At 40.2% G+C, this 144,179-nt stretch overlaps 2 protein-coding genes and 2 pseudogenes across 2 annotated transcripts; 3 read left to right on the top strand and 1 right to left on the bottom strand.

Annotated features, from left to right (window-relative positions):
* Positions 1-19,004: 19,004 nt before the first annotated feature.
* Positions 19,005-25,049, top strand: LOC140711886 (cytochrome c oxidase assembly protein COX16 homolog, mitochondrial pseudogene; annotated as a pseudogene).
* Positions 25,050-33,795: 8,746 nt separating this feature from the next.
* Positions 33,796-136,180, top strand: LOC103234279 (uncharacterized). The gene is given in 9 exon segments (XM_037992347.2): positions 33,796-33,981; positions 35,354-35,446; positions 46,460-46,586; positions 47,094-47,189; positions 71,381-72,731; positions 72,733-72,770; positions 72,773-72,877; positions 93,253-93,271; positions 135,195-136,180. Coding segments are annotated over 9 exon segments (2,598 nt in total). The 5' UTR covers positions 33,796-33,978; the 3' UTR covers positions 135,961-136,180.
* On the bottom strand, positions 62,393-62,964 carry LOC103234277 (large ribosomal subunit protein uL24-like; annotated as a pseudogene).
* LOC103234275 (zinc finger protein 431-like) lies at positions 98,827-124,475 on the top strand. Its single transcript, XM_073016756.1, has 4 exons — positions 98,827-99,009; positions 109,770-109,896; positions 110,724-110,822; positions 112,258-124,475. Exons 1-4 carry the CDS (start codon positions 98,980-98,982, stop codon positions 112,380-112,382), a joined length of 381 nt encoding a protein of 126 aa, XP_072872857.1. The 5' UTR covers positions 98,827-98,979; the 3' UTR covers positions 112,383-124,475.
* Positions 136,181-144,179: the final 7,999 nt, after the last annotated feature.

Raw genomic sequence — 144,179 nt, 5'->3', positions numbered from 1 at the left:
GTTTTTTGTAATTTTCAGTAGAGATGGGGTTTCACCGTGTTAGCCAGGATGGTCTCGATCTCCTGACCTCGTGATCCACCCGTCTCAGCCTCCCAAAGTGCTGGGATTACAGGCTTGAGCCACCGCGCCCGACCTACATTCTTATTAGTTGTTTTTGTGGGAGGAGGGATTCCAACCCCACAGCTATTTGATCTCTAGCTTTGAATTTATCTGCTATACCTTGTGGAATGCCAGTTGCATCTAAATAAACATGGGGTCAAAGGACCCAAGAGGGGCTTCTCTTGTTTTACGATGTCGTGGGGTTTTTTGTTTTGTTTTTTGTTTGTTTGTTTGTTTTGGTTGATGAAATGCCAGGGTAAAAGGGATAGCCATTTGAACTAGAGCACAAGTACCGCTCCAAGTATTTGGCAGAGTGTCAAGTAAAGGTCCTCCACAATACCAGCATACATCAGATTGGGGATGAACAAGGGCTGACTGACGGGTCAGCGCTTGGAAGTGCCTGACCTCACTGCATCCTGTTAAGTTTCCAAGAAACACCAAATTTTCCCCTTGTCTTGAGAGACATGAAGCAAAACGGATATCAGAAGATGGAGGCTGGATGGCCCTCAGGGGCTGACCCGCAGGGTGCTGGACTTTGGGAAATAGTAGTAAGAGAGTTTGGCATAACTCACTATTTCAGACTGTAGGACTTTGAAAAAGAGCAACCATGCAGTCTGGATCTTGTTGATTAGAAGACAATTTCAGTGGAAAGGGGAGAATCTGAGCCTTTGGCCTACCGTGCGCACAAGAGTAACAATTGCTTTTATTTAGAGTGCGAATGGAATATTTAATCCGTTCTAACCAGGCATTATACCCTAATATCCTATTTGAAATGCTTTGGTTTGCCTTAGGTCTTTTACTTCTACTACAGAGACTTTGGTTTTGTCATTGTGTCTAGGAGGAGGGATTGATAAAGAGGTGGAAGGAGTAATAAAGAGTATTTCAAACATTTCTTTAGGATCTCTTCCTGAAGCATGGGCTCCTATACCATAAATATGACCTAATGAAGGAGAAGAGTCTTTAGAAGTTTCAGTAGTAAGAGTAAGCTGTATAGGATTACATTGGTTATGTTGACAATTAGAAAGAGCAACTCCTTTGGTGAAATGATTATATAGCTCTAACGACTGGCAAAGACTTGTAGAAGAAGTTTAACTCCACTGTGGACATTTTGTGTTCTGTTAAATATTAAACCAAGTATAACATAAAGATTCAGTTTGGAAAGGGCAAGAATCCTATTCCCACCAAGTAATACAAGTACTATTTTCAGGGTTTTTGTCTGTACAGGAAGACATTACATCTTTGCAGTCTAAGGAGGTCCAAGAAGGACAGAGATACTTGTCTAAAGTAGCAAGCTGTTTTTGACTTTGTAAATTCCCATCAGACAGAATTGAACAAACATCAAATGTAACAACTTGAGGTTAGATCAAGTTACACTGATAATAAGATAAGGAATGGTTAGAGGGTAGAAAAGAAAAAGAACGAATAGAAGATTAAACTTTTCTTAGCTTTAACTTGCTAGGGTTTGACAGAATAACAGTCCATGATTCCGAAGGTGATGATGCTTTTTTTTGACTCGGGTATGATGTGTCCATCCTTTTTTTGCTGTATGAACGGCAGTCTCGGTGGTTAGAAGTACAAGGTAAGGTCCTTCCCAGGCTGGCTCCAGTTTTCCTTCTTTCCATCCTTTGATAAGGACATGGTCTCCAGGCTGGTGTTGATGTACTGGAAATTCCAAGGGTAGTGTTTGTGCTAGGAGCCCTTTCATTTTAAGAGAAGAGAGAGTAAAGGAGAGACCAAGTATATAATTTCGGAGAAACTGATCTTTTGTTTTAAACGTAGGGACATCAATAAAAGAATGTAAATACGGTAATCCATACAACATTTTATAAGGGAACAACCCAACATTTTTCCTAGGGGCAGTTCTAATTCTTAATCAAGCAATAGGAAGTCATTTAGTTCATGGCAACCGAGTCTCTAGGACGAATTTAATTAAATGATTTTAAAAGTTTGATTCATTCTTTCTACTCTTCCTGAAGAGGATGGATGCCAAGGAATGTGATATTCCTACTTTATGTCTAGTACTTGGGCCAGCTTTTTAATAACATGGGCAGTAAAATGGATTCCATTGTCTGAATCAATATTTTTTATTAGTCCAAATCTAGGCACAATATGTTCAATTAAGGCTTTGACTATATTACTGGCAGTTGCACTTGAAAAATAAATGGCTTCTACCCAATGGGAAAAATGATCTCCTATTACTAGCAAATATTTTAGGCGACCAATTGGGGGCATTTCAGTATAGTCAATTCGAACACTTTGAAATGGCCTTAGTCCTGAATTTCTTCCTTCAAGGGGTAATTTTCTTAAGGCTTGTTTATTTGTTTTTCTTGCAAAATAAACAACTGTCTGTAATTTTTTGGCTAAAGTATAACTTCCAATACATCTATAAACTTTAAGACCTGCATCACACATAGCTTGGGAACCCCACTGAGTTCCCTGATGTAGTTGGGACAAAATTTCTCTCGTAAGAGGCTTAGGTAAAATTTCCCCTTAATTTGAAGTATCCATCTCCCTTCTGAATTCTTTTGAGCTTTAATTTTTGCCAACTTTTCTTTTTGTCTTGAGAGAAAATAGGAACATAGTAGGAGAAGGGAGACAAGGGGTTAAACGAAAAATGTGTGTCTCAGAAACAGCAGCCTGCTTTACTATTTGATCTGCAAGATTATTTCCTCGACTTTCAAAAGAAAAATCAAGTTGGTGTCCTGGAACATGAACAATGACTATTTCTTCAGGTAACTGAAGATTATTAAGAACATGAACAATTAGTGTTTTATGAGCAAGTTCTTTACCTTTACTGTTAATTAGTCCTTACTCAGCCCCAATTTTTCCAAATGTAGAGATACCCCGAAGGCATAGTTAGAGTCAGTATAAATGGTTCCTACCTGGTTCTGTAAATATTTTAGGGCCTGACTAAGAGCAAATAACTCGCAAACTTTTTTTTTTTTTTTTTTGAAGACGGAGTCTCTCTCTGTCGCCCAGGCTGGAGTGCAGTGGCCGGATCTCAGCTCACTGCAAGCTCCACCTCCCGGGTTTACGCCATTCTCCTGCCTCAGCCTCCCGAGTAGCTGGGATAACAGGGGCCCGCCACCTCGCCCGGCTAGTTTTTTGTATTTTTTAGTAGAGATGGGATTTCACCATGTTAGCCAGGATGGTCTCGATCTCCTGACCTCATGATCCTCCCGTCTCGGCCTCCCAAAGTGCTGAGATTACAGGCTTGAGACACCGCGCCCGGCCTAACTCGCAAACTTGAGTACACCAACTGTTTGGTAATCTTCCTGATTCTAATTCTTTTAAGGTCTCTCCATTAATTATAGCATATTCATTATGTCGTGTCCCTTCAATTACCCAGGAAGAGCCATTTATAAATAGATGTCACCCTGTTTTAAAAAGAGTCTTTACTAAATCTGGCCTAACTTTTGAATGATAGTCAATTAAATCTAAACATAAATGTTCTTTTTTGGGCAGTGGGTTCCCTGTTAAGAAACATGCTGGATTTAGGGAATTATTTCTGGTTAAAGTTAAATTATCTCTTTTTAATAGAATAGCCTCATATTTAAACATTTTAGAATCAGTAAGCCATCTCCTGGCTTTTTTATTTAGGATTGCTCTAACTTGGTGAGGGGTGCTCACTGTTAGATACCCTTCAAAAGTTAATTTCCTAGTTTCTTCAGCTAGTATTGCTGTGGCTGCTACAGACCGAATATACTGAGGCCATTCACTGGCAACCAAATTTAATACTTCTGATAGAAAGGCTACTGGTTGTCGACTGCCTCCCTGTTCTTGAGTGAGCACCCCCAAGGCTACTCCATTGTCTACATTAGTAGAAAGATGAAATGGCTTCTTTAAAGAGGTCAGGCTAGGAAGGGAGCAGTGATGAGTCTTTCTTTTAATTCCCCACTTGATTAACTTCTTTAGAAGTCCATATAAGGGGATCAGGTTCTATTTTAGTTAACTTTTCATGTAAGAGTTTACTTTTTAATGCATATGAGGCAATCCATAAATGACAGTACCTAACTAATCCTAGGAATTTTCTAAGTTCTTGTTTGGTTTGGGGCAAGACACAATTCCCTCAATTCTTTCTGGTCTTATTCTTCTTTTACCTGCACTTATTAAATGGCCTCGATACTTAACTTCAGGTTCTACATATTGAGGCTTTTCTGTTGAAACCCGTAACCCTTCATCTTGTAGGTGGTTAAGAACTTATGTGGAAAATCCAGCTACCTTTTCTACATCTTCCCCAGATATAAGAATATCATCTACATATTGAAGCAAGCTTAACTGTTTGGGGACAATAATCTTCTTTAATACTTGACTAAAAAGATTGGGAGAATCTGTAAATCCTTGGGGTAAAACTGTCCACCTCTGTTGTTGCTTCTGCCCTGAATAAGGGTCCTCCCACTCAAAGGCAAATATATTTCAGCAGTCTTTAGCCAAAGATGCCCAAAATGCATCTTTTAAGTTTATTACTGTGAACCACTGATGACTATATGGAATTTTATGAAGAATAGAGTAGGGGTTAGGCACAATAGGTTTGAACTATTTGATTGATAGCTCTAAGATCTTGCACTAATCAATATGATCCATTTGATTTCTTGACCAGTAAAATTGCAGTATTGTATAGAGACATACAAGGTTCAAGCAGCCCATCTTTAATAAGTCCTTTAATAACAGGTTTTAACCCTATTCTTATTTTTAAAATAATAGGGCATTGCTTTCTCCTTACTACTTCCCCTGGAGTCTTTAACCGAACACATATTGAAGGAATCTGTAACTTTCCCCGATGATCTTCCCTTGAGCAGACATCTGGATGAATGTATTTTTCATCTGCTGTAGTTAACAAATTTAAAGAGATTACAAAACAGTTTGGACTGACTTGTAAACCTATACTTAACTTTAACATTAAATCCCTTCCTAACAAATTGGTTCCTGCTTCAGGAATTAATAAAAATTGTATATAAGTTGATCAATCTAGATACTTCACTTCTGTATTTTTTTTTTTTTCTTAAGATGCAGTCTCACTCTGTTGCCCAGGCTGGAGTGCAATGGCACGATCTCAGCTCACTGCAACCTCCACCTCCTGGGTTCAAGCAATTCTCTGCCTCAGCCTCCTGAGTAGCTGGGATTACAGGCACTCACCACCATGCCCAGCTGATTTTTGTATTTTTAGTAGAGATGGGGTTTCACCATCTTGGCCAGGCTGGTCTTGAACTCCGGTCTTGAACTCCTGACCTCGTGATCCACCCACCTTGGCCTCGCAAAGTGCTGGGATTACAGGTGTCAGCCACCATGCCTGGCCTAACTTCTGTTATTTTCTAAAACTTTTGCCTTGAATCCTTCCCCTTTAACTCCAGAAAATGTTAATTATTCTGGGGAACAAACTAAACGAGCTGGAGGAAAACAGATGAATGGGATGTTCCTGAGTCGATCTGAAAGGTGATTAATTCATGTCTGGGTCCCACCTCTAAATTCATCAAGGGCTCTTAGTGGGACTTGAAATAGAAAATACAGAGCACCAGACACCCCTACTGTTCTTCAAAAATGGTTACAAGTGGGAGAGCTTTTCTCTGCCTTTTCTAACTCAGGACATTCCCTTTTAAAATGACTTGGTCTCCCGCATCTATAACATTTGTTTTGTCCTCCCTCCCTACCAAGCCCAAGGTTCCTTTGCTTCTCCTTTTTATTTCCACATCCACAGCTCCCATGACACTTAACTCTGACTTTCTTCTCTAAACTACTGACCTTGCCTTCTTTCTTTTTACATTCCTGAATTTCCAAATTTTCTCCTTTCACCTCCCCCAGAAAATCTTATAGACGCAGGTCTAGATCTAGTCCCTAGTATATCTGCCGTGGTGAATTTTGCCAAAAGATTTTTGCTTTTTGCCTTTGTCTTTCCTCATTCCTTTTTACATATACTTTCTGAGCTTCTCCTAATAACTCTTCTATTGACCTATTCTTCCAATTTTCTAATTTTTGTAAGTTCTTAGCAATGTCTGTCCAACCGTTAGTAACAAAGTGCAGTTTTAACATTCCTTGCCCAAGGGGGCTCTCTGGGTCTAAGTTAGCATATTTTCTCATTTGTTCTTTTAATCTATCTAAGAACCTCATACATCCTTCATCTTTCTCTTGTTGGACATCAAATGCTTTGGAAAGGTTTTGGGGTCAGGGTGCTGACTTTCGAATCCCCCTGATTATCATTTCTCTTAAATCCCTCATATTATCTTAGTGGGCAGCATTATTGTTATCCCACTGAGGGTCCTGAGTGGGGAATTTATGATCTTCCGCTGGAATATTCTGACCTGGAGGATGTTTGCATTCAGTGGCTCTGTGGATCATATTTCTTTCTTCCCTTGAAAAAAAGACACCTACGTTGGACATTAATTCGGCCCAAATATATAACTGAGGGCCTAAAAACTGATCAATTTTATCTGCCTCCCCATCAGGATCATCTAATAGTGGCTTTAGTTAGTTCCCTTTGTAAACTCCTAACTTTAGACCCAGTAAGGGGAGCATCCACAAAACCAATAGCTCCTCCTCCTTGAGGAACGTTCCTTAAAGGAAAGAATGTTGAAGTTAACTCTTCATGGGTTGGGGCAGGGAGCAAAAGGGAAATTCTGAACATCCTTCTTACATTGTTCTAATTCTTGCTGGAGTCCTTTCTTTAAAGAAGGAATATTTAGAATTTTCAGGCTCCTGGGATTCACAAGAATCTGGGTTATATGGGGGAGGAATAACATGGGTAGGAGGGCCTGGAGTGGCAGCCAGGTCTGGGATCGGTCCGGGAGGAGATGCTGCCTGGGGAGGTGGCGCAGGGTTATTAAGAAATGGGGGAAGGTGGTCTAGAGGGTCCCATCTCTTATCAGATGAGGCAATTTCTGACTCTTTCTTATTTTCTAGACCCCTTCAGTCATTTTTAATGGATAAAGAATAAAAGGTCCTTGCTGCCAGCATAAAGCATAATCTTCTTCTTGTGACACAGGACCCTTGCTATTAACATACATTATTAAAAGTTGACAGACCTAATCTTCATCTGACCCAAATTTTGGCCAAAACACTGCTGGCTTGAGAATTGTTTTTTTAGTCCAAATGAAGCAACAATACTTAATTATTTGCTGCTTCTTTTTAAATTTAGTTTTTTTTGTTATCTTTCCAATACTTTAACATAAGCCCTAAAGGACTATGGGGAGGGATTTGATCACTTGCATCTTTCTTCACCCTGGATTTACTAGTAACATTTTCCGTATTGAATATCGGGTAGACTTAACCTCTTCATCCTGGAGACTTCTTGTCTATCCTGTTTTCTCTGGGTTGCTTAAATTCTTAACCTCAAGTGCTTGAGGTTTTGTTTTCCCTGAGGAAGATTTAACTCCTCTTTTTCCCCCTGGAGGTTTCTTACACTCTCCACTCATTTCGCCCTACCTGGCCACTTCCCGTGAGGGAATTTAGGCCCCTCTTAGTACTGGCTTGCCAGTATAAACACTACAGCAGGATCCACCCTAAACCGTATGAGGTAGCTACTGGACCACAGGCAAGACCCACTCACTCTGTCCAGCATTAGGACTTATTACCATTCACACAAGCAACACCACGTGCAGTGAGGCTTGCGACCATTCACACACGCTTTTAACCTCCAGAATATCCCGATCACCAACGAAGTTCTTTGTCAGCCCCTTGCGATGTTTCTTTACTTTGGTCTGTGCACAGAGTTTTATCTGGTGGCTGCGGCAGCGCGATGCAAGCCTAACCGCCCTTTCGCTTGTTGCTGAGGGTCCGGGGTTTATTTGTCACAATGGGTGAGTCCCGATCCCCAGCCTCTGAGGCCACCGCAAGAGGCGGCCGGGCACCTCCCCTTGTGGGGGGATCAGAGATCCTGTCCCGAAGGAGAATGGGTGATCCTGGGCAAGCCGCCAAGCTGTTAGAAATAAATGCTTCTTCCTCTGATGTCGCAGAGAAGAATCAGCAATTACACAGTTTCCTGAGCAAGGCGATTTTTACTGTCTGCAGAAAGGGTGTTGCCCATCAGCAATCCTGCCACGAACACACACAAAGTAAAAAAGACACTAGAATATTTACTCCTTATGCATGATGTCCTTATTGCTGTGTCCTGGCTCCATTGGCTGGAGCCAAACCTCACAATCTCAACTAAAACCTGATTGGCTAACAGTTAAAAACTTTTCTATATAGGTAAAGGCAGTGAGGAACAAAGGAAAAAAAGAAGTTGCTTACGAAAGGACTTTAGAAAAGTAATAATATTCCCAAATAAGGGAGGAGTGTAGGCTGCAAGCTGCGACCTGCCTGGGCAAGTCCAGCACCAATATTTTGACTAAAGTACAAGGACATAGAATATACTACGTGCCTGTGAGCACGTTTATCGTAGATACTGAAGTCAGAGTATGCTTATTTTGTTATATTTGCTGCATAAGGCTTAACAGAGAGTTATTGCTATAAAATAAACTTGAAGAAAATTCTGAGAAAATATATCAATAAAAGGGAAGCTTTGAAGAGGAACGTTTGCTTTTTACATTCATTGATTAAACAACTGCTCATCGGGCACCTGCCCTGAGCCAAGCACTATGCCCAGCACTGGGAACGTAGTGGTGAACTAGACAGAGTGTTGCAGAATTTCTACTCCTTAATTCTGCTAAACCTGGGTTCTTGTGTCACGACCAGGAAAAGTTAGGCATGCAGACACATTGAAGGGTGAGGGGAATACAATTTATGGGGCAAGAAAAAAACTCTCGGCAAAGCAAGAGCGGTTCCACCACTGGGTTCCCATCTCACAGATGAAATTCCAGGCCACCACACAGGAACTGAAGAGTCCAGGCTCCTCCCAATTGCACACAGCATCAACTTACTGTGGCTCCACCCCTTCTCCCGATGAGCAGGCAGGTCAGAGATTGTCGGGGGCCCCTCCCCCTTATCTGTCTCTTGCATCTAGCAGCAGCTCCCAAGAGCAAATGCATAAAGAAATAGGAGCAGTGGCTCATACCTGTAATCCCAGCACTTTGGGAGGCCGAGGCGGGCGGATCATGCCGTCAGGAGATTGAGACCATCTTGGCAAACATGGTGAAACCCCATCTATACTAAAAATACAAAAACTAAATACAAATACTAAAAAATACAAACACCAGCGCCTGTTGTCCCAGCTACTAGGGAGGCTGAGACAGGAGAATCGCTTCAACCCGGGAGGCGAAGGTAGCAGTGAGCCAAGATCTCCCCATTGCACTCCAACCTGGTGACAGAGTGATACTGTCTCAAAAAAAAAAAAAACAAAAACCAAAAAGCACCAAGACCATTTCAGAGAATGCCCAGTGCCAGGACATGCTGCTGCTATAAAGGATGTGTATGCATACAGCTATGGGGGTGGATTCTACATGAAAGGAAAAGGGTAGAGCAACCCTCCCCAGGGAGAGCCAGAGCAGAGCCAGGCCCGGAGGTTCCTGTCAGTGTAAGGATGTGGTTAGAGTCTGTTTCAGTGTCTTTGTATGCAGCCCCTGAAATCTTTGAAATGTCTGATATAAGGTGTCTTTTGTATGCTAATGAGATGACTGCGGGGGGTGGGGGGTAGGGGCTGGCTTCTCAACAGCTTCAGGATGGAGGTTGGTTGCCAGGGAAACCAACCCTATGATAGAGGATTAAAACTTCCAGCTTAACTCCTAATCTCCTGGGATGGTAGAGGAGTCATCTTGGCTTCATAAAAGTAAAAATAGTACCTTGTTAAATTCAAATAAATAAATTGTAAAAAGGGCCCTAAAAATGAAAAACTTTTTTACCCCAGCCTCACTATTTTAATTACCGATTAGGGACAAATTTTTATGTATCCTTCTGAAATTGCTTCCTGCCTTGCCATACATACCATCCTTAAGAAAGCGTCCGCCGGGCGCAGTGGCTCACGCCTGTAATCCCAGCACTTTGGGAGGCCGAGGCAGGCGGATCACAAGGTCAGGAGATCGAGACCATCCTGGCTAACATGGTGAAACCCCGTCTCTACTAAAAATACAAAAAATTAGCCGGGCGTGGTGGCGGGCGCCTGTAGTCCCAGCTACGGGAGGCTGAGGCAGGAGAATGGCGTGAACCCCAGAGGCGGAGCTTGCAGTGAGCCGAGATCACGCCACATCACTCCAGCCTGGGCGACAGAGCGAGACTCCGCCTCAAAGAGAAAAAAAAAAAAAAAAAGCGTACACACCAAAACGAATCTATAATCTGTGTTCTTGAGGTTTTAGTAACCTGATGTTCCTCTCCTGTTGGAGATAACCTTGAAGATGAGTTTTTATCCCAGAGAACAGACAATAAGAGGTCAAGGTGTGCTTGAAAACATTGCTGGGGGGAGTTGGCTCAGGAAAAGACAGGCTGTCCAAGCATTCAGGGACACCTGTGCAACTGTTTTTTGCAATTAGGAGCCAGGCCCCAGAGATGTCTATTCATCTCCTCTGCTGAGCAGGTGGTTCATGGTTGGGCTATTTATACCCAGAAGGGTTCCAGGCCAGATCCCCATCAACCTAAAGTAATAAAAAGGTCAGAATCTAATTTGAAAATAATTTATTCAAGGTCAGATATTGAGGATGGCCACCAGAAGGATAGAGTTAAGTTGTCCTGAATATATATTCAAATTACCAGCCATTACAAGTGGGTCTTTTCTAAAAAATGAGGAGGCGATTCCTAAATTGTTTACCAAGACTGCATTAAAATAATAAGCTATTGATTGGCTATATACATTTTTCTTTGTTTTATAAATTTTGGAAAAAAAGAAATAATGGGCAAGACAGTTAGTGAAGAACAAAATGTCTTCAAACAATTGCCCCTGGGCACAGGTGTGAGGTGAGACTTAAGTCCCATCCTCTCATTTCTCTGGACTTGATAAATTGTGCAGACCTCACAGAGCTCAGACTGCTTTGAGTTATTTTCTTTTCTCACCCCCCTTGCTCAGGACACATGAACCATTAACAAGAAACAAATTAATTCAAATTAGAAACTTGCCAAACCTCAAGAAGAATGCCTGGAGATGACCTCCAGGAACCTGGCTCTCACCTCCTTTTCCACCCTGCCCTCATTTCCTCTTACACACACACACACGCACACCCTGGATCACAAGACCGACAAAACCACTCCACCAGCCAGTGAGAGAGGAGCCACAGAAGGACCCAGAACCTCCGAATGGCTACCTTGGAACAGCCTAGAATATACTAACAGCCATTGTTAGCATTCAGGAGCTGTTTATTTCCATCTTCATTCTACATTAAATAGTTTTTATTAAACAGTCACAGGATAGACTGGCTGGAGGCTGCTGCTTGGAATATTCCACATCTCCCAGGAGCTCAGTGCTGCAGTCTCAGGTACACACCTGCCCATCTGCCACCCAAATGAAACAGTTGTTATCAAGACACTAGAGTCACTGCAATAATGGTACATCAGTCTGGGGTGCAGTAGTGACCAGCTAGCAGGGCCTTGGTTGTGTAACCCAAAAGTTACCTGAGATTAATCAATTTAGAAAGTTTATTTTCCCAAGGTTAAGGACATGCTTGTAACATAGCCTCAGGAGATCCTGATGACATGTCCTGGTGGTCAGGTGTTAGAAACAAAATGCTTGTTCCTCAGTGCTGCAAGGAACAATCAGCATTCAGACAAAAGGTTTTCTGAGCAAGGCAATTTTACTCTCTGCAGAAAGGGTGCTGCTCATCAGCAATCTTGCCACGACAGCACAATGAACAAAGAAATGCAGGAATATTTATCCTTTATGCATTGGATCCTTACTGCTGTGTCGTATCTCCATTGGTTGGAGCTAGATCTCACAGTCTAAGCTACACCTGATTAGCTAACAACTTAAAACTTTCCTAAATAGGTAAAAGCAACGGAGAACAAAAGGAAAAGAGGAAGTTGCTTGTGAAAGGACGTAGAGAAGTAATAACATTTCCAAGTAAGTAAAGGGCATAGGCTGTGAGCTGGGACATGCCTGAGCATGTCCAGAGCAAACATCTTGGTTAAAAGTACAAGGACATAGAATGTATTTATTCCCTTATATCTAACAGCTACATAGGATAGGGCTTAACAAAGAGTTATTAGCAAAAAGCAGAAGGCTTTGAAGGAAGTTAGTCTTTAAAAGAAACTATTATTTCTAACGTTTACAATTTATTCTTTAACAAGAAAGAAAACTTTGAAGAGGAACTTTTTACTTTCCACATCAAGGTTGCAGCCTGCTTTTATATATTTTAGGAAGACATGACACATCAGTAAATATGGGTAAGATGTACATTATATGGTTCAGTAAGGTGGAACAACTTGAAGTGTGTGTTTCCAGGTCATAAGTAGATAAGAGACAAAAGGTTGCATTATTTTGAGTACTTGATCGGCCTTCCACTGAATACACAATTTAGTCTGGCCCAGTGAATCTGCATTTTTACATGAAGAATAGGTCGTGTTGATGTAAAGAGTAAAACTCTGTAAAACATTTTAAGAGATTTATTCTTAGCCAAATATGAGTGACCATGGCCCATGACACAGTCCTCAGGAGGTTCTGTGAACCTGTGCCCAAGATGGTTGGGGTACAGCTTGGTTTTATATATTTTAAGAGGGCATGAGACATCAAATACATTTAAAAAATACATTGGTTTGGGCCGGACGTGGTGGCTCATGCCTGTAATCCCAGTGCTTTGGATGCCAGGCTGGGCAGATCACGAGGTCAGGTGTTTGAGACCAGCTTGACCAACATGGTGAAACCCCATCTCTACTAAAAATAAAAAAATTAGCTGGGCACAGTGGTGTGTGCCTGTAATCCCAGCACTTAAGAGGCTGAGGCAAAAAAAAAAAAAAAAAAAAAAAAAAGAGGCTGAGGCAGGAGAATCACTTGAACCCGGGAAGTGGAGGTTGTGGTGAGCCGAGATTGTGCCATTGCACTCCAGCATGGGCGACAGAATGAGACTCTGTCTCAAAAAAAAAAAAAACAAAAAACATTGGTTTGCTTTAGAAAGGTAGGACAACTCAAAGTGGGGCCTTCCAGGGTATAGGTATATTTATACATTTTCTAGTTGACAGTTGTTGAGTTTATCTAAAAACCTGGGGTCAACAGAAAAAAATGTTCAGGTTACATATTAAGGATTGTGGGCGAGGCATGGTGGCTCACGCCTGTAATCCCAGCACTTTGGGAAGACGAGGTGGGTGGATTACCTGAGGTCAGGAGTTCAAGGCCAGCCTGACCAACATGGAGAAACCCCGTCTCTACTAAAAATACAAAATTAGCCAGGCACAGTGGCGCATGCCTGTAATCCCAGCCACTCGGGAGACTGAGGCAGGAGAATTACTTGAACCTGGAAGGCAGAGGTTGTGGTGAGCTGGGATTGTGCCATTGCACTCCAGCCTGGACAACAAGAGTGAAACTCTGCCTCAAAAAAAAAAAAAATTTATATATATATAGAGAGAGACAGAGAGAGAGAGAGAGATAAAGGACTGTGAAGACCAAGTTTTATTGTGTAGAGGAAGCTCTTAGATAGCAGACTTTAGAGAGAGCAGGTTGTAAATAGTTTTTTTGTCAGACTTAAAAGGGTTCCTGGCTCTTAGTTGATTATCTCCTGGATCTGGGAAGGAAGGGAGAAAAACAAGGGAAAAGGGATTCTCTATAGGATGTGGATTTCTCCCACAAGAGACTTTGCAGGGCAATTTCAAGGTATGGTAAAGAAATATATTTTAGGGTAAAATATTTTGATTTTCTTTCTTGTTATGCCCGAGTCACACTGGAAAGTAAGTCATGATATACACAGTCAAATAAAACCCATCTGATGAGAATTTATGGTTTGTAGGGCATGACTCCCCAGACACCTTAGATAAGAATTTGGGCAAGATAAAAACTCAAGAGTTGGCCGGGCGTGGTGGCTCACGCCTGTAACTCCAGCACTTTGGGAGGCCGAGACGGGCAGATCACCTGAGGTCAGGAGTTTGAGACCAGCTGACCAACATGGAGAAACCCCGTCTCTATTAAAAATACAAAATTAGCTGGGCATGGTGGCACATGCCTGTAATCCCAGCTACTTCGGAGGCTGAGGCAGGAGAATTGCTTGAACCTGGGAGGCAGAGGTTGCAGTGAGCCGAGATTGTGCCATTGCACTCCAACCTGGGCAAAAGAGTGAAACTCCATCTCAAAAACAAACAAACAAACAGAAAACAAGATTACAGTTGGAAGAAAGTGATTGTTGGGACATGGATGAGGCTAGTTATATTTTGTTTTTATTTTGTTTTTGAGTCAGGGTCTTGCTCTGGTAAGCCAGGCTAGAGTGCAGGAGTTTGATCTTGGCTCACTACAACCTCCAACTTCCCCCTGCACCGCCAAGCTCAAGTGATCCTCCCATACCAGCCTCACAAGTAGCTGGGACAACAAGCACGCACCACCACATCTGGCTATTTTTGTGTGTGTGTGTGTGTGTGTGTGTATAGTATTTTTTATTTAGTAGAGACAGGGTCTTGCCATGTTGCCATGGCTGGTCTCCTGAGCTCAAGTGATCTGACCACCTTGGACTCCAAAATGCTGGGATTACAGGCATGAACCACTGTGCCCAGTTTAATTTTCTGATTACGCAAGTGCGTTTCATTGTGTAATTCATTGTACTTACAATGAACAATTCATTGAGCTTTACATGAATGAGTTCTTTGTGCATGTATTTCTGAATGCATGTTATATATCAATAGAAAATTAAATAGTGTGGCCGGGCACGGTGGCTCACACCTGTAATTTCCAGCAGTTTGGGAGGCCGAGGCAGACAGATCATCTGAGGTTGTGAGTTGGAGACCAACCTGGACAACATGGTGAAACCCTCTCTACTGAAAATACAGAAATTAGTGGGGCATAAGGGCTCACACCCATAATCTCAGTCACTTGGGAGGCTAAGGCATGAGAATTGCTTGAACCTGGGAAGCGGAGGTTGCAGTGAGCTAAGATCAAGCCATTGCACTCCAGCCTGGGTGACAGAGCGAGACTGTCTCAAAAAAAATAAAAATAGAAATAAAATAAATAGTACATATTTGCACAAAAATGCTAACTCAGTATTTCAGAATAATGGCATCATTTTGGTTTTTGTTTTATGGTGGAAAACTCTCTCAAGATATGATCATACAGATTTTAATATTCCAAAAAAGGAATTAAAGCCCTAATCCTTGGGTGGGATTGATGAGACCATAGGTCTTTTTATTTTTGCCTCAATTTGATACATGGCATGTTTTTTATTTTAGGGAAATGCAACATTTTTTCCCAGAAAATTTTTTCCTCACAGTAATGATAACCAATGACTTGAATGAATGGACTTAGCAAATATTTACAGAACATTCTACCCAACAACTGCAGAATATACATTCTATACATCAGCACATGGAACATTCTCCAAGATAGACATATGATAGGCCACAGAACAAGTCTCAATAAATTTTTAAAAATTGAAATTATATCAACTACTCTTTCAGATCACAATGGAATAAAATTAGAAATCAATTCCAAAAAAATCCTAAAAACTATACAAATGCATGGAAATTAAATAACCTGCTCACGAAGGGTTTTTGTTTTGTTTTGTTTTGTTTTGTTTTTTTGAGACAGTCTCTCTCTGGTGCCCAAGCTGGAGTGCATTTATGCAATCTCGGCTTACTACAACCTCCACCTCCCGGGTTCAAGTGATTCTCCTGCCTCAGCCTCCCGAGTAGCTGGGACTACAGGTGCAAGCCACCGTGCCCTACTAAGTTGTGTATTCTTAGTAGAGACACGGTTTCACCATGTTGTCCAGGATGGAAGTGATCTACCCACCTTGGCCTCCCATAGTGCTAGGGTTAGTTACAGGCATGAGTCACTGCACCTGGCCCTGAATAATCTTTAAATAAACAATGAAATCAAGAAGGAAATTAAAAATCTCTTTGAACTGAATGACAATAGTGACACAACTTATCACAACCTCTGGGATACAGCAAAAGTGGTACTAAGAGAAAAGTTTATAGCAGTAAAGGCCTACAGGAAAAAGTCTAAAATAGCACAAATAGACTATGTAAGGTCACACCTCAAGGAACTAGAGAAGCAGAAACAAACTAAACCCAAACTCAGCAGAACAGAAGAAATAAAGATCAGAGAAGACCTAACTGAGCTGGGAGCGGTGGCTCACACCTGTAATCCTATCACTTTGGGAGGCTGAGGTGGGTGGATCACTTGAGGTCAGGAGTTCGAAACCAGCCTGACCAACAACCCGTCTCTACTAAAAATAAAAAAAAAAAAACCCAACAGGGCTTGGTGGCGGAAGCCTGTAATCCCAGCTACTCCGGAGGCTGAGGCAAGAGAACCGCTTGAAGTTGGGAGGCGGAGGTTGGAGGTTGCAGCGAGCTGAGAGTGTACCACTGCACACTCCAGCCTGGGCAACAAGAGAAAAGCATCATTTAAAAAAAAAAACAAAAAAACAACTGAAATTGAAACCAAAAATTCCACAAGGAGATAAATGAAACAAAAAGCTGGTTGTTTGCAAAGATAAACAAAATTGATAGACCATTAGCAAGATTAACCAAGAAAAACAGAGAGAAGATCTGAATAAGCTCAATTAGAAAAAAAATAGAAGATATTACAGGCAATACCACAGAAATACAAAAGATTATTGAATTGCTACCATAAATATATCTGTGCACAAACTGGAAAACCTAGAGGAGATGCATAAATTCCTGGAAATATGCAATCCTCCTAGATTAAATCAGGAAGAAATAGAAACTCTGAACAGACTGAAAAAAGGTAGCCATATTGAAACAGTAATAAAAATTGCCAACAAAATAACTCTAGGAGCACATGGATTCACAGATATATTTTATCGTCAGACATTCAAAGAAGAATTGATACCAGTCTTACTGAAACTATTCCAAAAGATAAAGAGGAAATCTCTAAATCATTCCATCAAGCCAGTATCACCCTAATAACAAAACCAGGAAAAGACATGACAAAAAAAAAAAAACAACAACAACTATACATCAGTATTTCTGATGAACACAGATGATGAAAAATTCTCAGCAAAATACTAGCTAACCAAATACAACAGCATATCAAAAAGATAATACACCATGATCAAGTGCATTTTATACCAAGGATGCAGGAATGGTTTAACATATGCAAGTCAATAAATGTGATATGCCACATAAACAGAATTATTTTAAAAATCACATGATTATCTCAATAGATGCAGAAAAAGCATCTGACAAAATTCTGCATTGCTTTAGGATTAAAACTCTCGGCAAAATTGGCATGGAGGGGACATACCTTAAGGTAATAAAAGCCATCTGTGACAAACCCACAGCCTACATTATACTGAATGGGAAAAGGTTGGAAGCACTACCCCTGACAACTAGAACAAGACAAGGATGCCCACTTTCAACCACTTCTATTCGACATAGTACTGGAAGTCTTAGCCAGAGCATTCAGACAAGAGAAAGAAATAAAGGGCATCCAAATTGGTAAACAGGAAGTCAAACTGTGACTGTTCAGTGATTGTATTGTGTCATCTGATGATATATTATACCTAGAAAACACTGAAGACTCATCTAAAAAGCTCCTAGATCTGAAAAATGAATTCAGTAAAGTTTCAGGATACAAAATCACTGTATATAACTCAGTAGCACTGTTATACACAAACAGCAACCAAACTGAGAATCAAGTCAAGAATTCAAGCCCTGGGCCGGGCGTGGTGGCTCAAGCCTGTAATCCCAGCACTTTGGGAGGCCGAGACGGGCGGATCACGAGGTCAGGAGATCGAGACCATCCTGGCTAACACGGTGAAACCCCGTCTCTACTAAAAAATACAAAAAACTAGCCGGGCGAGGTGGCGGGCGCCTGTAGTCCCAGCTACTCGGGAGGCTGAGGCAGGAGAATGGCGTGAACCCAGGAGGCGGAGCTTGCAGTGAGCCGAGATAGTGCCACTGCACTCCAGCCTGGGCGACAGAGCAAGACTCCGCCTCAAAAAAAAAAAAAAAAAAAAAAAAAAGAATTCAAGCCCTGTTACAACAGCTGCAAAAATAATAATAATAATTAGGAATATACTTAACCAAGGACATGAAAGATCTCTACAAGGTAAACACAAAACAGGTTTAAAATAAATTACAGATGGCACTAACAAATGTAAACACATTTTATGCTCATGGATAGGTAGAGTGAATATTGTGAACATGACCATAATGCCAAAAACAATCTACAAATTCCATGTAATCTCCATCAAAATAACATAATCATTCTCCACAGAACTAAAAGAAAAAGAAAAAGAAAAAAAAAGACAATTATAAAATTCATATGGAAGGCCAGGCTCAGTGGCTCGTGCCTGTAATCCTGGCACTTTGGGATGCTGAGGCAGGTGGATCACCTAAGGTTGGGAGTTTGAGACCAGTCTGACCAACATGGAGAAACCCCATCTCTACTAAAAATACAAAATTAACTGGGCGTAGTGGCACGTGCCTGTAATCCCAGCTACTCAGGAGGCTGAGGCAGGAGAATCACTTGAACCTGGGAAGCGGAGGTTGCAGTGAGCTAAGATCGCGCCATTGCACACCAGCCTGAGCAACAAGAGCAAAACTTCGGCTCACGCCTGTAATCCCAGCACTTTGGGAGGCCGAGATGGGCGGATCACGAGGTCAGGAGATCGAGACCATCCTGACTAACACGGTGAAACCCCGTCTCTACTAAAAATACAAAAATTAGCCGGGCGCGGTGGCGGGCGTCTGTAGTCCCAGCCACACGGGAGGCTGAGGCAGGAGAATGGCGTGAACCCGGGAGGCGGAGCTTGCAGTGAGTGGAGATTGCGCCACCGCACTCCAGCCTGGGCGACAGAGCGAGACTCCGTATTTTAAAAAAAAAAAATAAATAAATAAATAAATAAATAAATAAATAAATAAAATTAATATAAAACCAAAAGAGAGCCTGCATAGCCAAAGCAAGACTAAGTCAGAAGAACAAATCTGGAGGCACAGCATTACCCAATTCAAACTATACCACAAAGCAATATTTACCAAGACGGCATAGTATTAGGATAAAAATAGCATGTAGACCAATGAAACAAAATAGCAAACCCAGAAATAAAGCCAAATACTTACAGCCAACTAATCTTTCACAATGTCCACAAAAACATAGTGTGAAAAGGACACCCGATTCAACAAATGGTGCTGAGATAATTGACAAGCCACACGTAGAATAAGGAAATTGGATCTTCATCTCTCACCTTATACAAAAGTCAACTCAACATGGGACAAAGACTTAAATCTAAGACCTGAAGCTATAAAAATTCTAGAAGATAACAGCAGAAAAACCGTTTTTGGACCCTGGCTTAATAATCAAGAACCTAAAAGCAAATGCAAAAAAAAAAAAAAAAAAAAAAATTCCATAAATGAGACTTAATTAAACTAAAAACTTCTGCACAACAAAAGAAAAAATCAGCAAAGAGAGATAACTCACAGAATAGGAGAAAATCTTCACACACAAAGCATCCAACAAAATAACTAACATCCAGAATCTACAAGAAACTTGAACAAATTAGCAAGAAAAAAAATAATCCCCTGAAAATGTGGGTGAAGGACATGAATAGACAATTCTCAAAAGAAGATATACAAATGACCAACAAACGTATAAAAAATAAATAAATAAAAATGCTTGGAAACCTATCAGTAAGGACCAAACGCCAAATAACCAAGGAAAGTAGGTGAGTCAAGGATGTGCTCCTCTGGAGAGCTTGGGTTGCTGAGATTTGGGAGTCAGCACTGGGCCTGCTTGGAGTTCTAAGCAAATGGAAGAGTTCAATCATGTTTGCACCCGTGGTAATGTGTGCTTTGTGTAGGAACAAGACTCTGCTACAGAGTCCCCATGTTGTTGCTGATTGTTGGAGGTTCCTTTGGTCTTTGTGAGTTTTCACAAATCTGATATGATGCTGTGAAGATTAAAACTGATCCCGAGTTGGAAAAAAAACTTAAAGCGAATACAGTATCTTTAGAGTTAGAATATGAGAAAATAAAGGACTCCATTTTTGATGGCTTGAAGAATATTCAAGGACCCAGGTCTTGGAAAGATCCTGATCTCTTCCAAAAAGGAAATCCAGAAATTCTTAAGACTAAGACTTGAGGCCGGGCACGGTGGCTCACGCCTGTAATCTCAGCACTTTGGGAAGCCGAGGTGGGTGGATCACGAGGTCAGGAGATCAAGAACATTCTGGATAACGCGGTGAAGTCCCGTCTCTACTAAAAAATACAAAATATTAGCCGGGCGTGGTGGCGGGTGCCTGTAGCCCCAGCTGCTCCGGAGGCTGAGGTAGGAGAATGGCGTGAACCCGGGAGGCGGAGCTTGCCGTGAGCCGAGATGGAGCCACTGCACTCCAGCCTGGGCTACAGAGCCAGACTCCCTCTCAAAAAAAAAAAAAAAAAAAAAAAGACTAAGACAACTTGACTATGCTGATTGTTTTTATTTTTGTTCTTGTTTTAAATAAAAATGTTATAAACTGGACTTTCTAATACATACCCCTATCAAGTGGAAAGAAAATTCCAGGCTCATGGAAACCTGGATATGGGTAATTTGATGGCAGATAATCTTGATAAAAGGTCAAGTACAGGTTTTTTTATACATCCCAATTCTTTTATCTGCTGATGAAAGTAACGGTGTTGGCCACATATATTTTACACCTCAAAATAAAAAATGTGAATACTGAAGAAAAAAAAAAAGAAAAGAAAAAATGGTCAACATCACTAATTATCAGGAAAATTCAAATCAAAACCAGAACGTCTCAACATCACTAATTATCAGGAAAATTCAAATCAAAACCAGAACATTTACACTGTTGGTGGTAACGTAAACTAATACAATCACTATGGAAAACAGCCAAGGTTTTTTTTTGGTTTTGTTTTTTGTTTTTTAAACAGAGTCTCACTCCCTCACCCAGGCTGGAGTGCAGTGGCACGATCTCAGCTCACTGCAACCTCCGCCTCCCAAGTTCAAGCAATTCTTCTGTCTCAGTCTCCCAAATAGCTGAAATTACAGACACACGCCACCACGCCCAGCTAATTTTTGTATTTTTATTAGAGACGGGGTTTCACTTTGTTGGTGAGGCTGCTCTCGAACTCATGACCTCAGGTGATCCACCCGTCTTGACTTCCCAAAGTGCTGGGATTACAGGCGTAAATCACCATGCCCATCCCATCAGGGGATTTTTTAAAGAACTAAAAGTAGAATTACCATTTGATTCAGCAATCCTACTACTATTTACATGCAGACAAAAGTCATTATGTAAAAAGACACTTGCACACACATGTTTATAGCAGCACAATTTGCAATTGTAAAAATATGGAACCAGCCTAAATGCCCATCAGCTATCAAGTAGATAAAGAAAATGTGATATATATGTATATATCATGAAATACTCAGCCATAAAACAAAAAAATGAACAATGATATTCACAGCAACTTGGATAAAGTTGAAAATCACTATTATTATTATTATTTTTTGAGATGGAGTCTCATCCTGTCACCCTAACTGGAGTGCAGTGGCATGATCTCGGCTCACTGCAACCTCCACCTCCCAGGTTCAAGCAATTCTCCTGCCTCAGCCTCCCGAGTAACTGGGACTACAGGTGTGTGCCACCACACCTGGCTAATTTTTTTTATTTTTAATAGAGACTGGGTTTCACCATGTTGGCCAGGCTGGTCTTGAACTGCTGACCTCAAGTAATCTGCCCACCTCAGCCTCCCAAAGTGCTGGGATTACAGGTGTGAGCCACCGTGCCTGGCCTGAAGACCATTACTCTAAGTGAAGTAACTCAGGAATATAAAACCAAACATCATATGTTCTCACTTACAAGTCGGAGACAAGCTATGGGGATTCAAAAGTATAAGAATTATATAATGGACTCCAGGGACTCAAGGGGATGAGTGCGAGAGGAGTGAGGGTTAAAAGACTACACATTGGGTACAGTGTACACTGCTTAGTTGCTGGGTGCTACAAAACCTCAGAAATCACCACTAAAGAAGCTATGTAATTAAATACCACCTGTACCCCAAAAACTATTAGAATAATAATAGTAACAGAAATTTCCAAAAATACCCACGTAAGTTTATGTTTATATGCTTTGGCATTTTTTGGTGTTTTTTTTTTTTTTTTTTTGAGATGGAGTTTCGCTCTTGTTGCCCAGGCTGGATTGCAATGGCGCGATCTCAGCTCACCGCAACCTTAGCCCCCTGGATTTAAGCAATTCTCCTGCCTCAGACTCCTGAGTAGCTCAGATTACAGGCATGCACCACTATGCCCAGCTAATTTTGTATTTTTAGTATTTTCTCCATGTTGGTCAGGGTGGTCTTGATCTCCCGACCTCAAGTGATCTGCCCGCCTCGGCCTCCCAAAGTGCTGGGATTACAAGCATGAGCCACTGCGCCCAGCCTGGCATTTTTTTTAGAAACGATCTCACTCTGTCACCCAGGATCATGGCTCACTGCAGCCTCGAGCTCCTGGGCTCAGGCAATCCTCCTGCCTAAGCCTCCTGAATAGCAGGTAATACAGGTGCAGGCCACCACACCCAGCTAATTTTTGTATATTTTGTAGACATGGGCTTTTGCCATATTGGTATCAAATTTCTGAGTTTAAACAGACTTTGTGTCTTGTCCTCCCAAAGTGCTGGGACTACAACTATGAGCCACCATGCCTGACTGGAATCTTCTTTTTATATGATATAGAAAAGCTAAATATATTTAGATCTGTTAGTTAACAGAAAATTTGAAAAAAAATCTTTTATTAAAAATATAGGCCAGGCGTGGTGGCTCATCACGAGGTCAGGAGATTGAGACCATCCTGGCTAACACAGTGAAAACCCATCTCTACTAAAAATACAAAAAAATTAGCTGGGCGTGGTGGCAGACACCTGTAGTCCCAGCTACTTGGGAGGCTGAGGCAGGAGAATGGCGTGAACCCAGAAGGCGGCAGAGCTTACAGTGAGTGGAGACTGCGCCACTGAGCTCCAGCCTTGGCGACAGAGTGAGATTCCATCTCAAAAAAATAAATAAATAAAATATAAAATTTTATATATGTATATATATATTTTTTCCTCCAGCTGAACTTTGTAACAATTCCAACTGAACATGAAGTTTCCTAGCCAGAACTCAGAGGAGGGAATGAATCCGGTGTGCAGACTTGACAGATGCAGAGGCACGGAAGTCCTGCTTGCTCTCTCAGCAGGGAGGCTTGTAGCCTGTGGCAAGTTCCCACTGCCTGGAAACAAACTCGGTGCTGTTGGCGGGTGCATGGTGGAAGCTAGACTGGCCTTTTGGGTTATATGGGAGCTGAGTGAGGCCTGTTACTGCCTGCTTTTCCCTACTTTCCTGACAACCTGCATCACACAGCAGAGGCAATCATAGTCCTCCTGGGAACATAACTTCATTGACCTAGGAACCTCACCCACTTCCCCTACAGCAGCCGCAGCAAGCCCCACCCAAAGGGAGTCTGAGCTTAGACTTGCCTAGTTCTGCACCCACCTGATGGGCCTTCCCTCTGTACCTTAGTAGCTGAAGACTAAGGGCATATACTCTTGGGAATTCTAGGGCCTCACCCACCACCTATTTCTCCTCATACTACCACAGCTGATGCTCTCTGGAAAGTGCCACCTCCCAGCAGAAGGCCAACTAGCACAAACATAGAGCATTAAACCACCGAAGCTGAGAACCCTCACAGAGTCCATTTCACCCCTCTGCTACCTGCCCCAGAACAGGTGCTGGTATTCACGGCTGAGAGACTCGTATACAGTTCACATCACAGGACTCTGAAGACAACCACAAGTACGAGCGTAGATCTGGGTAGACTTGCTGGGTGGCTAGATCCAGAAGAGAGACAACAATTAGTGCAGCTAGGCTCACAGGAAGCCATATACATGGAAAAAGGGGAAAGTACTACATTAAGGGAACACCCCATGGGACAAAAGAATCTGAATAGCAGCCTTCAGCCCTAGACCTTTCCTCTGACAGAGGCTACCCAGATGAGAAGAAACCAGAAAATCAATTCTGGCAATATGTCAAAACAAAGCTCTTTATCAACCCCAAGCAATCACACTAGCTCTCTAGCAATCCATCCAAACAAAAAATAAATCCCTGATTTACCTGAAAAAGAATTCAGAAGGGCCGGGCACCGTGGCTCACTCCTGTAATCCCAGCACTTTGGGAGGCCGAGATGGGCAGATCACGAGGTCAGGAGTTCAAGACCAACCTGACCAACATGGTGAAACCCCATCTCTACTAAAAGTACAAAAATTAGCTGGGCATGGTGGCGCATGCCTGTAATCCCAGCTACTCAGAGGGCTGAGGCAGGAGAATCACTTGAACCCGGGAGGCGGAGGTTGAAGTGAGCTGAGATTGTGCCATTGCACTCAAGCCTGGGTGACAGAGTGACACTCTGTCTCAAAAAAAAAAAAAAAAAAAAAAAAAATAGGCCAGGCATGGTGGCTCACGCCTGTAATCCCAGCACTCTGGGTGGCCAAAGTGGGTGGATCACCTGAGGTTGGGAGTTTGAGACCAGCCTGACCAACATGGAGAAGCCCCATCTCTACTAAAAATACAAAATTAGCCAGACGTGGTGGAACATGCCTGTAATCCCAGCTACTCGGGAAGCTGAGGCAGGAGAATCGCTTGAACCTGGGAGGCGGAGGTTGCAGTGAGCCAAGCCTGAGCCATTGCACTCCAGCCTGGGAAAGAAAAGTGAACTCCATCTCAAAAATAATAATAATAATAATAAATGAATTAAAAAAATAAGTGAAGGGAGAAATATGCAAGGAAATAACATAAAGAAAAAACAATCAGAACTTCAGGAAACATTGGATAGACTTATAAAAATGCAAAATGCTCTGGAAACTCTCAGCAATATAATTGAACAAGTAGAAGAAAGAAATTCAGAGCTCAAAGACAAGATCTTCGAATTAACACAATCCAGCAAAGACAGAAAAAAAAAAAAAAGAAAATACGAACAAAACCTTCAAGAAGTCTGGGATTATGTTAAACAACCAAACCTAAGAATAACTGGTGTTTCTGAGAAAGAAGAAAAATATAAAAGTTTGGAAAACATAATTGGACAAATAATTGAGGAAAACTTCTCTGGTTTTGCCAGAGACCTAGACACTCAAATACAAAAAGCACAAATAATACCTGGGAAAATCATCGCTGAAAGATCATCACCTAATCACATTGTCATCAGGTTATCTAACTTTAAGATGAGGGACAGAATCATATCATATATACATACACACACACACACACACACACATACACACATACACACAATGGAATACTACTCAGCCATAAAAAGGAATGAATTAACAACATTTGCAGTGACCTGGATAAGATTGGAGACTATTATTCTAAGTGAAGTAACTCAGGAATGGAAAACCAAACATCAAATGTTCTCACTGACATGTGAGAGCTAAGCTATGAGTATGCAAAGGCATAAGAATGATGCAATGGACTTTGGGGATGTTGGGGAAAGAGTGGGAGGGGGACGAGGGACAGAAGACTACAAATATGGTGCAGTGTATACTGCTTAGTTGATGGGTGTGCCAAAATCTCACTAATTACCACTAAATAACATAATACCACCTGTACCCCAGTAACTTATGGGAAAAAAGAGACTTGAAAAAAAATACAAAAATTAGCCAGGCATAGTGGTGCATGCCTGTAATCCCAGCTACTTGGGAGGCTGAGGGGAGAATCACTTAAACCTGGGAGGTGGAGGTTGCAGTGAGCCAAAATTGTGCCATTGCACTCCAGCCTGAGCCATAGAGTGAGACTCTGTCTCAAAAAATATATATATAAAATAAAACTAATAATCCAGGCAAAACAAAAATTAATCGTACATTATGAAAATACTCTGCCACATTTTTATACTAAATGAGCCAGTACTGAAATTTTTTAGATATGCCATTTGAATAAACTGTGTGTTCCAAGTCAGATTATCTAAGATAACTTCACAGTTATCAGTGCTATGTACCTAAATTGAAGAAACAAACATGATATTTAAGAGGACATAGTAAGTGTGAACTCATGGAGAACCTAGACAGCAGTGACTTGTTCATTCCTGAGTTCTTAAAGCTTCCTTTATCAAAAGCACTGCATTTTATTACTCGCCACAGAAGAGATAAAAAATAGTCTAAGTTGGCGGGGCACGGTGGCTCACGCCTGTAATCCCAGCACTTTGGGAGGCCGAGGCCGGCAGATCACCTGAGGTTGGGAGTTCGAGACTAGCCTGACCAACATGGAGAAACCCCGACTCTACTAAAAATACAAAATTACCTGGGCATGGTGGCGCATGCCTGTAATCCCAGCTACTTCGGAGGCTGAGGCAGGAGAATCACTTGAACCAGACAGGCGGAGGTTGCAGTGAGCTGAGATCACGCCACTGCCCAGTCTGGGCAACAAGAGTAAAACTCTGTCTCAAAAAAATATATAATAATAACAATAATCTAAGTTAAATATAAATTAAATATATGTGTGTGTGTGTGTGTGGTGACTATCCTAATTACTAAAATAGGTTAGGACCATTTTTTTTCCTCTCAAACATATAATCTGAGAAGACAATCAAAACTTCATGTACCTTTCTGCTACCTGAGGAACTATTTAAGCATTTATACAAAAATTTTATTGAATTGTCATGTTTAATACATATTTTCTTGTAGAATGAAAGCTTTCTCATGGGAAAAGTCTGATATTATAACAGTAGCTTACAGGATATTAAAAAATATGTTTTGCTCATGGGACGCTTCTGAAAAAGTCTCCAATAATAAACATACTTACTTCAGCCGGGAGCCACGGTGGCTCACACCTGTAATCCCAGCACTTTGGGAGACCGAGAAGGGTATATTACGAGGTCAGGAGTTCAAGACCAACCTGGCCAAGATGGTGAAACCCTGTCTCTACTAAAAATACACAAATTAGCCAGGCGTGGTGGCGGGTGCCTGTAATCCCAGCTACTCAGGAGGCTGAGGCAGAGAATCGCTTGAACCCAGGAAGCAAGGGCTGCAGTGAGCTTAAGGGAGGAGACCACTCCTCAAATTGTCTTATGCCCAATTTCTGCCTCCAAAGAAAGAAGAAATAAAAACTAAAAGGCAGAAACGAAATCCACAGGCAGACAGCCCAGCGCCACACCCTGGGCCTGGTAGTTAAAGATCGACCCCTGATCTAATCGGTTCTATTATCTATAGATTACAGACATTGTATAGAAATGCAGTGTGAAAATCCCTGTCCTGTTTTGTTCAGATCTAATTACTGGTGCATGCAGCCCCCAGTCACGTACCCTCTGCTTGCTCAGTCGATCATGACCCTCTCACACAGACCCCCTTAGAGTTGTGAGCCCTTCAAAGGGACAGGAATTGCTTTCGGGGAGCTCGGTTGTTGGAGACGTGAGTCTTGCCGAAGCTCCTGGCCGAATAAAGCCCTTCCTTCTTTAACTTGGTGTCTGAGGGGTTTTGTCTGAGGCTTGTCCTACTACAAGCTGAGATCACGCCACTGCACTCCAGCCTGGGCAACAGAGTGAGACTCTGTCTCAGAAAAGAAAACAACAACAACAAAAAAAACTATTTCACTGGAGAAGTTATAAAACTGTTAAATAAGGTATTACAGATACAATAGTATTGAGAAAATCGAACTAAATTGACAGGATTGCTTTTGTAATTGCAGATTGATGACAGTCAGATTCACTGAGAGTGAAAAACTGTGCTGGCTATTATAAAATTGTCATTGGATGGCTTATGTACCAGATAATGGAACCTCATGTGTGTTCTGTTACTGAAGTTTATATGACTAAATGCAGCAAGGCTTTAATGCATTATGGCGAAGCATATTTTCACCAGGTAAACAATGCTTTTATGGTCTACTTACTGAGGACAGAAAAACCCTTTGTAATTTTATTGAGTCTGCTTGCCATCTATACTGCAAGACTTCAGGACCCCGAACCTTGTGTTGATAACCTCACAACTGAGAAGAGGCCCTCCGAACTCTTGCAATTGTATGCCCATTGGAGATTTTTTTTTTTTTTTTTGAGATGGAGTCTAGCTGTGTTGGCCAGGCTGGAGTGCAGTGACTCGATCTCGGCTCACTGCAAACTCCGCCTCCTGGGTTCTGCAAGCACCACCTGCTGGATTCATGCCATTCTCCTGCCTCAGCCTCACTAGTAGCTGGGGCTACAGGCACCCACCACGATGCCCGGCTAATTGTTTTGTATTTTTAGTATAGACGGTGTTTCACCGTGTTAGCCAGGATGGTCTCGATCTTCTGACCTCATGATCCAGCCACTCGGTCTCCCAAAGTGCTGGGATTACAAGCGTGAGCCACCACGCCCGACCAGAGATCTTAAGGTTAAGTTAAACAGGGGGAAGTTTCTCTTGAAAAGCAGATGGCAGCATTGATGTAGATCGCTTTCTTCACAAGATGAAAAATCAAGACATCTCTGCTATCATGACACTCTTAGATTACTGTTTTTTTCTTATGGGTCTGCAAACAAAGGAAATAAAAAGGGGCCTCTTGTGTGCACTCATAGGGTACAATTTTTATATGTAGATTTTGCAGCCTACATTATATATGAACCAACTTATGCCTTCATAAGTAAAAGATGAAGGGCCAATGAGGGTGAGAAATTTTAATGGGACATATGTTGCCTCATAATATCAGAAACAGAATATTGTTTCATTGCTGTTAGCCTAATTCATAAGTTAAAGAGAACTTATTCAGAATAGATTATAGAGCATTGCCAGGAGACCATTACTCTTCTGAATGACTATCATTTGTTAGGTCTTTTTGTTCCCCATGGTTTAGAGTAAATGAGGCAGTGGTTAGAAATTTATTCCCCATAATAGGGCTTTATAGCATATTCTATTGTAAAGGCCACGGTTACAAAATAGACTTTAATTTTTCTTACTAAAGTTGTGCGAAATAATAGAATTTCTCTAGATTAGTTACTGGATGAACAGAGAAGTATCTGTGCAGTTGCTAAAACTTGTAGTTGCACATGGAAAAATACATCGGGTATTACAGAGATTCAGTTGTAGAAGATTAATAAATAGGCTGCTTGGTTGAAATGAGGAGACCATTAATTTAGCTAATTATTTGATCTATTTAATGTTAGATGGTAGAGTTCATAAGACCCTGGCTAAAAAGCATACTTGAGGCCAGGCATGGTGGCTCACGCCTGTAATCCTAGCACTTTGGGAAGCCGAGGTGGGCAGATCACGAGGTCAAGAGTTCAAGACCATCCTGGCCAACATGGTGAAACCCCCTCTCTCCTGAAAATACAAAAATTAGCTGGGCATGGTGGTTCTCGCGCCTGTAGTACCAGCTACTCGGGAGGCCAAGGCAGGAGAATCGCTTGAACCAGGAGGCGGAGGTGGAGGTTGCAGTGAGCCGAGCTCGTGCCACTGCATTCCAGCTCTGCAAAAGAGCGAGATTCCGTCTCTAAAAAAAAAAAAAAACAGCATACTTGAAACTCTTGTTATCATCCTTCTTATAGTCAAAATAGTAGTCTCCCTACTGCAGTGTATTCTCTCAAAAGTTATAAATGTTTGCATGCAGTTATCTCTAGAATGTCAAATGGTCTCTCTTTAACTGCAATCACAAAAACTCAAATGCATATGTGACCATGAGGACACCATAACCTGAATGACCTGATAGGGACAAAAACTAAAAATAATGGAAACTGAGAGTGGCATTAAGACACTGAGTTTTGGTCATACTCTTACCTATGTGAGAACTTAACCAAAAGGGGGGCATTTTATAAACAAAATTATTGAAGGCCATCATTCTGGACTGAGCTTGTGCGTTAGGCCCAAAGAGACTAAACCAAACCAAATGGAGTCACTCGTGTTAATGTGACATAATCAAGCTGAAAATGTAAGGAAATAGGTAGATCCTAAAACAGGCCAGGTTTGGTTGTTCTTTTGAAAACAGCAGATTTCAACACAAGGAGGTCACCTCTACTGTAACCCTTAAAAAAATAATAATAACCTGAAGTCCTTGTTACCACTTTACAAAAGCTACAGTTCGGCTATTTCACAGTGGGATTTGAGAATAAAGAAGTACATTTTTGATGGTGACAGAATAATATCCATGTCTAAAGTTCTGGTCTATCTCTCAAAATTGAGAAGATGATCAAAAGGGAGAGACTGTTAAATTAATTATCCTTAAAGCTGTTCCCTTTTCTGTTTAACTTTGGTCACTAGGTTTTTTTAAACATAGTAAACTGAAACCTAACTGGATATATACATAGACTGTATTCCATTATTGTACCAAAAATTGTGTTTTTGCCAATAAAAGGACAACAAGTGTTCAAATTATGTTTAAGGCAAATCCCAACCTGTAATCAATCTGGCTGTTTCTGTACCTCACTTCCATTTTCTGTATGTCACTTTGCTTTTTCCGTCTACAAATCTGTTCTCATCATGTGGCTTTGGTAGTCTCTCTGAGCCTACTCTGGATCTACCGGCTGCCCGATTTGCAAATCATTCTATGCTCTATTAATAAACTCTGTTAAATTTAATTTATGTAAAGTTTTAAAGTTTTTCTCTTTTAAAAGTTTTCAAATGTTTTCTTTTCTCTCTCTCTCTTTTTTTTTTTTTTCTTGAGACGGAGTTTCGCTCTTGTTGCCCAGGCTGGTGTGCAGTGGCACGATCTCGGCTCACTGCAACCTCAGCCTCCCAGGTTCAAGCGATTCTCCTGCCTCAGCCTCCCAGGTAGCTGGGATTACAGATATGTACCATCATGCCTGGCTAATTTTGTATTTTTAGTAGAGACAGGGTTTCCCCATGTTGGTCAGGCTGATCTCGAACTCCTTACCTCAGGTGATCCACCCACCTCAGCCTCCCAAAGTGCTGGGATTACAGGTGTGAGGCACCGCACAGCCTAGTTTTCAAATATTTTCTTTTTTCTTTTTTTTTTTTTTTGAGATGGAGTCTCACTCTGTTACCCAGGCTGGAGTGCAGGGTGTGATCTCGGCTCACTGCAAGCTGCGCCTCCCGAGTTCATGCCATTCTCCTGCCTCAGCCTCCCAAGTAGCTGGGACTACAGGCACCTGCCACCATGCCCGGCTAATTTTTTGTATTTTTAGTAGAGACAGTTTTTCACCATGTTAGCCAGGATAGTCTCGATCTCCTGATCTCGTGATCTGCCCGTCTCGGCCTCCCAAAGTGCTGGGATTACAGGTGTGAGCCACAGCGCCCGGCTCAAATATTTTCTATGATAAAAATAAATAATGTGCTGTTGGACTTTGATTTTCTAAACTCATCCCTCAGCTTTTTCCTCAAATTATTCTGTCTTCCAAATGCTTATCCAATTTTTATTTTATTTATTTATTTATTTTTTTGAGACAGAGTCTCATTTTACCACCCAGTGTGGATAGCAGTGGTGCAGCCAATCACGGCTTACTGCAGCCTTGACCTTCCAGGCTCAAGCAGTCCTCCTGCCTCTGCCACCTAAGTATTGGGACTACAGGCATGCACCACCATGGCTGGCTAATTTTTTTCATTTTTTTTTTTCATGGAAACAAAATCTTATTATGTTGCCCAGGCTGCACTGGAACTCCCGAGTTCAAATTCTCCCATCTCAGCCACCCAAAGTGCTAGGAATACAGGTCTGAGCCACCGTGTTTGCAAAATGGTAGCAATTTTTCATCCCTCCTCTATCCATGCCCAATGCCAGATGCTTTTACAGTTGTTTCCATCAAGATTCAGAATCTGTTTTCCAAACCCCAGATCAGCCTGGCCTTATTTGCTCAGGGCAGTAGAAACCTGTGAACATGGCAATGGGCTAGTTTGGGGCCTAGGCTCAAATAGTCTTGAATGTTTCTGTTTTTCTTTTAGAATGTTGACATCGCCTTGGAAAAAATCCCATGTTGGCCAGCTGGAAAATAAGATATCATGGGGAGGAGAAGCAAGGTGTCCCTGTTGACAACCCCACAAGCAGAACATCACTCCCAGAAGCACAGCTGCCTAGTCAACAAGCAGCTGATGACACATATCTGAAGGAGCTCAGCTGAAATCAGAAGAATGGCCCCACTGAGCCCAGCCTAAATGGCTGACCATCTCAATTATGAACTAATAAGTTTTGGATGATTTGTTATGCTGCAATAGCTAACTAATACATGTACTCACTGTAGATAGGATGCCAGGATTCAATGACAGGTTGATTACTAGTTACCTTCTAACAGTGGGTACCCTATAGGTACTGATTTTTTCCCCTGATTTAAAGTTGGGTGACTTGTAAGAGAACGTTGAGTAATGCAGAAATACAGGTAGACATGTATGCATGTGACTGGTGCTTATACCCACACACCCTCCACACCACAGGGAAAAACAGATAACCATAGTGTGACAATTAGGGCCAAGGCCAAATAGCAAAATAAGCTTGCTTTTAATCTATCTTCTCCATATCTAAGCATTGGAGGTCAAGAGTGTGGACAGAATTGAAGACACAGAGTTTTTTTATCCTGTGACCCCAACATCCTTTGTTCACTGTCTGATCTCTGGAAGAAAAGTGGACAACAGGTGGCCAGCAGTGGTCTACGTGCAGTTATTTTATTCCTGCTGCCACCTGCTCTTTTGATGGCCACTATCTGTTCCACCCTTAGAACTGAAGAAAGATGTTGGTAGGGAAGGCTAATTTTCTGCCTTCACTTCTGGCAGAAAAGGAATGTTCCATTCATTCACCCCCCTGACATCAGAGCTGCACTTCAATGTGGCAGCTATTGGCCATGTGTGCCTCCTGAGTGACTGGAATGTGGCTGGTCTGAACTGTGATGTGCTAGAAAGGTAATATACAGAGTTAGTTTCAAATGTTTACATACATTATTAATAATTACACATTCCTCACACATTACAATGATAATATTATGGACATATTGGGTTAATTAAATTGTTACAATCGATTCAACCTGTTCCTTGTTTCTTTTTCAAGTTTGTCTTCTAGAAAATTTAAGATTCACATGTGGCCCACATTTTATTTCAGAAGATTACCTCCTTTTTAAAATCTCAGGCTGCCTGTTCCAAGGACCAGAGCCAGGAGGGTCATAAAATCTGAAATTTTAAAATAATTATTGTTACATTCTTTTCATTTTTGAATAGCCACTATCCATATGTGTGTGTATATACGTGTGTGTGTGTGTGTGTGTATGTATATATATATATATATATTTTTTTTTTTTTTTTACACAGAGCTTTGCTCTTGTTGCCCAGGCTGGAGTGCAATGGCACAATCTCGGCTCACCGCAACCTCCGCCTCCCAGGTTCCAGCGGTTCTCCTGCCTCAGCCTCCCGAGTACCTGGAATAATAGGCATGGGCCACCGCGCCCGGCTAATTTTGTATTTTTTGTAAGGACTGGGTTTCTCCATGTTGGTCAGGCTGGTCTCCAACTCCCGACCTCAGGTGATCTGCCCCCCTCGGCCTTCCAAAGTGTTGGGATTACCGGCGTGAGCCACCGCGCCCAGCCCCATATATTATTTATAAGTGCATATGACCTTATACACAAGGTTAAATGCAAATAATCTCTGCGGTGGGCCTGGCTCAGCTCGGCGAGGAAGCCCTGTCAGAGAAGGATGCAGCCTAGGCTGTCACTCTTCATTCAGCCCCGCATCTCATCACATCTTCCGTCAATCAGGACCTGAGGGGGCGGGGATTTAAATATTATCCAATCAGAGGCGCCAGGCTGGGAACCGTCCAATCAGGCACGCAAGTGAAACCGACAGGGCGGCTTCCGGGTTTGGCGGGGCCTTTGTCTCTTGCTGTGGCCTGAGCTCCAGGTCTCGCCTTCACTGATCTGTGTCCTCTCCTCCTAGAGGTCCAGGCTCTGTGGCCCTGTGACCTGCAGGTATTGGGAGAGCTACAACTAAGACGCCAGGAACACCTGGAAGCCTAGAAATGGTGAGAGTGCCGGGTCCGACATTCCGAGAGGGGAGGGGCTGGTTGGAACCGATGGAACGTGGCTGTGGCGGGACTCAGGCCTCTCCGCAGTCAGCTCCACAATCTGCGCCCCGAGTTCTCTTGTCCAGCTCGGCGTCAGTACCCATCAGCCATAAGATGGCGGCTGCGCTGACAGCCGGGCCCCGGCACGTCCTGTCTTCCTTGCGCAGTGACTGTGCCCTGGCCCGGAGCCCTCTCTGGGCAGCTCTGCTTCCGCAGCGCAGCGTCTTTCCCAGACTGTGCAGGGAGGGAGGAGCCTCACTGGAGAATCCTGACTTGGGGTGCGAGTTCATGAATGGAAAGAACTTTGGTCCTGGGTTCCTAGTTCCTCTTTTCTCCTATTAAAAATGTACAGGCCGGGCGGGGTGGCTCACGCCTGTAATCCCAGCACTTTGGGAGGCCCAGGCGGTCGCATCACGCAGTCAGGAGTTCAAGACCAGCCTGGCCAGCATAGTGAAACCCCGTCTTTGCTAAAAATACAAAAATTTGCCGGGCATGGTGGCACACGACTGTAGTCCCAGCTGCTTGGGAGGCTGAGGCAGGAGAATCACTTGAACCTGGGAGGTGGAAGTTGCAGTGAGCCGAGATCGCGCCACTGCACTCCAGCCTGTATAATGCAGCCTGTGTAACACGGAGCAAGACTCCGTGTCGGGGGGGGAGAAATTGCGCAGAAGTCACCGCAAGAATATTTAAGAAATTAATCAAAGAGTGATGCAAACACTGTATAGCACCCAGCTATGGTTTGTAATTTGTTTTTCATGGTGGGGCTTGAAGGAAAGACTTTTATAAGGTGCGTGAAGAAAGCCAAATTCAGTAATTGGTTAGGTACAGTTGTGTAGTTTCTCAGTTTGTACAATAAAGGTGAAAATTTTCTGGTTATGTAATCGGAGCTTAATTGGCAGTAGATAGTTGGTTAAGCCTGATTTTTTATGTCTTTCAATGTAGTAATTTTCAAAACGATGCTCTTGAGTTAGATTTTTTTTTTTTTTTTTTTTTTTTTTTTTTTTTTTGAGATGGAGTCTCGCTCTAGTCGCCCAGGCTGGAGGAGTGTACTGGCACAATCTCGGCTCACTACAACTTCTGCCGCTGCCCGTGTTCAAGCTTCTCCTGCCTCAGTCTCTTGAGTAGCTAGGATTACAAGATTGTCTCAGGATGTTTTGGGGTCAAGGTTTTCCTTTGGAAACTTTATGGGGTTATGTGTCCTCAGCCACCCTTCAGTTTTTTCCTGGTCCTGAGTTTTAGTACTGTCTGGAGATAAACCAAGATATCTGCTGTGGTTATGTCAGCTAGAGTGTCTAGTGGATATCAGCTTCTGGGTTATTTTCTCCCATAGGAGAACCTGAAGTCTGGAGTGTATCCTCTCAAGGAAGCAAATGGATGCCCTGGGGCTGAGAGGAATCTTCTGGTGTACTCTTTTTATGAAAAGGTAACCCCTTGAGATGTTAAAATTGTCTTTACCCAACCCAGCTTTCATCTCTTGGAGACACATTGCTGGTCAACCAATCAGATTCTGGTATTGAGGGGAAAACAAATAATCTTTGCCCCTGGATTCTCTAAGGGGGCAGAAAAATAGTGAAATAAATATAGTGAAAGTGAAATAGTGGAAAAAAGTGGAACATTTGTGACAGAAAAAAATAGTATCCCAAAAGACAAAAGGAAAAAGAAAAACACTGACCCCAGTGAGATGGTGTAAGAACTTGCAAACCTTTTTTTTTTTTTTTTTTTTTTTTTGAGACCGAGTCTTCCTCTGTCGCCCAGGCTGGAGTGCAGTGGCCGGATCTCAGCTCACTGCAAGCTCCGCCTCCCGGGTTTACGCCATTCTCCTGCCTCAGCCTCCCGAGTAGCTGGGACTACAGGCGCCCGCCACCTCGCCCGGCTAGTTTTTTGTATTTTTTATTAGAGACACAGTTTCACCGGGTTAGCTAGGATGGTCTTGATCTCCTGACCTCGTGATCCGCCCTCTCGGCCTCCCAAAGTGCTGGGATTACAGGCTTGAGCCAGCGTGCCCGGCAAGAACTTGCAAACTTAAATGCCCATGGGACAGTCATTGGGGCATAGTGTGGTGTCTCCTGAATGGGTGGTTCTTGAACACATAAGTGAGCAGGGGTGGGTGGAAGACTCTCAAGTGATTGAATGGCCTGACTTGAAACATGAGTCACACACATCTGTTTTTAATCAGCACTGCCACTCCCTGGGTTTGTCACCTTGAAAAGAGTTGTTCGATTATTTTAACCTCAGTTTTTTAGCTGTAAATTGTATTATATTAGTAGGGCTTGAAAGGTAGGAAAATATTTACCAAAGGCATAAAAGTGGTGGGTTTAAGAAAAAAATTGGTATCTAATAATATATTTCATTCATTAAAAATTCTCTATTCCCTTTTTTTTTTTCTCCCCAGGTGAGTTTAGAAATTTTCTCAGGTGTGTTTTTTTATGGCTGGGTGATTTCAAACAGAATTCTAAGGCTCAGCTTTTAGAATGCTACCAAGGAAATGAGTGGGGAAAATCTCTATTCCATTTTTTTTTTGTAGAAAATAAATACATTTCTATAAGAAAATGTGGTAGATAATTGGTGAGTTACATAGATGCATGAAAATATCATTTCCTCTTTTTGCAGGGTAAATTTGTGACAGTGAATATCTCTGTTCAAACCCCTTTATCTTGATTTCTGAGTTTCATGCTAAATTTTATGAGATGAAACTTGGTACCACCTAGAAGTTTTCCCATATGACTAATTGTTTACTAAATGATTCTTAATGGAATTAATAAAATAATGCATATATGAAAGAAATAGATACTTTTGCTTTTTTTATTGAGGTATAAATTGCAGACACTTTAAAATTTCCTTCCCTTATATGAACACTGTGTTTGAGTAATTTTGCTAGATTTTTCAAACACATAGTTTCAAAAACCAAGTGAATAAGTCTAACATAGAAATTAAAGCTTGAGCCCAGTGACTCAGAGCTAAGGCTAGTGTTGAGCCTGCAAAAGGAGTTTATTACAGGCTCAGTTAGTTTTTTTCTGGGGAGCCTCCCCTGCAGATGTCCCGCCTGCTCACTCTACCTGAGGAAGAAGCTTTTCTGCTGAGAGAGGCTACAGAGTCCTGGAAAGGTGGGGACCCACAGGCAGATACAGTTAAGGTTAAGATGGTAGGGGATTGGGAGGGTCTTACTGATGATAAAGTTGTTATTGTTTGAAGGCAGTTTCTAGACTTTGTAATATATAACAAAGTTAGTTTTATGTTAAAAATTTGAATTCCAAAAGACTATTGCAACAGGAAGAAATACCAACCGTAAGAACTTTAAGGATTGCAAAGTTTAGGCAGACAAGGGCTTTCTTTCATGGGGAGGAGCAAACAAAATTAGAAAGAAGTTGGAGGGGACTGGCAAATGAAGGGTGAAATAATCAGATTTTAGATCAGAGAATGTTTTACCCTGAAGTCAGCATGTTCTTGGGAGGGACATAAAATGGAGTTGTATATTGGCTCAGACTGACAGTAGCTCCAAATTCAGGAGCCTGTGAAAAATTTTATTTAGACCAATGAAGACAAATTCAGCTGATTTTTTTTTTTTTTTAATGAGAAAAAGAAAATGTGCAGAGTTCTTATCAGAAAGGGGTCACAATCCAAACCCCAAGAGAGGGTTCTTGGATTTTGCTCAAGAAAGAATTCAGAGTGAGTCTATAAAGTAAAAGCAAGTTTATTAGGAAACAGACGGAATAAAAGAATGGCTTACTCCATAGGCAGAGCAGCCCTGAGGGCTGTTGGTTGCCCATTTTTGTGTTTATTTCTTGATTCTATGCTAAACAAGGGGTGGATTATTTTTGCCTTCCCAATTAGACAATGTAAAGTAATTTCCTGATGTTTCCATGATGTCTCCGTGGCATTTGTAAACTGTCATGGCATTGGTGGGAGTGTAGCAGTGAGGACGACCAGAGGTCACTCTCATCCCATCTTGGTTCTGGTGGGTTTTATCCACCTTCTTTACTGCAACCTATTTTATCACCCAGGTCTTTATAACCTGTATCTTGTGCTGAACTCTTCTCTTATCCTGTGACTTCGAATGCCTCACCATCTGGGAGTACAGCCCCATAGGTCTCAGCCTCATTTTACCCAGCCCCTGTTCAAAATGGATTTGCCCTGATTCATTTGAAATGATATGTCTCTGACATTTCTCCCCTTTTTTTTTTTTTTTTAAAATCTGAGATGGAGTCTCACTCTGTTGCCCAGGCTGGAGTGCAATGGCATCGTCTCGGCTCACTGCAACCTCCACCTACCGGGTTCAAGTATTTCTCCTGCCTCAGCCTCCCCAGTAGCTGGGATTACAGGCGCCTGCCACCATGCCCTGCTAATTTTTGTACTTTTTTTTTTTTTTTAGTCCAATCAGTTTACTCTGCTTTCTCCATCTCCTCCTCCCATTAGTCAGCCATTGGAACTGGGAAACCTCCTACTTTCCCCCTCTTTGCATTCTTTCCACAATTCATCTTGTCTTTCCGCAACCATATCTCCTTAACAGACTGAAGATTCTGTCATTGAGAATAGAGTGATCCATAAACCTGGTCATCGCACTTTTTATGACACAGTGATGTGGGCCTCAGATCCTTGGCATGGTTTTCTCTGGATGCACTCCTGGATCTAATTTTTGTATTTTTAGTAGAGACAGAGTTTTGCCATGTTGACCAGGATGGTCTCCATCTCTTGACCCCGTGATCCACCTGCCTCAGCCTCCCAAAGTGCTGGGATTACAGGCATGAGCCACCACACCTGGCCGTAATCTCTGACTTCTTTTTTTTTTTTTTTCCTTGGGATGGAGTCTCACTCTGTTGCCCCAGCTGGAGTTCAATGGCTTGATCTCAGTTCACTGCAACCTCTGCTTCCCAGGTTCAAGTGATTCTCCTGCCTCAGCCTTCTGAGTAGCTGGGATTATAGGCACACACCCCTGCGCCTGGCCAATTTTTGTATTTTTAGTAGAGATGGAGTTTTACCATGTTGGTCAGGCTGGTCTCAAACTCCTGACCTCGTGATCTGCCTGCCCCCGCCTCCCAAAGTGCTGGGGTTACAGGCGTGAGCCACCGTCCCTGGTCAATCTCTGAGTTCTCTTTTTTTTTTTTTTTGAGACGGAGTCTTGCTCTGTCGCCCAGGCTGGAGTGCAGTGGCGGGATCTCAGCTCACTGCAAGCTCCGCCTCCCGGGTTTACGCCATTCTCCTGCCTCAGCCTCCCGAGTAGCTGGGACTACAGGTGCCCGCCATCTCGCCCGGCTAGTTTTTTTTTTTTGTATTTTTTAGTAGAGACGGGGTTTCACCGTGTTAGCCAGGATGGTCTCGATCTCCTGACCTCGTGATCCGCCCGTCTCGGCCTCCCAAAGTGCTGGGATTACAGGCGTGAGCCACCGCGCCCGGCCAATCTCTGACTTCTTTAAGCAATGTTTTGTGATTCTTGTCATAGGGATCTTTCACCATTCTGATTAGCTATATTCATAGATATTCTGTTCTTTTTGTGGCAGTTGCGAATGGGATAATGTTTTTGATTTGGCTTTTGGCTTGGATGTTTTGATGTACAGAGATTCTGCTGATTTTTATACACATATTTAGTATCCTGAAATTTTGCTAAAGTTGTTTATCAGTTTAAAGAGCTTTCCTGCTGAGACTATAGGGTTTTGAAGATATAGAATCATGTCATCTGCCCACAGGGATAGTTAGACTTCCTTTCTTCCTGTTTGGATGCCTTTTCTTTTCTATTTTTTTTTTTTTTTTTGAGACAGAGTCCTGCTCTCACCAGCCTGGAGTGCAGTGGCATGATCTCGGCTCACTGCAACCTCCGCCTCCCTCCTGGGTTCAAGCGATTCTCCTGCCTCAACCTCCCGAGTATCTGGGACTACAAGCGCACGCCACCATGCCTAGCTAATTTTTGTATTTTTAGTAGGGATGAGATTTCACCATGTTGGCCAGGATGGTCTCAATCTCTTGACCTTGTGATCCGCCCACCTCGGCCTCCCAAAGTGCTGAGATTACAGGTGTGAGCCACCATGCCCGGCGAATGCCTTTTATTTTCATCTCTTCTCTGATGACTCTGGCCAGGATTCCCAATTTTATGTTGAATAGGAGTTTTGAGAGAAGGCATCCTTATCTTGTGCCAGTTTTCAAGGAGGAATGCTTCCAGCTTGTGTCCATTCAGTATGTTGGCTGTAAGTTTGTCATAGATATCTCATTATTTTGAAGTATGTACCTTCAATATCTGGTTTGTTGAGGGTTTTAAACATGAAAAATGTTAAATTATATTGAAAGTGTTTTTAGCATCTATTGAGATCATCTTTTGGTATTTGTTATTAGTTCTCTTTATGTGATGAATAACATTTATTGATTGTATGTTGAACCAACTTGCATCCCAGAGATGCAGCCTACTTGATTATAGTGGATTAGCTTTTTGATGTTCTTCCGAATTCAGTTTGCCAGTATTTTATTGAGGATATTTTCATCAATGTTCATCAAGGATATTGGCGTGAAGTTTTCTATCTTTTGTTTGGTCTCTGCCAGGTTTTGATACCAGAATGATGTTATTCTTACATATAATGAGTTGAAAAGGTGTCCTTTCTTTTCAGTATTTTGAAATATTTTTAGTAGAAGTGGTACTAGTTCTTTTTTATACAACTGGTAGACTTCAGCTAGGAATTTGGTTCTTGGTTTTTTTTTTTTGTTTTTTTTTGTTTTTTTTTTGTTTTTTTTTTAGTAGGCTATTTATTACTAATTCAATTTTGGAGCTTGTTGGTCTATTCAGGGATTCAGTTTCTTATTTGTTCAGTCTTTGGAAAATGTGTCTTTGCTCCCAGGTTACTATTCTCAAGCTTGGCCCAAATAAACTCTCTTATATTCATGTTGCCTCCGCTTTTTCCTTTTAGGTAGTCATATTACGTAGAATGAGCTAGAGCAGCCTCTATGAGGGGATCTCTCCTTTGATTGTACTCCACGTGCTGTAACACCCAAGAATGCAGAGTGTGGTTGATCCTACCTAGAATCTGCACATAAGGTCTGGCATCTTCCTGGGATTTACAGGACAGGGTCAGACTTTAGATTGAGAATGTACAGAAAACCAACAGGAGGCATTTTCTCCATTGTGAGTTGTCAACATAGACATCTTAAAGCCCCCTTTGAGAGTGTGGTTCTTAAAACTTTTCAGATCTTGTTCAGTGATTTACCACAGTCATGCGAGAGGCTCCAGATGTAAATAGAATCTGATGACAGAATCAGCATTTTAAGAGTGAGATATCGAAGTCATAATGTATCCATAGCCATGACCACAACTATACCTACCTATAAAATGTGATACTGGAGTAGAGTATTCTTGTCCTTCTCCTTACCCAAAAGCTACCAAATTGGGACAAGTGATTAGGTTCTGGAACTCCACCAGGCCATTTTCTATTTAGAATCAGCCTGAATCTCTCCAGCCTGGATTATCACTGGGCCATCAGCCAGGGTCACTAAGAACCCTCTCACAATCACCTAGGCGTCTTTGAGACATTTGAGGATGTCTAGGGCAGAATTGTGTCAGGCTGACAAGAGTGGTTAATTCTGCTTCTGGCTTAGCGTAAGAGAAATGGGTCATTCTGTGTGTGTGTGTGTGTGTGTGTGTGTGTGTGTGTGTGTGTGTGTGTTTGTTTTTTGTTTTTTTCTTTTTTTTAGACGGAGTATTGCTCTGTTGCCTAGGCTGGAGTGCAGTGGTGCGATCTCGGCTTACTGCAGCCTCTGCCTCCCGGGTTCAAGTGACTCTTCTGCCTCAGCCCCCCAAATAGCTGGGAATACAGGCACTTGCCACCACACATGGCTAATTTTTGCATTTTTAGTAGAGATGGGGTTTCATCATATTGCACAGGCTGGTCTTGAACTCCTGACCTTGTGATCTCCCTACCTCAGCCTCACAAAGTGCTGGGATCACAGGGATAAGCCACCACACCCGGCAATTCTATGTTTTTTTCTCCCCTCATACAAGAGATAACTTTGGTTGGTCCCCAGATGAGAGTTTCTCAAGTTTCCGGGTACTTGGATGAAAGCAATAGGTCTGGTGACTCAAACAGATAAAGCAATTGTTTTCATTTTATATGGCCATTCAAAAAAACAGATGAAGCAGTCATGGTCCCTACTATCCAGGAACATTTTGTCTAGACTAACAACTGGATACATGTGTGAATTAAGCATTGTATGGTTGATACAATGAATAGATGTGTCCAAAAGAAATTTGGGCCACTCTTTTATATTGTTACTTCTGATATCTTCACCTGAAGGGATATTTATGGAGTGAAAGATTTGTTATTATTTGTTTTCTTTTACTTTGCTAAGAATATGTATTTATCTTCTAATATAATTATTCTAAAGAACTTTAAGACATTTGTTTAAATTGCTTATTAGTATATGTTATAAAATTGACAGGGCAGTGGCAAAAATAGATTAAAGTTACATAAGCTCTGGGATTTAAGATTTTCTTAGGTAAGCTTAGGAAAAACAGAACTGGAAATACCTTGGTGGCAGAGAGAACAGAATTCTACATAGGGTCCTTTCCCTGCCCAAATTCTGTTCAGATTCATCCTTTTTGGAGGCCTTATTTATGTCTGGCCCCACTCCAGAGCCTTGCCTCACAAAACTGATTTATAAAAATCAGAGTTTTGGCCGGGTGTGGTGGCTCACACCTGTAATCCCAGCACTTTGGGAGGCCGAGGCAGGCAGATCATGAGGTCAGGTGTTCGAGACCAGCTTGACTAACATGGTGAAACCTCGTCTCTACTAAAAATACAAAACTTAGCTGGGTGTGGTGGCACATGCCTGTAATACCCGCTGCTCAGGAGGCTGAGGCAGGAGAATCACTTGAACCTGGGAGGCGGAGGTTGCAGTGAGCCAAGATTGTGCCACTGTACTCCAGCCTGGCGACAGAGCGAGACTCTGTTAAAAAAAAAAAAAAAAAGGTTGGAGTTTTGTCTGGTGAATCTTGCTGCCTTTCTAGAGCTGGTGCTCACAATTTTCTGAAACCCAAAAACAGATAAATAAGAGAAATAAACTATTTATTTTAGGCTCTTATTTTTTAAATTTTATATTGAAACTAGTGCTTACAGAAGCATTCCATTTAGTGACTTGTTTTCTATTTCTGCCAATGTAGCAGTTGCTCCACAAGCCACAAACAAGAAAATATATACACAATAAAAATTTATTTAAACTACATTAAACTTTTTCTATGTTCTTCTCATTTGCCTATATTTAGCTTTTATTCTATACATTTAAAACAAAATCCATGACAGAGAAACAGAGGAAGAAATAAAAATGCTGAACCCTTTATCTAAATCCTGGGAATTATTGAACACTTAGTGTCAACTTTCAGGGTGTTATTAGGATTAAATCACATAATGTGTTATGCCCAGTATAATGTAATATACTCTAAAGCCCGTAGTACCTGCTTAATAAACATTGCATTAGTATGTGTGTACATGTTATTTTCCAAAGGCAGATTTATTCAGACATTGCTGCCTTCTGTTTGTTCTGTAAACTTTAAACAGCCAGCAAAGAATATAAAACTTTAAGATGGAGATTGGTTTTATTTGTACCAGAAGTATTTGTGTTGTGACAAGAGTGCTGAGTGTAAGGGACTCTGTGCTATGTCTGCTTCTCTCACTAGTGCTAATAATGAGCCCGGCGGGAACAACATCAGCATTGACAGGGAACTCGTTTGAAACACCCATTCATGGACCCTTTTCAGACTTGCATATTCACATTACATAGAGTGGGGCCAAAATTACCAAGCGAGTTTTAAGCTCTTTAAAGTTTGAGAGGCAATGCTTAGCTAAGTGGTTATCAGCCTCGTCTTTTTGTTTGTTTGTTTTGTTTTGTTTTTGTTTTTGAGACAGGCTCTCACTCGTCACCCAGTCTGGAGTGCAATGGCATAATCTCGGCTCACTGCAACCTCTGCCTCCCGGGTTCAAGCCATTCTCATGCCTCAGCCTCCTGAGTAGCTGGGATTACAGGCACTCGCCATCATTCCTGGCTAATTTTTTGTTTTTAGTAGAGATAAGGTTACATCATGTGGGCCAGGCTGATCTTGAACTCCTGACCTCAGGTGATCCATGTGCCTCGGCCTCCCAGAGTGCCAGGATTACTGGTGTGAGTCAGTGCACCTGGCCTCTGCCCAGTCTTCTAATTAGGATTACATGGCAGAAATCTCTGTACTTATGCCCTTTCCACGGATTTTGTTTATTGTTGTGGGTGGAAGCATCCATGTTGTTTTAATGAAGTGCCTCATGTGACTCTAAGGTGAGGTCAGAATCAAGTATGAGGACTTCAATATACATTCATGAGAGCTAAGTGCCACCTTTGTACTAAAGAGTGGTCACAGAGCTTGTTCTGTTTGGGTTTGGTAGGAACGGGAGTGTGGCTCATATTTCCATTACTGTAGCAGAAATTGCTGGTGTCTGTGGCAGGGGAGGGCACCGGAGGACAGGAAAAGAGAAACATACTTTTATATTCATAGAGCACCTCATTGTTCCTGAATCTCTTCTATTATAAAGGACAGAGAAATGGGTGGACTTTTTCTGCAGGATTTTCCTTCTATTTGTGCGCATGATGGCAGCAGACAAAAAGGTGGTGCTGGCATTTTTAAATGAATATTCTCAAGATGCAGGTGTAACTTGTCCAGAGAATGTTATCTTAAAAGGATTTTCAGAGAAGGAGAGAAAAAAATGGCCTTTTTTCAGCTAAACATGTCTCAGATGAAGAGCTGTGTGCACTCTGCTTCATGGAATGCCATGCGTTTAGTACTTGCAAACCTTTACTTCCCTACTTGTGTTTTTCCTCCCTAAGGAGTTTGTTTTAACTACATTTTAAAATTCTTATAATATTCAAGGCTTTCTGCAGAACAGTTCCCTTCTATATACCAGAGCTTTCTCTGCATTCTCTACATCATGGCTTCTTATATGCCATGCAGAATTCCTACCATGAATTTATAATCGGCACTATTAAAAATGTTCCCTTTGTGGCTGTTAAAATGGGGAGATGTAAATACTCAAGATTCCTATTGGGGGAAAGCTGGGGTCCCTAGTAAAGATGGAGAACATGTAATGTTGAGGTTTCATCTGTTTTCTCTATTAACTCTATGCAGAACAGGATTAAGAAAATCCTTATTTAAACAGAATGCCATTTATTACCCAGAAAGTTCTGAAAAAAATTATTAGGAGATATCTGCTCTCTATGGTGCTAAACAAAGACTACTTAAAATCACTATTAAAAATAACAGAACATGGGAGATATCTGTATCTTGAACTTTGTATAAAACTATGTATCGTTATAGTTACATTCAGACTATAATTTACTGTTTGAGGGGCAATATCTTAGCAGTGATGCCATGTTCTTCTATGTGCATCAGCACATCATAAAAATTTGTTGGCTGGATGTGGTGGCTCACACTTGTAATCCCAGCACTTTGGGAGGCCGAGGTGGGTGGATCACCAGAGGTCGGGAGTTTGAGACCAGCCTGACCAACATGGAGAAACCCCGTCTCTACTAAAAATACAAAATTAGCTGGGCATGGTGGTGCATGCCTGTAATCCCAGCCACTTGGGAGGCTGAGGCAGCAGAATCACTTGAATCCAGGAGGTGGAGGTTGCAGTGAGCTAAGATGGTGTCATTGCACTCTAGTCTGGGCAACAAGAGCAAAACTCCATCTCAAAGAAAAAAAAAAGAAGAAAGAAATTTAGAAATTCAGACTTTACTCCAGAGCTTCTGAAGAAAAAAAATCTGCACAACAGGATCTCCAGTTTATTGTTCACCTTTAAAGTTGACAGGTACCTTCTAACTCAACATGTCTTTTTTGTTTGAAAAATAAACACAACTCAAATTTTATGATGTAAATATAGCAGTCAAAGTGTACAAATTTTTGTTTATGCCCTTAATTTTATACTTCTCATCCACAGAAGTATCTCACATACACCAGTGTTATGGATCTTATGCCATTATCTTCTCTCAGAGTTCGAGAAAACATTAGATAATATTTATGTGTTAAAAATGATTGGGGCCAGGCATGGTGGCTCACGCCTGTAATCCCAGCATTTTGGGAGGCCAGGGTGGGTGGATCACCTGAGGTTGGGAGTTAGAGACCAGCCTGACCAACATGGAGAAACCCTGTCTTTACTAAAAATACAAAATTAGCCAGATGTGGTGGTGCATGCCTGTAATCCCAGCTATTCAGCAGGCTGAGGCAGGAGAATCGCTTGAAGCCAGCATGCGGAGGTTGCCTCTGTCTCAAAAAAAAAAAAAAAAAAAAAAAAAAAAAAAAAAATTATTAGATGATTTCAGCTATTCCTGTAAGTGAGAAGCAATTCTCTTTATTCTCTCATTTCACTTTAATTCAAATAATAAATTCTGCCCATGGCCACTTGGTAAATATATGTGTGTCTTGTGTGCTTGTGTTTTTCAGGGGCCATTGACATTTAGGGATGTGGCCATAGAATTCTCTCTGGAGGAGTGGCAGTGCCTGGACACTGCTCAGCAGGATTTGTATAGGAAAGTGATGTTAGAGAACTACAGAAACCTGGTCTTCTTGGGTGAGAATAACTTTAGTACACAATTACTAATATACCCTAAAAGTTTCATTTCTCTTTTCTTCATAGAATAATTTTTGGTAATTTATGCTTTGCATAAATGAGTTTCTGATACTTGTTCTTAAGAAAATCTTGAGGATTTATCCATGTAGAAAAGAATTTTTTCAGGATGTTTTATCTTGACTTAAACTTTCCACATTCCTGGGCTGATCTGTATCCTTCACTTTAGATTAGTGGCAATTCCAGAAATTTAGTGGCATAAAATATTGTTGCCCATATCTTAAAATCTATTTGCCACCACCAATTTTTGATTAATGAATACCAGGTAGTGAAATTAAGAACCTACAAATGTAAAATGTTTTCTAAATACTTAGAAATTTCTGTTATAAATTAGTATTTTAGGATTAATTTTCTAGAATATTCTAATACATCCTCTTTACTAAGCACGGTACTAGGTTGGTAACTGAAGAATATGAGAAAGATTCATGTTATTTATTTTTAATAAAGCAGGTATTGCTGTTTCTAACCCAGACCTGATCACCTGTCTAGAGCAAGGAAAAGAGCCCTGGAACATGAAGAGACATGTGATGGCAGATGAACCCCCAGGTAGGTGAGAGTGACACAACAGATGACATGAATGAGAGGTCCAAAAAAAAAAAAAAGAAAGCCAATGCTTAAAATGTTATTTGAGAAGCTGTGTTCCAAAGCAAATATTTTCTGGGAAGCCTGAGGGTTTTTTTTTTTTTTTTTAAATTTTTCTCTGGCATAGGGGCATCTTCTGTCTTATGCTTTTAAATTCTTTAAGGATTCTTTCCCTTTGGTGATCTCCCTTCAAGTCTGCCGTCAGAACCAAAGTCCTCTTCATGGCATACGAGATTCACAATCTGACTGCTTTTCCATTGTTTTTGGGGACACACAAATATCTACATGATTTTGAGAAACTCTATGTTAAACTATTTTCTTTTCTTTTCTTTTTTTCTTTTTTTTTTGACGCTGAGTTTCACGCTTGTTGCCCAGGCTGACGTGCAATGGTGCAATCTAGGCTCACTGCAACCTCCGCCTCCTGGGTTCAAGCAATTCTCCTGCCTCAGCCTCCCGAGTAGGTGGAATTACAGGCACCCGCCGCCATGCCCAGCTAATTTTTTTGTATTTTTACTAGACACAGGGTTTCACCATGTTGGGCAGGCTGGTCTCGAACTCGTGACCTCAAGCAATCTGCCCGCCTTGGCCTCCCAAAGTACTAGGTTTACAGGTGTGAGCCACTGCACCTGGCCAAACTATTTTCTTAGTTCTCTTTTTGTATCATGTTTGAAATGTGTAAGAGGTAGTGGTTTCTTTTCCATTGTTTGTTGTTGTTGTTAACTTTTCTGCACATTCTATTCTGTTCTTATTACTATATTCTTGATATATAGTTTGAAATTATAAAGTGTGATGTCTTTCTACTTTGTTCTTTTTCCTCACGATTGCTTTGGCTATTTGAAGTTTATTGTAGTTTCTTAGAAATTTTAGAATTGTATTTTCCATCACTGCGAAGAAAAATGCCACTGAAATTTTGATAGGGAATTTATTGAATCTATAGATTACTTAGATAATAGGACACTTTAGGCCGGGCACGGTGGCTCAAGCCTGTAATCCCAGCACTTTGGGAGGCCGAAACGGGTGGATCACGAGGTCAGGAGATCGAGACCATCCTGGCTAACACGGTGAGACCCCATCTCTACTAAAAAAATACAAAAACTAGCCGGGCGAAGTGGCAGGCGCCTGTAGTCCCAGCTACTTGGGAGGCTGAGACAGGAGAATGGCGTGAACCTGGGAGGCGGAGCTTGCAGTGAGCTGAGATCCGGCCACTGCACTCCAGCCTGGCCGACAGAGTGAGACTCCGTCTCAAAAAAAAAAAAAAAAGATAATAGGACACTTTAACAATATTTATTTTTTCAATCTGTAGACATGCAATATTTTTAAATTTGTGTCTTCTCTAATTTCTTGTATTAATAACATATCTTTCCTTGTAAAGATTTTTTACTTCCTTGGTTAAATTTGTTCTCAGAAATTTATTATCTTAATGCTATTTTAAATTGTTTTCTTTCTCTGTTAGATAGTTTGTTTTAAGTGTATGGAACAATAACTTAATACTTGTATGTTAATTTTATGTTTTGCTAATTTACTGAGTGTATTTATTAATTCAGACAAATTTCAATGTAGTGTTCATGGTTTTTTTATATATAAAATCATATGATCCACAAACAGCAACTTTTTACTTACTTGTCTTCAATTTCAATGACTTTTTAAAAATGTTTTTGACTCATTATTCTGCCAAATACTTCCAGTGCTACGTTAAAATAGAAGCATTGACAATGGGCACAATATTGTTTTGCATTAGTGTCTGTGAATTTGAAGGAGCAAACAACTCCTCAAGCTTCTGTAAACTGGTTTCAGTAGGTAAAGATCTTTTTCTGTTATGTCTCCAGGGTCATAGAATGCTGTCCGGGTTTGTAGTAGAGAGGGGGTGTAGCTTGGTCACAAGGCTGCTGGGACTGCACTAGGGTCTACCTTTAGTTGGCTTGTTACAGGGGCTTGGGTAGCTGTAATCCCCATTTTATTTTTGGACAGACTGAATATTCTTCAGGGCTTTCATCTGTAGAGCAGACAGTAGGGCAGGTTTCTGCAGTCAGGCTCATATATAATGGCCCTTATATCGGGATGTGAATGAGTATGGCTTTTATTGAGTACCAGAGAGGATTACTGTAGTTATGCAGACAAATTCTTTTGTAATGGTATATCAGTGTTGCACAGCAGATTCTATGAGTAAATATGTCACTTATTATTGTGCAGTTTCAGTGTTTTGTTAATGTAGGTTTCTTAACATCGAGTTATTGTGTTTTTTTTGTTTCACTTTTGTATTATAATTTTGGACAGCTTGCAATTCGGTTTATCTCTTGTAATTAAGAGATAAATCAGCCATATGTCTGCCACAATTAGATATATATGTGTGTCTGTTTATCTATAAATATGACCCCAATATTGGTTATGGCTTATCTTGTATTTGTTCTTTCTTAACTAATTTTCAGTGGTTTTATCTCATCTAAGTGAGTAGTCATGGAAATATTTTCGCCATCTCTTATTTTCACCATGTGTTTAATGATGGTGTTTCTCTCACCTTTGTGTACTTTTATAATTTGAAGGTAATTTTTGAAAAGATTTATAAAACTATTTTTTTCAGTTTTTCCTTTAGAAAAATTAATTGTTGTAAAAACACATAATATTTACCATCTTAAATCTATTTAAGTGTACATTTTAGGGCCAGACATGGTGGTGGCTCACATCTGTAATCCAGGATTATTTGAGCTCAAAAGTTTGAGACCAGTCTGGGAAAATATGGACATATGTTTTTCAAGATGTTTATTAAAAATAGCCAGGCATGGTGTTGTGCATCTGTGGTTCAGGCTAGTGGCAAGATTGAGGTGGAAGGGTTACTTGAGCCTCAGAGTTTGAGGCTCAAGTGAGCCATAATTGTACCACCACACTCTAGCTTTTTGACAGAGTGAGACTCTGTCTCCAAAAAAGAAAAAAAAAACACAACTCTACATTTCAGGCAGTCATGTTAATTATATTCACATTGTTATACAAAAGACTTTTAGATATTTACATTTTGTGAAACTAAAACTCAATACCGTTAAATAACAACAACCCATTTTACCCTCTTTCCAGCCCTTGACAAACACCCTTCCTCTTTCTGTTTTTATGAGTGTGACTAATTAAGATATCTCATATAAGTGGAATCACACTGTAGCCATCATTTCGTTACTGGCTTTTTTCAGGTGACATAATATTCTCAAAGTTTATCTTAAACTGTGACAAGATTTTCTTTTTTTTCTTTTTTTATTTTTTATTTTTGAGACGGAGTCTCCTGTCGCCCAGGCTGGAGTGCAATGACGCAATCTCGGCTCACTGCAACCTCTGCTTCCTGGGTTCAAGCAATTCTCCTGCCTCAGCCTCCCGAGTAACTGGGACTACAGGCGTGTGCCACCATGCCCAGCTAATTTTTTGTATTTTTAGTAGAGACAGAGTTTCACCATGTTGGCCAGGCTGGTCTCGAGCTCCTGACCCTCAGGTGATCTGCCAACCTCGGCCTCCCAAAGTGCTAGGATTACAGGTGTGAGTCACACCGCTTGGCAAGATTTTCTTTTTTAAGACTGAATAATATTTCACTGTACACATGTTACATTTTTGATGTGTTTATAAATCAAGAGACAACTGGGTTGCTTCAGCCTTTTAGCTTCTGTGAATACTAGTACAATAAACATAGATGTTCAAATACGTCTTCCAGGTCATGTGTTACATATTTTAAATTGCTAAACAGGATTGCTGTATTTGATGATAATTCCATTTTTAATTATTTGAGAAACATTTATAACATTCAAAAATAATGACTGCATCTTTGTTTTCTACCAACAATCAACGTAAGTTTTATTTTCATTGCATCATCAACAGATTTGGTGTTTTTAAATAATTTATAGTGGTCATTGTAGTGGGTATGACATGATTTCATTTTTCATTGTTTTTTTATGTGTTTCTCTACAAATTACTAATTTTGCATGTCATTTCAAATGCTTTTTTCATTTGTGTATCTTTTATGATAAAAATTTAGTTCAGTTGTTAATTTTCAAATCAAGTTATTTAACTTATTCAGTTTTAAGAGTTTTATATATATTTGAATATTAACTATCACATGTAATATGGAAATATTCTTATCCATTTGCTAGAAGGCATTTTCACTCAGTTAAATGTTTTGTTTTAATGTGCAGAAATTTTGAAGTATAGTATAATTTTTTTTGTTGTTGCTCATGCATTTAGTGTCTTATCTAAGAAAATGGTGCCAAGACCAATGTCCTGTTTTCTTTTAATTTTTTTCTAAGAGACTTACTAGTTTTTTTATGTCTAAGTATTTTACTTAAAATGTTTTTGTATATGGTTCAAAGAAACGATCCAACCTTATTTTATCAGTATTGATATTTAGTTTTTAACATTAGTTTTTGAAAAGATTATTGTTTACTCTTGGCAGCTTTGTAGATCATTTGATTATTTACAAAAGGTTTCATTTCTGGGCTCTGTATTCTATTCTTTCATCTGTTTATCTGCCTTTGTGTCAATATTACACTGTTTTTGTTACTGTAGCTTTTAATTTTTTTTTGTTATTATTTTTGAGATGGAATCTGGCTCTGTCACCCAGGCTGGAGTGCAGTGGCTCAGTCAGCTCACTGCAGCCTCCTCCTCCTGGATTTCAGCACTTCTTCTGCCTCAGCCCCCCGAGTAACTGAGATTACAGGTGTGCGCCACCATGCGTGGCTAATTTTTGTATTTTAGCAGAGACAGCGTTTCACAGTGTTGACCAGGCTGGTCTCGATCTCCTGAGCTTAGGTGATCCATCCACCTTGGCCTCACAAAGTGCTGGGATTACAGGCGTGAGCCACTGCACCTTGCCTAATATGTTTAAAAATCAGGAAGTTTAATGCCTGTTTATTCTTTTTCATGGGTGTTTGGCTATAGTTCATAATCAAATTTTAAAATTTTAAACAATATTTGTGTAATAAAAGTGTGCTATTGTGATTTTTATAGAGATAATATTGAATTTGTTCACCACTGTAGGTTGTATTGACAACTTAACTAAATTAAACTTTTTGAACCTTGAGCTGAAGAGTGTGTTTGATTGATTGACTGATTGATTGATTTGAGATGGAGTCTCACTCTGTCGTCCAGGCTGGAGTGCAATGGCATGATCTTGGCTCCCTGCAACCTCTGCCTCCCAGGTTCAAGGAATTCTCCTGCCTCATCCTCCTGAGTAGCTGGGATTACAGGTGCCTGCAACTATGCCTGGCTAACTTTTGTGTTTTTAGTAGAGACGGGGCTTTACCATGTTGGCCAGGCTGGTCTCAAACTCCTGACCTCAAGTGATCCGCCCACCTTGGCCTCCCAAAATGCTGGGATTACAGGCATGAGCCACCGCTCTTGGCCTTAGTTTTATTTTATAAGTCCTGGACTCACGCAATTTTCTTGCCTTGGCCTCTCAAAATGTTAGTATTACAGCCTTGAGCCACTACACTTGGCTCATGTGTTTTTTTTTTTTTTTTTTTTTTTTTAAATATATTATTGGATTTGACAGTTTTAGTTTTGCTTTTTTTTGAGACAGAGTCTCACTCTGTCACCCAGGCTGGGGTGCAATGGTACGATCTTGGCTCACTGCAACCTCCGCCTCCCGGGTTCAAGCAATTCTCCCGCCTCAGCCTCCCGAGTAGCTGAGATTACAGGCACCCACCATTATGCCTGGCTAATTTTTGTATTTTTGTAGAGACAGGGTTTCATTATGTTGGCCAGATTGGTCTTGAACTCCTGACATTAGGTGATCTGCCCGCCTCTGCCTTCCAAAGTGCTGGCATTACAGGTGTGAGCCACCACACCCGGCCTACTTTTGCTTTTAATTTTTAATTTCATTCAGTTGTGGGCAGAAAACACACAGTGTATGATTTTGGTTGTCTTATATTTATTGTTGTTTTGAAACAGGATCATACTCCGTCACCCAGGCTGGAGTATAGTGGCATAATTTTGGCTCACTGCAACCTCAGCACATATTTGCACTTGACTCAAGTGATCTTTTCTTCTTCCTGAGTAGCTGAGACTACAGACATGCACTACCATGCCTCGCTAATTTTTTGATTATTTGTAGTGACCCAGTCTCATTATGTTATCCAGTCTAGTAGCAAACTTCTGGTCCCAAGTGATCCTCCCACCTTCATCTTCCAAATTGTTGGGATTAGATGTATCAGCCACTACTCTCAGGTGGTATTCTTTTTTTTTTTTTTTTTGAGATGGAGTCTCGCTCTGTCACCCAGGCTGGAGTGCAGTGGCCGGATCTCAGCTCACTGCAAGCTCCGCCTCCCGGGTTCACGCCATTCTCCTGCCTCAGCCTCCCAAGTAGCTGGGACTATAGGCGCCCGCCACCTCACCCGGCTAGTTTTTTTTTTGTATTTTGTAGTAGAGACGGGGTTTCACCGTGTTAGCCAGGATGGTCTCGATCTCCTGACCTCGTGATTCGCCCGTCTTGGCCTCCCAAAGTGCTGGGATTACAGGCGTGAGCCACTGCGCCCGGCCCAGGTGGTATTCTTTAATAAGACTTTTTATGTGTCCTAACAGAATATATCATGTCCAGATAAAAATATTGTATATTCTCTTGCTTTTAACTGGACAATTTTGTACATGCTGTTAAGCCTGGTTGGTCTGTGGTATGGCTTGGATGTCCATGTTCTGCAAGGCTCATGCTGCAACTTAATACTCAATATTGGATGTGGAACCTGGTAGGAGGTGTTTTGGTCATAGGGACAAATTCTCATAAATGCCATGGCACCATCCTTTTAGTAATCAAAGTTTTTACTACATTAATTCAAATGAGAGCTGGTTCATTAAAATAACCTGTCTCCTTCACCTCACACTTGCTCTGTCTCTTACCATGTGATATGTCCAGCTACTCTGTCTTCCACTAAGATTGTAAGTTTCCTGAGACCCTCACCAGAAGCAGATACTGACTGGCACACACTATTTATACAGTCTGCCAAATTGTAAGCCAAATAAACCTTTTTACTTTATAATTTATCCACTCTCAGGTATTTGTCTATATGCAAAATAGTTAATACAGTCTATAATGCTGTTTTTTTATTGATCTTTTATCTAAATTTTTATTTATTATTGCAAATGGGATCTTGATGTCTACAATTATTATGTTGCTATGTATTTCTTGCTTTACCTTTGCCAAAATATGCTTTATATATTTTGGAGTCCTGATTTTATATATATATATACACACACACACACACACACACACACACATATACACACACACACACATATAAACATAAATAGATAGATATGATAGTTATAGATTCTTGACCCATTTGGCTATTATATAATACCAGTGTTTGTCTCATGTTAGTACTTGACTTAAAGCATATTATACTCAATATAATTACTATCACCTCACCCAATTATGATTACTATTTGCATGGAATATAGATTCTTTTCATTCTGTTACTTTCGGCCTATTTGACTCAATGCTAAAATGAGTCTGTTATAGACAGCATATTGTATGCTTTTTTACTTAAACTACTCAGGCATCTTATTTCTTTTTCTTTTTATAAATTTATTTATTTTTGAGATAGAGTCTCACTCTGTCAACCAAGCTAGTTTGCAGTGGCATGATTACAGCTCAATGCAGCCTCAACCTCCCAAACTCAGATGATCTCATCTCAGCTTCTCAAGTAGCTGGGCTGCAAATATGTGCCGTCATGCCCAGCTTGTTTTATTGTTTTTGTTTTAGTAGGGACAGAGTTTTGCCATGTTGTACAGTCTGGTCTCAGACTCCTGAGTTAAAGTGATCAGCCCCCCTGGGCCTCCCAAAGTCCTGGGATTACATTTTTTTATTAAGTAGTTTAATTAATTTATATTTAAAATGATTGCTTAAAGAAATAAAGTTACTATTACCAGTTTCATTGTTATTGTTTTTTAAAAAATATTATTTTTTGTGTATTCTGGGATACATGTATAGGATTTACAAGTTTGTTACATAGGTAAATATGTCCCATAGTGGTTTACTGCACCTATCAATCCATCACTTAGGTATTAAGCCCTGCATGCATTGGCTATTTTTCTTGATGCTGTTTCCCCTACTCTGACAGGTTCCAGTGTATGTTGTTCCCCTCTGTGTGTCCATGTTTGTTTTTTTGTTTTTGAGACAGAGTCTCCCTCTGTCGCCAGGCTGGAGTGCTGTGGCATGATCTCAGCTCAGTGCAACCTCCGACCCCCGATTCAAGCAATTCTCCTGCCTCAGCCTCCCAAGTAGCTGGGATTACAGGCACGCACCTAATAATGCTCAGCTAATTTTTGTATTTTTAGTAGAGATGGGGTTTCACCATGTTGGCCAGGATGGTCTTGATCTCCTGACCTCGTGATCTGCCCACCTTAGCCTCCCAAAGTGCTGGGATTACAGGTATGAGCCACTGTGCCTGGCCCATGTGTTCTTATTGTTCAGTTCCCACTTATGAGTGAGAACATGTGGTTTTTGGTTTTGTGTTCCTGCATTAGTTTGCTGAGGATAATGGTTTTCAGCTCCATCCATGCCTTTGCAAAGTACATGATCTTATTCTTTTTTATGGTTGCATAGTATTCCATAATGTATATGTACCACATTTTCTTTATCCAGTCTACTATTGATGGGTGTGTGGGTTGATTCCATGTCTTTCCTATTATAAATAGTGCTGCAATGAACATACACATCCACATACCTTTATAATATAATTATTTATATTCCTTTGGGTATATATCCAGTAATGGGATTGCTGGGTCAAATGGTATTTCTGGTTCTAGGTCCTTGAGGAATTCCCATACTGTCTTCCACAATGATTGAACTAATTTACGTTCCCACCGACAGTGTAAAAGTATTTCTGTTTCTCCACAGCCTCACCAGCATCTGTTGTTTCTTGACTTTTTAAAACAGTATGGCGATTCCTCAAGGATCTAGAACTAGATGTACCATATGACCCAGCCATCCCATTACTGGGTATATACCCAAAGGATTATAAATCATGCTGCTATAAAGACACATGCACACGTATGTTTATTGCGGCACTATTCACAATAGCAAAGACTTGGAATCAACCCAAATGTCCATCAGTGACAGACTGGATTAAGAAAATGTGGCACATATACACCATGGAATACTATGCAGCCATAAAAAAGGATGAGTTTGGTCCTTTGTAGGGACATGGATGCGGCTGGAAACCGTCATTCTTAGCAAACTATCACAAGAACAGAAAACCAAACACCACATGTTCTCACTCACAGGTGGGAACTGAACAATGAGATCACTTGGACTCGGGAAGGGGAACATCACATACCGGGGCCTATCATGGGGAGGGGGGAGGGGGGAGGGATTGCACTGGGAGTTATACCTGATGTAAATGACGAGTTGATGGGTGCTGACGAGTTGATGGGTGCAGCACACCAACATGGCACAAGTATACATATGTAACAAACCTGTACGTTATGCACATGTACCCTAAAACTTAAAGTATAATAATAATAATAAATAAAAAATAATAATAATCATTATTCTTACTGGCATAAGATGGTATCTAATTCTGGTTTTGATTTCCATTTCTCTGATGATCCCTGATGTTGAGCTTTGTTTGCTTTTTGGCCATATAAATGTATTCTTTTGAGAAGTGTCCATGTTCTTTGCCCACTTTTTAATGGAGTTGTTTGTTTTATTCTTATAAATTTCCTTAAGTTCCTTTTAGACTCTGGATATTAACCTTTGTCAGATGAATAGGTTGCAAAAATGTTCTCCGATTCTGTTCACTCTGTTGATAGTTTTTTTGTTGTTGTTGTGGAGAAGGTTTTTAGTTTAATTAGATTCTATTTGTCAAGTTTTGCTTTTGTTGCAGTTGCTTTTGACGTTTTCATGATGAAATCTTTTTCCATGCCTATGTCCTGAATGGTATTCCCTAGATTTTCTTCTAGGGTTTTTATAGTTTTGGGTTTCACATTTAAGTCTTTAATCCATCTTGAGTTAATTTTTGTACAGGTGTAAGGAAGGGTTCCCATTGCAGTTTTCTGCATATGGCTAGCTGGTTCTCCTAGCACCATTCATTAAATAGGGAGTTTGTTCCTCATTGCTTGTTTTTGTCAGATTTTTCAAAGATTAGATGGTTGTAGATAAGCAGTCATTTATGAGTTCTGCATTCTTTTTCATTGGTCTATGTGTGTGTTTTTATACCAGTACCAGGCTGTTTTGGTTACTATAGCCTTGTGGTGTAGTTTGAAGTCAGATAGCATGATGCCTCCAGCTTTGTTCTTTTTGCTTAGAATTGTCTTGACTATATGGGGTCTTTTGGGTTCCATATGAATTTTAAAATAGTTTTTTCTAATTCTGTGAAAGATGTCAGTAATAGTTTAGTGGGATAAGCATTGAATTACTTTTGGCAGTATGACTGTTTTTACAATATTGATTCTTTCTATCTTTTCCATTTATTTGTGTCCTCTCTGATTTTCTTGAGCAGTGGTTTGTGTTCTTCCTAAAGAGGTCCTTCACTTCCCTTGTTAGCTCTATTCCTAGATATTTTATTCTTTTTTGTAGCAATTGTGGATGGAAGTTCATTCATGATATGGCTCTCTGCTTGTTTATTGTTAATGTATTGAAATGCTTGTAATTTTTGCACATCGATTTTGTATCCTGAGACTTTGATGAAGCATCTTATCAGCTGAAGAAGCTTTTGGGCTGATACTGGGGCATTCTAGATATGGTATCATGTCATCTGGAAACAGACAGTTTGACTTCCTATTTGAATACCCCTTATTTATTTTTCTTGCCTGATTTTCCGGGCCAGAACTTCCAATACTCTGTTGGATAAGAGTGGTGAGAGAGGGCATTCTTGTTGTGCCAGTTTTCAAGGGGAATGCTTCCAGCTTTTGCCCTTTCAGTATGATATTGGCTGTGGGTTTGTCATAAATGACTCTCATTATTTTGAGGTATTTTCCATAAATACCTAGTTTATTGAGCATTTTTAACATGAAGGTGTGTTGAATTTGATCAAAGACCTTTTCTGCATCTATTGAGATAAACATAAGGATTTTGTTTTTAGTTCTGTTTATATGATGAATTATATTTATTGATTTGTTTATGTTGAAAAAGCCTTGCATCCCAGGGATGAAGCTGACTTGATCGCGGTGCATAAGCTTTTTGATGTGCTGCTGGATTTGGTTTGCCAGTATTTTATTGAGAATTTTTGCATCAATGTTTATCAGAGATACTGACTTAAAGTTTCTTGTTGTTGTTGTTGTTGTTATATGTTTGCCAGACCTTAGTACCAGAATGATGCTGATCTTATAACATGAGTTAGAGTGAAGTCCCTCTTTTTCTATCATTTGGAATAGTTTCAGAAGAAATGGTACCAACTCCTCTTTGTACCTCTGGTAGACTTCAGCTGTAAATCCATCTGCCCCTGGGCATTTTTAGTTTGTAGGCTATTTATTACTTGCTCAATTTGAGAACTTGTTATTGGTCTATTCAGGGATTCAAATTTTCCCTAGTTCGGTCTTGGGAGGGTGTGTGTGTCCAGTAATTTATCTATTTCTTCTAGATTTTTCAGTTTATGTGCATAGAGGTGTTTATAGTATTTTCTGATGGTTCATATTTCTGTGGGGTCAGTGGTAGTATCCTCTTTATCATTTTGTATTGTGTGTATTTCTTCTCTCTTTTGTTCTCCATTACTCTAGCTAGTGTTCTATCTATTTTATTAATGTTTTTTTAAAAATAGCTCTTGGATTCACTGATTTTTTGAAGGTTTTTTTTGTCTCTATCTCTATCTCTTTCTCTATCTCTTTCAGTTTCACTCAGATTCTGGTTATTTCTTGTCTTCTGTTAGCTTTGGGGTTTGTTTGCTCTTGGTTCTCTTGTTGTGATGTTAGGGTGTCAATTTGAGATCTTTTCTAGCTTTTCGACGTGGCTATGTAGTGGTATAAATTTTCCCCTTAACACTGCTTTAGCTGTGTTCTAGAGATTCCAGTACATAGTCTCTTTGTTCTCATTGGTTTCAAATAATTTCTTGGTTTCTGATTTAATTTTATTATTTACCCAGAAGTCATTCAGGAGCAGGTTGTTCAATTTCCATGTACTTGTGTAGTTTTGAGTGAGTTTCTTACTCTCAAGTTCCAATTTGATTACACTGTAGTCTGAGAGACTGTTATGATTTCAGTTGTTTTGCATTTGCTAAGGAGTGTTCCTTCCAATTATGTGATCTGTTTTAAAGTAAGTGCCATGTGGCACTTAGGAGAATATGTATTGTGTTGTTCTTGGCTGGAAAGTTCTGTAGATATCTGTCAGGTCCATTTGACCCAAAGCTGAGTTCAAGTCCTGAATATCTTTGTTACTTTTCTGTCTCCATTATTGGTCTAATATTGGCAGTAGGGTGTTAAAGTCTCCCACTATTATTGTGTGGGAGTTTGTTTAAGTCCCTTTGTGTAGGTCTCTAAGAATGTGTTTTATAAATCTGCATGCTCCTTGAATTGATCCCTTTAGCATTATGTAATGCCTTTCTTTTTCTGTTTTGATCTTTGTTGGTTTAAAGTCTATTTTGTTAGAAACTACAATTTCAATTCCTCTTTTTTTCTTTTATTTGCTTGATGAATTTTCCTCCATTCCTTTATTTTAAGCCTGTGTGTGTCTTTGCATGTGAGATGGGTTTCTTGAATATGGCACACCAATGGGTCTTGACTCTTTAACCAGCTTGACATTAGGTGTCTTTTAATGAGGGCATTTAGCCCATTTAAATTTAAGATTAGGCCAGGCACGGTGGCTTATGCCTGTAATCCCAGCACTTTGGGAGGCTGAGGCAGGTGAATCATCTGAGGTCAGGAGTTCATGACCAGCCTGGCCAACATGGCGAAACCCCACCTCTACTAAAAATATAAAAATTAGCCTGTCATAGTGGTGCACATCTGTAATCCCAGCTGCTCGGGAGGCTGAGGCAGAATTGCTTGAACCTGGGAGGCAGATGTTGCTGTTAGCCAAGATTGTGCACTGCACTCCAGCCTGGGTGACAAAACAAGACTCCATCTCAAAAAAAAAAAAAGTTTAAGGTTAATATTGCTATGTGTGAATTTGATCCTGTTTTCATGGTGCTAGCTGGTTATTTTGAAGACTCTTTGATGTAGTTTTTTCATAGTGTCATTGGTCTTTGTACTTCAGTGTGTTTTTGCAGTGGCTAGTAATGGTTTTTTTTTCTTTCCATGTTTAGCCCTTCTCTCAGGAGCTCTTGCAAGGCAGGCCTGGTGGTGATGAATTCCTTCAGCATTTGCTTGTCTGAAAATGATTGTATTCCTCCTTTATTTATGAAGCTTAGTTTTCCTGGATATTCTTGTCTGGAAATTCTTTTCTTTAAGAGTGTTGAGTAGTGGCCCCCAATCTCTTATGACTTGGGTTTCTGCTTAAAGGTCTATTGTTAGTCTGACGAACTTTTGTCTGTAGGTCATGTGGCCTTTCTCTCTGACTGCCTTATCATTTATTCCTGAATTTCAATCTTGAAGAATCTGATGATTTTGTGTCTTGGGGATGATCTTCTCATGGAGTATCTTACTGGGGTTTTCTGGATTTTTTGATTTTGAATGTTGGCCTTTCTTGTTATGTTGGGAAAGTTCTTCTGGATGATATCCTAAAGGATGTTTTCTAACTTGGTTCCTTTCTCCCTATCCAAGGTACCCCAGTCAGTCATAGGTTCAGTCTTTTTACATAATCTCATAGACCTCGGAGATTTCTTTCATTCCTGTTCTTTTTTCTTCAATCTTGTCTGCCTGTTTTATTTCGGCAAGGTAGTCTTCAAACTCTGAAGTTCCTTCCTCAGCTTGGTCTACTCGGTTATTGATACTTGTGGTTGCACTGTGAAGTTCTGATGTTGTGTTTTTCAATTCCATCAGGTCATTTATGTTCCTCTCTAAATTGGTTGTTTTGGTTAACAGCTCCTGTCGTGTTTTTCATGGTTCTTAGCTTCTTTGCATTGGGTTAGAACATACTCCATTAGTTCAGCAAAGTTCATCATTAACCACCTTCTGAAGCCTACTTTTGTCAATGTATCCACCTCAGCCTCTGCCCAGTTCTGTGCCCTTGCTGGAGATATGCTAGCTGGGATCATTTGGTGAAGAGGCACTCTGGCTTTTTAAGTTTTCAGCATTTTTTGGTTTATTCTTTTCATCTTTGTGAGATTTTCTAGCTTGGATCTTTGAGGCTGCTGACCTTTGGATGGGATTCTTGTGGGGACTTTTTTGTTTGTGCTGTTTTTGTTGTTGCTTTCTGTTTGTTTGTTTTTCTTTTTTTCTTTTTTTTTTTTTTTGTTTGAGATGGAGTCTCGCTCTGTTGCCCAGGCTGGAGTGCAGTGGTGCGATCTCGGCTCACTGCAAGCTTCGCCTCCCAGGTTCACGCTGTTCTCCTGCCTCAGCCTCCTGAGTAGCTGAAACTACAGGCACCCACCACCATGCCTGGCTAATTTTTTGTATTTTTAGTAGAGACAGGGTTTCACCGTGTTAGTCAAGATGGTCTCAGTCTGCTGACCTTGTGATCTTCCTGCCCCGGCCTCTTAAAGTGCTGGGATTACAGGCATGAACCACCGCGCCCAGCCTCTGTTTGTTTTTCTAACCATCAGGCCACTTTTCTGTAGCACTGCTGTGATTTGCTTGGGATCTACTTCAGACCCTATTTGCGTGGGTTTCTCCCACACCTGGAGGTGTCAACCAGTGGAGCCTGCAGAATAGCAGAGATGACTGCTTGCTCCTTCCTCTGGGATCTTTGTCCCAGAAGGGGAATGACCCGATGACAGTGGGAACACTCCTTTATAAGTTATCTGATGATGTCTATTGGGGGGGTCTCACCCAGTCAGGATGCATGAGATCTGGGAACCACTTAACAAAGCACTCTGGCTGCCCCTTGGTGGAGTGGCTGTGCTGCAGTGGGGGAAATTCCGTACATCTGTACTGCCCGGATTTCTCACAGCCAGCAGGGGGAAAGACTAAGTCTGTTGATCTGTGGAAACTACCTCATTGTTCCTATTTTATGTGTTTCTTGTAGATAAGTTTTTTCTCATTTCCTGTTTTACTACCTTAATTTTTGTTTATTTTAACTTCATTGTTACATGCTTTATTTTTTCATTTTGGTTTGCATACTTTCTATAAATATGTAATCATCTTGAAGTATATTGTAATTATCTTAAAATGGAGATTACATAAAACATCTTTTTTTTTCCTTTGTTTCAAGTTTTAATCAAAGCTTTTATATAAGATTACTTTATTCCTGCATCTTCTCAATTGTTTCTTCCTTGTATTTGCCCTTTTCCTTTCCTACTTGGCGAGATTTGACTTTCCGTTCAAGGATCTTTTTGCAGTCTTTGTCCAGTTTTAGCCTAGTGATAATCACCTTGCTGGGGTGAATGCCTACGTGGACAGTTGTGCCATTAGCCTTTTCCCGCTGCACCCATTCAATGTACCCGTTCAATGTAGATAACATATTTCTTCCTGTAAACCTGGACTACTTTGCCAATTTGCTGACCTTTATAGTGTCCTCGTACAACCTGAACTTCATCATCCTTTCGGATGGGCATGGATCGCACGTTGTAATTCTGTCTCAGCTCTTTGGAAAGAGGGGAAGACATAATCTTCCTGCCAATGTGGGAAGGTGCATTGAAATGCCTTTTGCGATTCTTGCTTCGGTCGGAAGTCACAAAGGGATTAAACTTCATTTTGGCTGGAAAAGCCTGCACACGTCTCGGGTCCTAAAAGTCTCCCAGTAGGCAAGTGTGGTCTGGAAGTTCCGTGAAGACTTTACCGAGAAGTTACTTCGAGACCATTCTCTGGGAAACGACATTGCTCAGACTGGAGTCTATTTCCACAGGCTCCCTTTCCTCAACTCGTTTTCAAGTCCCCAAATCCCCGGTCCCTCCATCCCTTTCCGGTCCGGCGGCCCTTGATTTAAGCGGCCAACAGGTAAAAAAACCATCCCGGCCTCCCCTTCCTGGCTGCTACTCGGCCGACGGGAGACTCTCGGTACCCCCGCGGTCAGAAGCCACCATGCCCAAGAACGGATGGCTGTGGATTACACCCGCTTGCCCGCCGACCTTACCCGCTCCCCCATAAAACATCTTAAAGTTGAAAAAATAAGGCCAGGCATGGTGGCTCACACCTGTAATCACAGCACTGTGGGAGGCTGAGGTGGATGGATCACCTGAGGTCAGGAGTTTGAGACCAGCCTGGCCAACATGGTGAAACTCCGTCTCTACTAAAAATACAAAAATTAGCTGGGTGTGGTGGTGGGCACCTGAGACTGAGGCAGGATATTTACAGAACTTTAATGGTTTTATGTACCATTATTATGATAGTAAAAAATTCTGTCTGTATATTTACATTTAATAGAGAGCTTTATATTTACATATGGTTTTATGATGCCATCTAGCATCATTTTATTTTTCAACAAAATGGATTCATTTTAGCATTTCTGTTTGTTTATGTGCAGAGTCTGTGTTTCTCAGACTGGATCTTGAACTCCTGGTCCCAGGAGATCTGACTGCCTTGGCTTCCTAAAGCTGTAGAATTATAGGCATGAGCCACTGTGTCTGGCTGCCATATACCATTTCTTGTAGGACTGTGCTAGTTGTAATGAACACCCTGAAATTTAATTTAGGAAAGTCTTTATTTTTATTTTGTTTTTCAAGTAAAATTACTTTGAATTAAGTATTATTGGTTAGAATTTTTTTATTACATCAAAATTTGGGAAGTTCTCAGCTTTCTTTTTCTTTAATTTACCTCTGTATTACTTTTTCCCTATATTCGTCTTCTAAGATTTATTTCATGAATATATTGATGTACTTGATGGTGTCCAATAAGTTTTACATTCCATGGTTTTCTTTTGTTTTGCGATTTTATATTTTTATGTTATATATTTTAGGGTATGCCACTTCACACCAGTTAACTGTGTTTTGATGTTTTTGTTTATATTATAATTGTGTATGACAATGTTTAACTCTGTACAATTTAAGGCAGTTTGGAGCAGAATCAAATACAAATCAGCCATATGTCTATTGCCAATATAATTATCTCTGTTTGTTTCCCCGGATAAATATTATCTCTGTATTTTTTATGACATATATTTGTTATGTAGGTTTGTTGTAAATGGTTGTTCAATCTTGTCTAGGTGAGCAGTCATCTCCTATTTCAATATCTATTGTGAACCTGTATTATTTTTGTGTGGGAGAAACACTCTTGGATTTGAAGATTATATACAAACTATCATAACTTTGTATCTTTTTTAGGTATTTATTTTTACTTGTCAGAACCACATATCAAAATTTATTATCAAACATTTTAAAATATGCTGTTTAGGCCAGGTGCAATGGCTCACGCCTGTAATCCCAAGTCTTTGGGAGACAAGGCTGGCGGATTGCCTGAGGTCAGGAGTTCGAGACCAGCGTGGCTAACATGGTGAAACCTTGTCTCTACTAAAAATACAAAAATTACCCGGGCAAGGTGGTGCCTGTAGTCCCGCTACTCAGGAAGCTGAGGCAGGAGACTCACTTGAACCCGGGAGGTGGAGGTTGCAGTGAGCTGAGATCACGCCAGTGCACTCCAGCCTAGAGCAAGATTCCGTCTTTGAAAAAAATAAAATATACTGTTTAGTCTTATTAATTATATGACAATGTTATGCAACTTATCTCTAGAACATTTATATGTTGCAAAGCTAAATCTCAGTACACATTAAACAAGAACCAATTTTTCTGATTTTCTGGCACTTTGCAAACACCACTCTGTTTTCTTTTTCTAAGAGTATAACTGCTTCATATATCTCCTACAGTCTCTTTTTGTGGCTTACTCATTTCATTTTGCATAATGTCATCAAAGTTTATCTTTATAGTTGTTAGAATATTTTTGGCTTTTTAAGTCCTAGGTGATATTCCAGTATTTTTATATTTTAAATTATATCTACTGAATAATTTGGAGACAGAAATTTGCATTCCTTTTACCTATTGGCTTTCAGTAACGATGCTGCAATAATTATGGGTAGGCAAATAACTTCATATGGCCATCCATGTGAACATTTATATATGTGCTAACTTCTATTTTATTAGCTCACTTTTTTTTGAGACAGAGTCTCGCTTTGTCACCCAGGCTGGAGTGCAGTGGCACGATCTTGGCTCACTGCAACCTCTGCTTCCCGGTTCAAGCGATTCTCCTGCTTCATTCAGCCTCTTGAGTAGCTGGGACTACAGGCTCATGCCACCAAGCCCAGCTAATTTTTTTATTTTTAGTAGAGACAAGGTTTCACCATGTTGGCCAGGATGGTCTCAATCTCTTAACCTTGTGATCCACCTGCCTTGGCCTCCCCAAAGTCCTGGAATTACAGGCGTGAGCCACCATGCCCGGCCTATTAGTCTACTTTTTAGCCATTATACTCATGCCAAATTGTTTTTGTTCTGTAACTTTGTAATGTAGTTTGAAATCAGGAACTATAATGACTTCAACATTGTTCCCTTTTTTTTGAAGACTTTGGGTACTTTATTGTCTTTTGAGAGTCCGTATACTACTTTTGGGGTTGCTGTTTCTGTTTCCTCAAAAATGCAATGAGAAATTTTAAAAAAATTGCATTAAATCTCTGTATTACATTGAGCAGTATGGACATCTTCAAAATATTATTTCAGCCTTTGAACAGGAGCATGCTGTAGAGTGTGTTTAATATCTATATAGTTGTAAATTTTTCAGGTTTTGCCTGTTTTATACTCATTTCATTTTGGTCATAGAATGTAATTCATAAATTTTCAGTTTTAAAAAATTTGTTAACACTTCTTTTTTTGCCTACCAGGTGGTCTATCAAGGGGAATGTTGTATGAGCTATTGAGAAGGGCATGCATCCTGATATTGTTGAGGCGTCTTCTCTATACCTCTGTTAGAAATAATTGTTTTATACTGCCTTCAAGTCCTCTCTTCACTTACTAATATTCTGTCTTGTATTATTTTTATTACAGAAAGTTGGGTATTGAAATGTCCTACCATAATTATATTACTGTCTAGGTGTTTTTTCCATTCTGTAAATATTTGCTATATATATTTGGAAACTTAATGTGAGATACAAACACACACAAACACATATATATACATAGGCTCCCAGTAAATGAATGTATTATTGTTTTTTTATTTGTTTGTTTGTTTGTTTGTTTTGAGACAGAGTCTCGCTCTGTTGCCCAGGCTGGAGTGCAGTGGCGCGATCTCGGCTCACTGCAAGCTCTGCCTCCCGGGTTCATGCCATTCTCCTGCCTCAGCCTCCCAAGTAGCTGGGACTACAGGCGCCCGCCACCACGCCCAGCTAATTTTTTGTATTTTTAGTAAAGGCGGGGTTTCTCCGAGTTAGCCAGGATGGTCTCGATCTCCTGACCTCGTGATCTGCCCGCCTCGGCCTCCCAAAGTGCTGGGAGTACAGGTGTGAGCCACTGCACCCAGCCTGTATTATTGTTTAATGTCCTTCTTTGTCTCTTTGCAGTTTTGACTTAAAGTATATTTTATAAAATGTGACAGTTTTTGACTTAAGATGTAGCTTGTGTGATATTATTTTGGCCTTTTCAGCTCTCATTTGGTTAATATTTGTATGGAATGTCTAAATCCATCTTGCCACTTTCAGTCCTTTTTTATCATTAGATTTTAGCTGACTCTTGTAGAAAGGCAAGTTGGATCTTGGTGTGAGAAACAAACTCACCCATCCAAACCCAAAGAATGGACTCAGAGACCTGGAGAACAGCGAAAGTGAGACTTTTAATGACAGTCTTGCGAGATTGAGTGTCTGGCATGCAGGCACACGCAGCACAGTTTCAGCAAACAATTTGTCAGCGCACAGGCCCCTCCCCCGGTTCCTCATAGGCTGACTACTATGGGGCCACAATCTTCCCAGATGTCACCTATTGGCAAGGGCTTTAGGTGTTTCCTTTTGAGTTGTCTTGTTGCATTTTGTTGCAGCCCAAAATGCATCGCAACTGTTCAGGACTCTTCAGACTTTTGACTTGTGGCCCTAGTGGCTGCACTTAGCTGATAAGAAAGGGTACAATTATCTATGTTGCAAATTAACCTAAATTTGTTGGTGGGGTGGGGAGAGGGTAGTTGCAAGGACCCTGACCCATAGGTGCCTGGCTGCTGGGTAAAAGAGAAGGCAGTAAGGAGGCAGCTGGTGACTCAGAACACTCTGCTTCTTTATCACTTTATTTCCATGTAACCTGCTTAAAACTAACGCACTTAGAATTGAGAACGGGCCATCACATATAGGTTATTTTCTACATTGGTTTTTTATTTTTATTTTTATTTATTTATTTATTTATTTATTTATTTATTTATTTATTTATTTTGAGACAAAGTCTCACTATGTCGTCCAAGCTGGAGTGCAATGGCATGATCTTAGCTCACTGTAACCTCCGCCTTCCAGGTTCAAGTGATTCTCCTGTCTCAGCCTCCCAAATAACTGGGATTACAGGTGGGTACCACCACACCCAGCTAATTTTTGTATTTTTGTTAGAGATGGTGTTTCACCATATAGGCCAGGCTGGTCTCAAACTCCTGACCTCAGGTGGTCTGCCCATCTTGGCCTCTGAAAGTGCTGGGATTACATGCTTGAGCCACTGCACCCAGCCAAATTTTTTTTTTTTTTTTAGATGGAGTCTCCCTCTGTCTCCCAGGCTGGAGTGCAGTGGCGCGATCTCGGCTCACTGCAAGCTCCACCTCCCGGGTTCACGCCATTCTCCTACCTCAGCCTCCCGAGTAGCTGGGACTACAGGCGCCCACCACCACGCCTGGCTAATTTTTTGTATTTTTAGTAGAGACAGGGTTTCTCTGTGTTAGCTAGGGTGGTCTCAATCTCCTGACCTCGTGATCCGCCTGCCTTGGCCTCCCCCTCCCAAAGTGCTGGGATTACTAGGGTGAGCCACTGTGCCTGGCCCCAACATTTTTTTAATAAATCACTTTATTGAACGTATGTCTCTTGGTTGGAAAGTTAGTTATATATATGTATGTGTATATATATAAACTCTGAAACAGACTTATTAATGTTATTTTATTGTTTGATTCTTGTATCTTTGTCTCTCATTCTCTTTTTTTTTTGAGACGGAGTCTGGCTCTGTCGCCCAGGCTGGAATGCAGTGGCCAGATCTCGGTTCACTGCCAGCTCCGCCTCCCAGGTTCACGCCATTCTCCTGCTCAGCCTCCCGAGTAGCTGGGAATACAGGCGCCCGCCACCATGCCCTGCTAATTTTTTTGTATTTTTAGTAGAGACAGGGTTTCACCATGTTAGCCAGAATGGTCTTGATCTCTAGACCTCGTGATTCGCCCGCCTGGGCCTCCCAAAGTGCTGGGATTACAGGCGTGAGCCGCTGTGCCGGGCCTCATTTTCTCTCTTAATTTGTGTCTTTTTTATTTTTTTGTTGATATACATTTACTTCTTTCTTATTTTATGTATCTATACAAATATATTTTTTGTGCTATCTTGGGGATTACATAACACCTCTAAAAGATACAACAATATATTTCAGTCTGGTAAAAAGAAAAAAACCTCAGTGGCGTGCAAATGTTTTTTCTCATTACATCTGCCCTCAAATTTTTCATTGATGTTTGAATTATATTTTTTTATGTTGTATATTCACTAACAAGATGTTTATAATGATTTCTATGCTTTTAATTTTCAAATTTTAGAGAATAATTAAAAATGTTTTCTGTACCATTATAATAATGCTTAAAAATTCCATTTTTGTGGCCGGGCGCGGTGGCTCAAGCCTGTAATCCCAGCACTTTGGGAGGCCGAGACGGGCGGATCACGAGGTCAGGAGATCGAGACCATCCTGGCGAACACGGTGAAACCCCGTCTCTACTAAAAAATACAAAACACTAGCCAGGTGAGGTGGCGGGCACCTGTGGTCCCAGCTACTCGGGAGGCTGAGGCAGGAGAATGGCGTAAGCCCGGGAGGCGGAGCTTGCAGTGAGCCGAGATCGCGCCACTGCACTCCAGCCTGGGCGACAGAGTGAGACTCCGTCTCAAAAAAAAAAAAAAAAAAAAAAATTCCATTTTTGTGTTTGTGGATATCTTTTCCAGAAAATAATGTATTTTTCTATGATTATGTGTTGTTTCATTGAATAATGTTATTTTCAGTTGAAGCAACTGCTTTTAGCACCTTTTATATGTAGAGCATATGGAGTGCTAATACACTTTTTCAGAATTTGGTTATTTTTGAAGGTTTTGGTTTTTTTATTCAACAGGACATATTTGCTGATGATATTATACTCACTTGATAGCTATTATTTTCAGGACTTTAACTGTATCAGACAGTACCCTTCTGGCTTGCAAAATTTTTGTTGACAATTCACTGGCTATCTAATAAGACTATGCTTGCAAATGATACATCACTTTTATCTTGCAGTTTCCAAGAGGCTGTTTTTGCATGTGACTTTTGAAATTGTGCTTACATATATGTTTGTTATAAATATCTTTGTGTATATCCTAGTTTGTTTTTTGAGCTTCTTCATTTTTATGTCATTTTTACTTTCAGGATTTTTCAGTTAGTCTTTTTGATTTTTTGCCGTCATAATTTCTGTTTTTCTAATATTTTACATATTTTTGTTCTTACCCTCATTTTTCTGATTTTCTGTAGTTCTCTTTCTGTTTCACTCACTGAGTATTCAATTTATTTTCAATTTTTAAAATTAATACATACATTTTTTATGGTTTCTCTCTGAAACTTTTATAACATTTTTGATAAAACCATATTGCCTTATTTTGTATACATTTGTAATCTTTGATTGAAATTTGGACATTAAAAAATGTTACCTGTCACAATCTTTATAATGTAGCTTTGTCCTGGCATAGTCTGAACAATTGTCTTGATTAGAGATCCTGGGAGTCTCTCAAACATGTTCCTAGAATGTGTCTTATCTACAATTTTGTGTTTATTTTTTAATTAAAGGAGTTTGTGTTTCTTCTTTTCTTAGTTTTTTTTGAGACAGAGTCTTGCTCTGTCTCCCAGACTGGAGTGCAGTGGCGCAATCTTGGCTCACTGCACCCTGCGCCTCCTGGGTTCAAGTGATTCTCCCGCCTCAGCCTCCCAAGTAGCTGGGAATGCAGGTGCACGCTCTCACACCTGGCTACTTTTTTTTTTTTTTTTTTTTAAGTAGAGATGGAGTTTCACCGTGTTGGTCAGGTTGGTCTCAAACTTGTGACCTCAAGTGATCCACCAGCCTCAGCCTCCCAAAGTGCTAGAATTACAGGCGTGAACCACCACGCCTGGTTTATTTTTGGTTCTTCTTAATAGTAATAACTTGCTACACCTGTTTTCTGTGTGTGGGACTGCAGCCTCTCTGCTGCTGTAACATTTAGCTTTGGTCTCAGCAGAGTTAAACTGTCATTCCAAAGTATACCACTGTTTCTTTCAGCACTATATGTCATAGGAGACAGAAACCAGTGTCTAGACAGGACCCTAGAAGCAAGTAATAAAGATGTATGTGCCAGTATTTTAATTGTCTTTTAAAGAAGAAACCAAACCTTGGCAGTTTACTTCAAAAGGCACGGTTATATTGGGGAGCAGGAAGAGCTGTGTTGGGTAAATGTAACAGACTTTTCTTTTTCTTCTATGTCACTCTCTATGTTGTGCTCAGCTGGGGCACTTCACACATGTAACTTATTTATACATTTTCCTCAGATGTATTTTTGTTGTATGTTTTTGTTACATTTACATGTCCATAAAAAATTAGGGCCTTTGGGCCAGGCATGGTGGCCAGTGCGCCAAAGTGCGGTAATCCCAGCACTTTGGGAGGCTGAAGTGGACGCATCACCTGAGGTCAGGAGTTCAAGACCAGACTGGCTAACATGGCGAAACCCCATCTCTACTAAAAATACAAAAATTGGTTGGGCATAGTGGTGCGTGCCTGTAATCCTAGCTACTTTGGACACTGGGGCAGGAGAACAGCTTGAGCCTGGGAGACAGAGGTTGCAGTGAGCGGAGATCATGCCATTGCACTCCATCCTGGGCTACAGAATGAGACTCCATCTCAAAAAAAAAAAAAAAAAAATTAGGGCCTTTGTTCTTTTGCTTTGCCATCTTGTTAATGTAGTTTGTATAATTTTATGGGTTACATTTGTAAAGCATATTCATCTGAGTCTAGTAAATGGAGTAATTTGTTATTTTTATTTCTTTCAGTTATATATTCTCATTTTGCCCAAGACCTTTGGCCAGAGCAGGGCATAAAAGATTCTTTCCAAGAAGTCATATTGAGAAGATATGGAAAATGTAGACATGAAGATTTACAGTTAAGAACAGACTGTAAAAGTGTGGATGAGTGTAATCTGCACAAAGAGTGTTATAATGAACTAAACCAGTGTTTGACAACTACCCAGAGTGAAATATTTCAATGTGATAAATATGTGAACGTCTTTTATACATTTTCAAATTCAAATATACATAAGATAAGACATACAGGAAAGAAGCCTTTCAAATGTAAAAAATGTGACAAATCGTTTTGCATGCTTTTACACCTAACTCAACATAAAAGAATTCATATTAGGGAAAATTCTTACCAATGTGAAGAATGTGGTAAAGTCTTTAACTGGTTCTCAACCCTTACTAGACACAGAAGAATTCATACTGGAGAGAAACCCTACAAATGTGAAGAATGTGGCAAAGCTTTTAAGCAGTCCTCAACCCTTACTACACATAAGATAATTCATACTGGAGAGAAACCCTACAGATGTGAAGAATGTGGCAAAACCTTTAACCGGTCTTCACACCTTACTACACATAAAAGAATTCATACTGGAGAGAAACCCTACAGATGTGAAGAATGTGGCAGAGCTTTTAACCGGTCCTCACACCTTACTACACATAAGATTATTCATACTGGAGAGAAACCCTACAAATGTGAAGAATGTGGCAAAGCTTTTAACCAATCCTCAACCCTTACTACACATAAGATAATTCATGCTGGAGAGAAACCTTACAAATGTGAAGAATGTGGCAAAGCTTTTTACCGATTCTCATACCTTACTAAACATAAGATAATTCATACCGGAGAGAAGTTCTACAAATGTGAAGAATGTGGCAAAGGCTTTAATTGGTCCTCGACCCTTACTAAACATAAAAGAATTCACACTGGAGAGAAGCCCTACAAATGTGAACAATGTGGCAAAGCTTTTAATGAGTCCTCAAACCTTACTGCACATAAGATAATTCATACTGGAGAGAAACCCTACAAATGTGAAGAATGTGGCAAAGCCTTTAACCGGTCCCCAAAACTTACTGCACATAAGGTAATTCATTCTGGAGAGAAACCCTACAAATGTGAAAAATGTGGAAAAGCTTTTAACCAATTCTCAAACCTTACTAAACATAAGATAACTCATATTGGAGATACATCTTACACATATCTAGAATGTGATAAAGCCTTTAGCCAGTCTTCAACTCTTACTCAACATAAAGTAATTCATACTGGAGAGAAACCCTGCAACTGTGAAGAATACAGCAAAGCTTTCAACCAGTCCTCAAACCTTATTGAACAAAGTAATTCATACTGGAGAGAAACGCTACAAATGTGAAGATGTGGCAAAGCCTTTAACCAGTCCTGAATTCTTACTAAACATAAGAAAATTCATACTGAAGAGGAACCCTATGAATGTGAAGAATATGGAAAGCCTTCAACAAGTCCTCAATTCTTACCAGACATAAAATAATTCATGGGCTGGGTGTAGAGGCTCACGCCTGTAATCCCAGCACTTTGGGAGGCTGAGACGGGTGAATCACATGAGGTCGAGTGTTCGAGACCAGCCTGACCAACATGGTGAAATCCCGTCTCTACTAAAAATACAAAATTAGCCAGGCGTGGTGGTGCATGCCTGTAATCCCAGCTACTCGGGAGGCTGAGGCAGAAGAATTGCTTGAACCCGGGAGGCAGAGGTTGCAGTGAGCCGAGATCGTGCCATTGCACTCCAGCCTGGGCAACAAGAGTAAAGAGTAACACTCTGTCTCAGGAAAAAAAAAAAAAAAAAAAAAAAAAAATTCATACTGAAAAGAAACTCTACAAACTTGAAAGATGTGACAGTGCTTTTGACAACAACTAAAACTTTTTTAAACATAAAAAATCATACTGGTGAGAAATCCTAGAAATGTAAGGAATGTGACAAAGCCTTTAAATGGTTGTCACACTTGATTATAGGTAAGATAGTTCATGCTGAAGAAAACTACAAGTGTGAACAATGGCAAAACTTTTAACGAATGCTCACACCTTATTGCACAGGAGAGCATTTATACTTGAGAAAAATTGTACAAATATAAAGACCATGAAAAAGCCATTAATATCTATTCACATCTTACCACTGGAGAGTTCATACTTAATAAAAGGAATATAAGTGCAATTACCGTCAAAAGATCTTTCAGGAAATACAAACCTTTAAAGTGAAGAAGGTATTTATTTTGAAGATGAACATTACAAATGTGAAGAGGGTTGTAGTACCTTTATTTGTATCACAGATTTTATTGTACATATTTTGTACTAGAAGAAAACTCTGAAGTAGTTGCTCAAAGTTCAACATCAGAGAATTTATATTGAAGAAAAACTTTGCAAATTTAATAAATTTTAAACACTTTTTCAAAAAGTACAGCTTAGAAGACACCAGAGTTCATACTAAAATATATTTTTGCAGATGCAGTAAAAATGAAAATATTTAACCAAAATTAAATCTGTATAAATGTCAGAGAATTTACAGTACAAATATATAAGGCACTGACACTTCAGATATACTAAATCAGAGTGCTAAGTATAGAAAATAAAACTAAAGTTGGGGCTGGATGCAGTGGCTCACATCTGTAATCCAGCACTTTGGGCAACCGAGGTGGGTGAATCACCTGAGGTCAGGAGTTTGAGACCAGCCTGACCAACATGGAGAAACTGCGGCTCTCCTAAAAATACAGAATTAGCCACGTGTGGTGGTGTATGCCTGTAATTCCACCTACTCGGGAGGCTGAGGCAGGAGAATTGCTTGAACCTGGGAGGCGGAGGTTGTGGTGAGCCGAGATTGTGCCATTGCACTCCAGCCTGGGCAACAAGAGCGTAACTCTGTCTCAAAAAAAAAAAAAAAAAAAAGGAAAAAAAAAGCAACAACTAAAGTTGGTAGAAAAATTATTTGTATATAACTTTAAAAGGAGTAGAAGGGTTTTTTGCAGAGTTATGTTCAAAGTATACTTTATTTCTTGAAGAAATTACGATTTTTTTGTAAATAATGATGTAATTCAACTCTCAAAATATTTCCTACTGTTTATTTTGGTTGTATTCACGTGTGAAAGTATGTGATCAGTTATTGCTGCATTAAAAACATGAGAGTCGGCCGGGCGCGGTGGCTCAAGCCTGTAATCCCAGCACTTTGGGAGGCCGAGACGGTTGGATCACGAGGTCAGGAGATCGAGACCATCCTGGCTAACATGGTGAAACCCCGTCTCTACTAAGAAATACAAAAAACTAGCCGGGCGAGGTGGCGGGCGCCTGTAGTCCCAGCTACTCGGGAGGCTGAGGCCGGAGAATGGCGTGAACCCGGGAGGTGGAGCTTGCAGTGAGCTGAAATCTGGCCACTGCACTCCAGCCTGGGCTACAGAGCGAGACTCCGTCTCAAAAAAAAAAAAAAAAAAAAAAGAAAAAAAACATGAGAGTCTTTTTTATTAAGTGGCCATTATGATCTTCTCTATGAAAGAGTAAGGACATTAAAATGTAAGATGCATGATGAAAAATTAAGTGAAGAGGCTCTTTGTGGTTAACTTATATTGAATGATGCATTATGTAGGTGTTCACAGTAATATGATTTTGCATTATGAGAAGAAAACATTTTTAATTTTACTTAAAATTAAATGAAAATAAATTAGTATATTATTGTACTAATTGTACTTTTGTATAGTAAAATCCAGTATATTTAAAAAATGTTAGATTATATGTGAAGTTAATATTTTAATCCAATATTTTTAACATGTTAAATACTATTGTGCATTCAATGAAGTGTTATTATGCCACGAACCTTAACCTGTTCCACTTTACTTAAGGGTATAAATGAAAGATCATAACAATAAGGGGCCAGGCGCAGTGGTTCACGCCTATAATCCCAGCACTTTGGGAGGCCGAGGCAGATGAATCACGAGGTCAGGAGTTCGAGACCAGCCTGGCCAACATGGTGAAACCCCATCTCTACTAAAAATACAGAAATTAGCCTGTCGTGGTGGCTGGCGCCTGTAATCCCAGCTACTTGGGAGGCTGAGGCAGAAGAATCGCTTAAAACCAGAAGACAGAGGTTGCAGTGAGCTGAGATCGTGCTACTGCGCCTGGATTAACATCTCAAGTAATCTCTTTTGTCAGTGGGTTTAAACCACAAATTAGTTAAAGAATATTGTTTCTGTAGGTTAAATTTTTCAATCATTTCAATTTACTTTTAAAATTTTTTGTGGATACCTAATATGAGTATATATTTATGCCATATTTATGCATATTTTGATGCAGGAGTAAAATATATAATCACATCAGGGGTATCCATCACCTCTAGCATTCATCCTTTGTATTACAAACAATCCAGTTCTACACTTTTAGTTATTTTAAAATGCACAATTGTTATTGGTCACAGAGTTATTTTTATGGTCATAATAAAAAATACGCAAGTATAAAATCCATACATTTCTGAGTCCTGAATAAATATTATTAAAATTACAAGTATAAATAAAATCCATACATTTCTGAGTCCTGAATAAACATTAAATTTTTCTTACATATATTTTTGAACATGTGGCTTCTCTGCCCGCAAACACATACAGACTTTTAGTTTTGATTTACATAGAGTTAAATATATATTAGTCTAAAGATAAACCTTAGCTGTAAGAAAACTATGGAGTATGAGTTTGTACCCATTTTCAGAAAAAAAAAGCAATATAGGAACAAAGCAAGTCATTTTAACAAGGTGACTACTAGAAAACTAAAAACCTCAAAAATGCCAAAAGCAAATGTATACTCTCTACTTTGTATTGAATTTATTACTCTATAATCTATGCCTTATGCTTCCAAATCTCCCGATGCAAATTATCTGTTTATACTTGCCTGGTACTCATGACAGACTTCTATTTTTTGTGTGTTTTTTTATATTTTATAGTTTATGAAATATATGAGCTGGAATGTGACTATAAGAATAATTTTCATGAAATGTAGTCCATACAAAATATATATATATATATATATATTTTTTTTTTTTTTTGAGGCGGAGTCTCGCTCTGTCGCCCAGGCTGGAGTGCAGTGGCCGGATCTCAGCTCACTGCAAGCTCCGCCTCCCAGGTTCACGCCATTCTCCTGCCTCAGCCTCCCGAGTAGCTGGGACTACAGGCACCGCCACCGCGCCCGGCTAATTTTTGTATTTTTTAGTAGAGACGGGGTTTCACCGTGTGAGCCAGGATGGTCTCGATCTCCTGACCTCGTGATCCGCCCGTCTCGGCCTCCCAAAGTGCTGGGATTACAGGCTTGAGCCACCGCGCCCGGCCTACAAAATAATTTTTATATGTAATTCCACAATGAGTATTTTGTTACATTTTATTTAGTTAGAACATTCCATTTTGTTTTCAATTGGAGAACTGTATATAAGCTTACTATTCTTTAGTTATTGTTCTTTTTGCTTTTTATAATTGATATAAGTAAATTTATTTATGGAGTCAAATTGTTCAGGTAAATACAAGGGAAGCTTAGTAAGTCATGAAGATGTTTTTATATATAAATGTGGAAAGCATATATAGCAGTTCTTGCTGTGTAACATGCTCCAGAAAAAGCCATAAACATTTCTGCTAAAGTTGGTTTGTAACTTCAAGTCAGAGATAGAAAATATTAGTGGTGAAGAAATAAAACTGATTTTTTATGTGGAGAGGACACTTTTTCTAGGCTGAAAAGCTGAGTGTTGCTGGAATTAAAAAAAAAAAAAAATGTGGCCAGGCATGGTGGCACACACCTACAATCCCAGCACTTTGGGAGGCCAAGACAAGTTGATCACGAGGTCAGGAGTTCAAGACCAGCCTGGCCAAGATGGTGAGACCCCCGTCTCTACTAAAAATACAAAAATTACCCGGGCATGGTGGTGGGTGCCTGTAATCCCAGCTATTTTGGGGGCCGAGGCAGAGAATCACTTGAACCCGGGAGGTGGAGGTTGCAGTGAGCCGAGACCGCACCACTGTACTCCAGCCTGGGCGACAGAACGAGACTCTGCCTTAAAATAAAAATAAAAAAAAGCTGGCCTGGTGTGGTGGCTCACACCTGTAATCACAGCATTTTGGTAGGTCGAGGTGGGCGGATCACAAGGTCAGGAGATCGAGACCATCCTGGCTAACACGGTGAAACCATGTCTCTACTAAAAATACAAAAAATTAACTGGGCATGGTAGAGGGGGCCTGTAGTTCCAGCTACTCTAGTTGCAGCTACTCGGGAGGCTGAGGCAGGAGAATGGCGTGAACACGGGAGGCAGAGCTTGCAGTGAACCGAGATCACGGCCACTGCTCTCCAGCCTGGGCGACAGAGAGACTCTGACTCTGGCTCCGTCTCAAAAAAAAAAAAAAAAAAAAAAAAAAATCGCTGCTTTCATTTTCTTCAGATTTGTTCGTATCATGTGTATTCCAGCTATGTATGCATCACAGCCCTTATTTTTCCATGTTGTGGCTACAGTTTTCTCATTGTTGTCTTCATGCCATTTCATTTCACATGGTACCTTGTAGATTTTGATGAGAAACTTCGTATTTTTTAATGCCCTGAAAAAATGTTTTTGTTTTCTATTTCTTTAAGATGGAGTTTAGGCCGGGCGCAGTGGCTCACACTTGTAATCCCAGCACTTTGGGAGGCCGAGGCAGGCAGATCACAAGGTCAGGAAATCGAGACCATCCTGGCTAACACGGTGAAACCCCGTCTCTACTAAAAATACAAAAACAAAATTAGCCGGGCGTGGTGGCGGGCGCCTGTAATCCCAGCTACTCAGGAGGCCGAGGCCGGAGAATGACGTGAACCCGGGAGGCGGAGTTTACAGTAAGCCGAGATCGCCCACTGCACTCCAACCTGGGCGAGACCGAGACTCCGTCTCAAAAAAAAAAAAAAAAAAAAAAAAAAGAGTTTCACTCTTGTTGCCAAGGCTGGAGTGCAATGGTGCAATCTCAGCTCCCTGCAACCTCTGCCTCCTGGGTTCAAGTGATTCTCCTGCCTCAGCCTCCTAAATCGCTGGGATTACGGGTATGCGCCACCACGTCCAGCTAGTTTTGTAGTTTCAGTGGAGATGGGGTTTCACCCTGTTGGTCAGGCTTGTCTTGAACTCCTGACCTCAGGTGATCCACCCACCTCGGCCTCCCAAAGTGCTGGGATTACAGGTGTGAGCCAAAACTGGGTTTAACTGGAGAGTTTCCTTATCAATATAACTTTCAGATCAGTGAATTAAGATAAAGGTATACACTCCACAGGTGAGAGAATTAAATCAGTTGCATGGGTTTCGTTTGTTTGTAAAAGGTAAATCTTACTACATTGTTATACAAAGTGTGGCAAATATAAAATTTGCTAGAAAATATACCTTAAAATTTATTTATTTATTTATTTTTTCGAGAAGGAGTCTCACTCTGTTGCCCAGGCTGGAGTGCAGTGGCACAATCTCGGTTCACTGCAACCTCTGCCTCCCAGGTTCAAGCGATTCTCCTGCCTCAGCCTCCTGAGTAGTTGGGATTACAGGTGCTCACCACCACGCCTGGCTATTTTTGTATTTTAAGTAGAGACGGGGTTTCACCATGTTGGCCAGGCTGGTCTCGAACTCCTGACCTCGTGATCCACCCACCTTGCCCTCCCATAGTACTGGGATTACAGGCGTTAGCCACGGCACCCAGACTTTATTTTTTATTTTATTTTATTTATTTACTTATTTTTTGTGACAGAGTTTTGCTCCTGTTGCCCAGGTTGGAATGCAATAGTGTGATCTCGGCTTCACAACCTCTACCTCCCGAGTTCAAGGGATTCTCCTGCCTCAGCCTTCCCGAGTAGCTGGGATTACAATGCGCCACCCACGCCCTGCTAATTTTATATTTTTAGTAGAGACAGAGTTTCTCCATGTTGGTCAGGCCGGTCTTGAACTCCCGACCTCAGGTGATCCGCCCTCCTCGGCCTCCCAGAATGCTGGGGTTACAAGCATGAGCCACTGCACCTGGCAAAAATTAAATTTTTAAGAGAGTTAATGGTAAGTGAACAATTTTATATGTAATATTCTTTGATATAGCATGACTTATGTTTCCATGCGGAATCTTCTATTTTTAAGTGTAAACGTTAAAGGTTGCAAAATAGTAAAATGACCTCTGTGAATCTGCAATTTGGAGGAATATTTTTTTTCTATGCTGATATTGCAATTTGGAGGAATTTCTCTTATTTTGTATAATTTTTTAAATGGGTGAAGTTCAGTCTTCAGTTTTTATTTTTAGTCACCTAACTGTAGCCAACTCCTCAGTCATTTTCTCTGGATAACTTTTGGAGATCCTGACAGCTTTTGGATTAAAACATTTACTGTGAGTTTGCATGCAAACTAGTTATGCGGTGTTCACAGAGTGGGCAGTTATGTGAGCATAGGCAACACCTGCCCCCTTAGTGTCTTTCATACCATTACCATCATCACCAGAAACTCCAGGTGCCCCAAGCTTAAAGCCAAAATCCTGAAGTACATCGGCTCCTGCCTTGCAATGTACTGGGTCCAGACTGGTAAAATATCAGACTTCCTGGCCGGATGTGGTGGCTCACGCCTGTAATCCTAGCACTTTGGGGGGCTGAGGCTGGCGGATCACAAGGTCAGGAGTTCGAGACCAGCCTAGTCAATGTAGTGAAACCCCATCTCTACTAAAAATACAAAAACATTAGGCAGTGTGGTAGCGCACACCTGTAATCCCAGCTACTTGTGAGGCTGAGGCAGGAGAATCACTTGAAACTGGGAGGTGGAGGTTGCAGTGAGCCGAGACGGAGCCACTACACTCCAGCCCAGGCGACAGTGGGAAACTTCCGACCTCAGGTGATCCACCCACCTCGGCCTCCCAAAGTGCTGGGATTACAGGCGTGAGCCACCGTGCCCGGCCCTGAACTATTGATTCTATATTTTGTCTATTATGAAGAGTGCTGCAAACAACATAGAAGTGCAAATGTTCTTCATTAGGCATTATCTGTTTTGGACACACATCCAGTGGTGCAATTGCTGTGTTACATGGTAGTTAGATTGTAAGTTTTTTGAGAAATCTCTATTTCATTTTTCATAATAGCTGTCTTCATTTACATTCAAACCAACAGTATGCAAGCATTCCCTTTTCTTCACATCTTTCCCAGCACTTTATTCTTTTTCTTTTTAATAAGAGTCATATTACAGGAGTGACTTGATATCTCATATTGTTTTTTGGCTTGTCTTTCTCTGATCATAATTGACATTGAGCATTTTTAAATATTTCTGTTGGCCATATGTATGTCTTTTCTTGAAAAAGACTTATTTAAGCCTTTTGCTTATTTTAAGTTGTTTGTTTTTTGTTGTAATCATTTGAGTTTCTTATATATTTTTAATATTAACTCCTTGTCACATGTATGATTTGCAAATACTTTCTCTCATTACTTAGTTGTCTCATCCTGTTGATTGTACCATATTTTGTGCAGAAGCTTTATAATTTGAAGTAATCTGACTAATCTATTTTTTCTTCTATTCCCTGGGATTTTGAGGTTAAATAAACTCACTGCCCAGAACAATGTTATGGGGATTTCACTCTATTTTTTGGTAGTAGTTTCAGGCCTTACATTTAAGTATCTAATTTATTTTCAGTTGATTTTTTTATATGGTGTGAGATAAGGATCTCATTTTACTGTGCTGCCTGTGGATATAGTTTTCTGAACACCATTTATTGAAGATACTGTTCTTTCCTTAAGAAATCGTCACTTTTATTTAAAATCAGCTAGCTGTAAATACACAGATGTATTTCTGGTCTCTTTTTCTGCTCAATTGGCCTATATGTCTGTTTTTATTCAGTACCATAGTGTTTTAGTTACTATAGCTTTGTGGTACATTTCAAAGTCAAGTAGAGGGATATCTTCACTTTTTTTTCTTTTAATTGCTTTGGCTATTCGGATCTTTTATGGTATCTAAAATACCATACAAATTTTAGATATACATTGTTAAATTTTTTTTTTTTTTTTTTTTGAAACAAAGTCTCACTCTGTCACCCAAGTTGGAATGCAGTGGTGTGATCTCGGCTCACTGCAACCTCCACCTCCTAGGTTCAAGTGTTTCTTCTGCCTCAGCCTCCTGAGTACCTTGGACTACAGGCCCAACAGGTGCACACCGTCATGCCCAGCTAATTTTTGTATTTTTAGTACAGACAGGGTTTCACGACTGGTCAGACTGGTCTCAAACTCCTTACCTTGTGATCTGCCTGCCTTGGCCTCCCAAAGTGCTGGGATTACAGGCGTAAGCTGCCATGCTCAACTTTTTAAATTTTCTATGAAGTATGTCACTGGTATTTTGATAGAGGTTGCCCTATATCTGTAGATCATTTTGCATAATACAGATATTTAATTACTAATAATGCCAATTCACAAATGAATAATATTATTTTATTTGTATATTACTTAATTTCTTTCATGTTCTTTAGAGTATAATGTAAGATGTTTCAACTTTTTGGTTATATTTATTTCAGAGCATAGTTACTAAAGTTATTTTAGATGGAATTGTTTTTTAATTTCATTTTGAGATAGTTGTTATTGTATAGAAATGCTACTTAGTAGCTTATTTATTCTGAAAGTTTAATAACTTTGTTTATTAGTTCTAATAGTTTTTTGTAAAGACTTAGGCTTTTCTATACTTCAGATATTGTACAGAAATAAAAGATTATTGTACAGGGATAATTTAAATTCCTTTTTTCCAAGCTGGATGTTTTTGATTTTACTCTCTAATTTCTTTGTCTTGGACATTTAGTACTATGTTTAGTAAGACTCACTAGAGTGGGCATCCTTGTCTTGTTCTAGCTCTTAGAGTAAAAGCTTGCAACATATCCCTGTTTAGCATGTTATTAGCTATGCATTTTTTGGTTATAAGTGGTATTTATTGGCTGAGGTGCATTTGTTCCATACCTATTTTTTTTTCAGAGATTCATCATAAGGGAGTGTCAACTTTTGTCAAACTTTTCTTCTGCATCTATTTCTTTCTTTTTGTACTTTGCATCTATTTAAATGTTAAAGTTGTGAAATTACAATAAATCCTACATAGACACAAAAACTCCTCAGAGACTACTATGAACATCTCTATGCCTGCAAACTAGAAAATTAGGAGAAAATAGATAAAATCCTGGATACTCAAACTTCCAAGATTGAGCCAGGAAGAAAAAGAAGTCTTGAACAAAGCAAAAATGTAAGAAATATAAATTGAATTAGTAATAAAAAACCTACCAAATGTGGTTCACCATGTAAAGATAATAAAACCAAAAAAATGATATGATTAACACAATAGATGCAGAAAAAAGCATTCAAGAAAGTTCAACATTCATGAAAATATTCTCCATAAAGTAGGCATTGATGAAACATACCTCAAAATAATGAGCCATCTATGACAAATCCTCAGCTAACATTATACTTAACAAGCAAAAGCTGTACGCATTCTCTATTAGAATAAAAATAAGACAAGAATATCCACTTTATCCCTTCTATTCAACACAGTTCTGGAAGTCCTAGTCAGAGCAATTCAACAAAATAAAGAAATAAAAGGCATCTAAAACCTGGCGCGGTGGCTCACGCTGGTAATCCTAGCCCTTTGGGAGGCCAAGGCGGGCGGATCACCTGAGGTCAGGAGTTCAAGACCAGACTGACCAACATGGAGAAAACCCATCTCTACTAAAAATACAAAATTAGCCAGGAGTGGTGGCACATGCCTCTAATCCCAGCTACTCAGGAGCCTAAGGCAGGAGAATCGCTTGAACCCAGGAGGCGAAGGTTGCAATGAACGGAGATCACACCATTGTACTCCAGCCTGGGCAACATGAACGAAACTCCGTTCCCCCGACCCCACCCCCGAAGAAAAGTCATCTAAATAGAAAGAGAGGAAGTCAAATAATCTTCACTGATTATATAATTCTCTACCTAGAAAACAAAAGATTTTGGGCCGGGTGCAGTGGCTCATGCCTGTAATACCACACTTTGGGAGGCCGAGGCGTGTAGATCACTTGCGGTCAGGGGTTCGAAACCACCCTGGCCGACATAGCTAAACCCCATCTCTACTAAAAATACAAAAGTAGCCGGGTGTGGTGGTGCATGCCTGAAATCCATGGGAGGCTGAAGCAGGAGAATCACTCGAACCTGGGAGGCAGAGGTTGCGGTGAGTTGGAATCACGTCATCGCACTCCAGCCACTCCAGCCTGGGCAACAAAAGCAAAATTCCATCTAAAAAAAAAAAATTTCACCAAAAGACTCCAAAGCTTAATGAATGACTTTAGCAAAGTATCAGGATACAAAATTAATATACACAAGTAGCATTTTTGTACACCAATAATATTCAAAGTCCAGAACAGTTTGATTTATTTATTTTTGAGATGGAGTTTTGCTTTTGTTACCCAGGCTGGAGTACAATGGCACGATCTTGGCTCACTGCAACCTCTGCCTCCTGCGTTCGAGCGATTCTCTGGCCTCAGTCTCCCGAGTAGCTGGGATTACAGGCACGCACCACCACGCCAGGCTAATTATTTGTATTTTCAGTAGAGACGGGGTTTCACCATGGCCAGGCTGGTCTTGAACTCCTGACCTCAGGTAAGCCACCCGCCTCGGCCGCCCAGAGTGCTGGGATTACAGGCGTGAGCCACTGTGCCCAGCCAAGAACAGTTTTATTTTGCATAACCACAGACAAAAAATAATATACCTACATATACACTAAATCAAAGAAGTAAAATATCTCTACAAGAAGAAGTACAAAACACTACTGAAAGAAAGAAGAGAGAATGCAAATAAATAAAAAAGCATTCTATGCTCATGGATTTGAAGAAAATATAACTAAAATGTCTATGCTGCCTAAAGCAGCCTACAGATTAAGTGGTATTTCTATCAAACTATCAATGACATTTTTTATAGAATTAAAAAAAAGAAGGCCGGACGCAGTGGCTCACACCTGTAATCCTAGCATTTTGGGAGGCCAAGGAGGGCGGATCCCAAGGTTCAAGAGATTGAGACCATCCTGGCCAACATGGTGAAACCCTGTCTCTACTGAAAATAGAAAAATTACCCTCGTGTGGTGGCGTGTGCCTGTAGTTCCAGCTACACAGGAGGCTGAGGCAGGAGAATCGCTGGAGCCCAGGAGGCGGAGGTCGCAGTGAGCTGAGATTGTGCCACTGCACTCCAGCTTGGCGACAGAATCAGACTCCGTCTCAAAAAACAAAACAAAACAAAACAAAAAAACCGGGTGTGGTGGCTCACACCTGTACTCCAGCACTTTGGGAGGCTGAGGCAGGCGGATCACAAGGTGAGGATATTGAGACCATCCTGGCTAACACAGTGAAACCCCATCTCTACTAAAACTACAAAACATTAGCCAGGCATTGGTGGCACACGCCTGTAGTCCCAGCTACTCGGGAGGCTGAGGCAGTAGAATCGCTTGAACCTGGGAGGAGGAAGTTGCAGTGAGCCGAAATTGCCGCCACTGCGCTCCAGCCTGGGCGACACAGTAAGATTCTGTCTCAGAAAAATAAAAACAAACAAAAAAACAAAACAAAACAAAAAAACTATTCTAAAATCTATACGGAATAATAAAAGAACCCTAATAGCCAAGGCAACTTTATACAAAATGAATAAACCTAGAGGCCTCCCATTACCTGACTTTAAACTACTATGAGCTACAGTAACCAGTGTAACATGGTTCAGGTACAAAAATATACATATAGACCAATAGAACAGAAGAGAGAGCCCTGAAATAAAGCTACATTTTTACAGCCAACTTAGTTTTGACAAAGTCAACAGAAATAAAGGGGAAATAACTCCCTGTTTAATTACTTGTACTGGGAAGACTGGTTAGTAATATGCACAAGAAAACTGGATGCCTACCTCTTCCCATATAAAAAACGTAACTAAAGACATATTAAAGACTTACCTGTGAGTCTTCAAGCTACAAAAATTCAAGAACACCTAGAAAGTACTCTTCTAGACACTGGCCTCTGGAACAACAACAAAAAAAGAAACCTTAAAACTACTAAAGGTGAGTGCAACAAACATAAAAATCAAAAATTGGCGTCTAATTAAACTAAAGAGCTTCTGCAAAGAAATAGAAACTATCAACAAAGTGAACAGACAAGCTACAATATGGAATAAAATATTTGCAAACTGCATACAATGAAAGATTAATATATAGAATCTATAAGAAATAGTTGGGCGTCGTGGCTCACGCCTGTAATCCTAGCACTTTGGGAGGCTGAGGCGGGTGGATCACCTCAGGTCAGGAGTTCGAGACCAACCTGGCCAACATGGTGAAACCCCATCTCTACTAAAAGAAAAATAGAAAAATTAGCCAGGCATGGTGACGCATGCCTGTAATCCCAGCTACTTGGGAGGCTGAGGCAGGAAAATCATTTGAACCCCAGGAGGTGGAGGTTGCAGTGAGCCAAGATCGTGCCATAGCACTCCAGACTAGGCAACAAGAACGGAACTCTGTCTCAAGAAAGAGAAAGAAAGAAAGAAAGAAAGAAAGAAAGAAAGAAAGAAAGAAAGAAAGAAAGAAAGAAAGAAAGAAAGAAAGAAGGAAGGAAGGAAGGAAGGAAGGAAGGAAGGAAGGAAGGAAGGAAGGAAGGAAGGAAGGAAGGAAGGAAGGAAGGAAGGAAGGAAAGAAAAGGGAGAGAGAGAGAGAGAGAGAAAGAAATTTAATAAGAAAAAGGGCGACAAATGATATGAATATGCATCTTCGAAAGGAAGACATGAGAGCTGCCAATAAACATGCAAAAATTGCTCAACATCCCTAATCATCAGAGAGACATAAATCGAAGTGACAATGGGATACCATTTCACAGCAGTTAGAATGTCTGTTATTAAAATGTCATTGGCTGGGCGCAGTGGCTAATGCCTGTATTCTCAGCACTTTGGGAGGCCGAGGCAGGAGGATCACCTGAGGTCAGGAGTTGGAGACCAGCATGGACAACATGGCAAAACCCGTCTCTAATAAAAATACAAAAATTTGCCAGCTTGGTGGTGAGCACCTGTAGTCCCAGCTACTTGGGAGGCTGAGGCAAGAGAATCACTTGAACCTGGGAGGCGGAGGTTGCAGTGAGCTGAGATCACACCACTGCACTCCAGCCTGGGTGACAAAGTGAGACTCCATCTCAAAAAAATAATAAGAATAAATTTAAAAATTGAAAATATTGAAGTTGTAAAGAAAAGGGAATCTTTATACACTGTTGGTAAAAATGCAAATTAATTTAGCCTCTCTAAAAAACAGTTTGGAGATTTCTGAAAAAACTAAAAATAGAGCTGCCATTTGACCCATACGCCTCATTACTGGGTATCTACCCGAAGGAGAATAAATTATTTTTCTAAAAAGACACCTGCAGTCGGCCAGGCACAGTGGCTCACACCTGTAATCCCAGCACTTTGGGAGGCCGAGGCGGGTGGATCATGAGGTCAGCAGTTAGAGACCAGCCTGGCCAACATGGTGAAACCCCATCTCCACTAAAAATACAAAACATTAGCCAGGTGTGGTGGCAGGCGCCTGTAATCCCAGCTACTCGGGAGGCTGAGGCAGGAGAACTGCTTGAACCTGGGAGGAGGAGGTTGCAGTGAGCCGAGACCACACCATTGCACTCCAGCCTGGGCAACAGAGCAAGCCTCCGTCTCAAAAAAAAAAAAAAAAAAAAGACACCGCAATCAGATGTTTATTGCATCACTATTCACAATAACAAAGACACAAAATAAACCAGGTACTCATGAAACTTACATTGAATAAAGAAAATGAGGTCCTTATATACCTTGCAATACTATGCAGCCACATAAAAAAAAAAAGAAGTAATGTCCTTTGCAGCAACATGAATGCAACAAATGGTCATTATTATAAGCAAATTAACACAGATCAGGAAAACAAATACTGCATGACTCACACGTGAGAGGTAAACATTGGATGCACAGGGAAACAAAGATGGGAACCATAAACACTGGAAATTCTAAAAAGAAGAAAGAAGGAAGGGAAAACAAACACTGAAAAACTACGTATCTACAAAATTAGCTGAGCGTGGTGGCACATGCCTGTAATCCCAGCTACTTGAGAGACTGAGGCAGGAAAATCGCTTGAACCCGGGAGGCAGAGGTTGCAGTGAGCCGAGATCGTGCCATTGCACTCCAGCCTGGGCAACAAGAGCGAAACTCCTTCTCAATTAAAAAAAAAAAAAAGAAAGAAAGAAGGAAAAACTATGTATCAGGTATAATGTACATATGTACATAACTTGGGCAATGGGATTATTAAGTGCCTAAATATCTGCATCTTGCAGTATAACTATGTGACAAATCTGCACACATACCCTCAAATCTAAAATAAAAATAATAAAATGTTTGGGCTATAGTATGTCACATTTTTCTAGCTGGAATTGGGGTGAAAGACACGGAATTATATCCCCTTTGGGCATGGGGTGAATGTTTCTATTCCAGGTCTCCCCAAATTTTATGAGCTAACATCTGTAAAAGCTCTTGGCCTATAGTCCAAGGTTTTCTTCTCAAGTATGCAGTTAAAATAAATGACTCTACATCTTTATTTTTTATTAACTGTACATTAGACTATAGAGTTAATTTGTCACTACTCTTTGGGGAATAAATATTAGTATACAACCTGTATTGCTTTAATAAAGAAATTATTTCTTTAGTTTTGATTCTTCAGGATATGATTCAATTCCCTGGTGAATCAAAACTGAGAAGAGAATAACTTACTTGCTAAGGTAATGGATGTAGGGGAGCCTCATTACTTTTGACCAACATCTCTCCTCCACCACCAGCCCCAGGCAATCATCATTCTACACTTTGCTTTTATTAGTTTGAATTTTTTAATATTCTACATAGAAATGGGATAATGTAGCCGGGTGTGGTGGCTCACATCTGTAATCCCAGTTACTTGGGAGGCTGAGGCTGGAGAATCGCTTGAACCCTGGGAGGTGGACATTGCAGTGAGCCAAGATGGGGCCACTGCACTCCAACCTGGGCGACAGAGAGAGACTCCATCTCAAAAACAAAAAAAAAAAGAAAGAAAAGAAAGAGAAAACAAAACAAAAAACTACAAGTACATAACGAGGCACTTAACATGATCTTCATCAGAATTTGTGGGGGCCCCACAGATGTAACTTCCTGTTGGGGGTCTGGGTGGAGCTAGTTGTTTTAAGTTTCTGTGCTCCCCACTCATCCTCATGGAAACTGTGAAGCTGGGGTGGAAATTTAATAGGTAAGGTGAAACATGATGATGGCAAGAAAGCCGAAGCTCTTAATAATAAATATTTTTAAAAATAATAATGCCATAAAATAGTAAGGTGGCTAAATTACTTGCTGTAAACAAACTCACAATTTGAAAATAAAATTAATTTTTTGCCCATTTCAAGATACTTTAACAGGAGTTTCTGAATGTGTCTGCTAGGTCTAATTGGTATATTAAAGCTGACAATTTTTTTTTTTTTTTTTTTTTTTTTTTGAGGCACAGTCTCGCTCTGTCTCCCAGGCTAAAGTGCAGTGGTGTGATCTTGGCTCACCACAACATCCATCCCCCAGATTCAAGTGACTATTGTGCCTCAGCCTCCCGAGTATCTGGGATTACAAATGTGTGCCACCACACCTGGCTGATTTTTGTATTTTTAGTAGAGATGAGGTTTCACCATGTTGGCAAGGCTGGTCTGGAACAGCTGGCCTCATGTGATCCACCTGCCTCGGTCTCTTAAAGTTCTGGGATTATAGGCATGAGCCATCGTGCCCAGCCCAAGCCAACAGTTCTTATTGAGAACTTTCTACTTCTGCCATTAACTGTCATTTTATGCTTTGTATGTTGGGATCTTTGTTAGGTACAAATATATTTACAACTGTCATATTATCTTGATAGATTTATAATTTTTTCAATATAAAATGTTGTCATTTGTCAGTTAGTTACAACACTTTTGTCTTAACACCTTTATTTTCTAAGTGTAGCCACCCCAGCTCTCTTTTGGTTACTATTTGTATGAAATCTTTTCATTTATCCTTTCATTTTAAAACTATTTGTGAGTTGAGAACTAAAGAGAGTATCTTGTAGATAACATAAATTTCTCGAATCCAGGTGCGGTGGCTCATACTTGTTTTCTCAGTACTTTGGGAGGCTGAGGTGGGCAGATTACCTGAGGTCAGGAGTTCAAGACCAGCCTGGCCAAGATGATGAAATCTCGTCTCTACTAAAAATACAAAAATTAGCCGGGTGTGGTTGCAGGTACCTGTAGTCCCAGCTACTCAGGAGGCTGAGGCAGAAGACTCACTTGAACCCAGAAGGTGAAGGTTGCAGTGAGCCAAGATCACACCACTGCACTCCAGCCTGGGTGACAGAGCAAGACTCCATCTCAAAAAATAGAAAATAGTTAAAAAAAAAAAACCCATAATTTTATCTTCAATTTATTTTATAGTCCCTTTCTCTATTAATATTTTCTATTTGCAGCGTATTTAGGATAGGTAATTTAGACTTTTTCTAGGCTTTCTAATGCCTAGGCTTCCTCTAGGACTTTTTCTGTTCATATCTGTTACTTATTCATAGGCCATATTTTCTTATTTCTTTGCATGCCTGGTATCTTATTGTTGCTGAAAACTGGACATTGTTCTACTATAATGTAAAAACCATCAAATCACATGTACTCTTATCCTTCAGGTTTTTGTTGCTGCTTATTTTAACTTGTAGTTTTGTGTTTAGTTTTCAAAATTATTATTATTATTATTACTATTTGAGATGGAGTCTCGCCCTGTCGCTCAGCCTGGAATGCAGTGGCGTGATCTCAGCTCACTGCAACCTCCGCCTCTTGGGTTCAAGCAATTCCCTGCCTCAGGCTCCCGAGTATCTGGGATTACAGGCATCTGCTACCACGCCTGGCTAATTTTTGTATTTTTAGTAGAGATGGTGTTTCATCATCTTGGCCAGGCTGACCTTGGACCCTTGACCTCATGATTAACCTGCCTCAGCCTCCCAAAGTGCTGGGATTACAGGCTAAAAGTTATTTTTAAAAAATACTGTTTTTTGTTGTGTTTGGCAATAAAAATCTGTTTCTTTAGCTTAATGTGAACTAGTGATTTGAAAGAGATTTACCTCAAATGCCTGCTCACCTCAAATGTACATTTCGTAATTCTTGCAGCTGGGTTTACACAGCCAGGAAGATTACAACTTTGCTACTTTCTTCTCTTCTTGCATGTTTGGAGATTGAGGGTAAAACAGAGATGAGAGATAACATCTTCTTAGGTCTTTCTGAGCATCTGCCTGGCCCGTGACTGACCCTGAACATGCTTATGAGCTTCTCGATTCTTAGAAATATGTGGACAATTTTCAAAGCCCTAATCCTACAAGCACCTCACTCCTCAGTTTTTTCTCATATATACTAACTACATGACTTTTGCTTGCCCAAACTGATATTCTTTTTCCCAGGTATAGTTAATTTGTCCTTAAATATTTTTGCCAAAAATTAGGTTATTGATTCTAAATTGTTTATGTTTTATGTAGGTGTTTACTGCTATTAATTTCTCTGAACAGTTTGCTGCATCTCATATGTTTGATAGGTTGTGGCTTCATTTTCATTCATTTGAAAATATTTTCAAATTTTGTCTTTTTTCTTTGACACGTTAGTTACTTAGAAGTATGTTTTATTTCCACATATTTGTGAGTTTCTCAAACTTTCTGCATTTATTTATTTTTAATTTCCTTCTAGGAAAGTTAGAGAACATACTTTGGATTATGTTTATCCTTTTAATTTATTGATGTTTCCTTGCTCTATGGCCTACCATATGATCTAGCCTAAAGAATAACCTATGAGTACTTCTTTTTTTTGAGATGGAGTCTCACTGTGTCACCTGGCTAGAGTGCAGTGGCACGATCTCAGCTCACTGCAACCTCTGCCTCCTGGGTTCAAGCTATTCTCCTGCCTCAGCCTCCCGAGTAGCTGGGATTACAGGCGCCTGCCAGCACGCCTGGCTAATTTTGTATTTTTAGTAGAGACGGGGTTTCATGGTCTTGGCCAGGCTGGTCTTGAACTCCCGACCTCAGGTGATCCACCCGCCTCAGCCTCCCAAATTACTGGGATTTACAGGTGTGAGCCACCGCGCCCAGCCACCTATGTGTACTTCTAATCTTGAGTGATTTCTGTAGAAGGCTATTTATATTTGTTAACAGTGTTGTTCATGTGTTATATTTTCTTGCTGATATTCTGTTTATTTTTTCTATTATTTAAGTTCAGGTATAAAAGTTTCTGATCTGACAATCTCTGCCATTGGATTTAATTATTTAACCCATTCATAGCCAGTGATATTATCAATATAGTTGGATTTACATTGACTATTACGCTTTTTTTTTTAGATGGAGTCTTGCTCTGTCGCCCAGGCTGGAGTGCAAGGGCACAATCTCGCCTCACTGCAAGCTCTGCCTCCCAAGTTCATACCATTCTCCTGCCTCAGCCTCCTGAGTAGCTGGGACTACAGGTGCCCGCCACCACACCCCGCTAGTTTTTTGTATTTTTAGTAGAGACAGGGTTTCACTGTGTTAGCCAGGATGGTCTCAATCTCCTGATCTCGTGATCTGCCCGCCTCAGCCTCCCAAAGTGTTGGGATTACAGGTGTGAACCCCTGCACCCGGCTTGCTTTTTACTTTTTATTTGTTTCACGTATTTTTCTTTTTTTTTCTCTTCTTTTCTTTTTTTTTTTTTTTTTTTTTTTTGAGACAAAGTCTCACACTATCACCCAGGCTAGAGTGCAGTGGCATAATCTCCACTCACTGCAACCTCCACCTCTTGGGTTCAAGCACGTCTCCTGCCTCAGCCCCCCGAATACCTGGGATTACAGGCACCCACCACCATGCCTGGCCAATTTTTGTATTTTTAGTAGAGATGGGGTTTCACCATGTTGACCAGGCTGGTCTGGAACTCCTGACCTCAGGTAATCCACCCACATCAGCCTCCCAAAGTGCTGGGATTATAGGCGTGAGCCACCGTGCCCAGCATATTTTTATTCTTCCTTTACTGTTTCCTTTTATATTAGATACATCCCATGTAATATTTAAATTTCCATATTGATTGTTTACATAATGCTAAAGGAATCAATTCAAGGAGCAGCCAGATTTATAAAACACATTCTTAGAGACCTACAAAGGGACTTAAACAAACTCCCACACAATAATAGTGGGAAATTGTTTATGTTTTTGAAGTTACTTTCTTTTTTTTTTTTTTTTGAGACAGAGTCTTGCCCTGTCACCCAGGCTGGAGTGCAATGGCTTGATCTCGGCTCACTGCAACCTCTGCCTCCCAGGTTCAAACAATTTTCCTGTCTCAGCCTCCTGAGTAACTGAGACTACAGGCGCCTGCCACCACGCTCAGCTAATTTTTTTTATTTTTAGTATAGATGGGGTTTCACTATGTTGGCCAGGCTGGTCTTGAACTCCTGACCTCGTGATCTGCCCACCTTGGCCTTCCAAAGTGCTGGGATTACAGGCATGAGCCACTGCACCCAGCTACTTTCGTATTTTCTCTAGGCCTTAAAACATATATCTTAACTTATTGTTATCTGCTTCATGTTTATGTTAACTTAATTCCAATGAGATATAAAAATATTACCTCTAGATGGGTCTTTTGCCTTGATTTAGACTGAATTTAGTTTTTATCAAAATGTATGTGGTAAGCCCTAACCTGCAATGTGATTCTTTTTTTTTTTTGTATTTTAGTAGAGATGGGGTTTCACCATGTTGGCCAGGATGGTCTTGATCTCCTAACCTCGTGATCCCCCTGCCTCGGCCTCCCAAAGTGCTGGGATTACAGGTGTGAGCCACCGTGCCTGGCAGAAAACAGCAATTTTAGAAAGTGATTAAGGTTAAGTACGTTTATATGAGTTGGATGGAAAAGCCATGGGCACTCAATGCCAGCTTGTGAAAGCAGCTGCAGGGGCTGTACTCTGCAGAGCCACAGGGGTGGTGCTGCCTAAGACCCTGGGAGCTCACTCCTTGCATCAAAGTGGCCTAGATGTGAGACACCAAGACAAAGGAGATTATTTTGGAACTTTAAGATTTAATGACTGCCCTTCTGGGTTTTGGAGTTTGATAGACCCGGAGCCCTTTTGCTTTGGCAAATTTCTCCCTTTTGGAACAGGAACATTTACCCAATGCCTGCACATCCATTGTATCTTGAAAGTAACTAATTTGTTTTTGATTGTACAGACTCATAGGTGGAAGAGACTGGCCTTGTCTCAGACAAGACTTTAAACTGGACTTTTGAGTTTTTTTTTTTTTTTTTTTTTTTTTTGAGACGGAGTCTTGCTCTATAGCCCGGGCTGGACTGCAGTGGCCGGATCTCAGCTCACTGCAAGCTCCGCCTCTCGGGTTTACGCCATTCTCCTGCCTCAGCCTCCGGAGTAGCTGGGACTACAGGCGCCCGCCACCTCGCCCGGCTAGTTTTTTGTATTTTCAGTAGAGACGGGGTTTCACCGTGTTAGCCAGGATGGTCTCGATCTCCTGACCTCGTGATCCGCCCGTCTCAGCCTCCCAAAGTGCTGGGATTACAGGCTTGAGCCACCGCGCCCGGCCCTGGACTTTTGAGTTAATGCTGAAATTGGTTAAGAATTTGGGGGACTGATGTGAAGGGGTGATTGTGTTTTGAAATGTGAGAAGGGCTTGAGGTTTGGGAGGGGCCGGGGCAGAATGATATTGTTTGACTCTGTATCCCCACCCAAATCTCATGTCAGATTGTAATTGTATTAATATAGGTAGGGGTCTAGTTGTGTTCTGCATATGATCACACTTAAACTTTATTTTTAAAACAAAGAAAGATCCAATTTTTAATGGTAAATTATTTTGCTTCTTATTTTTTAGTTTGGAGAACCTCTAGTATATTTATAATATTTTAGAATTTATGATATCCTAATACATGAGATAATTTAAATACTTTATAATATTTCAAGTATCATTTGGTCTTATTATGAAAATTGCTAATAAATTTTTTTCTGGTTATCACAAAACTATCTGAAAATGTCACATTTGCCACTTATCAAATCTTCATAGTTAATAATACTTTATCTGAATGGGGGCTTGTAATATGTATTATAATTTTTCATATTGTCTTAAATTAATTGTTTTATTATTTTATTTTATTTAAAAAAGCTAAACTTATAAAATTGGTTGTATATTAGTTTAGGTGAAATTGTTTAGTGATGAAAGAAAAATAATTTGCAAAATATAGAGACTAGATAATTTTTTATAATAAAAATGTTCTTTATGTTTGGCCCTTACCCTTTTTTTTTGAGATGAAATTTTTGCTCTTGTTGCCCAGGTTGGAGTGCAGTGGCACAATCTTGGCTTACCACAACCTCCACCTCCCAGGTTCAAGCGATTCTCTTGCCTTGGCCTCCTGAGTAGCTGGGACTACAGGCGTGTGCCACCACGTGTGGCTAATTTTGTATTTTTAGTAGACACGGGGTATCTCCATGTTGGTCAGGCTGGTCTTGAACTCTTGACCTCAGGTGATCCACCCACCTTGGCCTCCCAAAGTGCTGGGATTACAGGGGTGAGCCACTGCGCCCAGCTGCCCTTACCATTTTCTTTGAAAGTTGAAGTAACTCTCTAATTAGAAAATATATTCATAAATGTGACTTGTAAATATTGAAATTTATGTTTGCTTTTTCTGCCTTCAGTAGAAACGTTTTCTAGCATCTACGTCTTTTCAGAATAAAAGCGAGGATGGAATCAGAATAGGTTGAAAACGTATTAACAAAATGATGTTGACAGAGATGATCTATCTGGTCTACCAGGGCATAAGAATTTCAAAAATCATGATCAATAGAAAACCTCTATGTTCATTAATATTACAGAATATTGCTTGTGTTAAAATCATTTATGTTGGGCTAGCACAGTAGGGCTCACCCCTGTAATCCCAGCACTTTGGGAGGCCAAGGGAGGCAGATCACGAGGTCAATAGATCGAGACCATCCTGGCCAACATGGTGAAACCCCGTTTCTACTAAAAATACAAAAAAAAAAAAAAAAAGAAAGAAATTAGCTGGGCGTGGTAGTGCGCACCTGTAGTTCCAGCTACTCTGGAGACTGAGGCAGGAGAATCGCTTGAATCTGGGAGGCAGAGGTTGTGGTGAGCCGAGATGGCGCCACTGCACTGCAGCCTGGGTGACAGAGCAAGACTCTGTCCAAAAAAAAAAAAAAAAAAAAATGTATGTTAAAAACTCTGCCTCTCATGCATTTAGTAGAGATAAAGTCAGAGGGCAGAGGCCTCCGCTGATCCTTATCAGGACACCTGAAGTACAAATGATATATTTCTGTTTTCTCTCAAACTCCGTATTGGATACAGTTACTCTGCTTCTAATCAATATTCTTACAGTAATGCACAGACACGGGATCATAAAAGAACTTGCAAGCTTATAATTTGCACTTGTGTGCATGAATTTGTAGACAGCTCTGTCATCTTGGCCAGAGTGTAGTGTCACAATTATAGCTCAATCAAACCTCAAAATTCTTAGCTGTCAGCCTCCTAGTAACTGGGACTTCAGGTACACACCATTACAGTGGCTAATTAAAATTGTTTTCTGTAGAAATAGGCTTTTATTATGTTGCCCAGGCAGCTTTTTTTTTTTTTTTTTTGAGACGGAGTCTGCCTCTGTAACCAGGTTGGAGTGCAATGGCCCGATCTCGGCTCACTGCAACCTCCACCTCCCAGGCTCAAAGGATTCTCCTGCCTCAGCCTCCCGAGTAGCTGGGACTACAGGCGCGCGCCATCACACCCAGCCAAGTTTTCGCATTTTTGGTAGAGACCGGGTTTCACCTTGTTAGCCAGGATAGTCTTGGATTCCTGACCTCGTGATCCGCCCACCTCGGCCTCCCAAAGTGCTGGGATTGCAGGCGTGAGCCACCGCGCCAGGGCAATTATATTTTCTTCTTTGATCTTTTGTGGTGCTTTTACAGTTTTACATCTACATATTATAAATCCAATAACAGACAGTCATAATTGTTGCTTTTAATAGTGATAGGTTGCTTTAAAAATGAAGGGTAAAATTTAGTCAGATACTTTGGTGCTATGCAAATACACTGCTTATTTTTTAAGTTTTATTTACAATTTTTACACTCTTCAGTTAACCTTGAATACAATAACAACTGTGGTGGTTTTGTGATGATTTCTTCAGCATTTTATCTATGTTGATTAGTATTTGGAATTCTGTAAAAAATTTTTCCTTCTTCTTTTTTCTTTTTTATTTAAAGTTTTTTGTATCAGTGTAAATGCATGGGTATTTATTTTATTTGACTTGATTTATTTTAGAGGTCAGTGCTCTAATTATGCATTTGGATGCTTACATTGTTCCAGTTTGGACCATTGGAAATTCTTTCAGGCTGGCTCCCTTTGACATGTTCCCATCATTTTCAAAAATAACTTAAAAAAAAAAACACCAAAAAACATTTTGAGGCTGAGCGTGGTGGCTCACGCCTATAATCTCAACACTTTGGGAGGCCGAAGTGGGCAGATCACCTGAGGTCAGGAGTTCAGGACCAGCCTGGCCAAGGTGGTGAAATCTCGTCTCTACTAAAAATACAAAAAATTAGCCGAGCATGGTGGCGCGCTCCTGTGATCTCATCCAGCAGTGCTTTACCTGTGATTATTTTACTCCTATAGAGGACTACGTGCTCGCAAACCAGACGTTCTGGGCCGGGCGCGGTGGCTCAAGCCTGTAATCCCAGCACTTTGGGAGGCCGAGACAGGCGGATCACGAGGTCAGGAGATCGAGACCATCCTGGCTAACACGGTGAAACCCCGTCTCTACTAAAAAATACAAAAAACTAGCCGGGCGAGGTGGCGGGCGCCTGTAGTCCCAGGTACTCGGGAGGCTGAGGCAGGAGAATGGCGTAAACCCAGGAGGCGGAGCTTGCAGTGAGCTGAGATCTGGCCACTGCACTCCAGCCTGGGCCACAAAGCGAGACTCCGTCTCAAAAAAAAAAAAAAAAAAAAAAAACCAGACGTTCTGGATAAGTCCTGCTCTTGCAAATGAAGCAGGGCGTTCCCGATAAGTCCTGCTCTTGCAAACGAAGCAGGGCGTTCCTTCCCTGCACAGGGAGGACAAAGGAGCCAGCTGCTAACAGCAGACCCTGGGGGCTTGTTTATGTGTAAACATCTTGAAAATCCAGAAAGGGAAAGGTCAGAAAAACAATGTGTCTTGTGACTTGGCAACATTCCACAAACGACTGTATAAAATAAAGCAGAGCGTGCCATTGGAGGCGGCCGCCATGTTTGTCTTGTTTTGTGTTGTCTGGTGTGTTCATTCCTTTGTTTAGGAAACACGCGGACCCCAACAACTCCTGCTGCCTTCTCCTCTTTCTATGGCCACTATCTGTTCCACCCGCGGAACTGAAGAGAGATGTTGGTAGGGACAGGCTCTTCCTTCACCTCTGCCAGAAAAGGTTTGCTGGGGCCCTTCACATCGCTGACATCAGAGCTGCACTTCAATGTGGCAGCTATTGGCCATGTGCGGCGCCTTAAGTGCAATGTGCTAGAAAGGTAAAATAGAGAGTTTCAAAGATTTAGTTCCAAATATTTATATACTTTATTAATAATTACATATTTCTCACATATTAAAGTGAAAATTTCTTGACATATTGGGTTAATTAAATTGTTACAATCAATTCAACTTGTTCTTGTTTCTTTTTCAAGTTTGGCTACTAGAAAATTTAAAATTCACATATGGCTCACATTTTATTTCAGAGGATTACCTCCTTTCTAAAATCTCAGCCTGCCTGCTGAAAGACCAAAAGCCAGGAAGGTCATAAAATCTGAAATTATTTTTTGAGACGGAGTCTCTCTCTGTCCCCCTGGCTGGAGTGCAGTGGCGCGATCTCGGCTCACTGCAAGCTCCTCCTCCTGGGTTCCCGCCATTCTCCTGCCTCAGCCTCCCGGGTAGCTGGGACTACAGGCGCCTGCAACCGCGCCCGGCTAATTTTTTGTATTTTTAGTAGAGACGGCGTTTCACCGTGGTCTCGATCTCCTGACCTTGTGATCCGCCCGCCTCGGCCTCCCAAAGTGCTGGGATTACAGGCGTGAGCCACCGCGCCCGGTCCAAAATCTGAAATTTTAAAATAATTATTATAAAATTATATTTTCTCCTTTGTGAATAGCCATATAATATATTATTTATAAATGCATATAACTTTACACACAAGTTTAAAGGCAAATACCCTCTGGGGTGGGCCTGGCTCAGCTCTGGGAGGAAGCCCTGCCTGAGAAGGTTGCAGTCTAGGCTGTCACTCTTTCTTCACTCAGCCCGGCATCTGATCACATCATCTTGTCACTCAGGGCATGAGAGGGTGGGGTTTTAAACGTTATCCAATCAGCGACGCTGGTTTGGGTACCGTCCAATCAGGCATGCAGCTGGAGCGGACAGGACGGCTTCCCGGATGTGGCGGGGTCTTTGTCTGTGGCTGCAGCTGGAGCTCCACGTCTCTCCTTCACTGCACTGTGTACTCCGCTGCCAGAGGCCCAGCTTCTGTGGCCCTGTGACCTGCAGTTATTGGGAGATCCACAGCTAAGATGCGAGGACCCCCTGGAAGCCTAGAAATGGTGAGAGTGCCGGGGCCGACATCCTGAGAGAGGGGAAGGGGCGGGTTGTAACCGGTGGGAAGTGGCTGTGGCGGGACTTGGGCCTCCCGGCAGTCAGCTTCACAGTCTGCGTCCCGAGTTCTCCTTGCTCAGCTCGGCCTCAGTCCCCTTCAGCTATAAGATGGCGGCTGCCCTGACTGCGGGATCCCGGGCGTGCTGTCTTTTTCCTGCCTAGTGACTGGGCCCTGACCTGGAGCCTTCTCAGGGCAGCTGTAGACCCGCAGCGCCGAGTCTCACCCGGATTGTGCAGGGACCACTGGAGGGTCCCCGGGGGAGAATCCTGACTCGGGGTGCGGGTTTATGAATGGGAAGAGCTTTGGTCTGTGGGGTTCCCAGTTCCTCTTTTCTTCTGTTGAAAATGTATGGGAGTCACCGTAAAAACACTAAAGTGTTTAATCAAAGAGTGATTCAAAAATTGTGGAGCAGCCAGCTGTGGTTTGTAATTTGTGGTTCATGGGCGGGGCTTGAAGGAAAGACTTATAAACAGCATGATGAAGAAAACCAAATTCAGTAATTGGTTAGGTTCAGATACATAGTTTTCTTAATTTGTAAAATAAAGGTGAAAATTTCCTGGTTATGTAATTAGCTGGTAACTGACAGTTTATAGTTGGTTAAGGCTGAATTTTGTTTCTCTCAATGTAGTAATTTACTAAAAATGCACTTCAGTTAGTTTTTTTTTTTTTTTTTTTTTTTTTGAGAAGGATTTTCGCTCTTGTTGCCCAGGCTGGAGTGCAATGGGGCGATCTTGGCTCACCTCTGCCTCCTGGGTTCAAGTGATCCCCCTGCCTTTGCCCCTCAGCCTCCCAAGTAGCTGGGATTACAGGCATGAGCCACCACGCCTGGCTAATTGTGTATTTTTAGTAGAGACGGGCTTCTCCATGTTGGTCAGGCTGGTCTCCAACTCCTGACCTCAGGTGATCCGCCCGCCACGGCCTCCCAAAGTGCTGGGATTACAGGCCTGAGCCACCGCACCTGGCCAGATTTTTTTTTTTTTTTTTGAGATGGAGTCTGGCTCTGTCGCCCAGGCTGGAGTGCAGTGGCCGGATCTCAGCTCACTGCAAGCTCCGCCTCCCGGGTTTACGCCATTCTCCTGCCTCAGCCTCCGGAGTAGCTGGGACTACAGGGGCCCGCCACCTCGCCCGGCTAGTTTTTTGTACTTTTTAGTAGAGACGGGGTTTCACCGTGTTAGCCAGGAGGGTCTCGATTTCCTGACCTCGTGATCCGCCCGTCTCGGCCTCCCAAAGTGCTGGGATTACAGGCTTAAGCCACCGCGCACGGCCTGGCCAGATTTTTTTTAAAGTAGGAATCCAGAGACTAGAGACACCTCAGTCTAATATCCTGCTTTATTTATTTTCACACTCCGTGGGGAACTGATTTTCTGGTGCGTTTTTCAACTGTGTCCCAAGCAGTGTCTTAAATCTAACCCCCCCTCCACCATATCTCCAGCCTCATTCTGGCTTGCAGTAGGATATTAAATTTCCAGTTCCTCCTGGCGTTCCCAAATGCCAGCTTTTCCTCCCTAAGTCACGTTATCACCTCTTTTTAAATAACCAGTCATTTTAGGATAATAATTTACTATACAACATCTTTTCTTATATAAAATCTCTTTTCTTTATAACCTTTGTATATTTAGGGGGCATGGCTAATTCCGTATGTCCCAAGACATTATTTAGAATCTACTGGCTTCAAGATAGGTAAATTGAACAATTTTTAAAAGTCAAAGAACCAATTTATGACCTTAAAGTATTTCGCAAATCTAATATGTGACCTTTATAATTTAGATCAAATGTTTATATTTTGAAGACATTTTTATTTTCCCAATGATCTTTAAAACTGTTTTTATTTTCAAAAGATTACTTGTCATATGAACTAAAAGGTATTGCACTTTTTACTTTTCTGACAAAATATTTGATTTAAGCTCTTATTATTTTTAAACCAATTAATCAGAATTCTTTTATATCACACACACAAACAGAAGATTCAGTAGTTGTAAGGTTTTTCTTTGTCAGTTTCTTAATTGGATTACTAGCCCACAACAAGGAAAGCATGTAGTTTTTATGGCTTAATAAGTAAACAGCTGGAAAACAAAATGGATCCCCTTAAATTAAGGCTCCCATTTTTACATCAGATCTTGGATCTAAAAAGGAGAGAATCAGTTCATCCCAAGGGAAGTCTTATTTCTGTGTGGGACATGGGGACACCTCCATACTTCCTAAGTGGTCCAGAGTATGTTTCTCTGATCCAAACGTGAAGAGCTGAGTTTTCCCCCATAACTGTCCTTAGCCATTCCAAAAGTATATTTCTCACCCAGTTATTACATGCCAAAGTTCTTTTATAATGTGAAGTAATTCCTGATACCCCCAAAAGTAAAAAAAGTCAGATAATGCAATGCAAAACAGAAGAGAAACTTAGATTTTGAGAAGGATCTTTTCACTTTTTTCCCCAAGGAATCCCAGGCTGTTAGAGCTTGAATATCTGCTTTTAATTAAGCTGACTTTTAACCATAGTGCTCTTTTAAAAAGTCCTTTTAAATTTCTTATTACCAGACTTTAGTCAGGTCAAACAGCCAATATCTCTGGCTTTTGAATTTTACCAAAAGTAACTTCACAGGTGTTCTGAAAAAGGAAAATTCAAGATGGTTCCTCGAGGGGAAGAGAATCAACAAACAGTAAAGGTCACCCAAATATCAAACAAGAAAGTACTCATTCCCTAAGCTGGGAATGGAACCCTGAACCTGGGCCACCATTGTGATGGTGGAGACCAAGAGAAAGTACTGTCATGTGGTCACAAAGTCAAGCGTCCAAGGACTGGGCTGAGCACTTTTCCAGGCCATCCTGAACAGCAGCCTTAAGGGGTCCTAGTCCTGCATTCTATCCTAAGGTACCCCTCTTAATGACAGAGCCATACAGAAAGACAAATTTATAGCACAAAGTACAACAGATTTGTTACAGCTTAAGACTAACCTCACAAAGACATCTCCAAATTCATTAGAACTTTACATAGGAGATAAACAGTAATTTTTTTTTTTTTTTTTTTTTTTGAGACAGAGTCTTGCTCTGTTGCCCAGGCTGTAGTGCAGTGGATGAATCTCAGCTTACTGCAAGCTCCGCCTCCCGGGTTTATGCCATTCTCCTGCCTCAGCCTCCCGAGTACCTGGGACTACAGGCGCCCACCACCTCGCCTGGCTAGTTTTTTGTATTTTTTAGTAGAGACGGGGTTTCACCGTGTTAGCCAGGATGGTCTCGATCTCCTGACTTTGTGATCCGCCCGTCTGGGCCTCCCAAAGTGCTGGGATTACAGGCTTGAACCACTGCACCCGGCCGGTAACAGTAATTTTTTACCATTCATTCCATCAGTTTGCATAGAGAGAAGCCAGAAGTCTGGTAAGAAATTTGTACCCTTTTTGCCAGCATGCCAGGCTTCTGAGTTCCCTTTTCCTGAGTTGCACGTGGCTGGCTCCGCCACAGCCCTGGGGGACCAAGCCACAACACAAAGGAAAATTATCTTTTTCTATTCTGGCCATAGCAAAATATGTATGCCAGCATAGACATTAGCCACTCTGCTTAGCAACCAATATCAAACTGGCAACTCTTAAACTTGGCCCCAGTCGGGCCCTGTCGTCAGTTCAACCGCTGCTCTGGTTTCAACTTGAGGCCTCTGGGCAAGATGGTTACTCTGAGTAATAGAAAAGATAAGAAAGGGAAAAGAGAGAAAAAACATTGCCTGTGGCAGAGTGGGAAGGCAAAGAGCTCAGGAGGCCTGAGAAAGACCTACGGATTGCAGCAATAATAAAAAGTTCAGGTGGCTGCTTCTTGGTAGGAAAGACGATTTTTTCCAGCAGTCTCATTGGCACCTAAGTTTTCTCTTTTGGACAAGAAAAAGATCCGCGTGTCCCATGGTCCTGCAGATGCCTAATTCTGTCACCTATAGCCATCAGCAAAGAGTGCAAGACAGATTAATCCAAAGAGAATAGCAATGAATATCCCATAGTGTCAAACCAGTTCTTAGCTGAGATGGATTTTACTGAGAGGGGTCTCTAACTAAATCTTAGGAAGGAATATAACTTTTCTAAGTTGGGCTTCGAATCCAAATTCAGTCAAGCATCTTTGTCTTTTAAGAGGAGGCTTTAACCCACTCTGTCTTAGGAGAGACTCTAATTCTCCTAAGTTGTGCCTCTAACCCAATCCCCTCCTTTACCCAGGTATATGCACCCCACTCACCCAAAGTCAGCCAGTTGGTGCACACAGATGATTTTCCTTTGGGTCAGAGATCTCTTCAGTATACTCCCTTTGTGGTTGCCAGAAAGATGTTACTGGAAAGAAGTTCTGATCCAGACCCCAAGAGAGGGTTCTTGGATCTCGCTCAAGAAGGACTTCAAGGCGAGTCCATTAAGTGAAAGCAAGTTTATTAAGAAAGTAAAAGAATAAAAGAGTGACTACTCCATAGGCAGAGCAGCCCTGAGGGCTGATGTTTGCACATTTTTATGATTATTTCTTGAGTATATGCTAAACAAGGGGTGGAATATTTATACCTCTTTTTTTCTTTTTCTTTTTGAGACGGTATCACCCTGTTTCGTCAGGCTGGAGTGCAGTGGCGTGATCTCAGCTCACTGCAAACTCCGCCTCCCGGGTTCAAGCGATTCTCTTGCCTCAGCCACCCGAGTAGCTGGGACTACATGAACGCGCACTACGCAAAGCTAATTTTTGTGTTTTTAGTAGAGACGGGGATTTCACCATGTTGGCCAGGGTGGTCTCGATCTGTTGACCTCATGATCCACTCACCTCAACCTCCCAAAGTGCTGGGATTAAAGGCCTGAGCCACTGCATCTGGCCTATACCTCTCCTTTTTAAACTGTTGTAAGGTAACTTCCAGATGTTGCCATGGTATTTATAAACTATCATAGCACTGGTGGGAGTGTAACAGAGAGGATGACCACAGGTCACTGTCATCGCCATGTTAATTTTGGTGGATTTTATCCAGCTTCTGTACTGCAACCTGTGTTATCAGCCAGGTCTTTATGACCTGTATCTTGTGCTGACCTCGTATCTCATCCTGTGAGTTAGAATGCCTAACCATCTGGGAATACAGCCCAGTGGGTCTCAGCCTTATTTTCACTCAGCCCCTATTCAAAATGGAGTTGCTCTGGTTCAATATGCCTCTGACAGACTGTGTATCTGGCTATGTGATAAATAGGAAAAGAGAGCACCATCTAAGTCATAATGGGAAGGGTGTTTTTTTCGTAAAATATTTCTAGAGAACACAAAGGATGAAGGATTTTATTAATCACAGCTATTTACCTAGAGTATGTATGTGCTTCATTGTTCCCCACCTCTTTTCTTTCTCATGTACATTTCTTCCATTTCACTTTTCCTGGGTTGTACTTTTTATAATAAAGTAGTAAACATAGCTACAGTGTTTTGCAGAGTTCTGTGAATAGCTTGATCTAATTATTGAACTTGAGGAAGGTTGTGGGAGTCCCCAGTTTTTAAACAGTAGCTCAGAAGCACAGATGGGCCTATGGGATTTGTGACTGGCATCTACAATGAGGGCAATGTTGTGAGACTAAGCCCTGAATCAGGGTCTGCTGACTCTGGGTGGTGTCACAATTCAAATGTTAGACATTGAGTTGCTATTGGAGAATTGCTTGGTGTTCACCTAACTCTACAGATTTGGTGCCAGAAGAAAGATATCACAGAGGCCTGTCCTGGAATAAAACTCTTGGTGTCTGGAAATGGGAGGCTCTGCTCTCCTGTACACAGGCTTTCTACCTATTGTCCTGGGACCCCAGGCCTCCTCCCAGGATGAGAGAGGATGAAAACTTCAAGGAAAGGAGCTCTGATGACAGACCCCCTTTTCCCACAGCTGCCACCACAGGATTCCCATCCACTTCCAAACATGCCCACTAGACATTGACATGTGCACACCACTCCGAGGACTAGGCACCGCCCTCAGGAATTTCTCCACAGCATTGTTGATCTTAGTGTTTCTTGACAAAAACCCACAAAAGTGTTAAGTCTCCTGGCATATTCCAGCCTCTAGATAGTGAATCTGCAGCAGCAACCTGTTTTCCCCACCAACCTAGGGTTCTGAGCCACCTGTTCATAATCTCATCTACTTGGATGGGCACAGAAATAAATCAGAGTCCAGCCCCACCTGGGCCACTATCTGTGGAACAAACAGCTCCTTCCACCTACATTGCACTCTTCCCCACACATGGATTTTTTTTCTTCTTTCTCGACTTTTCCTTTTGGTTCAGGGATCCATGTGCAGCTTTGTTATGTAGGTAAAATTGTGTCATGGGGGTTTCGTGTAGATTATTTTGTCACTGAGGTACTAAGCATAACACCAAACAGTTATGTTTTCTGTTTCTTTTTGTTCTTTCATTGTCTATTCTCAACTAGGCCTCAGTGTCTGTTGTTCTCCTCTTTGTGTCCATGTTGTTCTTATTATTTAACTCTTATCAATGAGAACATACATTTGGTTTTCTGTTTCTGTTTTAGCTTCCTAATGATAATGGTCTCCAGCGTCATCTATGTTGCTGCAAATAACTTAATCTTGTTTTTATTTTATTTATTTATTTTTTGAGACGGAGTTTTCACTCTTGTCGCCCAGGCTGAAGTGCAATGGCACCACCTCAGCTCACCACAACCTCCGCCTCCTGGGTTCAAGTGATTCTCCTGCCTCAGCCTTCCGAGTAGCTGGGATTACAGGCATGTGCCACCATGCACGGCTAATTTTATATTTTTAGTAGAGATGGGATTTCTCCATGTTTGGTTAGACTGGCCTTGAACTTCTGACCTCAGGTGATCCGCCTACCTCAGCCTCCCAAAATGCTGGGATTATAGGCTGAGCCACCACGCCCAGCTGGTTGTTTTATTTTTTTTTCCTTTTTTTAATGGCTACATAATCTTCTATCATGTTTATGTACCATACTTTGTTTTTATTAAATCTTCTATTTAATTTAATTTATTTATTTGGAGACAGTGTTTCACTCTATCACAAAAACTGAAGTGCAGTGGTACAATCTTGGCTCACTTCAGCCTCAACCTTCCAGGCTCAAGGCACCCTTTTACTTCAGCCCCCTAAGTAACTGGGACTACAAGCATGCACCACCATGCCCGGTTAACTTCTTTTTCTGTCTTTTGCAGAGCTGGGGTTTTGTCATGTTGCCCAGGCTGGTCTTGAACTCTTGAGCTAAGGTAATCCAGCTGCCTTGGCCTCCCAGAGTGCTGGGATTACAAGTGTGAACCGCCTCACCTGACCATACCATGTTGTTTTAATCTAGTCTACATTAATAGGCAATTAGATTTGTTCCATGTGTTTGTTTTTTGTTTGTTTGAGACAGAGTCTCACTCTGTTCCTGAGACTAGAGTGCAGTGGCACCATCTCAGCTCACTGCAACCTCTGCCTCCTGGGTTCAAGCGATTCTCCTGCTTCAGTTTCCTATGTAGCTGGGACTACAGGCACATGTAACCACACCTAGCTAAATTTTGTATTTTTAGTAGAGACAGAGTTGGGTATGTACCCAATTTGGAGGTTGCTGGGTCAAACAGTAATTTCAGTTCTGTGAGGAATCTTCACACTGCTTTTCACAATGGTTGAATTAATTTACCCTCCCACCAGCAGTGTATAACCATTCCATTTTCTCTGCAATCTTGCCAGCATCTGTTACTGACTTTGGATTTTGAGAGAGAGTCTCACTCTGTCATCCAGGCTGGAGTACAGTGGTGTGATCTCAGCTCATTGCAACCTCCACCTCCTGGGTTCAGTAGATTCTCATGCCTTAGTTTCTAGAGTAGCTGGAACTACAGATGTATGCCACCAAGCCTCACTAATTTTTGTATTTTTAGTAAAGATGAGATTTCTCCATATTGGCCAGGCTGCTCTCAAACTCATGACCTCAAGTGATCTGCCTGCCTTGGCCTCCCAAAGTGCTGGGATTACTGCACCAGCCTGTTACTGACTTTCTAAGAACAGCCATTCTGATTGGTGTGAGATGGTATCTCATGTGGTTTTTGTTTGTTTGTTTTTGACATTTTTCTAGTGATGAGTGGTGAGCATTTTTTGCACATGCTTCTTAGCCACATGTTTGTCTTCTTTTGAAAAGCATCTGTTCATGTTTTTTGCCTACTTTTTAATGAAGTTTTTTTTTCTTTGTAAACCTTAACTTCTTTATGAATTCTGGATATTAAACCTTTATCAGGAACATAGTTTGCAAATATTTTTGTTTATTTGGTGTGTTGTCTGTTTACTCCCTTGGTAGTTTCCTTAGCTGTGAAGAAGCTCTTTAATTAGGTCCCTGTTGGGAAAAAGCTGAGTGTTGGGAGGGAAACTGAGGCAGGGCTTGCATAATGTCCTCTGGAATGTGTCTAGACCTGCTGGCTCCTTGCTTCTAGCCTTCCTAGGTTCCTACTCCCATTATCTCAAGTAGCAGAACGTGTTCCTTATAAATGCTAAACTGTCACAGCTGTAGATCATGTGCCTGCCCTTTTGACCTCCACGTTCTCACCACCTGTTTTTTTGTTGGATTACCAATAAATAGCTTGGGCTCCCAGAGCTCAGGGCCTTTGCAGCCTCCACGATGGTAATGGCCCTCTGGTGTCCCACCTTTATCTCTCAAACTGCCTTTTTCTCAATCCTTTGACTTCACCAGACTTTGTCACCCCCCATGACCTAGTGTTGGGTCTGATTACCCCAACAGGTCCCATTTGTCAATTTTTGCTTTTGTTGAGGTTGCTTTTGGTATCTTCGTCATGGTGCATGTAGATATGTGGTAAGAGAGTGACCTCTGTCTCCAAAAAAAAAAAAAAAGTTGCTGAAATCTCTTTACTTATGCCCTTTCCACAGGTTCTGTGTATTCTAGGTGGAAGCATTCATGTTGTTTTAATGAAGGGTCTCATGTGACTCTGGTGAGACCAGAATCAAGTATGAAGGCTTCAAGATACATTCCTGAGAGTTAAGTGCCACATTTGCACTAAAGGGTGGTTTTAGGATCTGTTCTGTTTGGGTTTGGTAGGGACAGGGCAGGGCAGTGGCCCATATTTTCATTACTGTAGTAAAAATTGTTGGTGTCTGTGGCAGTGGAGGGCACCTGTGGACGGGAAAAGAGGAACGTATATTTTATTTCCGTGGAGCAGCTCATTGTTCCTGAATCTCTTCTGTTATAAACGAGAAAAATGGGTCCTTCTGTGAGTGTGAGGCTAGTAGGTAAGCAGGTGGTGCTGATGTCTTTAAGGGAATGTTCTCAAGATGCAGGTGTTACTTGTCCGATAGTTTTATCTAAAAAGGATTTTCAGAGGAGGAGGAGAAAGGAAAAATGGCTTCTTTTCAGCTAAACATGTCTCAGATCAAGAGCTGTGTCCACTCTGCCTGCTGGAGTGCCATGTGTTTAGTCCTTGCAAATCTTTACTTCTCTACTTGTGTTTTTCCTCCCCAATGATTTTGTTTCACGTACTTTTAAAAATTCTTGTGATAGTCAAGGGTCTCTAAAAAATATTTCTATCCTATGTACCAGAGCCTTCTCTACATCATGGCTTCTTATATGCAATGCAGAATTCCTACCATGAATTTATGATCTGCCATATTAAAAGTGTTCCTTTTGTGGCTGTTGAACGTGGGAAGATGTGGATACTCAAGATTCCTATTGAGGGAAAGCTAGGGTCCTTAGGAAGGATGGAGAACATGTAATGTTGAGGTGTCACCTGTGTTCTCCATTAGCTCTCTGCAGAACAGGATTAAGAAAATACTTATTTAAACAGGATGGCTTTTGTTACCCAGGAAGTTCTGGAGAAAATTATTCAGAGATACCTGCTTTCTAGGATGCTAAAGAAGGACTGCTTAAAATCATTATTAAAAATTATAGAACATGGGAGATATCTTGACCACATAAAACTGATTTTTCTTTATGGTTAAATTCAGTCTATAATTGACTTTTTGAGGGGCAATATCTCAGCAGTGATGTTGTGTTCTCTGTGTGTCAGCACATCGTAAAATTTAGTGTTATTGATGTTAATAATTTGCTTGGTTAAAGAGCTCTCTGACTTTTTTTCACTGTAGAGTTAATTGTTGTTCTCTTTATTATTAAGTATCTTTATGTGGCTAATGTGCATAAACCATCACATTTAATCTGGCACCTGCCCTTTTTTCTTAGGTTTTTTTGTTTGTTTTTTGCAAGTATCTGTCTTTGGAAAATGAAGGCTCTTTGTTTATAGGCCAGAAAAATTGGGAAAAACACAGTCTCTTTCACTTATGGAATGTTTGACAAAATAGTCTTCTTGGGTCAGAAACATTGGCATTACTAGTGACCTTGTTAGAATTTTAAAAACTCAGACTTTATTCCAGACCTTCTGAAAAATATTTAAAAAAAAAAAATCTTCACAACAGGATCTCCAGTTTATCTTACACATTTAAATTTGAGAGGTACCATCTAACTCAACATGTCTTTTTTTGTCTGAAAACATACACAACTCATTTTGATGTAAATATAGCACTCAAACATGTATACATTTGTGTCCTTAATTATATTCTTTATGATCCAGAAAAGTATTACATACACTGGTGTTGTGAATATTTCTGTGTTAAAAATTATTGGATGATTTCAGTTATTCTTATAACTCAGAACCAATTCCCTTTACTCTCTCATTTCACCTTAAGTCAAATAATACATTTTGCCCATGGCCACCTGGTAAATATATGTGTGTCTCTGTGCTTGTGTTTTTCAGGAGATATTGACATTTAGGGATGTGGCCATAGAATTCTCTCTGGAGGAGTGGGAATGCCTGAACCCTGCTCAGCAGAATTTATATAGGAATGTGATGTTAGAGAACTACAAAAACCTGGTCTTCTTGGGTGAGAATAACTTTAATACATGATTCTTAATATACTCTAAAGGTTTTATGTCTCTTTTTTTGTAGAATTTTTTTTTTTTGGTAATTTATGCTTTGTATAAATGAGTTTCTGATCCCAGTTTTCAAGAAAATCTTGATGATTTGTCTGTAGAAAAGAATTTCTTCAACATGTTTCATCTTGACCTGAACTTTCCACATTCCTGAGCTGATCTGCATCCTTCACTCTAGATTAGTGGTAATTCCTGAAATTTGGTGGCATAAAATATTATTGCCCATATCTTAAAATCTATTTTCCACCATCAGTTTTTGATTCATGAGTACCAGGTAGTAAAATTAAGGACCTACAAATTTAAAATATTTTCTTTTCTTTTCTTTTTTTTTTTTTTTTTTGAGACGGAGTCTCGCTCTGTCGTCCAGGCTGGAGTGCAGTGGCCGGATCTCAGCTCACTGCAAGCTCCGCCTCCCGGGTTCACGCCATTCTCCTGCCTCAGCCTCCCAAGTAGCTGGGACTACAGGCGCCTGCCACCTCGCCCGGCTAGTTTTTTGTATTTTTTAGTAGAGACGGGGTTTCACCGGGTTAGCCAGGATGGTCTCGATCTCCTGACCTCATGATCCGCCCGACTCGGCCTCCCAAAGTGCTGGGATTACAGGCTTGAGCCACCGCGCCCGGCCTAAAATATTTTCTAAATAGTTAGAGATGTGTCTCATTAATTAGTAGTTTGGGATTAATTTTCTAGAATATTCTATTACATCCTTTTTACTGAGCACAGTACTAGGTTGGTAACTGGAGAATATAAGCAAGATTTATGCTATTTATTTTTAATAAAGCAGGTATTGATATCTCTAAGCAAGACCCAATCACCAGTCTGGAGCAAGAAAAAGAGCCCTGGAATATGAAGAGACATGAGATGGTGGATGAATCCCCAGGTAGGTAAGAGTGAACACAAGAGATGACACAGGTGAGAGGTACAAAGGTTAAAAAAAAAAAAAAGGGCAACCCAGTCCTTACAATGTGATTTGGGAATCTGTGTTGCAAAGCATATAGTTTCTGGGAACACTGAATATTTTCTTAAAATTTTCTCTCACTAAAGGGCATCTTCTGTTTTATGCTTTTAAATTCTCTTTCTCCTTTTCCTTGGGTGAACACACAAATATCAAATATTTGCTCATGTTTTGCTCTTATTGCCCAGGTGGATTGCAGTGGCGTGGTCTTCACTCACTGCAACCTCTGCCTCTTGGGTTCGACAATTTTCTTGCCTCAGTCTCCTGGTAGCTGAGATTACAGGTGCCTGCCACCACACCCAGCTAATTGTTTTGTATTTTTAGTAGAGATGGAGTTTTACCATGTTGGCCAGGCTGGTCTTGAACACCTGTCCTCAAGTGATCCACCCACCTTGGGCTCCCCAAGTGCTGGGATTACAAGTCTGAGCCACTGCACCCAGCTGAAAAACTCTGTTAAATTATTTTTTAGTTCTCTTTTTGCATCCTGTCTGAAATATGTGAGAGTAGTGGTTTCTGTTCCATTAGGGGTTTCTTGTTAATTTTTCTACATATTCCATCCTGTTTTTATTACTATAGTCTTAAAATATAGTTTGACATTATAAATTGTGATGTCCTGTCCCTCTGCTTTGTTATTTTTTTCTCAAGACTCCTTTGGCTATTTGAAGTTTATTGTAGTTTCTTGTAAATTTTAGAACTGTATTTTCTATTGTGAAAAAAATGCCACTGGAATTTTGATAGGAAGTTTATTGAATGTATAGATTACTTTAGATAATATGGTACTTTAACAATATTTATTCTTTCAATCCATAGACATGAATTTTTTTGTTCTTGTTGAGTCAGAGTCTCAGTCACCCAGGCTGGAGTGCACTGGTACAATCTCGGCTCACTGCAACCTCCACTTTCCGAGTTCAAGTGATTCTGCTGCCTTAGTCTCCCTAATAGCTGGGATTACAGGCATGCGCCACCATGCTGTGCTAATTTTTGTATTTTTAGTAGAGACAAGGTTTCACCATGTTGTCCAGGCTGGTCTCAATCTCCTGACCTTGTGATCCACCCGCCCTGGCCTCCCAAAGTGCTGGGATTACAGGTGTGAGCCACCACGCCCGGCCAACATAAAATATATTTAAATTTATTTTTGTCTTCTCTAATTTCTTTCATTGATATCTTGTATATTTCATTGTAAAGATTTTTTACCTTGGCCGGGTTGCAGTAAGCTGAGATTGCACCACTGCACTCCAGCCTGGGCGACAGAGCGAGACTCCATCTCAACAACAACAACAACAAAAACCCACAAAGATGGGGAGAAACCAGAGCAGAAAAGCTGAAAATTCTAAAAATCAGAGTGCCTCTTCTTCTCCAGGGGAACGCAGCTCTTCGCCAGCAATGGAACAAAGTTGCCTGGAGAATGACTTTGACGAGTTGAGAGAAGAAGACTTCAGACAATCGGCAATAACAAACTTCTCTGAACTAAAGGAGGATGTTTGAACCCATCGCAAAGAAGCTAAAAACCTTGAAAAAAGATTAGACTAATGGCTAACTAGAATAACAGTGTAGAGAATTTGTTAAATGACCTGATGGAACTGAAAACCATGGCCCGAGAACTACATGATGCATGCATAAGCTTCAGTAGTTGATTTGATCAAGTGGAAGAAAGGGTATCGGTGATTGAAGATCAAATGAATGAAATGAAGTGAGAAGAGAAGTTTAGAGAAAAAAGAGTAAAAAGAAATGAACAAAGCCTCCAAGAAATATGGGACTATGTGAAAAGACCAAATCTACAACTGACTGATGTACCTGTAAGTGATGGGGTGAATGGAACTAAGTTGGAAAACACTCTTTGGGATATTATCCAGGAGAACTTCCCCAACCTAGCAAGGCAGGCCAACATTCAAATTCAGGAAATACAAAGATAATCCTCAAGAAGAGCAACTCCAAGACACATAATTGTCTGATTCACCCAAGTTGAAATGAAGGAAAAAATGTTAAGGGCAGCCAGAGAGAAAGGTCAGGTTACCCACAAAGGGAAGCCCATCAGACTAACAGATCTCTTGGCAGAAAGAGATCCAGAAGAGAGTGGGGATCAATATTCAACATTCTTAAAAGAACTTTCAACCCAGAATTTCATATCCAGCCAAACTAAGCTTCATAAGTGAAGGAGAAATAAAATCCTTTACAGACAAGCAAATGCTGAGAGATTTTTGTCGCCACCAGGCCTGTCTTATGAGAGCTCCTGAAGGAAGCACTAAACATGGAAAGGAACAACCGGTATAGGCCACTGCAAAAACTTGCCAAATTGTAAAGACCATCAATGCTAGGAAGAAACCGCATCAACTAACAAGCAAAATAACCAGCTAACATCATAATGACAGGATCAAATTCACATAACAATATTTGCCTTAAATATAAATGGGCTAAATGCTCCAATTAAAAGACCCAGACTAGCAAATTGGATAAAGAGTCAAGATCCATCAGTGTGCTGTATTCAGGAGACCCATCTCACATGCAGAGACACACATAGGCACAAAATAAAGGGATGGAGGAAGATATACCAAGCAAATGAAAAACAAAAAAAGCAGGGGTTGCAATCCTAGTCTCTGATAAAACAGACTTTAAACCAACAAAGATCAAGAGACAAAGAAGGCCATTACATAATGGTAAAGGGACCAATTCAATAAAAAGAGCTAACTATCTTAAATAGATATGCACCCAATACAGGAAGACCCAGATTCATGAAGCAAGTCCTGCAAGTCCTTAGAGACCTACAAAGAGACTTAGATTCCCACACAATAATAATGGAGACTTTAACACCCCACTGTCAACATTAGATCAATGAGACAGCAAGTTAACAAGGATATCCAGGAATTGCACTCAGCTCTGCACCAAGCGGACCTAATAGACATCTACAGAACTCTTCACCCCAAATTAACAGAATATACATTCTTCTCAGGACCACATCACACTTATTCCAAAATTGACCACATAGTTGGAAGAACTCCTCAGCAAATGTAAAAGAACAGAAATTATAACAAACTGTCTCTCAGACCACAATGCAATCAAACTAGAACTCAGGAATAAGAAACTCACTCAAAACCGCTCAACTACGTGGAAACTGAACAACGTGCTCCTGAACAACTACTGGGTACATAACGAAATGAAGGCAGAAATAAAGATGTTCTTTGAAATCAATGAGAACAAAGACACAACATACCAGAATCTCTGGGACACATGTAAAGCAGTGTGTAGAGGAAAATTTATAGCACTAAATGCCCACAAGAGAAAGCAGGAAAGATCTAAAATTGACACCCTAACATCACAGTTAAAAGAACTAGAGAAGCAAGAGCAAACACATTCAAAAGCTTGCAGAAGGCAAGAAATAACTAAGATCAGAGCAGAACTGAAGGAGATAAGAGACACAAAACACCCTTCAAAAAATCAATGAATCCAGGAGCTGGTTTTTTGAAACGATAACAAAATCGATAGACTGCTACCAAGACTAACGTAGAAAAGAGAGAATAAACAAATAGATGCAATAAAAAATGATAAAGGGGGTATCACCACCAATCCCACAGAAATACAAACTACCATCAGAGAATACTGTAAGCACCTCTATACAAATAAACTAGAAAACCTAGAAGAAATGGATAAATTCCTGGACACATATACCCTCCCAAGACTGAACCAGGAAGAAGTTGAATCCCTGAATAGACCAATAACAGGTTCTGAAATTGAGGCAATAATTAATAGCCTACCAACCAAAAAAAGTCCAGGACCAGATGGATTCAGACCTGAATTCTATCAGAGGTACGAAGAGGAGCTGGTACCATTCCTTCTGAAACTATTCCAATAACAGAAAAAGAGGGAATCCTCCCTAATTCATTTTACGAGGCCAACATCATCCTGATACCAAAGCCTGGCAGAGACACAACAAAAACTGAGAATTTTAGACCAATATCCCTGATGAACATCTATGCAAAAATCCTCAACAAAATACTGGCAAACCGAATCCAGCAGCACATCCAAAAGCTCATCCACCACGATCAAGTGGGCTTCATCCCTGGGATACAAGGCTGGTTCAACATATGCAAATCAATAAACGTAATCCATCATATAAACAGAACCAAAGCCAAAAACCACATGATTATCTCAAGAGATGCAGAAAAGGCCTTTGACAAAATTCAACAGCCCGTCATGCTAAAAACTCTGAATAAACTAGATATTGATGCGATATATCTCAAAATAATAAGAGCTATTTATGACAAACCCACAGCCAATATCATACTGAATGGGCAAAAACTGGAAGCATTCCCTTTGAAAACTGGCACAAGACAGGGATGCCCTCTCTCACCACTTCTATTCAACATAGCGTTGGAAGTTCTAGCCAGGGCAATCAGGCAAGAGAAAGAACTAAAGGATATTCAATTAGGAAAAGAGGCAGTCAAATTGTCCCTGTTTGCAGATGACATGATTGTATATTTAGAAAACCCCATTGTCTCAGCCCAAAATCTCCTTAAGCTGATAAGCAACTTCAGCAAAGTCTCAGGATACAACATCAATGTGCAAAAATCACAAGCATTCCTATACACCAGTAACAGACAGAGAGCCAAATCATGAGTGAACTCCCATTCACAATTGTTTCAAAGAGAATAAAATACCTAGGAATCTAACTTACAAGGGATGTGAAGAACCTCTTCAAAGAGAACTACAAACCACTGCTCAATGAAATAAAAGAGGGCACAAACAAATGGAAGAAAATTCCATGCTCATGGATAGGAAGAACCAATATTGTGAAAATGGCCATACTGCCCAAAGTAATTTATAGATTCAATACCATCCCCATCAAGCTACCAATGACTTTCTTCACAGAATTGGAAAAAACTACTTTAAAGTTCATATGGAACCAAAAAAGAGCCCACATTGCCAAGACAATCCTAAGCCAGAAGAACAAAGCTGGAGGCATCACGCTACCTGATTTCAAACTATACTACCTGATTTCAAACTATACTACAAGGGTACAGTAACCAAAACAGCATGATCCTGCTACCAAAATAGAGATATAGAACAATGGAACAGAATAGAGCCCCTGGAAATAATACCACACATCTACAACCATCTGATCTTTGACAAACCTGACAAAACCAAGAGATGGGGAAAGGATTCCCTATTTAATAAATGGTGCTGGGGAAAACTGGCTAGCCATATGTAGAAAGGTGAAAATGGATCCCTTCCTTACATCTTATACAAAAATTAATTCAAGATGGATTAAAGACTTAAATGTTAGACCTAAAACCACAAAAACCCTCGAAAACCTAGGCATTACCATTCAGGCCATAGGCATGGGCAAGGACTTCATGACAAACACCAAAAGCAATGGCAACAAAAGCCAAAACAGATAAATGGGATCTAAATAAACTAAAGAGCTTCTGCACAGCAGAAAAAACTACCATCAGAGTGAACAGGCCACCTACAGAATGGGAGAAAGTTTTTGCAGTCTCCCCATTTGACAAAGGGCTGATATCCAGAATCTACAAAGAACTTAAAAAGATTTACAAGAAAAAAATCAACCCCATCAAAAAGTGGACAAAGGATATGAACAGACACTTCTCAAAAGAAGATGTTTATGCAGCCAATGGACATGTGAAAAGATGCTCATCATCAGTGGCCATCAGAGAAATGCAAATCAAAACCACAATGAGATACCATGTCACATCGTTTAGAATGTTGATCATTAAAAAGTCAGGAAACAACAGGTGCTGGAGAGGATGTGGAGAAATAGGAACGCTTCCACACTGTTGGTGGGACTGTAAACTAGTTCAACCATTGTGGAAGACAGTGTGGCGATTCCTCGAGGATCTAGAACTAGAAATACCATTTGACCCAGCCATCCCCTTACTGGGCATATACCCAAAGGATTATAAATCATGCTGCTATAAAGACACATGCACACGTATGTTTATTGCGGCACTATTCACAATAGCAAAGACTTGGAACCAACCCAAAATGTCCATCAGTGATAGGCTGGGTTAAGAAAATGTGGCACATATGGCACATATACAGCATGGAATACTATGCAGCCATAAAAAAGGATGAGTTCATGTCCTTTGTAGGAACATGGATGAAGCTGCAAACCATCATTCTGAGCAAACTATCACAAGGACAGAAAACCAAACACCGCATGTTCTCACCTATAGGTGGGATTGAACAATAAGAACACTTGGTCACAGGGTGGGGAATATCACACACCAGGGCCTGTCATAGGGTGGGGGAGGGAGGAGGGATAGCATTAGGAGATATACCTAATGTAAATGACAAGTTAACGGGTGCAGCACACCAACATGGCACATGTATACATATGTAACAAACCTGCATGTTGTGCACTTGTACCCTAGAACTTAAAGTATAATAAAAGGCTGGGTGTGGTGGCTCACGCCTGTAATCCCAGCACTTTGGGAGGGTAAGGTGGGCGGATCACTTGGTCGGGAGATGGAGACCACAGTGAAACCCTGTCTCTACTAAAAATACAAAAAATTAGCTGGGTGCCATGGCGGGCGCCTGTAGTCCCAGCTACTCAGGAGCCTGAGGCCGGATAATGGTGTGAACCCAGGAGGCGGAGCTTGCAGTGAGCTGAGATTGCACCACTGCACTCCAGCCTGGGTGACAGAGTGAGACTCCGTCTCAAAAGAAAAAAAAAAGGTATGATTAAAAAAAAGATTTTTTACCTTCTTGGTTAAATTGGTTTTGAGAAATTTATTATTTTAATACTATTATAAATAAGATTGTTTTCTTTCTCTATTGTATCAGATAGTTTAAGTGTATGGCACCATAACTTTTATGTTAATTTTATATTTTGCTAATTTACTGACTTATTTATTAGTTTAGACAATTTTTTGTTGTTGTTCAAGACAGAATCTCACTGTGTCACCCAGGCTGGAGTGCAATGACGCAATCTCGGCTCACTGCAACCTCCACCTCCTGGGTTCAAATGATTCTCCTCCCTCAGCCTCCCAAGTAGCTGGGACTACAGGTGCCTGCTTCCATGCCTGGCTATTTTTTTTTTTTTTTGTACTTTTACTAGAGACAGGGTTTCACTACGTTGGCCAGGCTGTTCTTGAACTGCTGACCTCATGATTTGCCTGCCTCAGCCCCCAAAAGTGCTGGGATTACAGGTGTGAGCCACCATGCTTGGCTTTTTACACTAATTTTAATGTACTGTTTATGTTATTTTTATATAATAAGATCACACGATCCACAAAATGCAACATTTTACTTATTCTCTTCAATTCCAATGGCTTTTTCAAAATGTTTTTGACTAATTTTTGTGCCATACACTTTCAGTGCTACATTAAAGTAGAAACATTGACAATGGGCACAATGTAGTTTTATATTGGTATCTGTGAATTTGCAGGAGTAAACAACTCCTTAGGTTTTGTAAACAGGTTTCAGGAGGTAAAGATCTTTTTCTGTTGTGTCCCTAGGGTGATGTTATGCCCTCTCGGTTTGTAGTGAAGAGGGGTTGTAGCTCGGTCATAAGACTGCTTGGTCTGCGCTAGCATCCACCTTTAGACGGTTTGTTACAAAGGGCTTGGGTAGTTGTAATTTCCGTTTTATTTCTGGACAGATTGAATATTCTTTAAGACTTTGATCTGTAGGGCAGACACTAGGGCAGTTTCTGCAGTCAGCTCCATACATAATAGCCCTTATATCAGGATGTGAATGGGTTTGCCTTTCACTGAGTACCAGAGAGGATTTCCCCAGGTCACTGTGTGGATTTCTATTTAGGCAAAACTGGTCATGCACTGTGGCTGAGAGCTGGAACTGAGTCACTGAACTGCTTCAGGGACCACAGTAAAAACCAAGGTCTGTAGACCTGTCTGCATGGCTGCAAATGGGTGTCTTCCTCCAGGTCTCTGGAAGGGCAGGACCTCTCTTAGACTGTAACTGGGAGGAGTTTGGGATGGTTACAGAGTAACTTCAGAATTCTCTGTTGCACTAAGTTGGGTGGGCCATTTCTTGGTGTGTAGCCAATACCAGGGGTCCCATAGTTTCCCACTTGAATAAGTGCCTGTCCTCTGAAAAAAAAAAAAACTTCTCAATTTTGGGCTTTAGCAGACTGTCACATCTCTCTCCCTGGGTCTCAAAGCTCTTCTAAAGGCATTTGCTTTGGAGATGGGATCTTGTTAATCATCCAGGCTGGTCTTGAAATCCTGGCCTGCAGCAATTCTCCAACCTCAATGTACCATGTAGCAGTCATTACAGATGTGAGCCTTGATGCCTGACTGTCTCATAAAGGCATTTTTTTGTCAGGGATGACTGAAAATTTTTTTTGCTGTGGTGAGGATAATCAAATACAACACCTTTTATTTTTTCATGTCACTGATGTTACTCTTTCCATACATTTTTACTTTCTATTTTCCATTTCAAACTTGTCTGTAATTTTAGATTTCACCATGTTGGCCAGGCTGGTCTTGAACTCCTGACCTCAGGTGATCTACCTGACTCAGCCTCCCAAAGTGCTGGGATTACAGTCAGGAGGTAAGTGCCTGGCCTCATTTTTATTTTTATATGTTTCTCTGCAAATCATTAATTTTGCTTTCCTTTTCAAATTTAGGACAATATGCTAGAATGTACATGTTATGCCTGAAGTAAATTAGATAATTGGTAGGCACTCCATATTACTAGAATGGTTACTTAAGTTTGCTGCGGGTAAAAAGGATTTACAGGATTTTCAACCACTTTCTTCAGCATATATCTAAATGATAACATAATTTACTTCTAAATATTTGTTTTACATATCAGAGGCTCTAACTCTAGTTTGAAAAATATAAGTTTTAATTTAGCAGTGTAATGCTATTCTTTGCTTCTGAAATTGGATTATAGCAGTTTCATTTTGTGTAAGAATAGCATATATTTAAAACATAAAAATTATCACTTTTTTTACATGCTTATTAAAAGTTTCTCATTAGTATATTCTATTTATAATTATACTGCATATTCTGTGAAATTTTACTGCCACATAGTGCATGCCAGTTATTTGAAATACATGCCTTCCATGAGTACACAGTCAAATATTGTAGTTATCCAGACAATTCTTTTTTAATAGTATATTAATATTGCATACTAGATTTTATGAGTAAACATGTCTGTCACTGTTGTGCAGTTTTCGTATTAGTGTTTTTTCAGTGTAGGTTTCTTAACATTAGCTTATTTTGTTTTTTAGTTTTTCTTATATACTTTTAGCCAATCTGCAATTCTGTTTGTATACTTTAAGTCAATGTGATGTTTAAGAGATAAATCAGCCATATGTCTGTCACAATCAGATTATGTATGTGTGTGTTTATCTATAAATATGACCCCAATATTGGTTATGGCTTATCTTGTATATATTTTCTTAGCTGATTTTCAGTGGCTATTTTGTCTAAGTGAGTAGACATGGAAATATTTTCATTATGTCTTATTTTCTCCCTGTGTCTAATGATGAATATATATTTCCTTTGTGTGAGAGAAACACTTTTGTGATTTGAAGGTAATTTTTTAGAAGATTTATAATTCAGTATTTTTTCCGTTTTTCCTTTAGAAAAATTAATTGTTGTAAAAACACATAACAGGCCTGGCATGGTGGCTCACGCCTGTAATCCCAGCACTTTGGGAGGCCGAGGCGGGCAGATCACTTGAGATCAGGAGTTCCAGACCAGCCTGGCCAACATGGTGAAACCCTCTCTCTACTAAAAATACAAAAATTATCTGGACATGGTGGCCTACATCTGTAATTTGAGCTACACAGGAGACTGAGGCAGGAGAGTCACTTAAACCCAGGAAGCAGAGGTTGCAATGAGCCAAGATCACGCCACTGCACTCCAGCCTGGGTGACAGAGCGAGATTTCGTCTCAAAAAAAGAGAAGAAAAACAGTAAAAACACATAACATAAAATTTAGCATCTTAAATCTATTTAAGTGCGCATTTCAGGGCCAGACATGGTGGTGGCTCACATCTGTAATCCCTGGATTTTGGGAGGCTAAGACAGGAGTATTATTTGAGCCGAAAAGTTTGAGACCAACCTAGGCAGCATCCAGAGATTCCCTCTCTACAAAAATTGTAAAAAATATCCAGGCATGGTGGTGTGTACCTGTGGTCCCAGCTGTTTGGGAGATTGAGGGGAGGATTACTTGACCCTAGGAGTTTGAGGCTGAAGTGAGGCATAATTGTGCCACTGCACTTCAGCTTGAGTGACAGAGTGAGACCCTGTCTCAAAAAGAAGCTGTAAATTTCAGTCGTGTTAAATATATTCACATTGTTATGCAAAAGTAGAAATTTTACATCTTGTAAACTAAAACTCAGTATCCATTTAAGTAACAAGAACCCATTTTACCCTCTCCTCAGCCCTTGACAAACACCCTTCCACTTTCTGTTTAAAGTGTGACTACTTAAGATATCTCATATACGTAGTGGAATCATGTAGTTTTCATCATTTTGTTTTGGGCTTATTTCACGTGACATAATATTTTCAAAGTTTATCTTAAAATGTGACAAGATTTCTTTGATAATATTTGATTTAATTATAATATTTGATAATCTGATTTCTGTGATAATATTTCACTGAATGTATATGTTACATTTTTGATGTGTTTATAAATTAAGAGACACCTGGGTTGCTTCTGCCTTTTGGCTTTTGTGAATACGGGTACAATAAACATGGATGTTCAAATATGTCCCAGGTCCTGTGTTGGATATTTTGGAAATATATTCATAAGTGGGATTGCTCTATTTGATGATAATTCCATTTTTAATTATTTAAGAAGCATTTATAACATTTTAAAATAATGGCTGCATCCTTGTTTTCTACCAAGAATCAACACAGGTTTTATTTTCATTGCATCATCAACAGATTTGGTGTTTTAAAAAAATGTAGAGTGGCCATTGTAATGAGTGTGAGGCAATTTTGTTTTTTCATTTTATTGATTGATTGATTGATTGGTTGATTGATTGTGATAGAGTCTCACTGTTGTCACCCAGGCTGGAGTACAGTGGCACAGTGGCTCACTGCAACCTCCGTCTCCCGGATTCCAGCAATTCTTCTGCCTCAGCCTCTTGAGTAGCTGAGATTACAGGCGTCCACCATCATGCCTGGCTAATTTTTGTATTTTTAGTAGAAACGGCGTTTTCACTATGTTGGCCAGGCTGGTCTTGAACTCCTGACCTCAAGTGATCCACCTGACTTGGTCTCCCAAAGTACTGGGATTACAGTCGTGAGGCAAGCACCTGGCCTTATTTTTATTTGTATGTGTTTCTCTGCAAATCATTAATTTTGCTTTTCTTTTCAAATGTTTTTTTCCCCCATTTGGGTATATTTTTTGATGAAAATTATTTTTTCATTTCTTTTTTATTCTTTTTTTTGAGATGAAGTCTTACTCTGTCGCCCAGACTGGAGTGCAGTGGCGTAATCTCGGCTCACTGCAAACTCTGCCTCCTGGGTTTAAGCGATTCTCCTGCCTCAGCCTACCTCAGCTTGCCTCAGCCTCCCGTGTAGCTGGATTATAGGTGCCTACCGCCTCGCCTGGCTGATTTTTGTATTTTTAGTAGAGAGAGGGTTTCACCATCTTGGTCAGACCGGTCTCGAACTCCTGACCTCGTGATCCACCCACCTCGGCCTTTCAAAGTGCTGGCATTACCTGAGTGAGCTACCATGCCCGGCCTTACTTTTTCATTTCTAAATTAAGTTAGTCAACTTTATTGTTCAGTTTTAAGAGTTGTTCATATATTCTGAATATTAACTATCACTTGTGATTTCCATATATTTTCACCCATTTCCTAGAAGACATTTTCAGTCTATTGAATTTTTTTTTAATGTGCAGAAATTCTTATGTATAGTGTAGTTAAATGTTTCTGTTCTTTCCTTTGTTGCATATGCATTTAATGTCGTATCTTAGGAAATGATGCCAAGACCCACGTCAAGTTTTTTTTTCTAAGAGATTGGCTAGTTTTTTTTTTTTTTTTTTTTTTTATGTCTAAGCATTTTATTTGAAATACTTTTTGACCAGGCACAGTGGCTCACGCCTATAATCCCAGCACTTTGGGAGACTGAGGCGAGTGAATCACTTGAGGTCAGGAGTTGGAGACCAGCCTGGCCAATATGGGGAAACCCTATCTCTACTAAATACAAATATTAGCCTGGCGTTCTAGTGCACACCTACTACCCAGCTACTCAGGAGGCTGAGGCATGAGAATTGTTTGAACCCGGAAGGTGGAAGTTGCAATGAGCCGAGATCATGCCACTGCACTCCAGCCTTGGTGACAGAATGAGACTCCTACTCAAAAAATAAAAATAAAAAAAAAAATAAGCTGGGCACGGTGGCACACGCCTGTAATCCCAGCTTGTTGGGAGGCCAAGGTGGGCGGGTCACATGAGGGTCAGGAGGTCAAGACCAGCATGGCCAACATACAGTGAAACCCCCTCTCTACTAAAAAATACAAAACTTAGTCGGACATGGTGGCACGTGCCTGTAGTTCCACCTACTTGGGAAGCTGAGACAGGAGAATCACTTGAATCTGGGAGGTGGAGATTTCAGTGAGCCGAGATCGCGCCACTACACTCCAGTCTGGGCAATAGAGCGAGACTCCATTGCTCAAAAAATCAATCAATCAATCAAATCAAATAGGGCCGGGCACAGTGGCTCACATTTGTAATCCCAGCACTTTGGGAGGCCGAGGCGGGTAGATCACGAGGTCAGGAGTTCGAGACCAGTCTGACCAACATGGTAGGACCCCGTGTCTATTGAAAATGCAAAAATTAGCTGGGCATGGTGGCAGGCGCCTGTAATCCCAGCTACTCAGGAGGCTGAGTCAGGAGAATCACTTGAACCTGGGAGGCGGAGGTTGCAGTGAGCTGAGATCACTCCACTGCACTTCAGCCTGGGTGACAGAGCAAGACTCCGTCTCAAAAAAAAACCCAGCAAATACAATATTTTTTATATATGGTTCAAGGAAATGATTCAACTTTATTTTATCAGTGTTACCCAGTTTATGGCATTATTTTTTGAGAAGATTATCTCTTCTCTGTTGTGTGCTCATGGTAACTTCGTGGAAGATCATGTAATCATATACAGAAGGCTTCATTTCTGGGCTCTCCACTATTTTTTTCATCTGTTTATCTGCCTTTGTGTCAGTACCATACTGTTTTTGTTATTTTAGTTTTTGGTTTTTTTTTTGAGACGGAGTCTAGCTCTGTCACCAGGCTGGAGTGCAGTGGTGTGAGCTCAGCTAACTGCACCTCTGCCTCCTGGGTTCAAGTACTTATCCTGCCTCAGGCTCCTAAGTGGCTGGGATTACAGGCATGCACTGCCATGCCCAGCTAATTTTTGTTTTCTTAGTAGAGATGGGATTTCACCACGTTGGCCAGGATGGTCTTGATCTCCTGACCTCGTGATCCACCCACCTCAGCCTCCCAAAGTGCTGGGCTTACAGGCATGAGCCACCGCACCTGGCCTATTTTAGCTTTTAATATGTTTTAAAATTTGGAAGTATATTGCCACTTTGTTCTTTTTCCTGGGTGTTTGGCTGGTTATAGTTCATAATAAAATTTTTAAATTTTAGACAAGATTTCTTTTTTTTTTTTTTTGAGACGGAGTTTCGCTCTTGTTGCCCAGGCTGTAGTGTAATGGCACTGTCTCGGCTCACTACAACCTCTGCCTCCCGGGTTCAGGCAATTCTCTTGCCTCAGCCTCCTGAGTAGCTGGGATTACAGGCATGTGCCACCACGCCTGGCTAGTTTTGTATGTTTAGTAGAGACTGGGTTTCTCCATGTTGGTCAGGCTGGTCACGAACTCCCGACCTCAGGTGATCTGCCCACTTCAGCCTCCCAAAATGCTGGAATTACAGGTTTAAGCCACTGTGCCTGGCCATACACAAGATTTCTGTAATGAAACTGTACTACTGGAATTTTTAAAGAGCTTTGTTTACCACTGTAAACAAAAAAAATTTGTTTACCACTGTAGTTTGTATTGACATCTTAACAAAATTAATTTTATTGACCATTGAACAAAAGTATGTTGAAGAGTGCCTTTTATTTTTATTTTTTATTTTTTTAGAGACAGGATTTTCCTATGTTATCCATGCTAGTTTTGAACCTCTGAGCTCAAGCAATCTTCCTGCCCAGCCTTCCTAAATGCTAGCATTGGAGGCATGAGCCACTGCACTCAACCCGTGTGTTTTATTTTTAGATATTCTTGGATTTGCCAGTTTTACTTTTGTTTTAGATTTCTAGTTTTATTCAGGTTTGATCAGAAAACACACAGTGTATGATTTTGGTCTTCTTATTTATTGTTGTTTTGAGACAGGATCATATTTGTCACCCATGCTAGAGTACACTGACATAAATTTGACTCACTGCAACCTCAGCCTCCTTGTCTGAAGTGATCTTTCCACCTCAGCCTCCTGTATAGCTGAGACTACAGACTTGCACTACCATGCCTCACTAATTTTTGTTTTTTTCTTTTTTTTTTTTTTTTTTTTTTTTTGAGACGGAGTCTCGCTCTGTTGTCCAGGCTGGAGTGCAGTAGCCGGATCTCAGCTCACTGCAAGCTCCGCCTCCCGGGTTCATGCCATTCTCCTGCCTCAGCCTCCCGAGTAGCTGGGACTGCAGGCGCCCGCCACCTCGCCCGGCTAGTTTTTTTGTATTTTTTAGTGGAGATGGGGTTTCACCATGTTAGCCAGGATGGTCTCGATCTCCTGACCTCGTGATCCGCCCGCCTCAGCCTCCCAAAGTGCTGGGATTACAGGCATGAGCCACCGCGCCTGGCTAATTTTTGATTATTTGTAGTAACGGGTCTCACTAGACAGGGTCTCACTATGTTAGTCAGGCTGGTGTCAATCTTCTGATCCCAAGTGATCCTCCCACCTTCATCTTCCAAATTGTTGGGATTGTAGGTACCAACCACACATCCAGCTGGTATTTAATAAGACTTGTTATGTGTCTTAACAGAATACATCAGGTGCAAATAAGAACATTGTGTTGCTTCTTGCTTTTAACTGAAAAGTTTTATACCTATCTGTTAAGCCTAGTTGGTCTATGGTATGGTTTGGATGTCTCTGTCCTGCAAACCTCATTCTGCAATGTAATCCTCAATGTTAGATGTGAAACCTGGTGGGAGGTGTTTGGGTCATGGGGACAAATTCTTCATGAATGCCTTCATACCATCCTGGTCATGAGAAAGCTTTCACTCCATTAATTCAAATGAGAGCTGGTTCATTTAAAGAAACTGACTCCTTCACCTCACGCTTGCCATCTCTTACCATGTGATATGTCCAGTTACTCTTTGTCTTCCACCATGATTATAAGTTTCCTGGGACCCTCACTGAAAGCAGATGCTGTTACACCCTGCTTGTACAGTCTGCTGAACTATGAGCTAAATAAATCTTCTTTCTTTATAAGTTATACACTCAGGTATTCCTCTTTATGCAAAATAGCTAATAACAGTCTGTAATGTCTGCTTTCTGATTTCTTATTGATCTTTTATCTGAATTTTCTGCTTATTATTGCAAATGACGTCTTGATGTCTACAATTGTGTTGCTATGTATTTCTTGCTTCACCTTTGCCAAAATTTGCTTTATATATTTTGGAACCCTTATGTTATATATACATACACATATACATATAAATAGATATGATAGTTATAGCTTCCTGGTAAATTGACCCATTTGACCATTATATAATATTGTGTTTGTCCTATGCTAGTACTTTACTTAAAACATATTATATCCAATATAATAATTACCACCTCACCCAATTGTGGTTACTACTTGCATGGAATACAGACTTTTTCCATTGAGATACTTTCAACCTATTTGACTCAATGCTAAATCGAGTCTCTTATAGACAGCAAATTGTATGCTTTTTAACTTAAGCCACTAAGCCATCTTAATTTTTTTTTTTTTTTATAAATTTATTTAATTTTGAGATAAAGTCTCACTCTGTCAACCAGGCTGGTTTGCAGTGGCATGATCACGACTCACTGCAGCCTCAACCTCCCAAACTCAGATGATCTTATTTCAGCTTCTTGAGTAGCTGGGTTGCAAATATTTGCCATCCCAAGCCCAGATAGTTTTTTGTACCTTTTTCTGTAGAGACACTTTTTTGCCCTGTTGTCTAGGTTGGTCTCAAACTCCTGAGTTAAAGTGATCAGATTCCTCAGCCTCCAAAAGTTCTGAGATTATATTTTTTAAATAAGTAGTTTAATTATATTTAAAATGACTACTTAAAGATATAAAGTTACTATTACCAGTTTCATTTTTTAAAATTTAATTTAATGGGCCGGGCACGGTGGCTTATGCCTGTAATCCCAGCACTTTGGGAGGCTGAGACAGGCAGATCACAAGGTCAGGAGATCGAGATCATCCTGGCTAACACGGTGAAACCCCGTCTCTACTAAAAAATACAAAAATTTAGCCAGGCGTGGTAGCGGGCGCCTGTAGTCCTAGCCACTCTGGAGGCTGAGGCAGGAGAATGGCATGAACTCAGGAGGCGGAGCTTGCAGTGAGCCGAGATCATGCCACTGCACTCCAGCCTGGGTGACAGAACGAGACTCCATCTCAAAATAAATAAATAAATTTAATTTAATTTAATTTAATTTAATGTAATTTTATTTCAGGATACATGTGCTGGATGTGCAGGTTTGTTACATAAGTAAACGTGTGCCTTGTTGGTTTGCTGCACCTATTAGCCCCTCACCTCAGTGATAAGCCCTGCCTACATTAGCTATTTATCCTGATGCTCTCCCATCCCTGCAACAGACCCCAGTGTGTGTTGTTTCCCTCCATGTGCCCATGTATTCTTACTGTTTAGCTTCCACTCAATAAGTGAGAACATGTGGTGTTTGGTTTTCTGTTCATGTGTTAGTTTGCTGAAAATAATGGCTTCCAGCTCCATCTCTGTCTTTGCAAAGTACATGATCTTGTTCCTTTTTATGGCTGCGTAGTAGTCTATGGTGCTTATGTACCACATCTTCTTTATCTAGTCTGTTACAGATGGGCATTTGGGTTGATGCCATGTCTTTGCTATTGTGAATTGTGCTGCAATGAAGTTACACATCCATGTATCTTTATAATAGAATGATTTATATTCCTTTGGTATATACTCAGTATAATGGAATTGTTGGGTCCAATAGTATATCTGGTTCTGGGTCTTTGAGAAATTGCCATACTGGCTTTCACAATGGTTGAACTAATTTACATTCCCACCGAAAGTGTAAAACCATTTCTATTTTTCCATGGCCTCACCAACATCTGTTGTTTCTTGACTTTTTAGTAATCACCATTCTGACTGGCGTGAAATGGTATCTCACTGTAGTTTTGATTTGCATTTCTTTAATGATCACTGATGTTGAGCTTTTTTTCATGTTTGTTGGCCACATAAATGTCTTCTTTTGAGAAGCGTTTCTTCTTGTTCTTTGCTCACTTTTTAATGAGGTTCTTTGTTTTATTCTTGTAAATTTTTTTAAGTTCTTTGTAGACTCTGTATATTAATCTTTGTCAGATGGAGAGATTGCAAAAATGTTCTCCCATTCTGTAGACTGTTCACTCTGATGATAATTTCTTTTGCTGTGCAGAAACTCTTTAATTGATACCGTTTGTCAATGTTTGCTTTTGTTGCAATTGCTTTTGACACTTTCATCATGAAGTCTTTGCCCATGCCTATGTCCTGAATGGTATTACTTAAATTTTATTTTAGGGTTCTTGTAGTTTTGGGTTTCAAATTTAAGTCTTCAATTCATCTTGAGTTAATTTTTGTATAAGTGTAAGAAAGGGGGTCCAGTTTCAATTTTCTGCCTATGGCTGGCTAGTTCTCCCAGCACCATTTATTAAAAGGGAATCCTTTTCTCATTTCTTGTTTTTGTCAGGTTTTTCAAATATCAGATGGTTGTAGATATGCAGTCTTACTTCTGAGTTCGCTACTCTGTTCCATTGGTCTACGTGTCTGTTTTTATTGTTAGTTTGTTTTTTGAGACGGAGTCTCACTCTGTCACCCAGGCTGGAGTGCAGTGGTGTGATCTTGGCTCACTGCAAGCTCCGCCTCCTGGGTTCACGCCATTCTCCTGCCTCAGCCTCCCGAGTAGCTGGGACTACAGGCACCTGCCACCATACCTGGCTAATTTTTTGTATTTTCTTTAGTAGAGATGGGTTTCACCATGTTAGCCAGGATAGTCTCGATCTCCTGACCTCGTGATCCGCCCACCTCGGCCTCCCAAAGTGCTGGGATTACAGGCGTGAGCCACTGCACCCAGCCTGTGTGTCTGTTTTTATACCAGTACCAGGCAGCTTTGGTTACTATAGCCTTGTAGCATAGTTTGAAGTTGGATATCATGATGCCTCCAGCTTTGTTCTTTTTGCTTAGGATTCTCTTGGCTATGAGGGGTCTTTCGGGGTTTCATATGAATTTTAAAGTAGTTTTTTTTCTAATTCTGTGAAGAATGTCAGTGGTAGTTTAGTCAGAATAGCATGGAATCTATAAATTACTTCAAGCAGTATGGCCATTTTTACAATATTGATTCTTTCTGTCTTTTTCATTTGTTTGTGTCCTCTCTGGTTTTCTTGTGCAGTGGTTTGTAGTTCTCCTTGAAGAGGTATATCACTTCCCTTGTTAGCTGTATTCCTTTATTCTCTTCGTAGCAATTGTGCATGGGAGTTTATTCATGATTTGGCTCTCTGCTTGTTTATTGTTGGTGTATTGAAATGCTTGTGATTTTTGGCTATTGATTTTGTATCCTGAGGCTTTGCTGAAGTTGCTTATTAGGTGAAGAAGATTTTGGGAAGAGACAATGGGACTTTCTAGATCCAGGATCGTGTCGTCTGCAAACATGTCATCTGCAAGCTTCTGCAGACAGAAGTTTGACTTCCTGTTTGAATACCGCTTATTTATTTCTCTTGCCTGATTTCCCTGGCCAGAACTTCCAATACTATGTTAAATAGGAGTGGTGAGAGGACATCCTTGTCTAGTGCTAGTTTTCAAGGGGAATGCTTCCAGTTTTTGCTCTTTTAGTGTGATATTGGCTGTGGGTTTGTCATAGATAGTTCGTATTATTTTGAGGTATGTTCCGTGAATACCTAGTTTATTGAGAGTTTTTAACATGAAGGGATTATTGAATTTGATCGAAGGCTTTTTCTGTGTCTATTGAGATAATTATGTGGTTTTTGTCTTTAAATCTGTTTATGTGAAGAATTATGTTTATCGATTTTTGTATGTGAACCAGCCTTGCATCCTGGGAATAAAGCTGACTTGATTGTGGTGGATAAGCTTTTATGTGTTGCTGGATTCAGTTTGCAAGTATTTTATTGAGAATTTTTATACTGATGTTTATCAGGGATATTGGCTTGAAGGCTTTTTTGTTTGTTTTCTTCTGTTTTTTTGTTGTATATCTGCCAGGTCTTGATATCAGGATGATGCTGGTCTCATAGAATGAGTTAAGGAGAGGCCCCTCCTTTTCTATCATTTGGAATAGTTTCAGAAGAAATGGTACCAGATCCTCTTTGTACCTCTGGTAGAATTCAGCTATAAATTCATCTGGTCCTGGACTTTTTATGGTTGGTAGGCTATTGACTATTTGTTACCGCCTCTATTTCAGAACTCGTTATTGGTCTTTTCAGGGATTCAATTTCTTCCTGTTCAGACTTGAAAGGATAGATGTGTCCAGGAATTTATCCATTTCTTCTAGGTTTTCCAGTTTTTGTGCATAGAGGTGTTTGTAGTACTTTCCAAAGGTTGTTTTTATTTCTCTGGGGTCAATGGTGATCCCTTTTATCATTTTTTATTGTCTGTTTCATTCATCTCTATTTTATTAGTCTAGCTAGCATCTATTTTATTAATTTTGTCAAAATAACATCTCCTGGATTCATTGATTTTTTTTTTTTTTTTTTTTTTTTTGAAGGGTTTTTTGTGTCTCTGTGTCCTTCATTTCCAGTCTGAATCTGGTTATTTCTTATCTACTGCTAGCTTTAAGGTTTGTTTGCTCTTGGTTTTCTCGTTCTTTTAGTTGTGATGTTAGGGTGTCCCTTTGAGGTCTTTCTGGCTTTTTCATTTGGGTATTTAGTGTTATAAATTTCCCCATTAACACTGCTTTAGCTGTGTGCCAGAGATTCTGATACATTGTCTCTTCATTCTTATTGGTTTCGAATAATTTTTTGATTTCTGATTTTTTTTTTTTTTTTTTTTTTGAGACAGAGTTCTTCTCTTGTCACCCAGGCTGGAGTGCAGTGGCACAATCTCGGCTCACTGCAACCTCCGCCACCCAGGTTCAAGTGAGTCTCCTGCCTCAGCCTCCCGAGTAGCCGGGATTACAGGCACCCACCACCACGCCCGGCTAATATTTTGTATTTTTAGCAGAGATGGTATGTTTCACCATGTTTGCCAGGCTGGTCTCGAATCCTGACCTCTAGTGATCCACCCACCTTGGCCTCTAACTGAGACCATCCTGGCCAACATGGTGAAACCCCATCTCTACTAAAAATATAAAAAATTAGCCGGGTGTGGTGACGCGTGCCTGTAGTTTCAGCTACTCGGGTGGCTGAGGCAGGAGAATCACTTGAAGCCAGGAGGCAGAGGTTGCAGCGAGCCAAGATTGCACTACTGCACTCCAGCCTGGCGACAGAGCCAGACTCTGTTTCAAAAAAAAAAGTGCTGGGATTACTGAGCCATCACATGCCTGGTGAGTTTCTTACTCTTTAGTTTTAATTTGATTTCATTGCAGTCTGAGAGAATGTTATGATATCAGTTCTTTTGCATTTGCTGAGAAGTGTTTCACTTCCAATTATGTTATCAATTTTTTTCTTTTCTTTCTTTTTTTTTTCCTTGAGAGTCTCGCTCTGTTGCCCAGGCTGGAGTGCGATAGCACGATCTCAGCTCACTGCAACCTCCACCTCCCGGGTTCAAGCCATTCTGCTGTCTCAGCCTCTTGAGTAGCTGGGATTACAGGCGCATGCTGCCACGCCTGGCTAATTTTTTGTATTTTTAGTAGAGATGGGGTTTCACCATGTTCCCCAGGCTGGACTTGAACTCCTGAGCTCAGGCAATCCACCCACCTTGGCCTCCGAAAGTGCTAGGATTACAAGGTGAGTCACCATGCCCAGCCATGTGATCAATTTTAGAGTAAGTGCCATGTGGAACTTGGAAGAATGTGCATTGTGTTGTTTGTGGCTGAGTTCAAGCCTTGTTACTTTTCTGTCTCAATGATCTGTCTAATATTAACAGAGGGGCATTAAAGTCTCTCACTATTATTATATGGAAGTCTAAGTCTCTTTATAGTTCTCTAAGAATGTGTTTTATGAATCCGGGTGCTCCTTGAATTGATCTCTTTACCATTATGTAATGCACTTCTTTGTCTTTTTTGACCTTTGTTGATTTAAAGTTTGTTTTGTCAGAAACTATGATTGCAGGCCGGGCGTGGTGGCTCACGCCTGTAATCCCAGCACTTTGGGAGGCCAAGGCAGGCAGATCGTGAGGTCAGGAGATCGAGACCATCCTGGCTAACACAGTGAAACCCTGTCTCTACTAAAAATACAAAAAATTACCTGAGAGTGGTGGCGGGCGCCTGTAGTCCCAGCTACTCGGGAGGCTGAGGCAGGAGAATGGTATGAACCCAGGAGGCAGAACTTGCAGTGAGCTGAGATCGCACCACTGCATTCCAACTGGGCAACAGAGTGAGGCACCGTCTCAAAAATAAAAAAGGAACTATGATTGCAACCCCTGCTTTTTTTTCTGCTTTTATGTACTTTGTCAATTTTCCTCCATTCCTTTACTTTGAGCCTACACTTGTCTTTTTATGTGAAATAGGTCTCCTGAATACAGCACACAAATGGGTCATGACTCTATCCAGCTTGCCCTTCTGTGTCTTTCAATTGAGGCATTCAACCGATTACATTTAAGGCTAATATTGTTATGTGTGATTTTGATTCTATCCAAGTGGTGCTAGCTGCTTATTTTGCAGAGTCATTGATGTAGTTGTTTTATAGCATCGTTCATCTTTGTACTTCACTGTGTTTTTGCAGTGGCTGGTAATAGTTTTTCTCTTTCCATATTTATTCCTTCTTTCATAGCTCTATCTAGTAAGGCAGGCCTGGTGGTCATGTATTCCTTCAGCATTTGCTTCTCTGAAAAGAATTTTATTTTTCTCCGCTTATGAAGACTTAGTAATGTTATTTTATTGTTTTATTTGATTCTTGTATCTTTGTTCCTCATTTTCTCTTTTTCTTTGTGTCTTTTTTATACTTACCTTGATATGCTTTTACTTCTTTCTTACTTTGTTTTGTGTATCTATATAGATATATTCTTGATGGTGTATTGGGAATTACATAAAACCTCTAAAAGCTACAACAGTGTATTTTAATCTGGTAAAAAATGAACTTCAGCTGGATTCATAAATTTTTTCTCATTATATCTGCCCTCAAATTTGTCATTGATGTTGCTAATTATATGTTTTGTTGTATATTCATTAACAAATGTTTATAATTATTTCTATTCTTTTACCTTTCAAATTTTAGAGAATAAATAAAAATGTTTTGTGCCATATTATTATAATGCTAAGAAATTCCATTTTTGTGTATGTGCATTTTTTTCCCCAGAAAATAATGTATATGATATAATTATTTATAAAATTATTTTGTTTAATCATATTATTTTCAGTAGAAGCAACTGCTTTCCGCATCTTTTATGTTTAGGGCATATGAAGTGCCAATATATTTTTTCAGAATTTGGTTGTTTTTGAAGGTTTTTTTCTTTTTATTTGGCAGGACTGTTATTATTCTGACTTCATAGCTATTTTTTTTTAGGACTTTGACTATATCACACAGTTTCCTTCTAGCCTGCAAAGGTTTTGTTGACAGTTGACTGATTGTCTTATAAGACTATGCTTGTAAATGACACACCATTTTTATCTTGCAGCTCCATTCTCTTCTTGTCTGTGGCTTTTGAAATTGTGCTTATATATGTGTTTGTTATAAATATCTTTGTGTGTATCCTAATTGTTTGTTGAGCTTCTTCATTTTGACATTATTTTTTCTTTCAGAATTTTTGAGTGATATTTTCTTTTGATATTTTTTACCTTTTACAATTTGTTTTTTTGGATATTTTGAATATTTTTTTCTTATCTTCAGTTTTTTCTGATTTTCTGTAGTTCTCTGTATTCCTAATTTACTCATTGAGTATTCAGTTTATTTTTAATTTTTAAAATTAGTATATACTTATTTTTGGTTTCTTTCTGACAATTTTATATTTTTGATAGAATCATTTTGCCCTATTTTGTATTCATTGTAATCTTTGATTAAAATTCGGGCATTAAATAAAGCTACCTGACACAATTTTTATCATGTAGCTTTCTCCTGGCATAGTCTGAAAACAATTATCTCGGATCCTGGGAGATTCTCAAACATGTTCTTAGAATGTATCTTGTCTAAAATTTTGTGTTTACATTTTAGTTAAAGGAATTCATTTCTGCTTCATCTTAATCAGTAACCATTTGCTATATCTGTTTTCTGTCTGTTGTACTGCAGTCTCTCTGCTGCTGTAACATTTACTGTTGGTCTCAGCAGACCCAAACTGTAATTCCAAAATATACCACCATTTTTTTCAGCACTTTATGTTATGGGAGACCAGTTTCTGGAAAGGCCTCTAGTAGCAAGTAATGTAGATATATGTGCCAGTATTGTATTTGTTTACTAAAAAAGAAACCAAAAGTTAGCAATTTACGTGGAAAGGCACTATGTTATATTGGGGAGTAGGAAGAACTGTGTTGGGTAAATGTAACAGACTTTTCTTTTTCTTCTGTGTCTTTGCATTCTTGTGTACTCACCTAGGGAAATTTACACAGTTATTTATAAGTTTTCCTCATGTATTTTGGTCAGTATGTTTTTATTATATTTATATGTCTATGAAGGATTTAGGGCCTGTGGTATTTTATTATGGCATCTTGCTTATGTAGTTTGTATAATATAGGTTAGATTTGTAAAGTATGTTTATCAGAGTCTAGTAAATTGAATAATTTGTTGTTTTTATTTCTTTCAGCTATGTGTTCTTATTTTACCAAAGACCTTTGGCCAGAGCAAGACATAAAAGATTCTTTCCAACAAGTGATACTGAGAAGATACAGAAAATGTGAACATGAGAATTTACAATTAAGAAAAGGTTCCGCAAGTGTAGATGAGTGTAAGGTGCACAGAGAAGGTTATAATGAACTAAACCAGTGTTTGACAACTACCCAGAGCAAAATATTTCAATGTGATAAATATATAAAAGTCTTTCATGAAAATTTAAATTCAAATAGACATAAGACAAGACATACTGGAAAGAAACCTTTCAAATGTAAAAAATGTGACAAATCGTTTTGCATGCTTTTACACCTAAGTCAACATAAAAGAATTCATATTAGAGAGAATTCTTACCAATGCGAAGAATGTGACAAAGTCTTTACGCGGTTCTCAACCCTTACTAGACACAAGAGAATTCATACTGGAGAGAAACCCTTCAAATGTAAAGAATGTGGCAAAGCTTTTAAGCACTCTTCAACCCTTACTACACATAAGATGATTCATACTGGAGAGAAACCCTACAGATGTGAAGAATGTGGCAAAGCCTTCTGCCATTCCTCACACCTTACTACACATAAGATAATTCATACTGGAGAGAAACCTTACAAATGTGAGGAATGTGGCAAAGCTTTTAACCAATCCTCAAACCTTAGGAAACATAAGATAATTCATACTGGAGAGAAACTCCACAAATGTGAAGAATGTGGCAAAGCTTTTAACCGATCCTCAAACCTTACTACACATAAGAGAATTCACACTGGAGAGAGACCCTACAAATGTGAAGAATGTGGCAAAGCTTTTAACCGATCCTCAAACCTTGCTAAACATAACATAATTCATACTGGAAAGAAATCTTACAAACATGGAGAATGTGGTAAAACCTTTAACCAGTCCTCAACTCTTACTAAACATAAGAAAATTCAGCAGGACGTGGTGGCTCACACCTGTAATCCCAGCACATTGAGAGGACAAGGCGAGCAGATCGCAAGGTCAGGAGTTTGAGACCAGCCTGGCACATGGTGAAACCCTATCTCTACTAAAAATACAAAAATTTGCTGGGTGTGGTGGCGGGCACCTGTAATCCCAGCTACTCAGGAGGCAGAAGCAGGAGAATCATTTGAACCCAGGAGGCACAGTTTGCAGTGAGCCAAGATCGTGCCATTCTACTCCAGCCTGGGCCACAAGGCAAGACTCTGTCGCAAAAAAAAAAAAAAAAGGAAAATTCATCCTGGAAAGAAACCTCATAACTGTGAAGAATATCGCAATGCTTTCAACCAGTCCTTGAATCTTATTGAAGAAAATAATTCACACTGGAGAGAAACTACAAATGTGAAGAATGTGGCAAAGCCTTTAACCAGTCTTCAGACTCTTACTAAGCATTAAAAAAATTCATACTGTACAGAAACCCTATGAGGGTGAAAAACATGGCAAAGCCTTTAACAGGCTTTCAATTCTTAACAGACATAAGATAATTTATACTGGAAAGAAATTCTACAAACAAGAAAGATGTGACAATGCTTTTGACAACACCTCAAACTTTTCTAACCATAAAAGAAATTATGCTGGTGAGAAATCTTAGAAATCTGAAGAATGAGACAAAGCCTTTAAATGGTTGTCACATTTGATTGTAGGTAAGATAATTCATACTAGAGAAAACACCTACATGTGTGAACAATGTGGCAAAACTTAACCAATGCTCACACCTTATTGCACAGGAAAGCATTTATACTTGAGATAAATTATACAAACATAAAGACTGAAAAAGTCATTAATATATGTTCATGTCTTAACACTAGAGAGTTCATACTTAATAAAATCATTGTATGTACAATTACTGTCAAAAGATCTTTCAGAAAATACAAGCTTTTGACTAGGCGTGGTGGCTCAGGCCTGTAATCCCAACACTTTTGTAGGCCAAGGCAGGTGGATCACGAGGTCAGGAGTTTGAGACCAGCCTATCCAAGATGCTGAAACCCCATCTCTTCTAAAAATATAACAATTAGCCGGGCATGGTTGTGATGCCTGTAATCCTAGCTACTCAAGAGGCTGAGGCAGGAGAATCACTTGAAGTCAGGGAGGGAGAGGTTGCAGTGAGCTGAGATTACACCACTGCACTCTAGCCTGGGCCACAGAGCAAGACAACATCAATAAAAAAAAAAAGAAAGAAAAGAAAATACAAACTTTTACAGTGAAGAGTATTTATTTTGAAGATGAACATTATAAATATAAAGAGGGTTGTAGTGCCTTTATTTGTTTCATAGATCTTATTGTAGACATTTTTTGTACAGGAAAAACTCTGAAGCAGTTTCTCACACATTGTTCAATATCAGGGAATTCATGTTGAAGAAAAATCGTGCAAATATGTAATAAATTTGGAAAAACACTCTTTCAGAAACTACAGCTTAGAAAAATGAGAGTCCATGGCTGGGCGTGGTGGCTCACGCCTGTAATCCCAGCACTTTAGGAGGTCGAGGCAAGCAGATCACCAGGTCAGGAGATCAAGATCATCCTGACTAACACGGTGAAACCCCGTCTCTACCAAAAAATACAAAAAATTAACTGGGTGTGGTGGCAGGCACCTGTAGTCCCAGCTACTCGGGAGGCTGAGGCAGGAGAATGGTGTGAACTGGGGAGGCAGAGCTTGCAGTGAGCCGAGATCGCACCACTGCACTCCAGCCCGGGCAACAGAGTGAGACTCTGTCTCAAAAAAAAAAAACAAAAAAAAAAAACCACAAAAAAACACAATAAATTCATCACGTCGATTCTAAGTAACATTAAACATGTTTTATTAAACATTGTGATTTTAATTTTTAAAAGATGAGATCTGTCACTTCTGTCAAAATACCTACCTTGGAAAAAAAGAAAATAGGATGCAGGAAAACATCAAGTGGCAATTGTTGCTACATAGCTAGAAGGCTACATATGTTTCAGTTATTAGACAACCATTTTGATACTGTGTGGCTTTTAAAAAGATTACTGCCCCTGTATTGGGACATAAATCTTAACAATACATACAATTTGACAACTTGAAATTTATTGGTATTGTTATGAGCTGTTTAACTGACAAAGTTTTACTTTGACATTTGAATAAAACATCTAATATGCAATTTGCTTAACACATACTTTGCATATCGACTCCTATAATATAAACTTATTGTAACAATGGGAATATAAGATATAAAGATATTTTTACATAGTAGAAGTGAACCAGTGAATCCTTTGAGATGAAATGTGAAATCCTGGCAGGGAGGGGAAAAGAACAGAACATATTAACAGAGTGCCCTAAGATGGTCTGGGAATACTTACCCCAGATCAATATTTCATCAAGCAGATCACATAGCAAAGCTACTAATATTATTAAGCACTGAACCTAAGGTATGTAAATAGAGAGTAAAAATTTGTAATACGCACACACACAAAAAGTTCATACTAGAATATGTTTTTGCAGATGCAGTAAAAGTAAAAAATATTTAATCCATAATTAAGTCTGTGTAAATATCAGAGAATTTGCGGTAGAAATACATAAGGCACTGACACGTCAGATATACTAAATCAGAGGGCTGAGTATAGAAAATAAAACCAAAGGTAGAAAAATTATTTGTATATAACTTTACGAGGGTCAGAAGGTTTTTTGCAGTTACAATTACATTGAAAGTATACTTTATTTCTTGAAAAATATTACAGATTTTTTGAAAAGTAAATAATGATGTCATTCAACTCTGAAATAGTCTCCTGCTGTTTCTTCATTTCCTATTGGATTCGTGTGTGAAAGTATGGGATCAGTTGTTGCTGTATCAAAGATATGAGAAATTCTTTTTTTGTTTTGTTCTGTTTATTGAGATGGAGTTTTGCTCTTTCGCCCAGACTGGAGTGCAGTGGTGTGATCTTGGCTCACTGCAACATTCGACTTCCAGTTGCAAGCGATTCTTCTGCCTCAACCTCCCGAGTAACTGAGATTACAGGTGCACACCACCACACCCAGCTAATTTTTGTATTTTTAGTAGAGACAGCATGTCATCGTGTTGGCCAGGCTGGTCTCGAACTCCTGACATCGTGATCCACCCACCTCGGCCTCCCGAGGTGCTGGGATTACAGACATGAGCCACTGCTCCTGGCAAGAGATTCTTTTTTATTAGGTGGGCATTATTTGTGATCTTTTCTATTGAAAAGTAAAGACATTAGAATGTAAGATGCATAGTGAAAATATAAGTGGAGAGGCTCTTTGGAGTTAACTTACAATTTTGAGTGATGCATGAGGTTGGTGTTCAGAGTAATTCTGCATTATGAAAAAACGTTTAATTTTATTTAAAATTAAATTTAGTATATTATCGTACTTACTGTACTTTTATATGATAAGATGCAGTACATTTTTAAAATTTTAGATTGTGTGAAGTTAATAGTTTACCTTAACATTTTTAACATGTTAAATACTATTGTGCATTCAATGAAGCATTGTTATACCACAAACTTTACCCTCTTCAACCTTACTCAAGGGTATAGGTAAAAGATGTAACAATATACTATTTAGTAACACGATGGATTAACATCTGTAGTAATTTTTTTTTTTTGCCAGTGGCTTTAAACTGCAAATAAGTTAAAGAATATTTCTGTAGGTTAAATTTTTATTTTGTTTTTAATCATTTAAATTTATTTTGATTTTGGTGGGTACATGAGTATATATGCACTATATGGCATATTTTAATACAAGAATACAATATATAATAATATCAGGGTTAAGTGAGGCATCCATCACCTGTAACATTTCTCCTTTGTTTTACAAAGAATCTAATTCTACACTTTTTTTTATTTTTTATTTTTATTTTTATTTATTTATTTTTTTGAGACGGCATCTCACTCTGTTGTCCTGGCTGGAGTGCAGTGGCACCATCTCGGCTCGCTGCAAGCTCCACCTCCCGGGTTCACACCATTCTCCTGCCTCAGCCTCCCAAGCAGGTGGGACTACAGGCACCCACCACCATGCCCGGCTACTTTTGTATTTTTAGTAGAGACGGGGTTTCACTGTGTTGACCAGGATAGTCTTGATCTCCTGATCTTGTGGTCCACCCACCTCAGCCTCCCAAAGTGCTGGGATTACAGGCGTGAGCTACCGTGCCCAGCCACTTTTTAAAAATTTTAAAATATACAATTAAATTGTTATTTACCATAGGGTTATTTTTATGGTTGTGATAAAAATATATGAGCAAAAATAAAATTCATTTCTAAACTCTTAATATTTTTTCAAATTTGCTATATGTTTTTCTTTGAACATGTGGCCTGTCTGCCTGCAAACACACAGACTTTTTGATTCACATAGAGTTAAATATATATTAGTCTAAAGACAAACTTTAGATGTAAGAAAATTATGGAATAAGCGTGCGTGTGTGTGTGTGAGTTTGTAACTATTTTCAAAAGAAAAGAATAGGCCAGGTGTGGTGGCTTAAGCCTGTAATCCCAGCACTTTGGGAGGCCGAGACAGGCGGATCACAAGGTCAGGAGATCGAGACCATCCTGGCTAATCCGGTGAAACCCCGTCTCTACTAAAAAATACAAAAAACTAGCCGGGCGAGGTGGCCGGCGCCTGTAGTCCCAGCTACTCTGGAGGCTGAGGCAGGAGAATGGCGTGAACCCGGGAGGCGGAGCTTGCAGTGAGCTGAGATCCGGCCACTGCACTCCAGCCTGGGCGACAGAGTGAGACTCCGTCTCAAAAAAAAAAAAAAAAGAAAAAAGAATAATATGGTAACAAAAATCATTTTAATAAGGTGACTACTATAAAACAACCTAAAAAATACCAAAAGCAAATGTATACTTTGTGCTTTGTCTTGAATTTATTACTGTACAATCCATGACTTACAGTTCTGAATCTTTTCATGCAAACTGTATATACTTGCCTGATACTCATGCTAGACCCATACTTTGTTTCTTACATATTTTTTTGTTTTATAGTTTAGGAAGTATTATATGAGCTGGTCTGTGATTATAAGAATTTTATGAAATTTAGTGCACACAAAATAATTTTTAGGTGTAATTCCAAAAGTAATGTATTAGGTTACATTTTACTTAGAGCAGTTGATTGTTCTTTTAAGGAGAGAACAATAAGTTTTGAGTTTTCTTTAGTGATTGTTCCTTTCACTTTTTATAATTGACATGAGTATATTTATTTATTGAGTCAATTTGTTCAGGTAAGTACTAGGGATGCTTCATAAGTCATGAGGATTTTTAATATAAAAATGTGGCAAACATATTACAGTTCTTACTGTGTAATCAATGCTCCATAATAATTCATAAGTATTCCTGCTGGAGTTAGTTTGTAATTTCAACTCAGATGAAAAATATCAATGGTGAAGAAATAAGATTGATTCTTCATATGGAGTGAACCTTTTTTCCAGACTATAAAACAATTTTGCTGAATTTATAGAGAAATTCTGGCCGAGGCAGATGGATCACCTGAGGTCAGGAGTTTCAGACCAGCCTGGTGAAACCTGGTCTCTAGGAAAACTACAAAAATTAGCTGAGTGTGGTGGCATCCACCTGTAGCCCAGCTACTCAGGAGGCTTAGGCAGGAGAATTGCTTGAACCCGGGAGGCGAAGGTTGTGGTGAGCCGAGATTGTACCATTGCACTACAGCCTGGGTGACAGAGCAAGACTCCTCAGAAAAAAAAAAAGAGAAATTCTGCTGATTTTCTACTTCAGATATGTTTCTCTTATGTATTTTCCAACTATATGCATCACAGCTCTTCTTCTGAATTATAGCTACAGTTTTCTCACTGTTCTCTTCACTCCGTTTGATTTCACATGGTACTTTCTAGATTTTGATGAGAAAATTCTATTTTTAGTGCGCTCAAAAATGGATTTTAACTGGAGAGTTTGCTTATCAATATAACTTTCAGATTAATTAAGATAAAAGGCAGCCAGGTGTGGGCTCACTCCTGTAATCTCAGCACTTTGGGAGGCCCAGACAAGTGGATCACTTGAGGTCAGGAGTTCGAGACCAGCCTGATCAACATGGTGAAACCCTGTGTCCACTACAAATACAAAATTAGCCGCATGTTGTGGCTTATGCCTGTAATCCCAGCTACTTGGGAGGCTGAGGCAGGAGAATGGCTTGAACCCAGGAGGCGGAGGTTGCAGTGCGCCGAAATTGCGCCATTGCACTCCAGCCTGGACAAGAGCAAAACTCCCTCTCAAAAAAAAAAAAAAAGATAAAAGGCACACACTGTCCATAGGTAAGCGGATTAAATTAGCATTGGTTTTCTTTATTTTTAAAAGAAAAATCTTATCAGATTCTTATACAAAGTGTGGCAAACATAAAACTTGCTTTAAAATATGGAAATTAAATTTTTAAGAGAGTTAATGGTAAGTAAATTAATTTAATGGGTTTTTTTGTTTTTGTTTTTGTTTTTTTTTGAGATGGAGTCTCACTCTGTCTCCCAGGCTGGAGTGCAGTGGTGTGATCTCGGCTCACTGCAAGCTCCGCCTCCCAGGTTCACGCCATTCTCCCGCCTCAGCCTCCCGAGTAGCTGGGACTACAGGCACTTGCCACCACGCCCGTCTAATTTTTTGTATTTTTAGTAGAGACAGGGTTTCACCGTGTTAGCCAGGATGATCTCGATCTCCTGACCTTGTGATCCGCCCGCCTCGACCTCCCAAAGTGCTGGGATTGCAGGTGTGAGCCACCGTGCCCAGCCACAAATTTGATTTTCTATGATATAATTACAGCACAATTTACATTTCCATGCACAATCTTTTAAGTGTGGTGTTAAAGGTTGCAAAATAATGAAATGACCTCTAAATTTAAACTTTAGAAAAATATATCTTTTCCATATTGATTTTACAATTTGGAGAAATTTCTTATTTTTATATTTATATATTTTTATATATATTATATGATTATCTTATTTTATATATATATATTTAGTGGGAGAAGTTTAGTCTACGGTTTTTATTTTTAATCACCAAGCTATAGCCAACTCCTGGGTCATTTTCTCTGAAAAATGTTTGGAAATCATGACAGCTTTTGGATTAAAACATTCTCTGTTATTTTGCATGCAAACTAGTTTACTGTGTTCACAGAGTGGCCAGTCGTGGGACCATAAGCAACACCTGCCCCTTTAGTGTCTTTCATACCATTACCATCAGCACCAGAAACTCCAGGTGTCTTAAGCTTAAAGTAAAAGTCCTAAAGTACATAAGCTTCTCCCAAGCAATGTGCTGGGTCCAGAACACGCTGTTAAATATCAGAGTTCATATGGTTATGACTGACAAATGACAATAATAGCCCCAAAATACATATTTTTGATACTATTTAGCCAAGATTATCACAAAGACACAGACAGTATTTGACACATTCTTATTCTATAACGTTTTAAAAATATTTTCTCTTGACAGATAAAATGTGCACTTTTTCTGTAAAACTATTTTGAACATACTGTTAAATATCAGAGTTCCTATGATTATGACTAAAAAATTAAATGACAATAGTCCCCAAACTATGCATTTTTATACTATTTAGCCAATATAATCACAAAGACACAGTATTTGACACATTGTTATTCTTTGTAATGTTTTAAAAATATTTTCTTTTAACTTGACAGATAAAATGTGTACTTTTTCTGTAGAACATAATATTTTGAAGTATATATACATTGTTATTATTTCTAGGTAATTAATACTTTACCTCATATAGTTAACATGTTTGTGGTGAGACCACGTGACATTGTCTTATCATTTTTCAAAAATCCAAATACATTATGAACTATAGTCACCATGTTGAACAATAAATCTCTTGAACCTGTTTCTCCTATTTGACTATAATTATGTATTATTTGACAGACATTTTTCCAACCCTCCATTTCTTCTAAATACCTTGGCATCTGATAGTCACCATTTTACTCTACTCTACATCAATGGGATTAAGTTTTTTGGAATCCATGTGTAGGTGAAATCATGAGATACTAATCTTTCTGTGCCTGGCCTATCCGAACTAATATAATGTCCTCCAGCTGAATCCATGTGATTTAAAATAATATAGTCTTTTTTTTTAGGCCAAGTGTGGTAGCTCACACCTGTAATCTCAGCACTGTGGGAAGCCAGGGCAGGTGGATTGCTTGAGCCCAGGAGTTTGAGACCAGCCTGGTCAACATGGAAAAACCCCGTCTCTACTAAAAAAACAAAACAAAACAGCTGGGCATGGTAGTGCACGCCTGTAATCCCAGCTACTCCAG

Source organism: Chlorocebus sabaeus, chromosome 6 (assembly GCF_047675955.1).
Source record: "Chlorocebus sabaeus isolate Y175 chromosome 6, mChlSab1.0.hap1, whole genome shotgun sequence".
Taxonomy (NCBI): domain Eukaryota; kingdom Metazoa; phylum Chordata; class Mammalia; order Primates; family Cercopithecidae; genus Chlorocebus; species Chlorocebus sabaeus.
The sequence above is the reverse complement of the archived record's forward strand: the minus strand, read 5'-3'. Positions and strand labels throughout refer to the sequence as shown.

Excerpts from the sequence above, each read along its gene's own strand:
- LOC103234275 (XM_073016756.1), top strand. The coding sequence starts at position 98,980 with ATGCGAGGACCCCCTGGAAGCCTAGAAATG. Across the intron at positions 99,010-109,769 it reads CCCCTGGAAGCCTAGAAATG|GAGATATTGACATTTAGGGA; the intron begins GTGAGAGTGCCG and ends TGTGTTTTTCAG. Across the intron at positions 110,823-112,257 it reads GATGGTGGATGAATCCCCAG|GGGAACGCAGCTCTTCGCCA; the intron begins GTAGGTAAGAGT and ends CTTCTTCTCCAG.